This window comes from Acipenser ruthenus, chromosome 10, assembly GCF_902713425.1.
Source record: "Acipenser ruthenus chromosome 10, fAciRut3.2 maternal haplotype, whole genome shotgun sequence".
In the NCBI taxonomy this organism is placed as follows: Eukaryota; Metazoa; Chordata; class Actinopteri; order Acipenseriformes; family Acipenseridae; genus Acipenser; species Acipenser ruthenus.
In genome coordinates, this window is record NC_081198.1 from 16,530,461 (window position 1) to 16,674,639 (window position 144,179).

The 144,179-nt window shown below is 35.5% G+C and overlaps 1 protein-coding gene across 20 annotated transcripts; it reads left to right on the plus strand.

Annotated features, from left to right (window-relative positions):
• The first annotated feature begins 15,942 nt into the window (after window positions 1-15,942).
• On the plus strand, window positions 15,943-120,374 carry adgrl2a (adhesion G protein-coupled receptor L2a). Of its 20 annotated transcripts, none has more exons than XM_059031878.1 (26): window positions 15,943-16,764; window positions 38,559-38,736; window positions 61,211-61,424; window positions 79,466-79,575; window positions 87,261-88,061; window positions 92,753-93,049; window positions 94,003-94,106; window positions 94,684-94,869; window positions 95,598-95,636; window positions 97,778-97,961; window positions 99,055-99,180; window positions 99,873-100,072; window positions 100,537-100,710; window positions 101,240-101,449; window positions 102,326-102,546; window positions 103,121-103,187; window positions 106,393-106,484; window positions 108,468-108,512; window positions 108,851-108,877; window positions 109,352-109,520; window positions 112,908-113,036; window positions 113,190-113,286; window positions 114,789-114,917; window positions 115,839-115,856; window positions 117,611-117,649; window positions 118,372-118,509. In XM_059031878.1, the coding sequence occupies exons 2-25, from the start codon at window positions 38,661-38,663 to the stop codon at window positions 117,646-117,648; spliced, it is 3,753 nt and encodes a 1,250-aa protein (XP_058887861.1). In that variant the 5' UTR covers window positions 15,943-16,764; window positions 38,559-38,660; the 3' UTR covers window position 117,649; window positions 118,372-118,509. The 20 variants fall into 20 exon arrangements, with proteins under 20 accessions (XP_058887861.1, XP_058887860.1, XP_058887859.1 ...); XM_059031877.1 differs by having other exon boundaries at window positions 117,611-117,663; window positions 118,372-118,501; XM_059031876.1 differs by lacking the exon at window positions 117,611-117,649 and having other exon boundaries at window positions 115,839-115,890; window positions 118,372-118,580.
• The last annotated feature ends 23,805 nt before the right edge of the window (window positions 120,375-144,179 follow it).

Below are 144,179 nucleotides of genomic sequence, written 5' to 3' on the forward strand. Positions count from 1 at the left end.
ATTGATGCTGAGAAAACGAAATGTTGCCATAGCAATTGAGATGAAATGTTCAAGACCTGTTAATTAAATATAACCCCTTTAGTAGTTTTGACAGTAAATAAGCTGCCAATATAAGCTGTCCACAGTATTAAAAGATAAAAAAAAGCTTTCCACATGGAAAAATCTTGGTTGCTACTGCTGTCTCTTTCCCTCTTCTAAATATATTGCTTAAGGTGGTTAATTTGAATGCTCCAATTTTATAATCAGATACAGCAATGACCTTGGTCTGGTTGGTAGTCTGCCTGCCAAAACTTTTTCTAAAGTGTTTTACCTTGGGAACTGATGTCAACACAAATGATACAGGGTCTTTCATTTTGAAAGTGAACTGTAAGAGGTAGCACTGTAATGCACCAGATTTGAAGGAAATAATTTCTAGAAAGTGCTGCCCTCTTCAGGAACTGTAATGGGATGTGTTATGATGGTATATGACAAGTAATGAATTGTGTGGTAGATTTGTTAATACAGTCAACCCTCTTTATACCGCCAGGTAAGGGCCATGCGCAAAAACGGTAATAAGCGAGGGTGGTGTTATAGCGAGGGTCAAAAACAGAAAAAAAACACACACACAATCTAATCAAACGTCAATCAAACATTTTATTTTTTTAGTTATACAATTACAGTATCTCCAGGCCATTTTAATGAAACATATCTTTTTTAAAACCACAGTATTAATTCTTAACACAACAGTAGGTCTACCAGTGATGTTTTATCATCTTTTCCTATCTGTATGAAACATACATAGTAACTGTTGAGTTTAAACTAAAAATAAATCATAATACAAAATAAACACTCATTTAGTGTCAAATCACCCAAACAACAGTTCCATAAAAACAAAATGTATGATTTTTTTTTTTTTTTTTTTACTGTACTGTCATTTGAACTTCAGTGTTTGTGGCACGACTGTAAGCCTGCTGAATACTATCCCCCATTGAACGATGCCATCTATTTATTTTACAAAGCAATTTAAGCTATTCTTTTATAAGCAGTTAAAAAAAACAAACATTATGTACAGGCAAACACTTTTTTTAAACGAAAAGTAATATATATATATATATATATATATATATATATATATATATATATATATATATATATTATATATATATTTATATATATATTATGCTGTTTACAAAACTGATGCTGTAGTTTAGTCAGCCTTCATTTGTGCAAAACGTAGACAAACAAACCTCTTACCGTACTTTTTTTTTTGGGTGTGGTTTATATTAAAAGTTGCTTAAGTTAGACTGCGTCAGGCCTTTTTCAGGTCAAACAAATCGACCCGTTCCATCAAGGTAAGCCATTTGTTTTTATCCATTACAATGTCTCCAAATGTCCTTCGATTAACAGTATATGCCTCACTTAGGCAAGAAAACATTTGCGATGTCTTGCTGACTTGCTTTCTTATTTTCAGATGCATACATGCAGATTTGTTTCTTTTGCTCTGGTGTTAAATGTTTTGCTTTAGGAGTGGGAGTGTTGATGCCATTGGTATTAACGTTCAGTTAACAATGAATTAGTAAAGCGAGTCAAAGGTTAACTGCATAACATTGTTGTTTTAATTGGCCATGATTATTTCACTGATGCTACACTGAGGTAAATTGCAATGCTTATATTTTTACGTTTGCTTGGCTGGAGAAGTTGGCGGATGGCAGACAGTGGGGTGGCGATATTACGGAGAAAAAATAGCCCTTTTTTATATTGGTGACATTTGTTCAGAGAGAATAGCTGGCGGTATGCAAGGGGGGCGGTATAACACGGGACAACTGTATTAGTTTGTACAAAAACAACGGAAGTTGGTTGTAGCTTAGAGCCGTTCTATAATTTTATAAACAATAAACTATAGGAATTGGGGTTTTTTAACCTTTCGTCTAAGGGAGAAGCTACATTAGAGCATTTAACAGCACTGGGGAATCGCCTTTGTTCATATTATCCCCCTAGTTTCTTATTTTTTTACAATAGTTGAACTACTCCTAACTACAGCTGAGATGTTGTATTTATAATACTGATATTGTAGTCAGTATTCAGAATCAGTAAAAATAAGTGCATATATATATATATATATATATATATATATATATATATATATATATATATATATATATATTGTTGTTACTATTTGTTAATAATGATGTCCTGCCTCATATTAAAAGCAATCAATCAAAACCTTTTGTTGACTATTGGTAAGATATCTACTTGAGAAGTCAGCCTAAGTGCTATGGAGCACCAGGGCTTCAACAAATCCCAATGCATGATAATGACATGCAGTAAATAACTTTGGTATCTCTCAAAAGGACTTACTCCTGCCCTTATTATTTGCTGATCTCTTGTGACGGGGTGCCCGCCCCTTTTATATATTTATGTATTTATTATTATTATTGTTGTTATTGTTGTTGTTATAGTTTTGTGTATTTATTTTCATTAGGCATTATTATTTTGAATTGTGTGTTGTGGCAAGGATGGGGTTAATTCTCCATCCATGAAAAAACCTTTTGAAGAATGTGGCTGGAGCCTTAAAGAGGTAATTGCTTGATTGATGGGTAGTTAAGGCTCCAGCCACAGTATAAAATAACCCACTCTGGGCTCATTAAGGGGTTGGTTGGAGAAGGAGAGTGCCAAAGAGATGGTTGTTACTAATTTTGTGAAAGGTACTCATTTGACTTTTTCTGTTTAGTTTTGTGAATCTTTTGTTTTGGCCTGTGTGCCCTTTTGTTTTGTGTTTTGTTTAAAGTGTTTGTTTTATTTAATAAATATATGGCTGCGGCTGTTTCAGCTCCTTATCTCTGAGTGTTTGTGCTGCTTCCTGGATGCTGATGTCGCCACTCAAGCCATCTTTACCACATCTCTCGACAGTTGTCAGACCACCTACGTGACAATTAAAATATAGAACTTCTTAGCCAGCATAAAACGTGCCACCTCGATTAAGCAAATGAAAACATGCATGACTTCTTTGGTTAGATCATGGCACTAGGTGTTTTCAGTTATTCCCTTTACCTCAAGTATTTCAGTATTACAAATATGATTCAAGCTCATGTAGTAACTGTTGGACAATCATGTATCTCTGTCTCTGGAGGAATTACATTAACTTTAATGAAATATTCTGCGAAGTGCCTTACTTTTTTGTCACCATAAGTGGCTAATGAAGAATCAAAATAGCAATTAAACTGAAAAGAACATCAGTGCGATTTGCACTAGTTGGGAGTTAGTTTGAAAGTATTGATTGCCAGCACACTTGCATTTTGATATGTGACACGTGACAGAGAGCGAATGAATCCTAGTCAACAATCTCCCTCCCGACCTGTGAGGGTGCTGTGTAACAGGAACAGTGTGCCCTGGACTGGATGGTTTGACAGTTCATTGCAGGGTCAGTTGGAAGTCGGCTATCCAGGAAGGGGGCAGAGCCACAATACCAGAAGTCATCGCTCTGGATTGGAGGAGACGTGATTGCACTCGCTACCGAAGGGGGCGGGACTGAAGGTATAACGGGGGATGTGGCCAAGCGATCTGTTCCTCTGTTATAGTTACGATACGACCTGGAGGAGTAAAGCGAAACCGTGAGTGTTTAGTGTTGTCTTGTCTGTCTGGTTAACTGTTGTTATTTGTCATTGTAGATGGCTAAAATCTGGGAGCTACCGCTATTAAGCCAGCATCAAACTTGGACTTCATTGCACCATTGTATTCACTGTTTATGTATTTACAACACCACTTGCACCCGGAGCACTCACTGTTGGACTGGTGAACATGTAGGTGTTTGAAAATGTGTTTATTATTATTTTGGGACTGAACCCCATGGTTTTAATGACTTTACACATTATGTATAGTCAGTATTATTATTTAAAGCAATTAATAAAGCTTCATTTTCACCATCAAACTGTTGTTGGACTGTTTCTAATCACTGCATCACCTATATACCTGTGCACTACAAAGCACTTTGAAATTGTGCATAAATGATGGGTTGTTTACATACTCCCAATGATTCGGTATCAAATGAAGCAGGGCAAGCTTCAAACACAGCTTAGTAGACTCAGATTCAGAAGTTTAGAACTTGGGTTGGTGCTACATAGATAAAATATTACATTTCCTTGGTAATTATTATTTTCTACTGTGCAATACTGGTAAAGACTTCAGTTTCTAAATAATAAACAACAGTAATTGATTATAAATAAGAAATTATAGAAAACAAAATATGATAATTACATAATAAAACATATAATTAAATGTTTTTGATTTTTCATATAAAGTGTGACTAAAAGCTGGACATGTGCAGTTAGCTTAATTAGGATGCCTGTTTTCCTTTTTGTAAGACAGCATGTTAAAACTAAACAACACTGCAGGGCTCAAATTAAAAACTGATTCAGTTCAATTTCAGGAAACTAGACAAATAACTTTTAAATAGTAATGTAAGATCTTCCCACACTTTTCCAGCTTCCTTTCTCAACCTCATGAATGAATAGCTGGTGCTTTTCAAGTTGTGGCATGCATTGTTTTAGTTGGTGCCAGAACCAACTACTTAACGCTAGGCAGCATTTTTCCTTTTGAAATTGCATTACTGACTGTAAGAGTCATGTCTTTATTTGGGAAACGAGTCTAGCCAAACATCAGCAGATAGCAATTGAGTGTGTTAGTAGTTTGTTAAACTGACTGCATAACTAACTGAACAATTATTAGCAAAAATCAACATGGTTCATGTCTAAACAAGGCTTTAATATCATTTAAAACGTTTGGACTTTCTGTTTTTATTTATTTTATGACACACTAGAGTATTTTCATGCATGTTTCTTGTATGCTTTATTTTTAATGGCCTAATTAGACATGAGGAACTGTGTAGGTAGCACTATTATATAGTCCCTAATATATATTACATGATAGATATACTATTTATCTCTTGGTGGCCTAATAAAAATGCACTAATTGTTAGTTGGACAACAAGAAGCAAATGTTGTTATTACAGTGAAGGGATATAGAACATGTCAAGTACATATCATGTTGGTACTATAGTACTACCTATGTACTTAATCATCTGGTTTCACAGACCCTTATTGGCACTAATCCTGGACTACCTTATGGTATGTATACAATGTATTTCTTCGGGCAGTCTTTACTATACTGAAATAACTAAATTGTAGATAACATCTGATATTATATTGTTGGTGGTTTTTTAAAAATATAATTAATGAGCTGTTTACTTGTTTGTTTTTCAGGCTTTGTTTACACAAGAAGATTAAACTGAGATCTACTATTAGTAAGACGTTCAAAAGATACACTAAATCATAAATGAATGCCCCAGGTGTATTTTAATTCTGTGAAAGTTATTTTTAAAAAATATTTTGTTGTGCACGATAGGAAATGATAACCATGATACACAAAGAGTTATTTTAATGATCTAAACAGCAGCAGGGTTTGGATTTGCTGCTGTTTTGTTTGAATAAACACCAATATTTCCACAGTGCATTCTACTAGTCGGTTCTTGGGACTTGATATTGAATTGTATCTCGAACATTAGCATTTGTCAAGTAATTATGTTTCGATGTGCTAACTTGAATGGAAATTGGTGCATCCTTGGTAGATTTTTGTCAAAAAAGCTGTTCCAAGCTATCCTTACATGCCCCTTATTCCATTATCAAACCATAATCTCTATGAAGGCGGGAGTTTATCAAGGCGTCTGACCCTGGGTATTAGCCCTCGGCAAAAACAGCTGCTGAAAACACCCACCTGGGTTAAAACCCAGAAACTGTCCTGTAGGATAAAGACTATCAAATCAGAATTCCAGTATCAAATCTACAAGAATTACTGAAATTGAACTTTGCATATTGTTTTTGTAAATCTTACAACATTAAGAAAAAAAAATGTGAGGCTGTTTTTGTTATTTTTAAACTTTATTTCTCAGATACTGGTATTCAGTCATTAGTGCAATTTTGTTCTGGAAGTAAAAAGGAAACAAGCCCTTAAATACATTGTCGGAGTTGTTTATTTTTTGCTTTGGTAACTTTTTATATGGTTCCTTTTTTCCTTTCTAAATAAATCATTCAAATGATGGTTTGGAGTAAAGAACTTTGAGACTAGCATTAAAGCTTGAGCTCAAGGTTTCTGCTCAGCCTACAGGAATATACATCCTCTTACAAAAGGAATTCAGTATTCTGTCTGACACCATGATTTATAATGTCGAGTTACTCACAAATGTACACGCTAAGCGGTACTTTGTGTCATTTTGCCTTGTGTCAATAACTTTTTTGCTTATCCATGTAAAATTAGGCAATAGATAATTCGACTTGGGTGATCTTATATAACTGGTGCCTGGTATTTTCTTTCTTAAAGTAGAATGATTTGCTGAGATTCTGTTTTAAAACTTTAATTAATATTTAATCTGTGCAGTTTCCGGACATTCTGGAATACCACAAAGTGAAAGCCACTGGGGTAACAAAAAAAAGAACTCAGACAGACAGAACATGTATTTGATGGATTCTTTTACCCTATTGCCAGAATCGATGGCAGATTACAGAGAATTTGTGAAACAAGAAAAATATTATTTCTCAGAAGTAGAAATAGAAGAAAAAAAGCCTGACAATCAACAAGTTTTCATTTTTGAAACTTAATCCAGGAAGCAGAGGGCACTGACTTATCCTAGCAGCCATCAATGCTCCCCACTTTGCACATGCTGTAATAATTAGTAATGATTGCGAATATCTCCTTTGCAATTTGGACAGAAGAATGGTTTACTTCATTGTAGTCAGAAAAAACGAGTTGTGTGTGTGTGGCTGTGTTTTTTTTTTTTTTTAGCACATAGTCGTATGCATTTCTATCAGACATCTTAAGGTACAGTACATGACTAAGCAAGCATCTTAAGGTACAGTACATGACTAAGCAAGCCTGTTCATCCCTGAAAATATTCTTCTTTTTTTTTTTGTACAGCAGAAAACTTGATTAATTCTAGTATATGATATGAAATTGTGCTGGAGACAATTCTAGAGTCTGAACAAAGCTATTATCCTCTGTGGTATGTTTCATAAAGATCTGCAGAAGTGCCACAGGTCAGGCTTGAGAGCAAATGTAGTTCCTGACAAACCAGCACAGAAGTCTTCCGAGGTGCCATAATTGTGTTAAAATTCATTTTAACTTGGTGATAGTATTGATTTAATTTGCAGCTCTTTTTAATGCATTGCTGAACAGTAACTAAAATGTATTTAGAGCAATAATGTTTTATGGAAATAAGCAATATGTATTAAAAAGTTTTATAATTGGAGTCTTTAATATGACCATATGGAAGTTACTTTTAATTCAGTAAAATTAATAGGAATACACAGTTAGATGGGGGATAGTGCATCTACAATTGTGTGGCAGAAGAGGAATTATTTTTTCCCTCAATTAGAAATCCAAGCAACCATTCTTGAAGATTACTGATCTCTTGAGGGATTTCTGATGCCATACACATTTTTGGTTCACTTCATAGGGATAATATTCATCTTAATTAGCAAAAACAATTGATGGTTTTTTCTTCACTTACAAGAGGGAGTTCACTCAGAGCCCTAATTATCAGCACTAGATTATCATGATAAATGAAAACTTCTCGTGCTTTTCTCAGGTAGTTGAATATGCCCCATGTCTAGTGGTATAGCTCCAGTGTTAGACACCTCCTTGTAGAGACTACAGGTAGCTTGTACTGGATGAGTGACTTTCCTGTTTCGTATGTCACCAGAATGCTGCCGGGCACTTTGCCAGTTTGGGTGCTCAAGTTCTATTTTTGATCACCCACTCGAGGTTCAGCTATGCAAATCTCATCTATTCAGAAGAAGATGGTGCTGAATGTTTTTTTTTTTTTTTTTTTTTAAAAGAATGAATGGATTACAAGGTCAAGACTACAAATATTCTTGCAGGGTTAGAAACTCACACTAGTCCTGCACCCAGTCTTGGGTTTCAGAACTGCAATCAATGAAGTATTGTATTGAAATGATTAGGACTTTGAGTAATCCCTGTTATAGAAATGGTTCCTTCTTTATAGCTGCAAAAATAACTCCTGGTGTAAATCTACCAACTCAGGTGAGGCTTCATGCAGTGATAAGTGGAATCAGTTCAGAGCACATTTAGCGGGGGCCCGATTCATGGCACCTGGTCATTGCAATAATATACCTAATCAAAGGGACTTTTAAAATCCAGTACTGGGTACAGGATTAGTGTGCAGTATGCTACAGGCTGTAAATTGTTTGTACTTTATAACTTCTGAATTTGTACAATATGTGTATATATTTCAAAAGTATCCCCTGACATTTGTTCTTAATCATCATGTATTACTATTTCCTTTTGTCTCTGAGGACGCTTGAGCAAGGTGGTATTTCTCTAATGATGCCATAATAGAAATGACCACTAGGGGTGCACACCAGTAATTTTTTCTCCCCAAAATAGTTATTTTCTTAAATATTTACTATTGTTAATTTCTATAATGACTTAATTTGAGTTATTCCAGCTTGCTCAGGTTCAGCTCCAAAAGTAAAATGCCCTGACTTAATTAAAGAAATAACCAGTGCAAAAACAAGAATATGTGATGATTAAGCACACATGTTATGGGATAACGAAGAGATAAAACATTATGTAAAAGTAGTGGGTATAAAATGTTTCTTTAAGGTCGCACAAGTGATCTTAATTTTTGTAGTGAACATTGATTTTTTTATTTTTTCTTGCACATAGAGTATAGGTTAAATCCTTCCCGCCTTGCTTAAAAAATTATTTTCTGTCTTGAAAGCAGTTCTGAGCAATAATGATGAAATGCACCACAAGCCCACTAAATGACATTTTTTAAATCTATCTGACCCTCTAATGAGTGATTTTTGAAGGCATGTGGGCTACAACTAAAGGCAAGCGTTTCTCAACTCACCCGAAAACAACACCCTCATAACTAAAAGCAGACATGTTATTAGACCTGCATCTTTTTACCTCCTTGCTGAAAAGCATTTGAAAAAGGTCAAGTGCTCACTAAAATAAATGTTTCCTACTCGGCGTATTTTGTGGCACAATAAAATTTAAAAGGTTCTTTAAAAAGCATAACCTGAAGTAACCATCGCCGCAAAGCGTCTGTGCTTGCGTGCCTGCTGTTTTAAAAACAAAACAAAACAAAAATGTGCGGTTCCAAGGGTTTCTTTGGAATTGAGCAGGCCTTTTTGAAAATGAATTGAGCAATCTTTAATATGCATAGCAATATGTCAAATAATAACAGAATATGATGTCAGGGTTGCCATTTGTGCACTGGAATCTTCAGAGCAAGATTGTTTGATTGTTTTAACTGTTCTCTCAGTCGAAAACTAAGGTGAATACGCATTCCTGACCAGGTGTCATCTATCTCTATCCGAGAAAGTGAAATGTAAAGTCAGATATGAAAACCCATGGTGAAATTCTTCTTAAAACATTCATAAATGTTTTAAAAATAGATAAATTGCGATGCTAAGCTATTGTATTTATGAACTACCAATACCAGTAAATGAACTTGTATTGCTTTCTAATTATTTTATATACATATATATATATGGTCCTTTATAATATAAGGATACTATACAGTACAGTACAGTCTCTCTTTTGAGCAGTAGTCAAGTAATATTTGTTTAAATCAAATGTGAACATGTATGGTAGTAAAGGTACTTTGTTTATAGTAATTGGGTTTAAAACTAAACATTCATAAATTTAAGAACTTGTTCCACATGTTTTTTTCTTCTTCTTTTTGTATTAGCCTAGAGGTAAGCGTGCCTAATTCCAACTGGCTTGATTTTCATTTTGTTTAAAAGGAGTGTCGGCGTTTACACAACCCAGAACACGCTGTTGTAAAGTGAAGGAAATTAGAACTGCTGGCCTCTGCTCAAGCTTATTGTGGGCCACAATATATCAACTATTTGATGGGACACCCATGATACACATCTGTTTTCATTTGGCAAATGCTAATAGTATAAGGAAAGAGCATTTGAATGTGAGTTTTACACCTGTAATTTATAGGACATGAAATCTAAATGGAAATATATGTGCCAGCTACTATGAACAATGTGTTCTGACCAGACAGCTCTTAATAAAATTTATTTTTTTAGTATAAATCATTTATATCTCCTGAATTTACTGCATCACCTTAAAAAAATGCAGTAGGTAGATTTCAGTTATAGCTCTTTATTGCTCTTTAACATGATGCTTTATAAACTTTGAACTTACTTTTAAATTAAGTAAACAATGACTACAAAGTTGTTGAAGCCTTGTTTAAATACATCAACCGTTACATTTATTTTCCTGTTGGAAAGCAGGCTGTCAGGTAATTTCTCCCTCTATAAACGAACTATGAAAAAAAAAAAAAACATGAAACTAAGAAATACCTTTTTTTTTCTTTTTTTTTTTTTTTAGAACGTTCGATTCTACACTCCATTCCGATGTAAAATGTAGAGCTTATTAAACTGAAATTGGGTACTTCAGTGTTTACATTACAGGACGTTTGCTGAAATGATTTGTTTATATAGCTTGTTTTTTTTCAAGCAGCAATTTGACAGTTGTGCAAGCCAGAGGCCAGTGTGGACCTGTGGTAACTCTTTACAGATTTCATGTAATGTAAAGCTCAGGGCGTTTGAATTTTTTTTTTTTAAATGACTTCCTGCATGTAAAACCTGCTTAGAAAATCTGGACACGTTCACATTGTTTTTGATTTTTTTAATTTTTACAAAATGAGGATAACTATTTCACTGGACTTTAACCCAGTAATAAGACACTATGGGCCAATTAGAGGGATTTGTTAATTAAGTGAAACTATATTTGTGAAAAAAGTTAGCAAGCCTTAATCACTTTATACAAAATCCTTTTTTTATCATGTTAGTATGTATGTGTCCCTTTCAAAAGCAACTGCAATAGTGCAATGGTTTCTAGATAGAAATAGAAAGTTTGAACGTTTTTTTATCGATCTTAAATGGTTTAAAACACTCTGACGCACACTCTGTTATTGATCAGTAAGCTAATTGTTGTGTGTTGTACATCTACAGCATGTGAAGCACTCCATTTAAAAGGCTTAATATAACATCCTACCAAGAGCTTGCAATATGATTTTCCTTTCCACAGAATGACGCAGAATGACTTTTAGTTTTACATATTTGGTTTAAATACATATTTCTAAACAAAACACCTCAAATTTAAAATTTCTATAACTCTCAACCTGACAAGTTTAGGAGTGAAGTATGCTGAAGTAAAAAAAAAAAGTTATTCCTTTAATGGTGTCTGTTAACTACATTCTTCCACATTCTTATGAACACTGTTTACATTCCCAGTGGTAGTTTCTTGATAGCAGTGCTTGCCATTATGCTACTCTGTGAGACAAACATGCCCCTGCTTACTTGCAGCAGGAGCAGGTTACAAACTGATTTTGAGTTGTAGCCTGGGAAACAAAACAGATTTATACAACATGGGTACACATTACATAGTAATAACTGAGCTGTTTTGGAAACTGAAATGTAATTATAGGATCATTGTACTGAAATCCAATGATAATAAGCATTACTTGGTAACTAACTACTGTAATTATTAATGACATCCTTTTATTTTGTATTAAGTGGTGGTTATAAAAAATTATATTTTTACATTAATGATCCAGTTATAGGAATCATATAATGTAGTAATTTTCTTATTGAAAATGCTGGACATGTGCCATGCTTTAAAAAGTGAACTTTGTTCTCCCTTACTGTACTTTAATTGCACTATAGTTACCATAGTAATTATGTACTCTGCAACTGAAAGTGTAACATCTTTAAAACAACAAATACCCTTTGTTTTGCAGGCTAGAGATTCAAACTGTGACCAAAAAACGAACATCAGACAAAGAAATAGCCTTTTACAAACTCTGTATATATTTTAAATGAAAAACACATGCAAAAAAAAATAATAATAATAATCACAAGCTTATTGCAAATCTGAATGCTGGAAAGAAATCTATTCAACAACCCTAAGCAACTTACAGACACTATCTAATGATATTCCTTTAATTTCAAGGAAACAAGGAACAGATTCACAGGAATGGGTTTTTATACTCATCGCAACAGTCTTTAATGATTAATCCCGCTGTACACCAAGCACTCGTGGATCCAATGGTTTGTTTATTCCTAGAAGATTACAGCTCTCATTTGCAGACTGAAAATTGCTTTTTGGTTTGTCATTGGTAGGAGTAAGAGATTTAAAACTACACTTAGAGATTTAAGCAGACATTTTTATAACTGTGTATAATAAAACTAAGAGCACTGAATGTTGCTTTAGTGATACTGCCCTTTGCCTTACTTTGATTAACCAGGTGAAACACTAAACAGTCAATATTGGGAACACAACATTTTACAGATCGGCAGAGTGAGACAGACAGAATGCTTTTAAGTAAAATGTTGGGAGGAAAAAAAGTAGCCTCTTCCAGAAGCTGTTCTCCTAAGTGATAGAATCTTTACAACATTTGGTAATGGAAGGTTCCTAAAAAAATCTAGTCAACTGTTTACCTAACCTTTTCATCTCAAGTGAAATCAATTCTGTTTATATGGCAGGAAGTTACGGCTTCTTACAGATCCACCCTGAAGTAGGATTAACAAATATTTGTGGGGTTTGAGAGAGAATAGCTTTAGCAAAATTGCCATTAAACCAAGAGACTAAATAGAAGTATTTAATACAGAGGGTAACAAATATAATTGCTTCCCTAAATGCACAGTCTTTCGATAACTGGTCTGGAAAGGCAGCTGTTTGAGCCAGACGAGAACTTAGATACAGGTCACAACTCCAAGTTGCCCTGTTGCCCATGGCTACATAAATATTAACTAAGCTATTATGGTGGTGTTACGATTGGTAGACTGATTGGCTTTTTCCTCTGGGAATTGGTTGTCCCAAAAGGTCACACTAAAGATTTAGTCTAAGCCTTGTTAATATGTAAAATAAAAAATATATACATTTCCAAGCCTAAACTCTAATAATGGGTTCAGAAAAAAAAGTTCTTTATTAATGTCAATGAGGAATAACAACTAGTGAATATTTATAACCACACATTGTGTTGTTTTGTTTTTTGGCAAAAGCAACCTGAACCTGTTGACAATCTGTAGTCTGGATCAATGTACACCAGGGATTTCAGAAACTAAAGTGTTCAATGACAAAGCTGCCCAAAACATATTATGAGTGCACACAAGGTTAATCTAGGAACATTTCCACTCCGTGGAGTGTGTATTACTTTTCTGAATTCTAAATAATAGCTTGACAGCAAGTAAGCAAGTGGTAGTCCATCTGGCTACTAAAGGGAAAAAAGCACCCACCCCCCCACCCCCCCCTTTTAGATTAAAAACATTAATTGAAGTGGAACTGAAAAGCTTCACGGATGGAACCATTAATAGTAATATTTATTAATATAACAGTTACTTGGAATTTGAAATGGTTTCAGATAAAGATTACAATTAATGCATTCACATTCGTTCAGGATTATAATACAAAAGCATGATGTTAGGACTTTCCAGTTGAACAGGTGCATTTGGACATTTAAAGTGCTGCTATAATTTCCCCCCTTCTCATACTTTTTGTGTTTATTATTCAGATTATAATTTTTTTCTTTTTTTAACCAATAGGATCTACGGTTTACGTATAGGATAGCTACACAAACAAACACCCTGCCTTAAGAATTGGTATTTACTTCAACACATGCCTTTGTTGTCCGAGAAATAACTTTAATTTCATGAATTCCAGTGTTAGGTTTGCCAACACCGTGACTTATCAACTTAAAAAATAAAAAGTAAAAAAAATGCACAAACATAATTTTGTTGGATGAAATGAAAGTCATTTCCATGAAGTAAATCTAAATTGAAAACATAGTTTTCCAATGGTTGAAAAATAAAGTCTGGTTAAAATGTTTGAAGCCCATCAATCTCTGCTAGCCACGGAGGTAATGCATTCCTTCTGTTTATTTGAAGTGAAATTGTCACGACCGGTTAGAGAATGATTTAACATAAAACAAATGCAACTTGTGTTTCCAAGGTAGACCGTGAAATATATCATCAATTTCATTTGCAAGTACTATGAGTGACTTTCCTAATATGTTTGGCAATTTCCTATGCATAATATGTACGGCAAATCTCTTGAATACAGACAGGGAGTGTAAAGCATTATGTGAATACCATATTGTGTGGGTAGCTGACAGCCTCTTTGGGTTTACTTGTATTTTGTAATCCTATATTGTATTCTTCCTTGGCACTAAAAGAATTCCATAAGTCCGGTAATGCCATGAAAGTACAATGTAACTGCATATCAAAAGGGTTCTGTATGATCACCGTCTGCTTGGCTTATGATATTATAAAAATTACAATTATTAAAGCGAGAATGGTTACTGAGTAGGCTCCAAAGTACACATGGACACATAAAAAAAAACATATGAATTAAAGATATAGAGGTTTGAGACCTTAAAGGTTTGGTTTAAAGGAACCACACGTGTTATTACTTTCAGTAGTACTTATACATAAACATTATTTCACAAAATATGAATTTCTGCAATTGGGTGACCTTTATTACATCTGTTTTCTCTTATTGTATAGCAAAATATCTATTATTATGTAAAATTATGCTTATGAAAACATAAGTATGCCCCATTCATCCTTTCACCTTCACCTGGGTAATTTTACTTAAATTAACATTTCCCCTTAACAGTTGCAAGTAGCCTTTTATTAAAGCCAGGTGTATGCCAACTCTTTGCCCAGTGTAGCGCATTTGGACATAAAGCTCCAGTCAGAGTAGTAATCCCAGGGATTTACATTTGTGTTGTTTTCTGTTTTTTTTTTTTTTTTTTTTTTTTTTACTGTTAGTGAACATATGGATACTAAAATAGAAGTAGATCATGGTTTCATTGAGAAATAAAATGCTTGTGGGTATTCATAGATTTTTACAAAAGTGTGCTGGTTCATTAAAATATAGCTCTGTCAGTGTGAAATGATGTATGCTGTTTTCTTTTACAGAAAACAGCTTGTTACAAATTAGCTCTTTTTCAGAGAATTAAAAAGGAAAAGTGTGATTTGTGGGGCAGCATATGGAACACACAAATATAGAGATCATTTTTAAAATAAAATTTAAGATCCAGTTTGTGAATTCCAGCACAAAATAATTATGAATTATCATTTGCGATGTTTTGTAATGTTATTTGCATTTTGATGACAATGAACACATAATGCTGTGATTCAGTAGATAACTTACAGGAAGGTTTTATTTTAAGGGGGCCTTTTTATTTTATTAAATATTAGCAAATGTTCAATTTTAACCTATGTATATACTAATAAAAAGGGTGTAATGAAATTAAACCCGATCGAAACATTTTTAAAAGTCCCTGTCAAGCAAATGTATTTGAACCCTTTTTGATTAATATTGTCTGGATCTGATGTTTGCTAAACTGTTTTATTAATTATAAATAGGTTACCATATATTAACTAACAGGTAACAAAAAATGAGCAACACTATTGTAAGTTGTTGTGAACAGTTAATAAACAAAAAGTGCTGCTTAAAACAGTGTGACCAAACTTTCTTACAGTACGAGGGCTGTGAGACATACAGTACTTTTCTGACATGTTTGAGTACAGTAAAATAAATGAATATCTGTGCCTGGAATGAACGATGACAAATTGATCAGTCAGTGATTGTCTGAGCCACAGCTCCTCTGTGGCGGGTGGCTCAGTTTTCCTCTCAGCATTGGTGCAATGCCTTTTCAGTATTTATTGAGTCCAGCTGGATAAAAAAGGGATCTGCTCTTTTTTTTTCTTCTGTAGCACTCTGGTGTTACTGTAAGAATAGGTCTTCAATCATTGGTTGAGCAGGGTGGACTGCCTACTGTGAGAGAAATTGAGCCGCTCAAGCCCAAAAATCAGGGCATGTGGCAGTTGAAATGGAGTGGGAAATGGCCAATAGTGGCATATATTTATAGATAATCTGCTTCGCTTTTGTGCTCTGTTGTCTGTAATCTTCTTTTTGCGACAGCCGGGGCTAAAAAGCAGCTGAGATTTAGTCTTGCTGTATATGATAATGTTTATATGATTAGTTGCTTTTGGAGCTTGAGAAGGGAGACTCCAGTCCAGTGCTGGTGGGAGAATCTCTGTCAGGTCTTGGCTGCAACTCATTCAAAGCTCACTCATGCAGAAGGGAAGCCTGCATACAATTCACTCAGCTTTTTTTTTTGTTCTGCACTGGCACTGTTTACTGGCCGCTTGCTTCGTCTCAAGCCATTCTCAGAGCCTTGTGAAGAGGAGCTTCTCAAATGTTAGGAGCTGAAACTGTATCATGCTTAAGGCCTCACTGTCAACCAGGGAAATACAGACTGGATTCACATCAGCAGACTGAAAGGCAGGGGAAAAGGCTTTCATTTAAGAAATTCTGAGCTTACCATAGCTCCTTTTTGCTACTGTTTCTCCAGCAGTTTTTTTTTTTCATTTGGCAGTAAGAGAGCCAGAATAAGGACTTCTTCATTCTAGATTCACTAGTACCTGGAGACACTGTATTCAAACTGCGGGAATGTGTTGACTTGAAGAGAAACCTGCTGCCTGATAAAGCACTATCTGTCCCAGATAACTGGAGCATGCAACAGAGCTGCAGAGCTTCGCTTTCATACTTCATACTGTGCATTGAGCTGCATTGGAGTTCCTATTACAAGCTTGCCTGCCTTCTACTTTGCTTGATTGTCTGACTGAAACTGCCTTTCATAAAAAATCAACATTTTTTCTTTTACCAATTTTCATAAAGGTAAGAATCAAAACAAGAGCATGTTTTTTTCTTTTCTTTTTTTTGGTGGTGGTTGTCTTTTTTTTTGGTTTGCTTTTGTGTGTGTCTAAAATGTTTTAACCAAGTGAAGGGGTCTAGCCATGTTATTGGAACCTAACTTTGGGGGAGACTTAAACTAAGGAATACTGTCAAATTCCTTGCTCAGTTTAGACAGCTGCAAGCTCCTTTTTACTGACATTGGTACTCTTTAAACCATTCATCATTCTCTGAAGGTATATGTGGAAGTAGTTCTGGTACTAAACAAATCAGACAGGCGCTGGACAACTTTAAGGTTTCAAACAGATAAAAAAAGAAACAATAAGCACGTTTCAACATGAATTATGTTTTAAAAATGAACAGAACCGGCCTGTTCGAAGTAATTAAAATGATCCAAGGGGTGCCATGCTTAATTGAAAAAATGGTAAATCAAAACACAACCAGATGTGGACTGATTTGGTAGGCAGCCCTCTTTCACGGAGTCCGAATGAATGGAAACGATTAGGGGGGGGGGGGATCTAGCTTTCATATGAACCAGAACAAGTAAAGCACCATTTAATTGGAATTCATGCTTTTAAAGTTATGGCAAGCAAAGTGTGGAATAACTGTTGGTTTTCTAAATATTATAGTGTGTCAGGGGAAGATGCAGGAGTCACTGTGTTTGTCTGTGAGTGTATGTTTAAAAGAAAAAAATAGCTCAAAAGGCTAGCTATTTCAGATCAGACTATCTATCCAAGGCCTATACCTAAGTATTCTATACTCTAAGGGAAACCCAGCATATTATATATCACCAGCTATATAGTGTGTGCTTTTTTTAAAAACCTTTTTTTGTATGTCTGCTAAGCTTGGTGTTTAAAAAGAGCAGTTCTCCCATCCAGCTTTTAAATATGCTGTCTAAATAGTAAACATAGGTCAGCGCATGTTTGAAAGAGCTATAATATACAATAACGCAGAGCAGCAGTACAAATTAGATCTTGACACTGGACATGTATTTACAAATATGCAAATGCTTCACGGCAGCCATGTGTAAACCGGTAGAGAGGAGTATTATTTGTGAAAATGCTATCTTGAAGTTTACATGATTGTAAATTGAATAGCGAAACTGCTGATGTTGACGTAAAAGTGCAGCTCAAATCCATATATTCCTTTACGCCTTGTGGCATAAATGCACGCAATGACACCGAGGCCTGTGTAATATGTACTGGTTGATGTGAAAAGCAGTCATGTATACTTTTCAGCATTTATTCTGGATGAAAGCAGCTGCATATACATGGTTAGGTTTATTAGACTTAAATTGTTATTTCAAAGGGTATCTGATTTTCTGTAAATTTACAAAATAATGCAATATTTCTTTTGAATGTTTTGTTTCACAAATTTAATGATTATCAGTAAAACAATCCATACATATTTACGTTTTTAGTTAAGATACATTTGAAGAAACTCCACAACAAAGTAAAGATTTGGATTTGCAACTGATAGAAACTACACAAAGCCCATTGTTATTTAAATATGAAGAGTATAGAAAATATATATAATTAAATTGTGTTAACTAGAACTGGAATAACAGTTCTTATAACCTAAAAATGTAAAATAAAATAAAAATGACAGCACTGAGATTTTAAAACCATTTAAAATTCTAAAATTACTTTAAAAACAACACATTTGCTAAATATAATGGGTTTAATATACATTAGCTTACTCTAAAACAAAACTCTTATGTGTAACAAAATGCTTTATCAGTATCTGCATTATTTAAAGTAATAGCAGAATTTGAAAAAAATAACATTTTAAAATGTGACTTGTCGTGAAATGTTTTTATTTGTTATTTTATCAAATGTTACAGTTGCTTTCATAATTGTACTCCACAGATGACTTGATAAAATAAAACATTTTGAGGTTTTGTGGCTCCCAGGTAAAATGATGGCACATTTATTTTAAATTTGTGCCGCACAACAGACGTTTAAAAGAAAAAAAAAACAGTGCAGCATTTGAGTGAAGGGAGGAATTCAGCAGAACAAATGTTCTGTTGTTTGATTTCTTTGGCCACACTGTGATTCACTCCCTTTGTTCTGTTTCCCTAAAAAAGAGGTGCCATTTCACATCATTCTGCGCAAATTGTTTGAATTAATGCAAGTGCGAATTCTTACTGTTTGACGGAATCGATTAGCATATCAAAGTAGTCACAGATCCAGCTCAATTGAGAAGACTTCAGCCTGTCTCCCATTTGCAATAAAGCTCAGGCCGAAAGGGCAAGGGAGATTGTAAAAGGATAAAATAGGGAGGTGGACTGGCTGTTTCTACACTTTCACTATTTTGTAATAATGTGTGTGGGGACAATTAATTTGTGCTGAGGGTCACTTATTTAATTTATGCTGAGGATCCCATATAAGCAGTTTTTTGAAAATGTGTGACCTTTTTTTTAATTAGTGAGGGTTGTCATTTTTTTTTTTACCTAGATGACTTTGTGGGAAAGCAAATAATTACCAGAATTACAGTCATTTGTGAACTTTGTCGTTGAAATGTTGAAAAGAAAAACATATTAAGTCCATTTGAAGTGGTTTAGCTAAAGAAGTCTCATGTGTCTTCTTTTATTTTCAAGATCTTCAACTGCGTTACAGTCTTCTTAAAATTGCTCATAATTTTCTGAAAACCTATCTTCTCTTTTGCTACTAGTACAACAAAGATCCAGGGTGTGTGTTTTTTTTTTCAGAGAAGGATTAGAGGTCTTAATTGCTTAACTTTAAAAACAACTTTTTCTTTTTTGTAGTCAGATACAGGCAAACCATTGCAAATTTTCACCAGAGAATGACCTTTATTTTAGTCATCATCGGTTTCAAATAAAATAGTGGGATCCAAAATGACATTCCATGCAGTTTTTGTAGCCCTGCTGTGATTCTTGCATTCCTGACCTAAACTCAATCCGGTTTTAATAAAACCGTGCTTTAGAACCTGTTTCTACGATTTAACGATGTTTATTCCTGTAGACACACATATATGATTTTTAGTTATTTGGTTGAGCCAAATATATTACCTTTCATGAAAAAGCCATAAGCTTTTGAATGCGGAGATTTGTAAAGCATTTATTTGCCTCGAACTGCAGCTGCTGTTTATCTTTGAGTAAGAGGGATATCTCGGCTTCTATTTTTATTCCTCTTAAAAATCAATACTCCAATCTGGCTTGGGTAGGATTTACCAATTAATGAAGATATTCTTTAATAATGTGGGTGTTAATAAGCAGATGGTGCAGCCTACAGCAAGTTCAGTGTCTGTGGAAGTTTAATAATATATTCTAGTAGACATTATCTGTATTTATCTAGATTTTGACTCACACATAAAGTGCTGAACCCTAGCAATTATTTGAGTATTTACTATATAAGTATCCTGCAACTAATGACACATGTAAGGGACTTTAGAACTTGAATTATGGTGATAGATTCAGTTTCAGGTTTTTTTTTTTTTAGCCGGTTGGCTGTCCAATTCAGAATACTGTAGCTTTAAGTTATTTCCCAGGAATTTATTTTACCAGTGTCATCAGTAGTCTAAATAAGAAGCTTTTTGTGGTGTCAAAGGACCACATATCGACGTAATTGCCATTATCACACTTAGGTCGTTGTTAACTAGGCTGTTCTGAATTCAGAGTGCTGTAAAAAAGCACATTAGCCACTGTGCTATTTGGAATAATCTGTAGATGCCTTGGATGTGTAGCACTTATATTCACACCACGCAGGACATGAATTTGGCACAAAAAAAGGAAGGTATATAATGAGGTGAATTAACTATTTTCTACATGTAGATGCAACAATGTTGGCCCACTTAAAGAAAAATTAAAGTGTTGCAGTTAGTACTTCACCTAATATTTTCAATCACGGCAGGTTAATTTGTCAGCTGTGTTTTTCTTGACAACAGGAAACAAACTGGGAAGTGCAGATAGGTCTGGCTGGAGAGAAGGATTTTGTGGTTAGGCGGGGTAAATGTAAATCAATGATTTCTGCTTTCCTCTTTTACAGCAACTTTGGGAGCCACGCTGTGTAGATAACTGCCCACCATCACAGAGAGTAAACAAGCCCTTTAAAATAGCTACGGCAAATTTGAGGCAACACATCCGCCGTGTTGAGCTTGCTCCAGAATGTCTTTTTTATGACTTTCACAATTAGCAATCAGTAAACACAGGGGGGAGTGGATGTTTCCTCACTCTTGAATTGGACCACAAGAGCCTTTTCATCAAACATGTGTTTCTATTCCATTGCCAAATTATTCCTCAGCAGTAGGCAGATCCCCACCCCTCTCAAACTACCTAAATCTTCCTGCGTGCTTTATTACTATCCGATTGCGACATTAATGCCCTGAGACAGGGATAAAAGAGGTTAGTCTTTGGGTTGTGTGGCAAACAATTGCAACCCAGGGGGTTATTTGGTGTGTGGCAGGCAGACAAAATCATTTCATGTAGCTGAAGGGCCCATTGTATGTACTGTATAGTCAGTATTTTTCATTGCAGCACAATTTAATTTAAAACTAGCCTTTATTTTTATTATTTAGAAAAAAATGAAATGATAACTTATGGAAGAAACATATTTCCAAGAGCATGCTTTTTTTATGTATATAATTTAGAGGTGTCTGTGTAATATTACAGCCAGCGGAAATGTGAGCACCTTGTTTTAAATACAGTATGACATTCAAGACACAAGTATTAGTGCAAACCTAAATTTTACCTCAATTTAACTGGACACATTTTGTTGGAAGTTAACCAAAACAACAAATAGTACCCGGTACAAGCGTTGGTTGTGCAGATTCATATATGTTTCATTATCAGAGAAGGAGACTTCATTTGTAATAGGATACTTATGGTAAATGATGGTAAATATCGCTTGCAGAGCCAGGTGAAGCATTGGGAAGGACATTAATCCCATCTGGTGGATAGTTTACATATTTTAGGAGATTAACATTCAATTATGAAATTTTCAGAATCCCCTCAAACCATGCTTAACAGCAGATGACTGTCATTATCCTCTGTTGTATCTAGCCATGTTTCTTTCAGAAGGAAGTTAGCTATTCATTGTAGGAGTTTAATGTTCAGCATTAACATCAAAGGCCGATGGAAGGCACTCTTTTTCAAGGAAATCATACCGATAAACAAAGACGCTACAAACAAAGGATACTGTAGTCTCCTGTAAATGTACCCCAAGCTGTAATCCTGTAAACCACTGACTGCTGTGTGTAATATTAAATCGCCAGTACTATTTAGACTACACTGATCCAGAGGCTGCTTTTTGACATATTTTTCAACTACTTGGATGAATTTCTTTGATTATGTATAAACATAACAGTGCAAAAAATAACCAGTTATTGGCTGTAAATGTCAACTATGAATATCACAAATAGAAACAGTATAGTAAGTTTTCTGGTTGACTTGTGGAAGAATTTGATACACCAAGTAAGTTAATTTACATCTCCTCAAACCCGGAAAAATAACACTGATCTGTATTTATTTTGTATTTATATATTCATTTATTCATTCATGTTAAGGAAAATGATTGACATTTTCAAGTATTTCCTTCTGTTATGATGCACTGCGCCAATATCAACACTATGTAACACAATGAGGAGTTAAAATGAAGTTTGCCAAGATACATGAAAAGCATCTAAATAGCCAGAATAAATCTGCTGTACAATCATATATGCCTTTATGGGAAATGTTCTTCCCTCCAAAAGAAATCAGCTAGAAGTATGTGAAATATATCTGACAATACCTGAGCATTAAAGGCACTAAGCTGCCTTCATCTGGCGGTGGGAATGGATAATGTTTATTCATTAGATAATAGTCATGTCTGCTGTGCCACAATACATTCAGATTTTTTGATAAACAAGATATGGATTCTCACTGTTGAGCTGCATCTGTGTTGTGAAACATTTTCCATTGAAGTGTCACATAAGTAAGCCTGCAAGGCAGAGCTTAAAATAAACACTTGTTACTGGGCACCAGTCATGACTGCCGAAAGTGTAGCCTGGCTCTCAGATACGAAGCCTGTAGCAGCCTGCCAAGGAAATATAGCATCGTTGCAAAGCTAAATGTGAGCTCCTTCTGTTTGTCGCTCAGACAACTTGCACCTCTTCTCTATTTTAAAACATGCAGGAGAATCATTTACAGACGGTGCAGTGAGCTTTTAGTTTTTGACTGCTCTTGGTTGTAAAGTCAGACTAGAGGGAAAAATCTCAGTGTTTTTTTTTTTGTTGTTTTTTTTTTCTCCAACCCACATCGTCGGCAGTTTATCAAAAGTGGGAAGCAAGTAGAAATGCTGTGACGTGTTTCTCTTGGAAAGGATTGAAAACCAAGAGGAAGATGACACTTGAAATATGAATTAATGAAAATACATGGACTGGTAAAACTATTCTGTTTTTTTAATGTGTTATTTATTATTAGTATTTATTATTTTTATATAATTAGTATTAACACATTACATGCCTGATACTCAGTAGGTTACACCAATTTCTTAATTTGTTGTTTTAGTAGCTTTAATTAATAGGAAACCTTGACTCTTCATAACTATAGTTCTTCCCTCAGGGTGCCATAGTTTCCCACTATGAGCCTCTTCTCCAGTCCATATATATATATATATATATATATATATATATATATATATATGTTTATCATCAAGACCGGGAAATCTTTTATAATTTTGTTTATACAGTATTTCTCTAAAGTGCTATGACTAAATTAATATTAAAGAATGCATTATTTCTCCTACAGTCCTGACTCACACATGTGACTTATTCAGTAGTAATAAATACATGATAATCTATGAAGTGGTAAACTTTTAAAGAGCTGTTATGCAGTTCACTGGTCATGTGATTAGGTTATTATTACCTAGACACTGAAGAATGTTGTTTTCTACTAACTAGCAAAAACAGTTAATTTCCTGAAAACGCATTTACATTTGAATGTAGCTTCTTTTCTTTCCCTGCTTGACTGTGATCCTAATAACCTGCTCAGGTTCCCTGAAGTCAAACTGTGAGGCCTGCGTCTGTCTCTTAAATATATCCTGTGCTTTTGCAGAACTTCATTACCACTGTGTGAATAATGCACTACGATAGGTATCCCCAGAAATACATCTGTGTATGCTCGAGAAAAAAAAGAAGCAATTTCGAAGCGGTGACATGCTGCTTAACAAATAATGATGGCCAGTCGGTCCTTAAAGAGCTGTATGTCCTGTACAGCATCTCATAATCCTAATTAGAGCCGCAAGAGTATTCCAGAGGATGCGAAATGGTGCACATATAGCTGTTTTGTTTTTTCATCAAGGTTTATTGCTTTGAGCCTGGAAGCAGTCTATCCACACTAGTCTGTTATTTACTAAATAATTATTTCCAATGCATAATAATAAAGAACGCTACACACTATTAGAAGTGCACACAATGACTACCACATGCAGGTAAAATGCAGCCTGCAGCCAAACTCCATTGATTTCTTTGGAGGCTCGTAGCAAACTTAAATACAATTTGCTTATAATTACAAAGAAATGCGGTTTGATAAACTAATGCATCCTGTGTTCGTAGATAGGTTAATGTGAAGTGTAGTGATTGTCAGTCTCTGTAGATTTGTTCAATTACTTGGGTTGCTTAAGGAAAAACAACAACATAGAATTTTAATATATAAAAAAAAAAATCAGTAAGACTTGTTGTTAAGAACATCTGAGATCCTTGGAATGTGCATATATTGTCTATGTAAAAATAAGGAGGTTTAGGCCAACTGTCATAAAATATTTTCTTAATTACTTGTTAGGTTACTGTTTAAGCATGTAGTTGATATAAGAAACAAGCTGACTTCTTTATCTGACTGACTTTTCTGTTCGTTGTGGAATAATTTTACCAGTGGTTTGTAATCTGCCAAGGGCTGTTAACACAAAAGAAACATTGTTGTAGTCAGTATATAAACCATTAACTTGAATTACCACATCTGTGATTTTAATCTCGACCACTGAGAAGGCCGGTATCAACAACGCAACTGGCGGCTCTGCACCTGCTGCTGTCTCTGCAAGTGTGCTTCCCCAGAACATTCAGCAGCATCATACTCAATACAGTCAGCCCCACTGACTCAGCCAAGAGGATCGGAAATATGACAAGCCAAAAGCAATGGGCCGTTCGTGGGTCACGGAGTCAATTTACAGGAATTTCTGGGGAAACTGCTTGAAAACAAAGGACAAATGTCACTCCAAATAGAGATGTTTAAATCAGAATCCTGCCCTTGGGGTGAAATTTAGTTCTGTTGGAGCTTGGATGTAATGTCTCCCTCTACAGAGCACAGCATTAATCACGGCCTGACAAGAGAACACGTGCTGAACAAAACAGACCCCTGTTGGTCTTGTCATTGATTTTCACAATCTGTTAGGAGTACATTACTAACAGTAAAATTCACACTCGGGGACTCAGTCTTGCCCTCTTTAATTCAAAGCTGAGAGTAGGTATCTCAGAATGTCTTCTTCATCTGAAAGGTCTACAGGGGTATCTGTCCTCACTGGTTGCTTGACTATACCATGTGAAAGGCTGCTTCCCTTCCAAATTGCTGTTCATTTACCTCAGGTAATTGTGTAAATAACAATCTAAAGTCTTAGACCTGTTTTTCTAAATTGCTCAGCTTTACACGCCTCACTCTAGGGAATTGCTTGGGAGAAAATATTTTTAAAATAACATGGATGACCAGTGTAGTGCTGGCATGTATGTCTAATCTTTATTTTTGTATTTTTATTTTTTTGTCCTCAAGGTCACAGACTGAAGAGTTTCATAATAGTTTCCTAAACCCTTTTTCAACTATATCTAAAATGTTCCACATGCTTTATTCAGGGTAGAATCAATATTATTTAGGAGTCTGTTTTTATGGAATATGCAACCCAGACAAGAAGTACGTGTGTGCCATTGATATAATATAAATGTATTTCAAAGATTTATTTTGACTATTTGCATTTGCACTATTTAAAGTTATAATATTGTTTAAATTAAAACGTAAATGATTTCTCTCAAATCAGTACCAAAAAATATTTGTTTTTTCTTTATGCAAAACCAATATATTATAAATGTGATGTGTAACTCTATATCCCAATCTGTTAAAATTTTTAAATAAAAATTTAGAAACATTTTAAAACTCTTAATGTATATTCTAAGAGACACCAGAAGTTGTCTTTAGAATTTGAAAAAAAACAAAACATATATGCTGGATAAGTTATTGAGATGTGCATTGTTGTTCTTGCACGACTGCTTTGGGCATTTATGGTATTAGTTTGTCTGGTTGCAGCTAACAGGACACTACCCAGCACCCATTACCCTCTTTAAACTTTGTTTTAAGCTTCTAATAGTTATTTGTTGTGTCTGATAATATCTCTCAGGCTCTTTTTTTTTTTTTTTTACTTGCACTCAAAATTTACTTGCTCTCAAAATGTCTTCCTGTTATTTGCCCCATAGCTCTAGTTCAATTAGTATAGACCGAGGCAGACGTGCAAACATCAGATAACGTTCCCTGTTAGAGAAGCTCTGCTTCTGGAATATACATCTCGTTGTGCAATGCATGTACTCTGGGTTTACTTCATTTACTCCACTTGCTTACAGTTGCACTGTTTTGCTAGAACAGCTAAAATATGTGCATTTATTGTTGTTTTTAATTGATTGTGGAACTGAAAAGGTTGTAGCCCAAGGGGAAAAAACACGCTTTTTAATTTCTACAGTAAATCCAGCTTCAGTGCTGGGATAATTTGTTTACTTTTGAGCTGGATAGATGAATCAGATTAGCAATATGTGTTATGTTGCTTTGGGTGGTCTTTCCTTTCCTTCAGTTGGTATAGCATGTGGTAAGGTGTCTTTTTCTGTACTGCTGGAATGTAAAACATTCCCTTGGCTAAGTGTGACAAATGTCTGTATTGGGTGACATAGGGAATGTATATAAAACATAAGAATGACATTCTATTTTTTGTCCTGCAACATGAATATAGTGGAGGCGCCTGTATGTGTGTGTCAGTTTTGCATTTACCTCAACAACGACTCATCCAGTTGTGACGATACTTGGCTAAGACATCATTTAGCACACGTTATTGAGAGTATTAGAAGGATATATATATAAGGTGGTGGCTGTCCTTTCTGAATGTCAAGGATTCACACAAGCCTATTGATTTTCTTAACCTTTCCACCAGTCTAGGCCTGTAGGGGGAGCCTTTGAAATGAATGTAAGGCCATATTTTGCCCAGGTTTACAGACTTGAAGATACTATATTTTATTATATTATGTTTTGTATATGTACAGTTTTGACTTATCAAATTATAATTTAATTGAAAAATAAAATCTTCTTTTTTTTTATCTTCTCTGTAAACCGATAATTAAATAGGAGCTCTCATTTTAGGGATTTTGCATTTTAAAAAATTAATAAATCAGCCTCAGATATGCCTATTTCATTGGTATGTAAACTCTGGTTAAAAAAGTCAGAAGATTAAGAAAAAAGGAAAGTGTGTGGTAGTTTTAATTTGTTTATAGGATTTTAAATGCATATTATTCAATATACTTTTTTCCTGGCAACTTTATTTTTTAATTTGGAATTTAAACCATGAAGGCGTATAATAATAATAATAATAATAATAATAATAATAATAATAATAAAAGTTGCCTTAAATTAAAAAGAAAAATCTGATTCGTACAATAACACAAAGTACATTGACAGTACATACATTCAGCATAACAGTGGTTCATACATAACTATAATATGCAATGTAAAATATGTAGTTAAACTAAAATAGCATTGTGAAATGGTTTTGAATTAGAAGTGCTTCTCTATGTGTTAAACATTTTTCAAAGAATTTGTCTGTTTGTTGAAGTATTATTTCTACTTATCAGTCGTGGCTCTTCAGAAACCTTGATTAGGTCGAACCCATTTAACAAATTACCTTTGCTAAAGACACACACGTCTTTAAACAGGATAATCCCAGCTAGTCTGGAAGTTCAGTATGCCTTTGTGACACTAAATAGCTTCTCAAGTCAAGAAACAGTTAAGTAGATATCTCTGGAAGAGACTGATGTCTAACAAGGAGATTTACTTTACTGGCAAGGTCTATTGTCTAAGAATGATCTTCTCAGAGCATGTTCATGTATTATCTTAACTACTTAGTTGCATATGGATATGAAGCATGTTCATAACAGGGTAAGAATGTTAGCCTCAGCAATTACACTTCATAGGATTACTGGGTGCAGATTTACAAGAAAATCTTGCTCAGAGTTTTAATTGCTATTTTGCAGCACCAGGTAGAAACTATACCCCCAAACTGTATATTTTCAGAGTGCCCAGACAGCCACCTTTCAGGATTAGCCCCAGGGTTGTATTTCCTAAATGAAACAAATATATAATAAATGCAAAAATGACCTATAATGTGTTCTTGGATAAAACATCCAATTCTGAGTAATCACAGACAACAGAACTGTAGTTGGCAGATCTGCCCGTGTCTATAATACAAATTGTAGTGATATTAATTAGAATTGTTTTTGGAATTATCAGATGGAAGCATACTGTCTTAAACATACACAGGGCTCATGGTAGTGATTGTTAGATCTGCTGCCCTGCTATGGGTGGTAGGAGATGACAACTCTGCAAGCAATTAATTTACATTAGCCCTTTTTATCACCTCAAGATTACAATTCTTGAAAAGACCCATGGTTGAGGGAAGAACGCTAAACATTAAAGCACAGAAATTTCGCATGACTACTGTGCCAGAATTAATTTTTTTAAACTAAAATGTCCCCTTTCTCTAACCTTATAAAATATTAAGCCAGGAAATTGAAACTGGTTTGGAAACAACATTACGCATTGCAAGAGAAACTAAAAAAAAAAATCACAGACAGACAAATAGTTTTGTATTTGATTTGCACAGAATTTACAACACCTTATACTTAAAGTGCTAGCCTTTCAAATGCTTTCTAACTTCCAGATGGATTTTTTGTAGTCATATCTCATAACACTCTTCATTTAATTAGGCAAATGTTTTGCTTTTATCTAAAAAATATGTATTCAGTACAGGCTGTTTTTTCAGTCGGTTACTGAAGCATAACAATCTGTCCTAACATCTATCTGTACTTTTAACAAAAGACAAGATAGTATGTCTTATTATAGTGCATATTTGAATCATATAATGACTGCTTTTCATCACTGTCAACAAATGAAGCTGGTTGCAGCAGTAATTCATCCCAGTGCCCCTTTTCTTAAGCTTAACAGGCTTGCTAAATGAAGCAATTCAAAGACATTCACATCACAATAATTCTGATAATGTTGGTCTTTAGCATGTGTTAATGGACATGTAACGATACTGACTGAGCCCTAAGCATCTGAGAGACTGCAGCATCAAATGCATGAAACAGTATCTCATTTAACTTGGTTTGGGGGACAATGTTTTTCCTCATTGCTATACCTTACTTTTGACCTAAAATAGCATTGCTGTTTATGTATGTGTGCCAATAAAGTTTTATGCTGACAAAGGGATGGTACTGTTTGTTAAACCAAAGCAGTGTAACTGAATAATAATAAGTGTTTGTTTCATTCTGTGGCCAGGAGTAGGGGGTGACTGTTTAATGACACATTGGATGGACTTCTGAGAAATGACAATTACTCATTCCATATACTGTAGTTTCAGAAGTGGTAGACATAAGAAAAAAAAAAAACAATAAAAAAACACAGACAGGGATCAGGAATATAATCCAGTGCTTTTATGTTTTTATTCTGACATGGTGTATTTTTTTTTTTTATTTCGTTAAGTGACTTATTTGGAAGATGGAAATATTTGTAACTGTATTTTTTAAATGTCGTAAATACAATTCTGACTGTTAAAAGAAGGTGCTGGTTTCTTACAGGCCTCTAACCCACCAGCACCTATTTCAAAATCTCCATTTGTATCTATGTCATGGTCCAACCGTGATATGAAGGTCATTTATTTATTTATTTATTTATTTATATATATATATATATATATATATATATATATATATATATATATATATATATATATACACACACATATATACACACATACAACTATGGCTTTTCATCACTCTATAGAATTAATAAATATTGCTTCATATAGTTGAGTGAAACCAGCTCAATAATGTTACGTTAATATATTGAATTACATATCGCTTTGTAGTTTTCCATATGCAGTACTTAACGAAAAACTGACAAATTGAAAAATGTGACATTTCAAAATCTAACATGAAATACTCCGACTATTATGGCTTCCGGTAGACTTTTGAGATATCATTTTGTAGTGTTTGATTGCTAAACAAAATATCTAATTATGTTCATATTATTTTTTATTTATTTATTTATTTTAATTGTCTCAATTGTAAAATTCTAGGTGATGCAAAATGTATATGTATATGTGTGTATATATATGTATATGTATCTGTGTGTGTGTATATATATATATATATATATATATATATATATATATATATATATATATATATATATATATATATATAAACACATATCTGTCCACATAATAATTGTCTGTACTTTATATATTTACTTTCGGTAGCAGTCTCAAGGAAATGGCAACAAAATCGTTTTTTCACCAAAGTAAATATTTTACTATATATACAATATACCGCATTTCAATTGTCTGACAGACTACTGCAATTCATATCTCTGTGTTATTATTGTTTCTGAACAGGGGCCTAGATATGTAAATAGCACCGCCGTTTATTTATTTTCTGCCGTGGCTCTGTCACAATCTGTTACGCTTCTTGTTCTGTCGTGCTCTGCTTCTTGGTATGTGCTGCCACACGTCATCTCAAAAATGAATCATCCTGTTGAATAATGCTTCCCAATCATACTGAATTATTGATGTCCTGGTTCTTGGTAGAGGGACAGTGCAAGCTCTTCATTCTTACAGCTGCTAGTTTTATTCTGTTTTAATGAGACATACACATTTACACAGCAACCCGCTGAAACTATTTACTCAACAGCATTCCTAATTGTGGCTCATTTTAAGAGTTTTTAAATACATCATGTAATACACAGATTTTACTCGCGCGATTGAAAAGACAAGTCTTTGGAAACTGGTCTCCGGTTAAAGCATATGCTAGTGTAGTCGCAGTTGCGTTGTGTGCATCGGCTGAAACAAAGCAACACTGATGCATTCTGCAGAAATCAAGATGAGCTTTAGGGAACTTGTCAGACCGACAAGGTTTACGGTTTCTGATGCGTTTCTGACTAATTGAGTACTTCTGCAGAATATTTCTTAACATGTCTTTTTTATGTTACAAAGATAGTTGGATTAAAGTCTTGGTTTTGTCAGTGGCTGCTACAGTATTCAAAATCAATAACAACAATAACACATTCCCATCCGGTCATTTGAATGATTTTACGGTAGTGATTTCTTCAACGATCCCTCACATATGACATAAGAGAGATACAATGCCTGTTTCAATCTCTTGGCGTGTGTGTTTAATGTGTGGTATAGCCTTTTTCTGTGAATAGCTGTTTACAAGATTATTCATCTTATTTTATGTGGATGTCAGGATAGTTCTGCATTAAATTTGGATAAATGTTTTGCACAGAACAACCTCATTCAATTAAGTATGACAGATATATTAAATGGTTTACATGGCTTAATTAGAACGGCCTGTTGCACTTGATCTTAAACGTCTCATTGTTTGTGTATAAAGGAAAAAGTAGCTGCTTTTGTTGTCAAGCTTGTACTTATTGTATCTAATAAGTTTAATTAGATTGACATTTCTAAATGCTACACCTAAGTGTAACATAGTGATTGTGAAAAAATTTCATAATTAAGCCTGAAGTACAGTTTTATTTATAGTAGTGTGAATATATATATATATATATATATATATATATATATATATATATATATATATATATATATAATGTTAAATATTAGGAATAGTTACACAGTAAACTGTAAGTATAGCTATTAATGTAAGCACATTTACTGTATTATGTTTTAGCTTCCTCCTTGCTTCCTTGAATGGTATGTGATGAGTGTGCATAGCAATGCAGAATGAATAGGGGTATATTTGCATGTCATTAAAAGCTTCATATGGTAGATGTTTAGCATAACAGTTTGCATAATTTGAAGCAAACACTCCAGCATATCTTTATTCTTTTTGAAGCTTAACAACAGCTGAATTGGTCTCATCTGTTAAATGGCTCAGCAACATAAATGTGTCCCAATAGCTTGTCTCTAACAATAGATAGCTGCTATTGTACAGAATTCTTCACCAAAAATAGGTTTAAAACCCTAATTGTTTTTCGTATTCATTTTGTATAATAATTCTGCTTTCCTTTTTAGGCAAACAGTGATTGCAAAAACAAAATAAAATCCTTTTAATTTGTTTGATTCAGTACAACAAAATGAAGCAGTGTTTTCCATAATCAAACACATTCTGTTTTAATTATGTGTCATAGATTCTTACATATATAAATGAAACATACTTGCATGCTAAAAATATATATTTTGCATTGTATCAGTTGAATGTGATGTGCAAATTTACTCATTCTCAAGGACTAATGTAAAAGTTAGCTGTAATTGATTGACAGGTATTATCTCTCTTTTCGAGTTGCCTATGCAATGTATTCCTTTTTTAACTTCTTATTTATCTGCTAGTATTAATGTCAGACCATTATTAATTCCTGGGATGGACTGGGTGAAGACACCATTTAAATCTGTGGTAAAATTACCCTTATCTTTCAGGACCTAAAAGGAATCATTTTGTGTTATCTGTAAATGGAAATTACATTTTAAAATGTCATTTACGATAATCCACTTCACTTCTACTGAAACATCAGGATTATTGCAAAAATTGCATAACACCTGTATTAAAACTTTGTAACCTTTACAAATCATTCCTGTTATAGGAAATGTTTATAGACAGGTCTAGTCCTCGAACAGTTTATCAGGATTTATACTGCACGGTCTAACCTATTCCCAGGAATTTAACAAAGTATTTCTGCCCATCTTCAAAATGACATTTTTACCACAAAACCTGCTTTTTCTCATCTCATTAAGAATTTATATACATAGCCATTGCTTGTATTAAAAGATATACAAAATGTCAGGTACTGTGGGGGTGAGGGTGGGACACCTCTGATTTACTCACCATACATTTTTAATGCTGGCTTTCTTTGACTTTGAAACCTTTGGCTGGCCTAAACTGATTTATGGAATAATAAGTTCAGGATTGAGCTAGGGCTTGCATTCATGAAAAGCTAAATATTTGCAAGTGGGACTTCATCTAAGAATATTAGTTCACAGCTTAATTTTATGTCAGATTTATGTTGCGAATGATAGTGTCTGTTTTTCAATTATTCTGTGAATCCTTCACTTCAGTTTATTTTCACTCAGTCACAGTAAAGAATCATTTTCATAAATGAAAACCACGATATACTGTAGGTTTGTGTGTAAAACAAATTACTAAATGCTCTTATGGTCTGTGTCTCTTTGTTACCTTGTAACAATTAGCCTTGTACTCTATTCAAGGATAGAATCTTCTCATAAAAGATAAGCAAGTACGTGATTTTAGTTTTATCAACCAAAATACTGTCCCGGTTTTATGCACGGTTTATGTAATTTTTTCACCACTTGTATATTATTATTATTATTATTATTATTATTATTATTATTATTATTATTATTATTATTAACCATTGGTTTTGTGACCATTTAAGTATTTAATTATTCTTAGGAAATGGAGAGATGTGATAAATGGCAAACAACCTTTTAAAACAAAAACTTCTTTTACATTAAAAAAGTAAAAGTTTTAGAACCTATTGCTCTGGTCTTTTGGAGTGGGTAGATCCTGTACAGTCCAACTTATCCATAATGAACCTGTTTCAGGAATATCCCTTGTTCATGCTTTCATTTTGGAAGGCTACTGGAAATGTCAGTTAAGCGTTTGTATTTAGTGCTTGTTCAGCTTGCAGTATATTTATTTAGCTTCAATTCTCCCCGTTTTCTTTGAAAGCTTAATTAACATAGTCTTCCAAAAACCTCTCTTTAACCTTACCCACCCCTTATTGATGGCTGAGTGTATGACAGATTGAGAGTCATTATTGTTTCATTTAGTAGCCATATGTTTGGTCCAAGAGGGAATGTGCGTATCGATTAATTGAATGGCTAGTAGCAATGATTTATGAGGAGTGCATTTTGAGCAGTGAGCGAAATATATTTTGTTGTTTTAAATGCAGTCACTTTCTATGTTGTAAATTGGATATAAGTAAAAAAATAATCTAAGATATTTAGCAAATATAATGCTAATTTGGTGTTTATATCAAACTGCAAGTTTCTATATATTTAATCTATTGATTATAAGCAGCAAGATTTTTACCAGTATTCTTTTTGAAGGTGTCAAGGAGAATATTGGTTGCGTAAACTTTAACGTGGCCACCCAGTTTGGATTCTTTCTCTGTTAAAAATGGAATGGCTAGAACAGAGTGTGCCACTTCTCCGAGTTCTCCAGATTGGTGATGACCTGTGTTGTACTCAAGACTGGATCAGTTTGTCAGCAGCAAGTGAGCCTTTGCCTCCTCTACTATACCATGCTGTTCTCTGTAGTTCTCTATGCCTATGCCAAGTGAAGAAAGGTCATATAACATGTCAGTGGTAAATGCATAGCAAGTCAACTGCCCGCAGTTCAGTGCTGTATCTGTCCCCACAGAACAGGCACATCTGATCACTGCAGCTGCCATCGGAAGTAAAAAAAATTATTCTCTGCGAGCTGCTCACATTTTTTAAACTTTTGAAAAGCTGTGGAAATGACATACCATCCTACAGGAAAATAGATATTTTTAAAGCCTTGTCAGGGCTGTCATTATATAATATGCCTCAGCTGCAAGGCAGGGTCCTTGGTGGGTTGATATTAGAGTGACAGGGTGTGCAAGAAAAGTCACGTTGAGATTAGTAGAAATGGGGGCACGTTCCCTTCTCTATAATCTGCATATTCACCTCAGATGCCTTTAAAAAACAGGATTTAGGATATGACTGTCAGGAATGTATGTTTATTTGAAGTTAATTCAGGTGGAAATAGAATAAAATCATTTTTAGGCTGATATAGAAGATAAGCATTTTGGAGCACTCTCTATTAACCTCCTACACACATTTAGGGATGGTAAATGTTTTAGTGGAACAGTACAAAATGTAATAGTGCTACACAATACAGGCATTGATGCAAAACTACAATACATATGTCATAATATTGCAAAACAGCCTGAAATTGTGCGCCTTAACTTTTAACCTGATCAAATCCTATAAAAAAAAAAAAAAAAAATGTAAAACCCTTGAAAGAAAAGCATTTTAGATGATCATCAGGTGCTATGCTGGCTTAAAAAATAACTATCCAGCTGAGAAGGGAGACCTAACAATGTTTAATGAGGAGAATGGCAGTCAGGCAGACTGCCTAAGACTTTGCCTTTGGTGTCTAAAACGATCAGCATGTTAAACATGCTCAGCATGATACAAAGATATTATAGCTTATAACTGTTATCATTGATTTACAGAACACCCATCTTCATGAAAAGGGATTTTTGTTTGGGGGGGGGGGGGGGGGGTACCAACTGTTTCTTTTCCACAGTTGTACATAGTGGTGCTGTAGGTGTTTTGCTGGACTGTTTAGCACTTGCATGAGAGAGAATTAGTGCAGCAGTGCCGAGTGAAATGAAACCAAGGACTAATGTAGCCAGGAGGAAGTGACCCTGGTAGTTTCTGAAGATTTAACAGAATCAGAAAGAAGAGAAGGTAAAAACTGGTGAAAGGAATAAGCCTGGAGCCATCAACCTCCGAGTTCTGAGGTCTTTCTTTTCCCAAGTAGGAAATGCTCAGAATAGAAGAACAAGTCCTTATCAAATGTACTGTCATAGAACAAATCCATATCACATGTACTGTATATTATTATTATTATTATTATTATTATTATTATTATTATTATTATTATTATTATTATTATTATTATTAGGCTTCCAAGCCAGAATGGCTGGGAAGCCTATTGTTATTGTTAGGATTTTACTACTTCTTATTCTTATTCCATCAACTTCAAACTGCTCCTGTTCGCACGAGGTGTAACAAATCAACATGAAACTTGGTAGGTATCATCCTGTGTAGATTATAGTTCAGATGCAAACTAAATTGCACTCCTCCGCCAACCAAGATGGCGGTCTGATGCATTTTTTGGAAATACATTTCGAAATCATCTTCTTGGGAACCAACCAAACCGGCTTCAAGTTTGTGAAGCAGAAGTTGCTGCGATAATTTTAATCAAAATGGCTGCCACACACCCCTAGCAGCAAACTGTTTATTTGATCTGACACTTGGCATATATCATCAACATCCAAACCTGCTTCAAGTTTTGGAAAGCAGAAGTTGCTGCGATAAAATTTAATAAAAAAAATACTGCCACCAAATTTGACAAAACGCACACCAAACAACAAACTGCTTCTGCTCAAAAACCATTTAACCAACTTACTCCCAACTTGGTAGGCATCATCCCGACGACAATAGAATTCACAAAATGGTGTTGTTTTGTTAAACAAGATGGCCACCAGCCCTACATTTTCTTCTTGAATTTAAAACTGCTTCAGTTTAAAAACTTGGTTAACTCCAAATCTAAAAAACATCATGCATGTGTCAGTACAATTGACTTTTTCAAAAATGGTGTTTGTGCATGAACCAAGATGCCTGAGGCATTTTTTTGAAAAAAACTTTCAAAATCTTTTTCTGGGGAACTGGTGAAGTTACTGATTTCAAACTTGGCAAATATCAAGAACTAAACCAGCTGCTTCCAGTAATTGCTTAAGTGATTGGTACTGGTACTGGGGCTTGGATGCCGTAAAACTGCCTGGCAGTTCTAGTTGATTATTATTATTATTATTATTATTATTATTATTATTATTATTATTATTATTATTATTATTATTATTATTATTATTATTATTAATAATATTGTTCATTTATTTATTCTACTAAAGGTGGCATTGAGTCTATAGTTTGTAACCTATTAAAATGTCAGAAAAAAATGTACTCCCTTCAGATTTTATGGATCTCTTAAAATGATGAGGGTTTTTTAAGGCTTATTCTTACCTGCTTATTCTTACCTGCTGTTACATATAATACAAAAAGAGTGTTCTTGCAGTGTTTTTGTTCTTTTCATTATAAGCCGACTACATGTGTCTAGTGACTAAACCGCACAGCTGAGACAAACAGAGGATTTGATCTATAGGGAATGTGTAGGGTTGTGATCTCCGATTTTCTGTTTAGATTCATAATGCATGTACAGTATACAGGCCTATGTGCCCTATGTTGTTTCAAATCTTGCTCCAGTTTGATGTATCACTTCACAAAGCACAATCAGCTGATGTTCTTGTACTTTCCATGTATGAAGTAGTGAGTATATCGCTGGTTAGAAATTGATTTTAAACTGGTTCTTTAATTTTAGATAATATGTTTAATGCAGTTTTTTTAAGAATATGTGTATTGTAAATGTTGAATTCAATTTTAGTAGTGTGCAAATCTTTCCTAGACATGCCATACCTAAAGGTTTGCTTTAAGGGTATGGTTCATAAATTCAACTGTTCATTCTAAAATAATTATAGTGGGATGTAGACTTGTAGACTTGGGATGTAGAAATCTATAAATCAGCAGCTGAAATACAAATTTAAAACATGGTGCACCAACTTGTGTTACTTGAAGGGATTGATCGTTTTATTTTATACAGCTGCTTTGAAAACTAAAAAAGGTGTGCTTTTCATTGTTAGAAACCAATAAGGTATACCAGGAAAATAAGGAAACAGAAAGTAGTGTGGCTTGTTTGTCTGAAGCAATGACTAGTGGCATTTTTGGCATGCTGTCTTTTTCAACATTTGACAAGCATTTAAAACCTTTATGAACGGATCTAAACTAAAAGATTTCTCCAGTGCTATGTTCGAGTCAAAGCTTTACTCATAATTTTTTTCCTAAAAAAAATACATCTGTCTGTAATGGCACTTACAAGCTGTTGTCAGCATTCCCCTTGTCTCTCCCCGGTAAGGTAAGTGTTTAGTTGGGTAAGGAGTTTGGTGAAGTCAGTTTAAACAGTTGGGAAAACAATGCAGTTAAAGGAGTGACACATATCTGCCTATATACACAGGTAGGGATCATGTTTCAACCAAAGCTTCTTCAGCAGCTGCCTTATCTAAATCAGTACACTGCCTGCAATTTTTTGGCAGCTCTAAAAGGAATTAAAAGCCTGCCAATAGATGCTTGTTTGAAAGGAGGTGGGCCTACCAGTTACCTCTTCAGTTTACTTAGGGAGAACTTTATACTGTTTGGCTATTTGTTTGTTTGTTTGTGATGCAAGTGTTGACTTTGTAGCCATTCCAGTGTTGGTTGCATGGTTTGGAGGCGGGCCTTTGAGCAGTGGTAGGTGTGCTTTTAGCAGTTACTCGCTTAGGACAAATAGTTATTTTCCGTGAGGGATCTCCCTTTTCCAGGATTACCTTCCTTCTGACTCAAGGATTGTCATAATTTAAACAGCTGCTGTCTAACAACAAGAGGGGACTGTGGTTATCTCCGAATTTGAATACATAGATACAAATAAATAAAGCAAAGACTTTCATTTTACAAAGAAAAAAGAAAAGGATTCCACTAAAAAAACATTTTTGGTACATTCTGAAAAAAAATGTGAAAGTACATTTTGGAAAAAGAAGGAGGAGAAGAAATTGTTTACTTTGGTCTATCATTGCTACATTATGAATGACCAATCCTTTTGATTGTTTTTAGGCAAGAAGATCAACAATGAAGATCGTTAACCTCAGCAAAGCTGGACTTGTATAACTACAAATCTCATTATTACTTTTGTGGAAAATCTCTGTGAGAAGCACAATGGCATCTTCTGTTTGGAAGCCTCCGACTCTGTGGTGTCTGATTTTCATAGTGGCTCACTTGCAGTGTACAGAAGGTAAGTCCGCTCTCTATTCAAAATGAAATGGCTTTTGCTCAATAGTTGCAAATCTACATTTTAACATAATAGTAATACACACTATGTAAATATGGGGTACTGTTTAGGCTTCCCTGTTTTTTACTGTAATTTATTAAAATGTGTAAATGTAAATTATTTTAACCCTAATGAATACTAAGATTTATTTTTGATTTTAATGGTACTGTTTTTTTTTTTATATATATATTAATGCTTTTGAATCGTGTGTGTGTGTGTGTGTCATTATATATGTATATGTGTATATATATATATATATATATATATATATATATGTATATGTGTGTGTGTGTATATATATATATATATATATATATATATATAAACAACCAAAAAATAAAAAACTCTGCTTATACCCAAGAATGAAACCAGAGGTACACACAAATTTCCATAAGGGTTTGTTCCGCCATGGGGTTTTAGTTTTGCCAAAACACGTTTAAGCCTTCATACATTTCTTTGGAGCAGAGGGTGTAGTTTTGAAGAGGGGTGTCTCCAAGGACAGAAAACTAATCTTATGTGGTTTCATTAGACAGTAAATTGTGATTCGTTAGAGATTGTATGCTTGTGTGTATACCTTCCCCTGGAGGCCATATAGATTCTTATCCTTGCATTATAGTCAAGTCACAAAACATGAAAGGTGAAGCTGGGTTCTGGAACCTCTAAAACTGAAACGTGTTAATTAGAATGTGGTTATCTTTGACTTGCATACTTAATTGTGTCTTGAATTAAAAGCACATAAATGTATTAAGTTATTTTATATATATATATATATATATATATATATATATATATATATATATATAATATACAGTATTTTTTTTTTTTTACAAAGCGGTATAAAGTGAGTAGTTTAATGCAAAATCATTTTATTTACTGCTGCACATGATTCCAAACAATATATGGTTGTTTTTTTTTCAATTGGCTCATGTCTGATTGTGTTTTTGATCACTTGAATCTTCAACATTGTTTCATGTGTGATGTACATACTAAGAAATCGTAAGATCGTATGTTATTTTAGCTCTAAAATAGTTTTCTGATCTTGCACAAAGTGACGATTAGGCCTACATAATGTAAATTGTTTTCTAAAAACAACATGTCAGAGAATTTTACTCAATGTTAGCATCTTACTGTTTCCACAAGAAAGTCATAAATTATTTCAGATTTTGCGGTTGAGATTAGTGGTTGAATTAGTGAGCATAATTTGCTTAATTTCTTCTTAATTGAATTTCCTGTATAATTGAAATCCTCTCAAGTGTTGTTCAGAAACAAATTATTCTCATCATGTGGAGAGGACATGGGTTTTAAAAAAAATAGCTCTCATTATCTAGTATACCATATTTATGATTTTATTCAGGAAGTAAAAGCTACTGATTGAACGAGAGACACATTGCAGTGGTATTAAAGATGATTAACAGAAGACATTGCAGACAGGGCATGTCCTGCAGTCTCTGTCTATTTTACAGTAAAATGATGGGTTAGATTCTAAATTACTTTTGTGCTCCTCTAACTTTAGGCACTGTCTCAGGTTTATCATTTTAATAGCTTTTTGTCAGCCGGCATTTTAATTATTTTTTTTATTTTTTTTCATTATTCTCTAAAGAAAAGGCCACTTTTCTTTGCTGGTTTGCAAGGAATCCTTATCTGCTTACATGTCTAGGTAATATTCACCTTATTAATGACCTTCAATATATTTAAGAAAAATTACAATATTAGAAGTGCTATTTAAAAAAAAAATTGAAAAACAGCAAAAAAGAAACTGAACAATACATCTGAGAAGTAGAAACGTGTACAAAACAAAGCCAAACAAAACATTTGTAAACTGTCATATCTAACTACATTTACTTTAACATAATATAAAACATGCCATTGTCTTCTAACTTCTTAAACTCATGTCTGCTAATTCAGACTCCTAAACACCAAATAAACGGGAAAAGCAAACTGCCTTGCAAAATGTTGACATCATACAGTGTCACTGAGGCTATGCTTTACTGTTCCTCTTTGGTTACTACGACAGCTACAATTTAGAAGGTGTAGCAGAAGGTAATTAATAACCTGTCTGTATAAAACATGTACTCCTCACAGGCAGTTCCAAATACTTCCCGCAGCTATAGACAGAGGTAAATGATACAGTGAAAGCAGTCTATTAAGAGTTTAAAAAAGCAGACTGACAGTTGTCAGTGAGTCTGTAAAATCATTGCTAAGATATTGCTATGGGATTCTTTGTGAATTGGTATTGCTTTTTTTCCTATCACTGTAGTGCTATATATATAATGTATATATAAAACACATAGAATTGACAGGTTACCCAAGTGTGTCCGTAATGCGTGCAAATTTTAAAATGACTGTTTGCGAGTGGTGGTCCATAGTGGACCTCTATCTTGCTGCAAAATATCCACCCAATTGATCATAATTTTTGTTGAAAGGCTGAAGGACAAAAATAGCGTGTATCTTTACTCTGGTCAAAGGCCAGACACATGTGTGAACAAGCCTGCGACTAAATTACCACACAGTGACCTTCAGTGCTGCTCACAGTGGGCCATACAAAATATAAAAATGTGTATATATCAAGAAAATAGACTGAAGTATGCAAAATGTCACATTAATTTGCTTCAGTGATTTAATCAGTATATGTTCCATTTTTTTACTAAGCCTCATGACAAATAAATATTGAACTACTTACAGTTGGTGAAATCCACTCCAAACTATAAGGATCTTTTAACTTACACATTCATGATAATTGAGTTGATAGTGACTGTGATATACAAACACTGGTTTTCTGTTCTTCTCAATGTCCACTTGCACCTTAAGAGACTTTTGAAGTCTTGAAAACTGTTTTTTTTTTTATATCACAGTGAATTTAATAAGTATGAAATCTACTAACTGGATTATGTTTGGTTTTTGGGGTTTTTTTTTTTTGCAGTTTGCCACATTCTTCTCTTTTGAATTGTTTATTTTATAAGGAGTTAATGAACACTGCATTATTGAATCATTTCTATTTCTATAATTGATGGCAACACTATAAAGTTATTTATTCTGGAATGCCCAATTCCTATTGTCGTAGTTCTGGGTTTTATTTTGCATCTCATTACACTGTCCAGACATCTTTTGTTTTTGGTTGTCAAAGCCTTGTATGTTTTTTTTTTGTTTTATTTTTGGAAAGTACTTGCTTCTAATGTGCCTACTAATGACAGGAAACTTCTTAATCCCTTTGTTTTAGAGGCTATAGTAAACAGTTTTTAGTAGTATCAGCTTTCAGACTCCTGCAACTTCTGATGTCCAGATGGAATTCAAAGCACACTTAGGGGCACAGTCTGACAGCCCACGGAGCCAGGCTTCAGAGGCCATCATTCCAGTCCATCATCAGCTGTCAATCTGCTGATCCGGAGATAAAGTGACAATAGGCTAAGAACTGGTCTCCACCCCATGGTAGTACTTTAATCCCCACTGAGTATGCTAGAGAAGGAAGAATTAAAGTAGTTTTCAACCATTCACAGCTGTCTTTACACATATGTTTGCCATTGTCTTGTAGGGTGGTTTGTGATGGGCAGTCATTCAAATGCCAATGAATGTATGCAAAGACATAAGTGCTTCACCCATCTGTCACTTAACACCATGCCTATATGTGTTAAACAAAATAAAAAATAGCATTTTCAATAGAATCCAGATAATCTTTTAGAGGTTCACATCTGTTACCTTAAATGTATCTTAAGGAAGACCAAATTGGTATGTGAATACAAGCCTGCAGTGGTTGCTCGATGATTTAGAAGTACAGTGTTGGTGCTTTGAAATCATGTGTTCTGGATGAAAGGCTCTATACAAATGCAAGTTCCATTCCCAAATGTATAGCTACATTAAAATGCAACCTTACACTGAGAACATGTTCCAAAGACATTTATTTTCTTCACTCAGATACAAGATCTACCAGCATGATAGTGCTTTATACACAAGTTTCCTGAACCTATTCGAGTAAATTAATACAATTTATTTGTATTGACAGTGTATGCAGAATTGAGCTCTTTGTCTTGAGTTTTGTTACTGAATCCTCCAAGAAAAATGTTTTTGTTTTGTACCTTTCTTTCCAGCCCTGACAATAATATCACAAGTTATCAGACACTACACAGTCAGATAATATATAACAGTACTGATTGGACATGAGTCAAAAATGTTGTGATACAGTAAACTGGCAACCATGCAGGTGACTCTACAGCGAGAATGGCCTTGTTGTATGGCTGGGATTGTTCATGGCCTTGATACCCTTCACCACACATTGTGTTCTGTAAAGAAAACAAGATAATATACCGGAGAGGTGTAATCTGTCTGAAGAATGCGCCAGATTAAAGCAGCATACATGCGGGAATGCATGAGTCATATGCAGAATGCCTTGGCAGATATGTACACATACAATTCCCATTCTATTGTATATTTAAATGATAAAAATCACAATTAAATTAATTTTAAATTGGGACATGCACCTCAAGCAAGGACAGCTTTAAAACAAGGCATGGTAATAAAGGTCAGGGGTGACCATGGGTTTGTCTTTTCTTGACCGCCTTAATATTGTCGAGTCTTAAGGTTATTAGGCTTCAGAGGATTAGGATGCTAAAAGCAGTAGCATTAATCTCACATGACTGGCATGAGCTTGCATTCCTTGTGGAAAAAGAAAAAAAAACAGGCATGACCCAAAAACACCCTGCTACAGAGTAAATAAGTGAATCGCAATTGGTCTGGAGAAGAAGGCGGCCCGCATCCTACATAAAATGTTCATGTCAGTGTTTCCACCAAGCAGGCCTTTTGTGGTTTTTTGGTTCTCACTGAAGAGGAGAGTTTTACATCTTGACGTGCCAAGTGGTGTGCTGAATGTGTAAATTAGATTGATCATATCCAGCAACTCTCGTTTCCAGGTGGCAGGTTGGTGTGAGCTTGGGTAGAAAAGCTGCACCACTCTTTCGGTCCACACCAGGAATAGTTTCATTAGCTAATTACCCCTTACCTCAGCCAGTTTGCAGTTTGTGAGCAAACAGCTTTACCGGGTGTTTTTTTGCGAGAACGTGTAGTCAGACAACAGGATATTGTCGGTGTCCGCTGGCTGACTTGTTCTAGGGCTCTCTCGTAACACAACACTAGAAGCTTTTGCGTCCATCTGTGACTTTTATTTTATGTTTTGAATTATTTTAAATTAGAAGCAAACAAATGTATCCGGAATTATTCTCAACAGGTTTTACCTGATTATCATGCACAGCAAATGAGTCCTAGAAACACATTAAAATCCTTTGAGTCTTAACTCTCAAATTGAACCCTCAGACCCCCTCCCAGAACAATTTAAACTTTCCCTGACTTGTAATTGAGAGCCAAGTTTAAGTACCAGATTTTAGTGCCAGTTAGGTACCCTAAATAATTCTCTGGTCATTCTGTAATTAGCGTTAAAGAATACCAAATGTTTGTTTGTCAGGGTATGCGTTATAAAAAAAAAAAGAATAAGCAGCACACAAATTTGGTGTAAAAACTTTAATATTAACGCACATGAGAAAATACAGGATACTAACCTTAAGTCTCAATTGTGGAGAGTAACTTGTTTTGACATTGATAATGCAGATAACTGCAATGCTGCCAAATGGTTACATACTGTAAATATTTCAATGCACACAGCTCTCTTTGTAATTCAGACTGCTATTCATCAATAGAAAGTAATTCATACAATTGATGTGTGCATTTACCTTATATTATGGTATGTCAAGTCAAAGTGGCAATGCATAAAAAAATAAGATTAATAAAGCTGCTTTTATGTGCATTGAAATAATTTAACAACAATTATTTTTTTTTGGAAAGGGTCCTGTTTTAGATGTCACTCATCTTGGTGTTATGCTATGAATTTGAATGTAATGAAATTGGACCAATTAGTTATTGTCCGCTCACACTTTGCGAAGTGCCATCTGATGCATTCACAAGTGAGGAAGATTGCGGTTTTATTTTCTACTGTCAATTGTGGAAGCACAAACTAGCTGTATTATTAGAATAAACTTGCGACTGATTTGAAACCGTACATTGCAGATTATTGTAAGGAAAATATTCTGCATATAACAGAAGATGTAGTGAGGTGTTGTGGTGTGATTAGGATCAAACGCTCTTTCTGTAGAAACAGAGACAAGTCCTTGTCATTTTGTTTTTTAAATGGCTTTAAGATGTGGTGTCTTCTCCATGCATTTAGAAAAGGTAATATCATCTTTTGAGGATGGCCAAATAAACTGGAGCCAGTAAGAAAATAGTATAATAGAGCTGATATAGTTTGTGCTGAGCTGAAAAAAAGCTACCCCAGTTCTGTTTTGTCATTGTGATTTATTTCCTAATTAGAGCTTTGCAGGGATATTATAAGTTATCGCTAAACACTGAACATTTTAAGTAATTACCATTGTAAATGTTCAAATTTTGTATTTCAAAATTAAAAAGTCTGTCTCCAAGATATACTGTGTGTGTGTGTGTCATATATATATATATATATATATATATATATATCTAATCTTTTTTTAATATACAAAGAACAAAGTTTGTCTGTTTGTTCCTTCATGCATTCGGACCCCGCAGGAGCCAGTGCAACCAAACTTTGCATGGCCTCCTCTTTCATCCAGGGCAAGGTCGAGGGCTATGTTTGGATCCAAAATTTTGACCCCCGGGGTACTTTATTTAGTAACACCATTGCTGGATCACTACAGTAGCCATCTATCTCAAATTAAAATAAATAAAATAAATAAAAATAACAATTTAAAAAAAATTAAAAATGGCAGAAAACAAAAAAAAAATAAAGTTAAAAAAAGGGAAAGGGGTCCAAGCGCATTGTGCGACACCCAAGATTATTATTATTATTATTATTATTTATTTCTTAGCAGACGCCCTTATCCAGGGCGACTTACAATTGTTACAAGATATCACATTATACATTATTTCACATTATACAGATATCACATTATTTTACATACAATTACCCATTTATACAGTTGGGTTTTTACTGGAGCAATCTAGGTAAAGTACCTTGCTCAAGGGTACAACAGCAGTGTCCCCTACTGGGGATTGAACCCACAACCCTCCGGTCAAGAGTCCAGAGCCCTAACCACTACTCCACACTGCTGCCCTAAGATGAGAAACTTATAGGAAAAAATAAGCACACATTCCCCAATTTGTCATGCATGAAATATTGAATTTCCCTGGGCAATGTCGGGTACTTCAGCTAGTGTGTGTCTGTATATCTATATATATATAGATATATAGATATATAAACACATCAGGAAACACTTGCAACCCACATGCACCTCCAAGTTTCAGACTTCAATAGTAATTGAAACCTTTGCTGCCATGTTGCAATGTCTCCCTGTCCTTTATATTCTTGTCTGCTCAGATGGAAGATGGAACATGTCAGAAGGTCAGCAGTCAGATAAATTGTCTACCTTGTTTTTCAAAAACTCCTGCTAGTCACTTTATTACCAATGTATGTACTTGAAACTTGAAAATAAAAGATTGTGTAAAAAAAAAAAAAACAAACCTTAAAATGAGTTAAGATTTCCTTTTCCAACTAAAATCAATACAGGCATTGTATGGCATCTTCAGATTTATCTTTTTTTTTGTCAAGAAGTAATAATCATACGGGTTCTGTAAAACAGGATATAATGTACATCTGTTTCAGTCTTGGTATGTCTAGGTCATAGAAGCTGCAGTAGTTGAAATCGAAAACGATACCATCAGCCAATATACAGTACAGCAGTGAAAACCAAACATGTTTTGTTTTTGTACAGTGATAAACAATAGACTGGGACTTTCACAGTATGCTTCTATATAGGTTGAGGTCAAGAGTATTGTGACACAAACTATCGGCAACCCCTAACCAGGACATTGTCTAAGGCAGTTTATAGCTTCATTCTGTGTACAGTTACATAAATAAAGGATTCAGTATGTGCATCAGTGCCATCAAGCATGAATACCCTGGTGGACTGGGAATTAAATGCCAAGTGTGGGTCAGATGCAACAAAGGCTGAATAACACTCCGCAAATGTATACATATTAGGTAAGGAACACTGCTCCTGATGCAGAAGAAATTGAATAAGTGCCTTGCGAAGTCTAGATGGGGCATAAAGACAACTTGTGTTTGCCTGAACTGCCATCATTGACCCATGTAGAATATTCCATTATGGAGTGAATCGTACAATGGGTTATTGAGGGCAAAAAGGATGCTTTGTGTTTCCAAGGTCTCCAGATCTGTTTTTATCACTGGGCCTGTTTCTTTCAGAAGAAGAGGGTCACAGAACAGCAAGGTCGGCAACGGAGTCAATCAAAAGACAGAAAAGAGCTTTTGTAGATAAAAGTCATTTTGAAAATGTCATGTATCATATTTTATAAAAACATTTTTCATTTTCTAAAAGAAAAAAGAAAATCCTCTTCTGAGGAAGTTCTTTGCAGGCAGTTCAGTTATGATTGCCATGGTTACCGCCAGGGCCCTTTTTAATGTATATTTATCGTCTTAACGGCTTCTTGACTGTATTTTGGAGAGGTCTCTCAGAATTAAGTGGTCAAACCAGTACGTTTTTAGTTTGAATTGGTTATTATAAAAGATAATGGCATCCTTTACATTTTCACATGTTTGCCTGTAGTGCAAAACTGTCATGTTTTCAGAAAGGAACTCCTTTTGTAACCCACAGTGTTTAATTAGAAAATAAATGGATGTCAGTTTAGCCCAGGTCAGCATCAATTAATGGTCCTCTTTAAAACCCCTAATGGGTTATTTTTTTATGGTTCATAAAACATGTGCTTTTTATGCTCATAGAGCACCGTTCTTAAAACATCTTCTAATTTCTACTTCATTATCCAGAAAAGATGTCGTCTTTCTGTGCAAGCACATCTCTGTGATTAATTGGTCTGTTAAATTGAAGGTATATACTGCATTGAAGAGAGTAATTCAGCTGTGATGAGCAGGGAGCTTAGTGATGTCATACTGGGGCTGAGTGGGGTACTCCAAGGACCAAACCTGAAGCAGGGCTGCAAGTCCTGCCTTGCTCCTAATGAGTAATACAAGTGGGATGTTTTGGAACGTAATCAAACTGAACAAATTGCATTTATAAAGATCAATTATTGGAGAAAATAAAAGTTTTTAAAAGTCCCAAATTATACCCATATCGCGAACCAATCTTGCTGCAGAACACTGGGTTGTTCTGTGAGCTCTGTGGATACAATTATTGAAAGGGAACAATTTTGGGCAGGTTTATTTTTTTATTTTTTATTTCTTCAAATGCCTTCCAAAAAGGTTGTCCTTCTGCTACTGAAAGTAAAAAAAAAAGATTGATTTCTCACTTATGTAATTTAATCTCTACTTCAACGTGTTGTACATTTTGAATTACGTTGTTTGATAAGTAATATTAGTTAATTGCACAAATATTTGAACAGTCTGGTTCGGCAGGCTAATGCTTTATAAGAGCTGTTTTGCATATACTGTACTTGGTTTATTTGTCAGTAACAGCTCATTTATAACAATACTTACGGAAAACATACACCTCTTTTATTATCAACACTTATAATCATATTTATTTTTAATAACTTTAATGTAGAAAAAATCCACCTGTGCTTTACAGTTATGGTAAATTTGGACTGCTAACCAGCTGCTTTAAAATATCAGTTGAAAAATGTTTGCACCATCTGACTATATTTATGTCTTCCAGCCTGTATGTAACTTGTCTTACCAGACGACTGAGTTTTCTAAAGACTGGAATGTTTTACAAAACAACCTTTTGTTTGCTTAGAAGATAAATAAGAGTCACCATATTTTATCAGATTTCAGAATTCATATCGGGTATTCAGTATAGAGGACTAATCTGTCTCAACATGAACTGTTTGGAATATTCTCAACCTACATATTCTGTATTCTAAATATGGAGTGTACATGATTGTATTATTCAGAAGGTTAAACATTATGAATATGTGGTCACAGGTATGTAGACTGATTGCCTATCATGTCAAGATGTCCTTGATTCTCAGTCTCTGTGTCCCTGGGTTATCAGATACTGGACACTGACATTGTTCATCTGCAACTCAGTCGTTCGACATTTAGAGTATGGTAGACTCTTAGTCAATAATGAATAGTACAATGATTTACTGACGTGCTCAGATTTGTTGGTAACCTTACAGCTCATTGAAATAATGCTTCATTCCTCCGGAAAAGTGATGAAATTAAAAGCTATTTTATCATGTATACTTGCATGCCTTTGGTATGTCATAGAATAAAGCAAAGAAGCTGTGAAAATAGATGAATTATTGCTTATTCTACAAAGATATTCTAAAATGGCCTGGACACATTTGTTGGTACCCCTTAGAAAAGATAATAAATAATTGGATTATAGTGATATTTCAAACTAATTAGTTTCTTTAATTAGTATCACACATGTCTCCAATCTTGTCATCAGTCATTCAGCCTATTTAAATGGAGAAAAGTAGTCACTGTGCTGTTTGGTATTATTGTGTGCACCACACTGAACATGGACCAGAGAAAGCAAAGGAGAGAGTTGTCTGAGGAGATCAGAAAGAAAATAATAGACAAGCATGGTAAAGGTAAAGGCTACAAGACCATCTCCAAGCAGCTTGATGTTCCTGTGACAACAGTTGCAAATATTAAGAAGTTTAAGGTCCATGGAACTGTAGCCAACCTCCCTGGGCGCGGCTGCAAGAGGAAAATCGACCCCAGATTGAACAGAAGGATAGTGTGAATGGTAGAAAAAGAACCAAGGATAACTGCCAAAGAGATACAAGCTGAACTCCAAGGTGAAGGTACATCAGTTTCTGATCGCACCATCCGTCACTTTTTGAGCGAAAGTGGGCTCCATGGAAGAAGACCCAGGAGGACTCCACTTTTGACAGAAAAACATAAAAAAGCCAGACTGGAATTTGCTAAAATGCATATTGACAAGCCACAATCCTTCTGGGAGAATGTCCTTTGGACAGATGAGTCAAAACTGGAGCTTTTTGGCAAGTCACATCAGCTCTGTGTCCACAGATGAAAAAATGAAGCTTCCAAAGAAAAGAACACCATACCTACAGTGAAACATGGAGGAGGCTCGGTTATGTTGTGGGGCTGCTTTGCTGCGCCTGGCACAGGGTGCCCTGAATCTGTGCACGGCACAATTTAATCTCAAGACTATCAAAGCATTCTGGAGTGAAACGTACTGCCCAGTGTCAGAAAGCTCTGTCTCAGTCGTAGGTCATGGGTCCTCCAACAGGATAATGACCCAAAACACACAGCTAAAAGCACCCAAGAATGGATAAGAACAAAACATTGGACTATTCTGAAGTGGCCTTCTATGAGTCCTGATCTGAATCCTATCGAACATCTATGGAAAGAGCTGAAACTTGCAGTCTGGAGAAGGCACCCATCAAACCTGAGACAGCTGGAGCAGTTTGCTCAGGAAGAGTGGGCCAAACTACCTGTTAACAGGTGCAGAAGTCTCATTGAGAGCTACAGAAAATGTTTGATTGCAGTGATTGCCTCTAAAGGTTGTGCAACAAAATATTAGGTTAGCGGTCCCATCATTTTTGTCCATGCCATTTTCATTTGTTTTATTATTTACAATATTATGTTGAATAAAAAATCAAAAACAAAGTCTGATTTCTATTAAATATGGAATAAACAATGGTGGATGCCAATTAGTTTTGCCAGTTTCAAGTTATTTCAGAGAAAATTGTGCATTCTTCGTTTTTTGTGGAGGGGTACCAACAAATTTGAGCACATCTGTATGTCCTTGATGAGGCACATTGGTTTTAATTACATTTAAAAGTGGATTTGCATACACGATGATGTGTGAATGCATAGGATTGTATTTCTCCAACATGTAATCTTTTCGCTTCCAATTTATCTATTAGAAGCTTTTGTTCTATAAGATAATTATGTTTGCGGTTAACAGACGATAAGCTATATGCTTCCTTGTATCGCATTTAAATCATAGGTGTGTCTTTCCTGTTTTAACAGTTCACCACTAAAACGTAAAGTAGGCATGTCCTACTTGGCTTATGTTTACCGGTAGCATCCTCTATGAGATACTATGCTGACCCCAGCACCGAATCTATTGTGTCTGTGGGGTTTATTTATTTATTTATTTATTTATTTTTTTGGCGTTTTTTTTTTTTCCAGTCTATGGGTTTCTTTAGCTGATAGAATGTAAACATTTGCTTAGGCAATAAAAACTTTTCTTCAAAGAAAACCCTCCTGAAAGCCAAACGCAAAACCGTGGGGGCTTTTTTGATTCCTATCTACATTAAATGCTAAGTTCTGTTTTTTAGAGGCATATACCTATGTCAAAGATGGTACTGATAGCCTGCCCGTTGTTGCTATGGAAGAAAATGATGCAAATAAGGTGGAGCAAGCTGTCTGGATCTGAATACAAATGAGGTTTAGAACCTACCACCCTATACTTTCACTAAGAGCTGCAGAGATTAATGCTGTGTGGAGGGAAAAGTCTGAAGGCTGTCAATCAGGATTATGCTTTTTTTCTCTATAATCGAAACCAGGATTTTGGCTAAAGACAGCCTAACAATGTGTGTGTGTGTTTTCTTCTGAGTAAATTCCACTGCTTAATTCTTTTTGTAGATATATTTAGCAAACACATGACTAAATATGTACTATTACTCCTTAATCTTTTACAGATGTGTTAAATACAGTACAAGGAAAGTGTATGCATTATATAATTCAAGTAACCTGTTTTGACCAACCTATTTCAGTATTGTGACTGAAGCAAATGAACTCACACAAGTCATTATGCAGTGTGCGCCAAATGAGGAATACACAGGGTGCTGTGTTTAGAAAATGTAGTAACACATGTGAAGTTAATGCCTTGACGTAACAGATGTACTTGATGGCTTCTTAACAGAAAATCCAACCCTGTGTTATAACCAGTGGGACAGCATATGTTATGACTTGTTGTATGTATCCAGTAATTATCAGCTGAGGTGACCCATTGTAAAACAATTGCAGAATATCAAAGCTTGCCTTTATTAAGCATGTTACACCACTGCCATTTATTTGGGGCTTATAACATTTCTATTATGTTACTTCTAAACTTGGACACATACAAATCTAGTGGTGGTAAAATGCAATATCTTGTTGGTATTCCCAGGGTCCTGTATTCAAATATGTATACACGTTTTCAATGAAACCCTGACTTCTTAAGACAAAATGTTTATTTAAAGGATATTGGAGGATTATGGAATCAACACTGTGGGCAGGAATCTTGACTTGAAAGTTCCTATAACACCAGTTCCTCTACTGGTGTTATTGAAACAAAATGAGAGAACTCCAAGCTGAGTTTCCTGTGGTTCAAATCTAATTCTATAGGCTGCACTCTCTTTTCTCCCCCAAATCCCCATAGCAAGTGACCTTGTCAACCGAAAGTGTGGAATAATGGGAGGCAGCCCAGGGACTGCAGCTCATTTACAAGCAGCTTTGCTACTGTCAGAACAAAGGCAAATCAAAGCTGTATTAACGGAGGATGACAAGCATCATGAGGTCTGTGCCCCCTCTACTCCCTTTCTTGTAGCCTGCTCTTTCAGAATCACCTGTTTTCCAATTGATATAATCTAGAAACATGTAAATTATGAAAAAAAGTCTGTATAAACATCATGATGTCAGATTAATCCTGAAACAGGTAGATTTGGCTTGCATTAAAACCTGTTTCATTTACACTTGACTAGATGCCTGTTGGTGAAGATACAATGTTGTTGTTATTATTATTATTATTATTATTATTATTATTATTATTATTGTAAGTCTTTCCAGTCAATACATAAACAGTAGACTAACTAAGCTTGGAAGTCTGAATTGACTTTAGAGCTGTCTCTTTACTAGTTATTTAAAAGGTTAATCATAAACATAAAAAAGACGAGAATGCATTTTTAGTATGGAAGAGATTATGATCAATTATTTAGCTAAACAGGGTCCAATCCCAGCTGGTCTGGATTAGCCAGAGTCTACATGAATTTTGTTTCTAAGATCAAATAAAACGGCGACCCTTATCCTTGTTCCCTCCAGTCTTATTTATCAGCATGATTTTAAACACATGATAATGTTGAAGGCAATGCTTAGAATATAATTCTGAATTCAGTTTTGAATTGCAGAATTTTAGATTTGTATTCAATTTAAAATTACCTTTTTAAGAAAGCTCACAAGTTACTCAGGGAAGCAAGTCTCATCTGACATGAAGAGCACTTATAGAAAAATTAGGAACGAGTTGCTGATATTTATTTTTCAACTGATTGGAAAGCATTTACTCTCCTCCAGACACAGTATTTGATGTAAGGGGGAGAGAATGTTGGAGGTGCATGGTATTATTGGCTGCCTTTATGTAACTACTGTATACTGTTCCCAGAGTGAAACGTTGTACCACAGTGTTTTCTAGGGGCATTGAATATCATCTCTTCTGCTTTAGGATTTAGTCTTAACTGTATGCAGGGCTTAAAAACACTTGTTTGAAAGAATTCAGAGTACAATTGATCTTTTATTATCAGCCGTCTTGAATTCAAAATGTTAAGTATTAATTAATTTGAAAAAAATTCATCAATCTGTTACCAACTGCGCTTGTATCTCAATGGTGCCCATGTTAATGATCCTCAGGTTGCAAAACTGAGGAGGACATTTTGTTCATTACCCTGCTTGAATGGTAGTCACTTACAAGCAGATGGTCACTTTCCAATTGGTTTGCCTTGAAGAAGAAATTAAAATATTATAGCACCAGGGAGAGATGCTGTAATATGTCCTTTTCAAATTAGCGGATCGTTTTTTCAACTACTTTATGCTCGTAAAACAGCTCAATGTCACGTAAAAGGTTAAAAGCTAGTGTAAATAGCATCGTGGGGATTTGCAAATAAATAGTGTATCATATGGTTTATGGCTGTGTATAGCATGCAGGGACTGGTTTTCAGCACCAATGGAGCCATTTTTTTAGATTGGCTTTTTCACTGTTTGGTTGTCATTTTGCAGCACAGCAGACTTACTTTTATATACCACAAACCCACGTTAAAAAACAAAACAAACACAACCCCCCCCCCCCCAGCTTGGGGGGCATTGCTGTATTTCCTGACAAATGTTTTAATTAGGGGGTTCCACATCAAATATTCAGGATTGGGGATGTTTCTTAACCCTCAAAGGGCCGGGCAACAATGACTGATGAATGCATCAGTATCAGCCTGAGAGAGCTGGTGTCAAAATAGAATCCCAGGCCTATTATATACTTTCAATAAAGAAAGAAAAAAGATTTAAAGCTTTAGGAAAAAACAGTTGCTGGGAAGTCACAAGCTTCAATGATTGCCTAGACAGTAGCACTAATCAGGAGAACCTAGAGGCACTGGGTTTTAACACTAAAGTAGTGAGACCTAGCTAGTAAACACAGTTGCTTAGGCCTGTCCAATGCAGCTATAAGTAGTTCAGTTCCATTTCTAATCTTTTGCCCTGATAGAAATATACTCTGTATTATTTACCAGGGCTTACCAGTTAATTACAGTCGGCAGACAGAAAAAGGAGGTCCCTGAATACAGCATATTGTGTTGTAACACAGCTCTGTTCACTTGAGCTCAATGCCGGCTACATGACTGTCTGAGAGGAATAGAAAAACTACTTTCTCAGTCGCTGACCAGAATGCACGATAAGGCTTGTGTCAACAGGGGCAGGATTGGGATCACAGAAATTATGGCACTGGCGTACTGGTTTCCATGGCGATAGGATTGAGGATTCCTTGTAATTTATTATTTACTGCTTCAGATCCTCCATCATTTAATTAGAAGGATGAAAATCTTTGGAGCCCGTCACTTTCATGTTTAAATAAAAGCACTGTTGCACAACGTATATATTTATTGATTTCATTTTTTAAAAAGAGGGTGCCTGTCACATTAAGACTGTCTTGGACTGTGTGTGAAATTGTGAAAGGCAACAAAGGGTAGAATATATGATGGAACAAAAGCTGCTGCTATTTTGTGCACTAACTCAACATTCCCAATGTGTTTGTAGAAGATTTACCGTGTGTTGCTGTCGCTTTGTACTTCAACCCTAAAACTCTTGCCCCCTATTCTCCCTGTTTTACAATGGGGCCCAACAAAGGTTGTCTTTAAAAAGATCTTTTGCACTAAATATAGCAGCAAGTGCTGCCAGGACTGCTAAGAAAGCTGTCATAGGGTTGCTGAGTGTCATAAATAACGCAACACAGGTAAAGGTCACTTTTATTTCATGTACTTCAAGTAGAGACACACGGCCACACAAGGTGTTTAGTCATTTGTCTGTTTAAGAAATCATATTATAATGTGATTTATTAAACAAAGTAATGTCATTAATACTGTTTGAAAAAAAAAAATGAATTCAGGCATTCCAATAAAGCCTGTTAAAAGCTAAATATTGGCCTTAAATAGTCAAAATTCCAACCACGAATAGACAACCAAGGGCTGTTCCTTCCTTTACTTGAGTAGAGCATGGGTTATCAAAATCTAGCATACAGAAGAACTTATGTAATACATTACTGATATTTTGTTCTTTTAAATGCAATTCAGTGAAATGTATTTAAACGTAAAAGTGTATTAAAACATTTCTTTTCTTGCTCCATTACAGAATTCTGCCGGTATTACATCACTGTTTAAAAGACAAAGTACCAGCACGTTCACATTTTTAAGAAATGAAATCGTCGTGATGGGCTAGTTAAATCATTTTAAATAAGCCTTCAAATAACACAGTACATTCTACTCTTGTCATTGAGGCCCTAATGCAATGCTGATTTCTCTTTTATTTGCTTTTCAAGCCAGCTCAGTAGAAAGGCTGCATATGAAAATGCTGAAGTCATCATGAAAAGGAATTGTTATATTTGAAACAAAGCAGGGTTATTGTCTTTAAAGTTAGTGTTTTATATTGCTTTAGTAAGGGAATTGCTTTATCTGGACACTTTTTTTTTTAAATGTGTGTTTTTGTGTGCTGTACAGTATGATACAATTATTTCAAGGCAACAATCAAGTGTATAAATAGCATTTATCTTTCATAGAAATACTGAGACGTGCTTGTAAATGAATACTGGTAAATGCAAACATAGTGGTCGACAGTCCTACCATATTAAATATATATGTTTGTGTCTGTTTTTGTTTTATTCATCCCTTGGGTGCAAAATGTAAACTGTTATTTAAATAGAAAAATAAAAACACGTTTATATTGTATGACCTTTATTTTGTGTGTATTTGAGCATGGGTGACATTCGAAATGGCCTTTGTAAGGCACTGTCCAGACTTGAATATGACTAAAATTGAGTTTTGCTGGTCTTAATCCACATTGCATTTCTGTCTATGGCTGTGCATGAACAATTGCTGTTGAGCTCAAAATGGCTTCTCCCATGCCCTACTGCAGTCATTGAAGGTAGTTAAAATGTGCTGTAAAGTGCTTTCAGGTGCTTTATTGTATAATAAAAATAAAAAAGTAAATTTTGGTTGAACCCTTCATAAATCTTTATCAGGCCTTTGCAAAGTATAAATTCAGCGTGTCTGTTAGTAATTTGTCTCTGTTTTCTAAATATTTTTGAGATGAACCCTACTGAGATAAAAGGTGGTATGAGTGACAGGAGTTGTGACTGAAGCCATTTGTTCACAGATAGTTGTGGGATAGCCTAGCACAGTTACTACCTTCCTGAAATTGATTTGCCAGTGTCACTCAGCACTAGCCCAGGGACATCATTCTACATTGGGGTGAGAAAGTAGTTCAGCCCCAGGCTTAATCAATCCAGAGACCCCTGACATTTGTTTGGGAGTGTGCAGTGGTTCATATATGAACTATGCATTAGATCGTTTCACTTTTTCTGGAGTGTTGACAGTAAAGCAGAATCTTACAAGCAAAATATATTCTGGTATCATATGAAAACACTAGTGCTATCTGTTTTATTTTATGTTTATTGCAAATCTCCTGTTCTTCCTATAAAAATTGATTGACTTTCAAATTAATGCTGTTTGACTATAAAATGTGTTTTATGGAACGGCAGTATGTTTTGGCTTTTGCATCCTACTCAAATCAACCTAAATCTGTGAGGCAAGTAAAAATAACTGCATTCTAAACTTTTGATTTATTGCTGAAAAGGATAACCAGTTCCTTTTGAAATGATTGAATCTTCAGAAGTCTGGTTTGACTTTTGTATAATAAAGTATCAAAACAGCCTTGTACAGTGTTGTAGCATTCAGAGTTTAAACTGTGTTTATGCCTGAAGTTAAGTAGGACAATGCTAACCAATACAACCAGTCATATTTATGAGACCAGAGCACAATTGATTTGTGCTTGGTACATGTGACCTTGTCTACTTGACACTGGAATAACAATGTAGGCCACAGGGAAAAAAAAAAACTAATCTGTTAATGTTTTTCTCCTCAGATAAACTGGGAGTCAACAATCTGACAGATCTGCATTAAAAAAATGAAATGAAAAAAGTGCTTGTCTTGATTAAAGTGTAATAAAAACTGAGCATCAAACAATATATTTAATTAATCGATTGATTGATGTCTTACATTGTTAGAAGTTCTTTCCAAATCCATCAATGACAGTTGACTGAACAGTGGAGAATTTGTTTTCATCTACTGACATTAAAATGAGATCAGCTGTCAAAAGTGTTCATGTAACCATGCATTTTCTTTTTTTTCTTTCTTTTTTCTTTTTTTTTGCAGTCTGCTCTAGCAACCTACACTTCAAGGATTTACAGAAAAATAATATATACTGATGAACAGTAAAATTAAATAAAAACAGTTTTAAACAGTATTTTACTGCCTGTGAAACAGATTCTCATTGACATGTAATATTAGTGTGGAAATCTATTTAAATATGCAGATATCAGAGAGACAAAGTTAACCTAATAATTAATATCTGTCATATCCTTCAAGTTGTAATAAATTTAAAGAGCCAATAAAGGAAAAAACTAATCATTTGCATCAGCAATCTTGAATCCAGTAGCTTTCAGTTGAATTACTTGGCCCATTAAACATAATGAACTGGTGAAGTCATGACATCTGCCCTATTTGAAAAACGGGGCAGGTTAGGGGTCAGTGTCATGGTCCTTCTGTCCAGTGGCATTTATATGTACCCAGTGAGTACTACCAGCTCAAAAATGCCAGTAACCACAGATGTAAATCTTGACTTCATAGCATTTTGAATTTGCATTATCGCTTTAGAGAAACAGTTTTTTTTTTTCTTAGTTACTTACAAAAATTCCATTAAGACACAAATGTGGTAAATGGGGCAGAACATGACATTCTGCGGTTGCAAAAAAAAAAAAAAAAAAAGTATTTAAAAAAAAAAAATATGCACGTTATAATGTGCTTCTAAATTGAGTTCGGTTTTAAAAAAAATGTCTGTCAAGAAAATTTATGGTGCACAAACTATTAGTTGGTATGTCTTAATTTATTCTTGTAAGCTACAGTATGTCATACATAAAAAACAAGGTGTACAGCCTGCATATGCCATAGACACATATTGTATACTGTACTGTAGCTAGGAAGAACAGAACATCTTAAAAGTTGCAAAGTTGATTATCTGGAAGTCTATTTGTCCATTTATCCTTTAATACAGGTTAGACATTCATTTGGGTTTTTAGGGCTACAATACAAAGGTTTATAACTGGCAGCTCTGCTTTTAAAGATTAAAAAACTTGACGCGTTCCATGTTTTTCGCCCTTGCAATGCATCATTGTTACTTCCAGGTGTGGTTTAATAGTACAGAAAATCAGTTAACCAGACTGCTTATATCCTCCATTTGTTCACTTACTTGACATTGTACTGTATCGCTACAAGGTATTTACACAATTATCTAAAAAGGGCTGTTTCATGGGGATACAGGTATTAATCATCGTACCAAGGGTCTAGTTTACTAGGTTCATTCTCAAAAGTTGATTGGTTTGTACCAGAAGTATGATAGCTGATTTCTTGTTGCCTAGTATTCAATAGTAAAAACAAATAAACAAATGGTAAACATGGTGGATACATTCTTGCCAGGTACAAAAGTGGTGGACGATGGATGCAGTTACTGTGTAGATGGCACCCAGCATCATGGCCCTGTGAAGGTCTCTGGTAATCAGTTAGAGCAGTGTACACTTAAACTTTAAGAAGTGCAAACAATATCATCCATGACAGCCAGGGTCTTAAAGTAATTAGCAGGAATAGCACAAGAGAAGAAGGTAGTGTTTTCAAGTGCCAATCTTACAAAACAAATTAAGAGTATGAAAGGAGTAATGACACTTTTTTTGCAAGGCACCAGACTGTGAACAGAGATTCATTAGGGAAGCACAGTACTGTAAACATAAACGGCTACAGCCAAGACAGAAAGTTGCCACTACAACAGCAATTATTGACACTGTATGTAATGCAACAGCCCTCTTAAACAAAGCAGAAATCTGCAGTCATCTCAATCTATAACATTCTTCTCTCCAAAGTGTTGTATATCCAAAGTCCACTTAAAAACAAATAGTAAACTAGAACTGCCAGGCAGTTTTATGGCTTCCAAGCCCCAGTACCAGTACCAAACACTTAAGCAATTACTGGAAGCAGCTGGTTTAGTTCTTGATATTTGCCAAGTTTGAAATCAGTAACTTCACCAGTTCCCCAGAAAAAGATTTTGAAAGTTTTTTTTCCAAAAAATGTGTCATGCGGCCATCTTGGTTCACGCACAAACACTATTTTTGAAAAAGTCAATTGTACTGACACATGCATGATGGTTTTCAGGTTTGGAGTTAATCAAGTAAACCGTTTTTAAACTGAAGCAGTTTTTAATTTAAGAAGAAAATGTAGGGCCGGTGTAGAACACCATTTTGTGAATTCTATTGTCACCAGGATGATGCCTACCAAGTTGGGAGTAAGTTGGTTAAACTGTTTTCGAGCAGAAGCAGTTTGTTGTTTGGTGCGTGTTTCGTCATTATCAGTATTTTGATATTAAATTTTATCACAGCAACTTCTGCTTCCCAAAACTTGAAGCGTGTTTGGTTGCTAATGATATATGCAAAGTTTCAGATCAATCGGTTCACCGGTTCCCAAGAAGATTTTGAAAGGTTATTCCAAAAAATGCATCAGGCCGCCATCTTTTTTCCATCTGAACTGTAATCTACACGGGATGATACCTACCAAGTTTCATGTTGATTGGTTACACTGCGTGCGAACAGGAACAGTTTGAAGTTGATGGATGAAGAAGAAGAAAAATCCCAACAATAACAATAGGCTTCCCAGCCATTCTGGCATGGAAGCCTAATTAACAAGTTGGTTCTTTTTTTTTTTTTTTTCAAATAACTTGCCTCTAGCACAGACTTATTGCTTGGCATTTTATAGCTGGGAAAAAAGCTGTCTTTTCAAAATCATTTGTTCAGAAAAGGGAAAAATGGAGATAAATAGTTCATTTTACCCTAAGCACTACTATTTGGCAGTGCTCACATTTGCAGAGCACAAAGCCAGGCTATTGATTTTTCCCTCGCTCAGCCTCCCGCCAGTTCTTTCTTCGATTGTCAGGGCTGTAAAATGGATTCAATTACACTTCATGTTGTTGAGATGCTTGTTTTTTTCTTTACTGATAGAAAAAGATTGCAAATAACCCAAAAGATACCAATTATATGTTAGTAAGCATTGTACCACACTAACTGCTCTGGTCTCATGTTATGTTTACATATAGCTGACTTCAGATACAAATATATTTATATTAAACATTTTGTTCCTAGCATGTATGCTAAATCTTTTGTCTGAGGTGACCTAGAAAGTTATCACTTTTTGTCAGCTACATTTACAGGTATTTTAGTTAATTGGCTGGTTTCACAGACCCCAATTAGACAGTCATTAATGCAAGCTTACCTAAGATAACATTAAGAAGTCCACGCGTTAATCGGAACAGACTTTTTTTCTTTCTTTTTTTATTTATTATATGCTTATCGTTGAATCCAATTTGTTTGACACATGTCCCATACAGTGGTTCACTGTACTGACGTGTAAAATAAAGCTCTTTTTGGTTCAACTCAGTAAGATTGCGCTTTGTTCATAATATGCCCAGTTCATTGTACTCTCTTTGTGACAGAGGGAAGGTCATTCAATGCGGTTTGTTGTTAACAGTGCCACATTAATTATCTAGACACTGCTTGAAATAGGTTCTTCGCTGATTTCGGCTTCACCTATACAGAACAGTGAAGTTTGTTGAATCCAAGCAAAATTCCAGCTACTACAGTACAATGGGAACAGACTAAAATGATTGACTGAAAACAGTTTTGATTTTAATGAATGGGTACGGATGAATTTGAACAGCATGTTTGAATAGTATTGTGATGTGGGTTAAGAAAAATAAATAAGTATTCAAAAACTCATTCTTTTTTTCCCCCCTGACAGAAATGTTTACTTTTTAACTTTGATTTATTATCTGCCTGTGCTGATGAAAGGGTTTGTTCTTTTGTCTCAGGGTTCAGCCGAGCAGCATTGCCATTTGGTCTAGTAAGGAGAGAGCTGTCTTGTGAGGGATATCCGATCGATCTGCGCTGTCCCGGAAGTGATGTCATCATGATTGAAAGCGCTAACTATGGCCGGACAGATGACAAGATCTGTGATGCCGATCCCTTTCAGATGGAAAATATCAACTGCTACCTCCCGGATGCCTACAAAATCATGTCACACAGGTAAATCATGTCAAACACTTTCAGAACAGGCAATAACTAAAACAGTATTGTAGCATGTGTTCAGAATATGATTTTTTGGAGAAGTGTTTCAGCTTGTCAAAACTCAGCCATTATACATTCTAGAAGATGCAGCCACCTCAAAAAAAAAAAAAAAATGTAAGAAATATATATGGCGATAAAGCTATATTGGGGTACAATAAATGTGGCCACTACTGTAAGCAAACAAACAAAATAAATGCATTTCATTTTTGGCATATAAACATAATGTATTGTATATTTCATGACTTAAATAATTTTGCATGAAGAGAAAATCATATTTATATATAAAAGTTATAGAATTCAATATAACCACAAACAGCAAATCAACAATAACAAAAAGTCTGTAGAAAAACTAACTATATGGTGATCATAAAGCTGTGATCGTAAAGATAATGGGGTGATGCAATAAATGTGGCCACCACTTAAGCAAGCAAAGAAACAAACAAACAAATAAATACATAAATAAATAACAGTGATGTAGTGTGGTGTACATACTGTCAAGTATAAGTCTCCCCTTGATCTTCCACTTCATATACTCGCTGGAAGACACGTTTCCTGTGTATGAGTTTTTCAAGTGTATCATCAAAATTGTCATGTAGGGATACCATTTTTTTGGTTCCTAGTGCCCAGCCCTATTCAATGTCAAGGCTCAGAAAGATTGATTTGATTGCCCCATGGCATGTTATTGCCGTGAGACATCCGAGAAAATAGATTGCGTCATGCTTAAGCTCCGAAATTAGAGCGGCCTGGCACGAAGGGGTTAAACTTTGCTGAATTAGTGCCATTTATTTGATGTGGAAGAGCCATAAGAGTAGGCTGGTTTTGGGCCAGACTGGATTTTATCCAGGCAATGACCAGGGCGTCAACATGCAATGCTATGCAGCATTGGTCCCTAATAAGTACAGTACACCCTCGCTATAATGAACCTGTCGGGGTCCAAGCCTTTTGTTCGTTATATCGAGGGGTTCGTTATAATGAAAGGACAATAAAAATGAACAATAAACTGTTGGAGTAAGTTAATGAGATGAGATTGTGAATAAGAGTAGAATTACATGTACTTGTTCATTTCATGTATATAGTATTCTGCCTTTGCTTTATCATCTTCATTAAAGAATTAAAATGCAGTACAAAAAGCAAAAATCCCAAATTGAAGCTTTTATATTCAAAATCAATCTAACACAAATCGTTTCAAATTGCACCAAATCTTAATCCAACATGCAAGAATCCCAAACTTAGTTTTTATTCCAAATCAACCACACATGAAAAGTTAATCAGATCCTCAAGTTTGTTGTTGTTGTTGTTGTTTTTTCTTTAATCAATTTTGCTTTGCCGCATGGTTGCTCAACAAGCCCAAAAACAGAGTGCTTTTTGACAACCTATATTCACAGAGATGACTGTGTTACTACTTTTTTAAAACGATCAATATAGTTTCCAGCTTTGTTGCAACATAAAATTATTTTCGTTTCGGATGCATAGTTACACAGCGTGCGCTTTTTATTAAATGAAAGAGCTGACTTCACTGAGGTGGCATCCCATGCGTACAGACCGGGATGTTGACAGTTTGTGCTTATATTATCGTGTTTAGATTTTTTTTATTTCCAAGGGCCAGGTTTGTTATAGCTGAAGATTCATTATAATGAAGGGCGTTATAGAGAGGGCGTTCTGTATGTATATATTCCAATGCATTATCAGTTTAGAAAAGACCTTGGCATGGATAGGTTATGAAAAAGAATTGCTGTAATGTTATTATCAGGTCATTATCAGGTTTAATGCAGCCATGTTTAAGCAAAGTGTTTTTTTTTTCTTCTGTTTTCTGACAAAACTGGGAAATAGGAGGATATGAGCCTGTCAGCAAATCTATCTGTCTGGGGAAATAAGAAATAATGAAATAAAAACTGCACAACAGCAACATTACATGTATTCAAGGGGTTTAGTCAACTCTTGTTTGATGAAGTCAGACAGCTGACTTCGTATTGCTGTCTTGAAGATTCAGTATCCTATTCTGCCCCGTAAATGACCTTGTAAGGTAGGTTTACTATAAATATGTCGATTTTGTATCAATTATACTTATAGCATTATGGAGAGAAGGTTATATATTAATGAAATCGAATTAAATATATATTACATAGGGACTAAAATAAGGTATTTAAATTAAATGATATTGACATTGAATTGCATTTTTAATTGTCAAATAATTCAAAGGCAATGATGGATTTCAATTTTACAAACAGCCATCAGTTTGGCTGGGAGACTTTTATGGAACGCTATTCCATCTTTGAGAACACAAATCCAAGTAATACATTGTCAATTAGAAGGGCTTTATATACTGTAATTGTGCTATAGTACAGTAAGGCTCTGTCAACCCCAAAACTGATCAAGAGCATTCTTGCTGAAAAGCTATGGAGTTGTTGTATTACATTTCAAGTCTGTTAATCAAAGTCAAATAAACTAAAGCCTCAGGATGGAGTTAAATTTGATTATATACACACACATTTTTGCCTACACCTGCAGACAATGGGAAATTGACCTTCATGTGTTAGGTAGGTTGAAAACAAAGACGACTATCTTAACTAGAAAGTTTAACTGGAATTGAGCTACTGCTACATTGCTGATTTTAACAGTGGTTTGTTCCATATATTGAAACATCCCCAACTGAAAACTTTTGAGACTGTGCTCCATTTTCAAACATGTGAATAGGTCTATTCTGAGCACTACAAAGATTAACTAAAACAATATTGATTCAGTTCAAACTATGAAATGAAAGGTACAATAATGATTTTACGCACCTTTGCTGAATTGCTCACTGTCCCTCTGCAATATATCAATGTCCGCAAAGCAATACTAAGACCAGTCTATGTTCCAGGAGTCTTTATGGTGCTGGCTTTTGTCTCTCCAGCTGATGCTGATGTAACCTGGAGCTTGCAGTGCTTTCAAATTTAATAATACACCACTATAGAATTTCACCCATCTTTGAAGTATTTGTAACTCATTATCAGCAGTTGATAAAACACTGCTGTGTTTTAACTATGTACTGTAGCAACGTTCCAATATGTAATTATCTGGGTTTTTTCTTTCTGCACCCCTATAAATATATTCATGTAGAAATATAAAACCTTGACCAAACCACTCTGAATGAAACCTGTATCCAATAATGGAAATTAAAATGAGATGAAGTTTTTTATTCAAATATAATTTAAATATTCATCAAAGAAAAGTTATCCTCAAAACTGACGGAGACTATTAACATCAAAAAATATAATTAACTGCAGTGGGTATCGGAATGCACAGTTGGCCAAATAGCCAAGAGGTCTAATTGCTCCAGAGTTCATGAAGAGATAGTTTAGTTTTATACTTCAACTTTAGATCTAATAGACAGTGATATTGTTTCCTATGTGAGGCAATTAAACATTGCTTACAAAAATAGCAGTTGGACTGTGAACTAGTCATTGGCTTGCACTTGTTGAAAGCTACTTAATTATAATATGTCATCAAGATTGCCAATACAATAAATACATTGTTTTCCACGGACGAGTGTTTCAAATATTACCATTTTCACACAGGAATGCAGCTACTGTGCCATCTCAAATGTTTTAATGGGTGTGTAAAATACCCTTTCACACAGCATGAAATTGCGCAATCTATGCCAGTGTAATACCGTCATAACCCTTTCACACAGCCAAAGAGATTGCGCGAGTGCAACTTTCAAACCTGTCAATCAACAGATTGTTCTCATGGCAACAACAGACTGTTCTCGTGCAATCTGAAACACTGACAAGACCTAACACATTAATTTGTAAAGAAAGAGGTGCTGGGGTGCAAGCAATGACAATAATACCGACCCTAAGAATTGCATATTCAAAATCATAACATGTTTATTTGAAAAAGTATTGTACGTACTTGTGTTAGGTGTTTACAATCACATATTCTACATCATATACAAAGTAGTAGTGCGTGCAGAGGAATTAATTAAAGGCAACCGCAGGACAAATAATTAAAAATAAAAAAAGCCTCTATACATGTTTTGTTATGGTTTTGCATTTAAATGGTTTAAACAAACAAATTAAAAGGCATTCAGAGGCACTCCAGAAGGACGACATTGATTGAAAAAACACACCCCAACATGAACACTGGTTTGACCCACGGTTTGCACTATTATCAGCGATGTTTATGGAACAGAAGCCGCTGATAGATTACAAAAACGATTAATTAAACTTAATAGGTAGTTGTTAACTTAGTATGTTTTTATTCTCTATTAATTAAATTATATTCATTGAAAAAGGCAAGAGAACCAGATTGTTATTAATTTTATTGTTTTGTTTTAATATACTATAGCAGGATAATGTTCCTATTGAAGTAGGCTACAATATATTTTTTTCATTAAAGTTGCTGTTGTTCTTTGTTGAAATTAATGTTGAGCTTCCATATTTTGTTGTACACTACTCATTTAATCAAACCAAGTAGTGTAAGAAGTTGCTTGTATCGTTCATGACTTTTTTCAAATCAAGTAAGCCTACATGTGTATAAAAAATGACAATAGAGTTGCAGCCAGTGTCTTCTTACTTAAAGGCACTCAAGCTGAAATCGTAAAGCAATTTAAAGTAGGCTCGCGAGGTGGTTCAGAGATGGCATAAAATATGATGGTTCTGTGGCGGTATAGGCAATTCACGCAGACCTATAAGCCGCTTCAGTGGTGGTTCTGAACCGTCACAACTCCTCTGTGTGAAAGCACCTTAAGATTGTGATAGCAGTTCACTTAGAAATGTGACATGCAAGTAGCTCTGCATTAATGAAACATTTAAAAAATAACCCGTTATGGAATTCATCAAACGTGGCTTCATGCAACAACACTAAATGTACTGCAAAGTTCATGTTCCTAAGGGCAGACACGTATACAGTTTCTTTCATTTATATTCTTTGATGTAATAAACATGATGGTTATACAAGGTTTCTTTCCAGCTTAAAATATACCCCAAGTTCTAATAAAAATAGCCCCAAGGACCACAGCGACTCAATTAGAGTTTTCAGCTGTAAGCAGTTAGTCTTGTAGATTGGGTGATAATCTATACAGGAAATTTATCAGAATGAACCTGTGAAACTGCAGGTCAGCAAAAACAAAAAAAAAACTTATTTAAAAAAAAAAAAAAACCTGTATCTAGGGAAGAAAGAGTGTATTTAACATAGCACAGTCCAGTCCACCGTGTGTTTATTAAAGCAGAATGCCTAATACATTTGATGATATTTTTATATTAATGAGCAATTGAACAATTTAAGGGTGAACAAAATCAGCATCATTGACATGTATTTTCCACCAATATTGTTTGACTAATGAGTTTACATCTAGTTACTCAATACAACTGGAATTGATTGGTGGAAATGTAATGTAGTCTATGCCTTTACTGCTTTGTCTACCATGTGCTGAAAGGCACATGGTCCAGTTAAAAACAGGATCAATTATACCAACAGGAAAGGATCTTTACAGAGGTAAACACTTAACTGGTTTGATATTATCTACATTATGGCATATTTTATATTAGCAGTGAGCAAGGCACTGATATAGTTAAAGCTATTTATTTATTTATTTTTTATTTGTAGCAGTATAATTCCTTGCATTTTAATGATATTTCCACTCAGGTCACCTCCCCTTTTTTATTATTAAAAAGGTGGTTCAGAAAATTGCATAAAGGTAACATTTTTTTATGTCTTTGCTACTGAATAATATACACTTACACTATTTATATCATTGACAGAAGTGCGTGCAACATTCTCTGAAGATTTCCATTGTTGCAGCTTCACAGCACAATAGCCTTGTACTTCCAGGCTTACATATGGTGTTAGTGGATGTTTAAAGCACCCCATATTAACATTTTATAGGCCATGATTAACTCAAAACAAGGCAGTGACTTGAATTTAATAATTGTTCATGAATAAAGTGTACCAAGATTGTTTACTTTAGTCACTACACACCATTTTGAACCTATTTAATAATTTAGTGCTGCTATCGGTTGAAGTTTCTCTTTTTCTGTACTTCTAGGATTAACATGAATATCCCATGTTGCTGTTAAACATGTATTGGGAAATCAATATCCAGCATAGTCTGTGACTGGTTAATATTACAAGTTCACCAGTCAAAGAGTGGTAGACTGGCTTTCGGGTAGTTTAAAACATTTAATGTGTGATATTCGATGTTCTACTCTCGTTTTCGTCATATAAATGAACAACAAATGACAATAAATTCATTGTTGTAACTATACTATTCTGTGCTGTGCAATCATTTGGAATAATATTTTAGCCCCCCGATGCAAACATTGTTTTGTCCACATCCAGGGCCGGATTAACCCATCACGGGGCCCTATCTTCTTATATGAATAACAACAAATATATGATTATTATATATATATATATATATATATATATATATATATATATTTGCTTAACTCATGCTCCACCAATTTGCAAAATGGATCCTAGTTAGATTTTAGTTTTTAAGCTATTATACATAGTTTTGATCAGAAATGGTCAATTATGGTTATTAATTATGACGAAAATTTCACTCACTGATCTGAACTGAACGACTGACCGAATCTGCCAGAAACAGTTCAATTGAAGGCGGTGTGCTAAATATATTTCAAAATAAATTCGGAAAAACCTGAAGCCTACGTCATATACCATAGCGGAGCTTGATAATCACCTTTCACGATTTACTGAATAGAAATACAACAGTTTGAATATGGACAAGAGTACCATGTTGATTGTTATCCATTTAAAAAAAAAACATGATACTTCTATATGGGAGGGTGTTCACATTTGTGTCCACTAACTGTAGGTCCCCCATAGTCCACAAAAACATATATTAAATAAACAAACACACCTGCACATTGTCGTGTAGTCAAATCAGGGTTGCCCAACCTTGTCATTTTATTTTACTGACTACAGATTTACAGTGGCCTTTTTTTACTGACACTGTATTTTTTTTACTGACATAATTTAAAGAACAAATAGAAACAATACATAAAAATACATCATAAAATAGTCTAGTTTTGTGTTCTTGCATTTCTTTAGTTCTTATGGTCATACATGGACACATTTGCAGACTGGATCATTGCTCTGAAGCTGGCCCTGTTTCTAACAGCAGTCTTGATAGTTAGAACTCCATTCCGAATGTCTGTAGACAATTGATTTCTTACGTCTTTTTTTTACAAGGTTCATCTGAGAAAAAAACAAAAAAACCTTGTTCTAATTCTGCAGTACTGTGAGGCAAAGTCAACCTGTCAACCTTGGCAAGTGTAGGAAACATGGCTCTCCGCTAGGTATATGCAAGAGCGCAGTTTTGTGCCAGTTTTCACGTCTAAGATCTGTCAAGTCAGTCAGTCACTTGATATTGCATAAATTCCATCTAGGCTATCCAGCATATTTCCAATAAAAAAGCATTGCAAGTTGGACGATGTCTCCCGAGCTCGCTATGCTTTGTCTACTTACTTGGTTGAGAATGCGTATACTAATTTCAGCACAGTATTGTTAATTGGTATTCTTCTTTTGATATTTTTTTCTGCCACCACATAAGGTGCAGGTATATGTCATTCGAGCTGATTGGGAAAGCCACAAGCAATGCAAAATATAGCATATTTATTTTGATTCAAAATAACAGGCATTTTTTTTTATTATTTGTTTTAGTGTTAAAATGTGGCTTTTTTTACTGACTGGCCTTAATGGACAGTTGGCAACCTTAAGCCAAATGCAGTGTAATGTGGCTTACTTCTTTCTCAGTCGTCAATACAGCAAAGGCAGTGAGCTTTCCTTGCTTTACTGTTGATCGGAGGTGTTTTTTGCCACGCTTCGTTAAAGAAAATGCGCTGTTCTCCAGTGTCTGGGATAATGTTTTCGGTATTTCAGGGCTTTCAGCACAGATTTGTAAAAATATTTCTAATGCCCCCCTTTGCCGCTTGCATTCTTCTTCTTCCCGTTTCTTGTGTTTATGCTTTGCTGCCCATGAAAGAGACATTGTTTGCTGTATTCAAGCAAAATCAAACTTACTGACCTGGAATTTACTTGTGTCGGCGCGAGAAAGTGAGCAAGACAGTAAGTTCCAGGTCAGAGTTTGATTTTGTGTGAACACAAGTGATATAACACTGCCTCGGTTGAAATGTCAGTGAGTGAAGTTCTACCAGTTTGCACGCAATTCCGTATCTAGGCAGGTGCCTAGTTTGCCAATGCATTAATCCTGCCCTGTCCACATCAGGTTCCAAGACAACTGAGTAAATGATGTTGGAATTGCCCTAAGCTGTGAAAAGAGCAGCACTGCATGACCTCTGTATTTAAAGCAGTTGCGGATCTGTCTCAACCGTATCACTCTGTTGATTGCACCATATGACAGTAATTATTAACAGGGGGATGTTTGCCTAAGGTAGTTTCAAGGCCCGAAAAGTAAAAAGCAGCTTTTGCAAACAATCACTTAGTTTTCAAGAGGTTGTTTCCTGAAATTCTCCTCTACTACAGCTACAAATTGATCTAAACTTAAAGCCATGGGTGTTTAAGTTTATTTGGATTTGTAATTGTGTCTTAATGAGTATTATTGTTCAATTGCTACTGCTGTCAGCAAGTCACTCAAATGTGATGCTTCCCCAAATTGGGCTCACCAGCATGTAAAAAAATAAATTGATGACAACTAATTGAAATACGGTATGACCATGCAGAAGACTACTACAGCTTTTGTCTGCCTTGTTTGTTGAACTTGATGTGCTCAGGATGACATGGTTTCCAAATAACCTCCTTAAACTGATAGCATCAGGACTGGGAAAAGTCTTATGTTTAGTGACTGGTGTCATTTTTTATTCACTACTGTACTGTGACATCACACTTGTCACGCACAATGGTGATGGAGCTAGTGCCTGGCATTCTAACCTGTTAAAACTTTATAAGCAGAGACATCAAAATAAAAAAAAATGATGCAGAAAGACAACCCATGGAAGCTAAAAAGAATTGATTTATTTTATATAAGTATTCCAGCTAATACAACACTAGACTTACACTTGCCTACATGGTAAACTAATTGGTTGTGTTCGAAACAATATTGTACTGGTTTAAAAATTCAGATTTTTGATTTTTTGTTTTATTGTAACTATATCACAAAAGGCAGAGCAATTGATTGTTGATGACATAAAATGGCTTATGGACCTTGCACAGCATTAAGTAACATTAAACTGATATGTCATCGCTGTCACCCATTACTAATTCTCAGCAGCGTGTTAATTACAGTGTAAATTGCTTTGTTCATGCACCAGATAACTAAATATGCACAATGAAAAAGGTGCCCTACAAATGACAGTGCAGCAGGAGGCCTACTGACAGCTATAATAAGAAATGGCTGATTCTGATATACAAGTATTATTCTGTTGTTTTTGAAATGACAAAGAACAAGCTTAGCGCAACTGATGGTCAAAAACAAATAAGCTTGCCCAGCCATATACGTTGAGTGAAGTGTTCTCTGCAGAATTCATATGATGCACATGTTCATGCTATCATGAATGCCATCTGAAATGCCTTGTTGCTTTCTTATCAGACACTTCCAGCTGTCAGCCTGGTGCTTATTTCAATAGAAAAAGATTTACATCAAATCTACTGCAGTATTATATTGTGCTAACACTGTGATTTTAATTGTGCAGGCATATGAGACTCCCGAAAGGTTAGGCTGTTTGATAGGATTAGATTATGAATATTTCGGTGAGATTAAAAGATTACTGCAGTTTAGGGCAGCCAAAGTTATGAAGGTTTTTGCATCTGCCATTTAGGTAAAGCCACTTGGATATTTAAACCAACATCCAATTTAAAATACTAACAGGGTATTAAAAACATGTATTTAGTCAAATAAACTAAATTCTTCATAGGTATGTTATGTTTGATTGAACTACATTTTATCAGAAGACAATCCTCAACGTATTGATGCATATAATATGCATTTGAGAGATTTATGAAGAAAGTAATCATGAAGGCATCCACATTAATTTTGTGTGTTGCTATCCATTTGGTCTCTGGAGATTGTATGAGCAACACAAATGAGTCAACAACACGACCCACTGGAGTTAAATGGTATCTAACTACAGAGCTTCACTGCATTGTATGAAAATCATAAGAACATAGGGGAAGTCCCAGGAGTACAAAATATTTAGGATATATAGGATATATAGGATTTACAAAATATATATATATAGTGTATATATACTGTGGTTTGCAGAAGTATTCACACCCTCCCAATAATGTCACATTTTGTTGAATTACAAATAACCTGTGCACAGTTTTTCAAACAAACATTTTTTATTCAAAGCTGTGGTGGTTAAAATGAACATTGTTATATGAGGAGGAGGTTAAATGTCAGCAAAACTTGCAAAGAAAATGTACAAAATGAAATTTACTGGTTGCATAAGTATTCAGCCCCTTAAATCAGTACTTGGTAGAAGCACTTTTTGCAGCAATTACTGCTAGTCTTTTTGGATAGGTCTCTACTAGCTTTGCACAGTAGGATGGTGAAATTTATGCCCATTCTTCACGGGAAAATTGCTCCAGTTCTGATAAGTTTGTTGGGGATCGTCGATGGACTGCAGTTTTCAAGTCTTGCAATACATTTTTGATTGGATTCAAGTCAGGACTTTGACTGGGCCACTCAAGAACATTAATCCTCTTCTCGTTCAACCACTCCAGTGTGGCTTCGGGTCATTGTCCTGCTGAAATGTGAATTTCCTCCCCAGTTTCAGAGTCTTGGCTGACTCAAACAGGTTTTCCTCAAGGATTCGCCTGCACTTTGCACCATCCATTCTCTCCTCTATCCTGACAAGCTTCCCTGTCCCTGGTGAAGAGAAACATCCCCATAACATGATGCTGCCACCACCATGCTTAACAGTTGGGATGGTGTTGACTGGGTGATGTGCAGTGTTGAGCTTGAGCCAGGAATTTAGACCTAAAAGTTCAATTTTTGTCTCGTCTGACCACAAAACCTTTTTCCACATGTCTGCAGTATCATCTACATGCTTTTTTCACAAACTCCATATGTGCTTTAAGATGAGGCTTTTTGAGTAATGGCTTCTTTCTTGCCACCCGCCCATGCAGGCCACTTTTGTGTAGAGACTGGCTTATTGTTGATGTGTGAACACTGACTCCCACCTCAGACACAGAACTTTGCAGATCCCTCAAGGTCATTGTTGGCTTCAAAGTGACATCCCAAACCAGTTTCCCGCTTGCCCAGCTGCTCAGTTTGGGAGGGCGACCTGATCTGGGTAGTGTCTGGGTGGTATGATACATCTTCCACTTCTTAATGATGGACTTCACTGTGCTGAGAGGGCTAATCAGCGCCTTTTAAATTTTCTTGTACCCTTCTCCTGCTCTGTGCCTCTCTACCACTTTATCGCTGACTTGTTTCGAAAGCTGCTTGGTCTTCATGGTTGCTTTGTTGGATCACTGTGTGAGTTGCAGCTTGAAAGTCTTTATATACCTGAGGGAAATTATCTACAAGTTAAACCACTTTGAGTACACACAGGCTGAAACCATTTCACAACTTTGTGACCTTTCAAATAAATCATTTGCACCTGAGCTGATTTAGGGCTGCAGTAGCAAAGGGGTTGAATACTTATCTGTTTTTCTCTGTAAATCTTACTTATTTATATTATATATGCAGGTTTTAACTTCATCAGTGTGGAGTAGTTTGTGTAGATTCTACATGTAAAGTCTAATTTGAAAGTGTCGTGGAGTACCCTCAGGTGCCAACAAAATGTGAAAACTTTGCAGGGGGGTGAATACTTCTGCAAACCACTGTGTATATATATTATTTTTCTTTCCTCCTTACAAAAGCCATCTTGGATGCAAATTCTTTTGCATTATGACCAACTCTAATCCTCTGAGCGGACAATTAATTGTGCTGGAAAGCCATTTTTGCACAGCATAAGCCACAGGCCCAAAACATATTTCACCTCTGAATGGTCTTTAAGGAATAACACCGTGTAACAATTTTTTTTTTTTTTTTGGTTCCTGGGTAGTAAGTGTTATTTCCTAATTGCTTATGCCTCAAAAGTATAGAAAATGGCTATTATTCTCCACAAACTTTGCTTTTGTGACCAGGACAGTGATATTTTGAAATTTACCTATTTCCAATGAGAAAACGGGTGAATTTGTGTCTTTTCTTGCATAAAAAACTTTCTAGTTTCTTAATAAATATAAAAGCTTACAATGCCAAATAATAATTTCCTTTGCTGTACAGATAATTGGAAATTAGAAAAATTGGAAAATAAGTATATTGATTAAGTTCCTTCGCTATTTCTGATTGGTGTCTTAATGATTTTAACAACAAAAAAATAATGTTTTATTCAGTTATGAAGAAGTGTTTCAAATCTCTAATTTCTCTCATGTTATAAAGAATGTCCCATTGGCACCAATTTGCTGTGGTATGTATCAAATCCGCTATGCAAAGCAGGCAATTACAAGTTGTGGTTTATTTATAAATGCATTTTAAATTAGATTTTAAAAGCAATACATATAACCGCAAGCAATAAACGCTTCATTTGCATGGTCTATTACTTGAAAGGTTTGCTGAATGATAAAGGCCAGTGAAATATCAAAGATCATGTTAAAAGTTACCTCTGGCATTTGAAAAATGTTTATGTGTGTAAAACATAAAATGTCTACAGGTTTGGCTAATTACCTTAAATGCTGAGTCTTGGTCGTACAGAGATATCACAAATATTTATGTATAAACTGTTCATCACGCTAAAGCAGACTCTACTGGCGCCAGTGCCTCCAGATGCCAAATGAGCTGAAGCTGACAGCTTCGGGGGCCAGTGGCTTGTCGAGCACCTGGGTGTAAAGAGGCAATTGGCATGGTGTTTGGATCAGAGGTCTCTCAGTTCTCCTGAGCGGTTGTGGGGAGCCCCTGCAGTGGGGGAACATAATTGTGCATTCTAATTTGGGGAGAAAAACAGGTTAAAGTAATTCGGCACTCTGAAGTTTAAAAATATTATTTTGTTACTATATTCAAACTCTCTGGAATACAGTAGACCTGACAATGTTTACAGGATTTAATGTGGCTGCCAGTAGAGTATGATTACAGTAAATGACATCAAATATGCATTAAAAAATATGCAAAAAGACATGTAATAATACCAAGTCAATAATAAAAAAAACAATTGCAGGAAAATTGCTTTGTTATATCCATAGCCTTGACTCTTTCTTGTCTGGAATAGCCACATTTTTTGTTCACACCTGTCTTCAAAAAAGATGGTTGTTAATCAAGTAAACTCTGTCACTGCTGTCCTTCTTTCCTCCGTGAAAGCCCTTGGAGGCTGCAGCATGATGAGGAGTGAAGCAGTTTTTAGAATGAAACAGTAGTTATGTTTCATATCACTTTTAAAATTAGTTTTTTTTTCCTTGAAATTTTTGTTGGGGTTTTTTTTTTGTGTGAATTCAAATTGGAAAGTCCACTTTCCAGACACGCTCACTGTTTTTGCATTCGCAGTGTCAATGTAGATTCCTTCACCAGTCTACAAAAGTGTGAAGGAAACTGTCACATCTAAGCGAAGAATTAAAATTAAAATTCAGTTTGTAAAGTGCATGTCTGCCAAAATTATAGAGCTGTTAATTAAAGATTCTGAGGAAACTGCATATGTTTTGCTCCAGTACTTGAAGATTTTCAAGGGGAAAAAAAAAGATTGCCTTAAGCTCTGGTCGAAAATATTCTCCAGGCCATTGCTGTTTTCCATTCCTGCCATGATATACTGAGCTTTTCATTTTAATGTAGGGGTATTTGTTCAAGTCGGCAGAGTTTGCATTTTAATCTTCCTTAGAACAGTAGTGAATAATGGCCCTTGGCAGGAGATAATGAAATTTTCTTAATTTATATTTTCAAACTGAAGCCTCAATTGGAAATGGCATCCTGTGGCCTGCAGACATAGCTCTGGTGCAAGTTTCAGGGGAGTGCTAGTAATAATGTGGCACTGGCAATGACAGGGAATGATAGGACAGTGAAGAAGTAATTTAAGGTAGAAAAAAGAATGTACTGGACCTTTATTGTTGCATATCTAATGATCTGTTGAAGATCCCCAATGGTTTTTGGAGCATGACAAGAGAAACAAATGTTATCTTGCCAAAACAGAAGTCACTGCTAAATCAGCAGAACAAGGCTATTGATTTAGGACACCTCACACTATAGATTACACATAAAGTCTTATCTCTACACGATGCACTTTGTAAATTATAATTATGACTATCGGAAAGGGTGGGGGGGGGCAGGTGGATGGAATATACCATTTGCAGGAATGGGTATTGGTCACAGTTAAGGTGTTGTATAGAAAAGCACAGCTGTATATTGAGAAAATGGGTTTGTTATGTTCGAAAGCTGGAAATGCTGCAGGAACCTAATTGAGTTTTCTGTGGTGCAGCATTTTAATATTTTTTGGAGTGTTTGTTATTTTCTAAACACTTTGTATCCAGCTAGTTTCAAATGTGTCAGGAGAGTTTGATTGGATATCCCTTAGGCAACTGTAATCTCAAACGTGAAAAATAAAACAAAAACAGAGCATCAGCTACAGTGGAGCGCATAGTCACAGCAGCTCAAATCTTGTAAATGATCTGTGTGAGACTAGAAAACATCTCAAGGCACATTCTTTTTTACTGCAGCAGTTCTGCAGCAAAACACATCTCTTTACCCTCACTGCATTTTAGAACAACATCAGGTGATTCATTTAACACCTCTTGTGTGTCGGGTCTCATGTGGGAATATTCCCCCCCTAACGGTAGAAACACAAAACCAAAAAAACAAAAACAAACTGCAAAACAGTGCTGTCTAATCGTGCAGTCAGCCTGTGCTCAAGTACAATTTCTAATTAAATCAGACACGACTGTTACAATGAAATAATTAATTTACATGTGTAATAATTCCCTCACAAATTACTGTCTTTGCCTGTAAATGACACATTTATTACTGTGTTAAGGTTTTGTAGGTATTATGGATTGCATGGCATTGTATTTAACCTTCTTAAATATTAATCATTGGTGTGGAAGTTGCTGATATATTCATTTTGATGGATAGCTGTACCGAGCTGCGATGGTCTCATCAATTCTTTAGCTTTAAGCAAGACTGAAGTGTTCCAAATCTGATAGTTTACCAGAAATTATATATATATATATATATATATATATATATATATATATATATATATATATATATATATATATATATATATACATACACAGTGCCTTGCAAAAGTATTCAGACCCCTGACCAATTCTCTCATATTACTGAATTACAAATGGTACATTGAAATTTCGTGAAAATTGGTTTTATGTTGGGAAATATTTTTAAGAAAAATAAAAAACTGAAATATCTATCTATCTATCTATCTATCTATCTATCTCTATCTATCTATCTATCTATCTATCTATCTATCTATCTATCTATCTATCTATCTATCTATCTATCTATATATATATATATATATATATATATATATATATACAGTACTGTGCAAAAGTTTTAGGCAGGTGTGAAAAAATGCTGTAAAGTAAGAATGCTTTCAAAAATAGACATGTTAATAGTTTATATTTACCAATTAACAAAATGCAAAATGAGTGAACAGAAGAAAAATCTACATCAAATCAATATTTGGTGTGACCACCCTTTGCCTTCAAAACAGCATCAATTCTTCTAGGTACATTTGTACACAGTTTTTGAAGGAACTCGGCAGGTAGGTTAGCCCAAACATCTTGGAGAACTAACCACAGTTCTTCTGTGGATTTAGGCAGCCTCAGTTGCTTCTCTCTCTTCATGTAATCCCAGACAGACTCGATGATGTTGAGATCAGGGCTCTGTGGGGGCCATACCATCACTTCCAGGACTCCTTGTTCTTCTTTACGCTGAAGATAGTTCTTAAAGACTTTCACTGTATGTTTGGGGTCGTTGTCATGCTGCAGAATAAATTTGGGGCCAATCAGATGCACTGAGGAGACCATTAATTCTGACCAAATCCCCAACTCCATTTGCAGAAATGCGGCCCCAAACTTGCAAGGAACCTCCACCATGCTTCACTGTTGCCTGCAGACACTCATTCGTGTACCGTTCTCCAGCCCTTCGGCGAACAAACTGCCTTCTGCTACAGCCAAATATTTCAAATTTTGACTCATCAGTCCAGAGCACCTGCTGCCATTTTTCTGCACCCCAATTCCTGTGTTTTCGTGCATAGTTGAGTCGCTTGGCCTTGTTTCCACTTCGGAGGTATGGCTTTTTGGCCGCAAGTCTTCCATGAAGGCCACTTCTGACCAGACTTCTCCGGACAGTAGATGGGTGTACCAGGGTCCCACTGTTCTGAGCTGATGGCACTGCTGAACATCCTCCGATTGCGAAGGGAAGTAAGCATGATGTGTCTTTCATCTGCTGCAGTAAGTTTCCTTGGCCGACCACTGCGTCTACGGTCCTTAACGTTGCCCGTTTCTTTGTGCTTCTTCAAAAGAGCTTGGACAGCACATCTGGAAACCCCTGTCTGCCTTGAAATTTCTGCCTGGGAGAGACCTTGCTGATGCAGTATAAATACCTTGTGTCTTGTTGCTGTGCTCAGTCTTGCCATGGTGTATGACTTTTGACAGTAAACTGTCTTCAGCAACCTCACCTTGTTAGCTGAGTTTTGCTGTTCCTCACCCAGTTTTATTCCTCCTACACATTTGTTTCAGTTAATGATTGTGTTTCAACCTACATATTGAATTGATGATCATTAGCACCTGTTTGGTATAATTGTTTAATCATACACCTGACTATATGCCTACAAAATCCCTGACTTTGTGCAAGTGTACCTAAAACTTTTGCACAGTACTGTATATATATATATATATATATATATATATATATATATATATATATATATATATAGATATATTCTAACACTTTGTTACTGGTATCCAAGGTCATTTTGAAGCATAAAGTAAAGGACAATTCCCTTAACAACTGCTGCAGAGGGTTTTTGTTATGCAACTTGTCAAAACTGAAATGACCTGAATGGAGTATAAGATCATTAATACAAACCTCTCTCACTGTTACTATGAACAAAGCTGAGGTTATGTTCCTGATCATAAATTACTAAATTACTAGCAAATCAAGTCTCTAATGTCAGCATGAAAGTGGCCTAAAATGTTATTGATTCTGGTCTGTGCATTCACATGGGTTGCATCAATAGCTTTTCTAAAAATAAGATACACTCAAATATAACATAGTGCGGGGCTCCGAAGTGGCGCATCCAGTAAAAGCACTCGCTAGAGTGCAGGATGCGCTCTATAGCCTGGACGTCGCCGGTTCGAGTCCAGACTATTCCACAGCTGACCGTGGACGGGAGCTCCTAGGGGGCGGCGCTCAATTGGCCGCGAGTCGTCTGGGGGGAGGGAGGGTTAGGTTGGCCAGGGTGTCCTCGGCTCACCACGCACCAGCAACCCCTGTAGTCTGGCCAGGCGCCTGCGGGCTTGCCTGTAGGTTGCCCAGAGCTGCGTTGTCCTCCGACGCTGTAGTTCTGAGGCGGCTGCACAGTGAGTCTGCAGAGTGTAAAGAAGCGGGCGGCTGACGGCACACGGTTCGGAGGACAGCGTGTGTTCATCTTCGCCCCTCCCAAGTCAGCGCAGGGGTGGTAGCGGTGAGCTGAGCCTAAAAATAATTGGGCATTTCAAATTGGGGAGAAAATAATAAAAACTAATTGGCAACGACTAAATTTAACAACAACAAAAAAAAATATATAACATAGTGCTTCCTTTTTTTATAAAGTGTCTTGCTATGCCTTGTAGTTCTTCTCATGAAGCCTCAGTTTTGGTTGGCACTGCTTTGTTTACTGATATTGACTAATGTAATATTAATGAGCTGTGTCACTTTATTGATTGTTACCATGTAAGTGTGAAAAGGAGTCAGCAGTGTTTTATACCAAGCACATGTTAACTTCCAAATGAAAGTCCAGGTTTTAATTATTTATCTTGCTGTTCTGTCCTTCTTATTACAGGTGCAACAATCGAACACAATGTGTTGTGATTACTGGGTCTGATGTGTTTCCTGACCCTTGTCCTGGGACTTACAAATACCTAGAAGTCCAGTATGAATGTGTTCCCTACAGTAAGTATAGACCTTCATTCAGTGACGCATACTCCCTAAAAAAGATGAATTTCCCTGCTGAAATTATGCAAGCAGAACATTTAGCTACTCTTGAGCCCCCATGATCCATTGTTAGAGATGCAGAAAGTATCACACTTTCCCAGTATAAATTGAAAGGAAATGGGGATGATGGCTTCCCTTATCGAGTAAAACACTTCTGTTTACAGGCCCTGTTATTCATAAAGAAAGCTCCAAAACTGTTACTTGGATCACTTTGACTCTTGGGCATCCATTTGCTGTCAATGTTTTAGTTATTATTATTTATTTATTTAGTTTTTTTTTTTTTTTTTTTTTTTTTTAAATTGTGGACAGGAGCCAAAGTTTGATGCTGGTTGGGCGCTTGCTTGCATTATCAATTTTTATTTCCCTTATTTTTAAGCCTGGTATTTTTATTCCTCTACAGAAGTTCTGCATTTGTTATTCAGGGTGATGGATGGAAACTTGTACTGATTCCTGGTACCAGCTGCTTACAAATTGTTTTGGCCTACGTTTAGTTTAAAGGACAAATCAAACTTAATTGTGATCATGTGCAAGTTGAAAAGCTACCTGCTGCTAGGGTTATGCTTGTGTGACACAGCTGCCAGAGCTAAAAAGAAAAGCACCTTCCTATTTCCCTAGCTAATCTTTTTCTTTGGCAGGGTACAGAGGTATGTAATTGAAAGGATAATGAACTGTGCCATCTTCACACAAGCACATCATATATACAGAGTTTTTCCTTAGATTTAATTTGGCTCCTAGTCTGCAGTATCCAGTCCAGTGTAGTCCATCCTGTCTCGTACACTATATACACTAGTCTACTATTGGTAAATCTACATATGCAATATGCAACCTACCCATATGAAACAATACTATATCTCAAGACCTGCCAAAAATCCTGAAGTACACATGCCTATTTAGTAATAGGATTTTTGCTATTTTCAGGTGGAATGCTAACTGAGTGAAATAATGTTTTTCAGAGGGTAGCAGCGCTGTTTGGTTTACATTTTATACATACCGTATTTGCAACTTGGCTGCACTGATTTGTCTTTGCTTATAGGCAGACACATGGCAAATTACATTTAATCGAAAAAAAGTGTATGGTACTGCTCATATGGGAGTGTGGCAAAGTGGTAAGTGGTAACAGGTGTATAGCAGGTGCAGTGCGGATACAGTAATTCCAAGAACGCACAGACAACAAAGTACGGGTGAAAATGATTGTTTTAATGGTTTATAATCCAATGGTCTGATGACCCGCCAGTAAATAATAAAGAGCTGGCAATACACAACAATGTGTATTGCACAGTAATAAAACAAAGGGTTGCAGTCCCGCAAATAATAGACACGGCATAAAACACACACAATTAGACACACACGATCACTGTTCCAAAGTGAGTGCTCTCAGTGCTTGTGGTGAAGTACAATATACTACGTGCTATTAGTGAAACAAGTGCTGATAACAAAGTTTATTCGTGACAATAGTGCAGTGATGATCCGGTTTCGTGCTGGCCCTTGGCGACAGCTCCGGATCTGTGTTTAGCCGTCTAGTGATTACAAACACAGACAATTACTAAACAGACAAAGAAACAAACAAAACACTCACAAACTCATTTCGTTATTTATTTTGAGCAATCTCCCGGTCCTTCCAGTTTCCACGTAACAAAAACCCACGCGAAGGAAAAGATTTACAATTCTCCAGCCCCTTTTATGCAATTATGCATGACCCCTTGGTAAACGATTACAGCTGACTCTATTGCCTGCAGCTGCTACCTCGTTTACCTTCCAGGTCAATACATTCTCGCACTGGAGTCTCGTCTTTTTCCAGGCTGATTGACTTCCCGACCCAGGGAATGAACTGTCAGGACAACCTGTCCAAAGCCTTTCCCTTTCGCTACTTTGTATCCTCACAGGTTGAGAGGGAGATTTACAACCAGAACTCATTATATTTCTGTCACAAGGAGATACTGAAATTGAAGTACTATGAAAAAGACCTAGGAGTATATGTTGAGTCAGAAATGTCTTCATCTAGACAATGTGGGGAAGCTATAAAAAAGGCCAACAAGATGCTTGGATATATAGTGAAAAGTGTTGAATTTAAATCAAGGGAAGTAATGTTAAAACTTTACAATGCATTAGTAAGACTTCATCTAGAATATTGTGTTCAGTTCTGGTCACCTTGCTACCAAAAAAGGATAGTGCTGCTCTAGAAAGAATGCAAAGAAGAGCGACCAGTATTAATCAGGGTTTAAAAGGCATGTCAAATGCAGACAGGCTAAAATAATTTAATCTATTCAGTCTTGAACAAAGAAGACTATGCTGCGATCTGATTCAAGCATTCAGAATTCTAAAAGGTATTGACACTGTCGACCCAAGGGATGTTTTCGACATGAAAAAAGAAACAAGGACCAGGGGTCACAAATGGAGATTAGATAAAGGGGCATTCAGAACAGAAAATAGGAGGCACTTTTTTACACAGAGAATTGTGAGTCTGGAACCAACTCCCCAGTAATGTTGTTGAAGCTGACACCCTGGGATCCTTCAAGAAGCTGTTTGATGAGATTCTGTGATCAATAAGCTACTAACTACCAAACGAGCAAGATGGGCCGAATGGCTTCCTCTCGTTTGGAAACTTTCTTATGTTCTTATGCCACTGACTGACTCACTGTGTGACCCTGAGCAAGTCAATTAACCCCCTTGTGCTCCATCCTGTGGATGAGATGTTAAATCAATGTCCTATTGTAAGTGACTCTGCATATAATCCACAGTTCACAGCCTACCTCTGTAAAGTGCTTTGTGATGGTGGTCCACTATGAAAGGCGCTATATAAAAATAAAGATATTAGTATTATCATTATTATGTTCTTATGTTAGTGGACTTTTGCCAGCCCTTCATCTCAAGCATGCACACATACAGAGCAACATACATACCCAAAATAGTAGTTTGATAATACCATAGACAGATAGGTACTACTGTTACCTTCACCAATATCTAACATCTATCCTGGCCCTTGATTTCCCAATACATCATTTTTGCATGGAAAGCCTTTAAACTTCATTAGAAATAAATTATTATTTTTAGCTTAAGGGCGATATATTTCTGCTGCTTTATTATACATACATATATATATATATATATATATATATATATATATATATATATGGGTGGATGTAAAATAAAATGTATATTTTTTTTTATTTTTAAGAAATACTTTTTTGAATGGTGTTTTATGGATGTTGTTCTATAAATCTTTTTCACTCTTCTCTTTCCTTGTACTATCTGCAGGACCCTTCTACAACCCCTGACTATCTATTTACTGTACCTCTTGTGTCTAGAACTGGGACTGATTTGAGTCTTCTTAACTTTAAGTCTCAGGTCAAACGTGTTGTCTGTTTTCCTTTCAGATCTTCACCCTCTGTTCACTGCTTCTGTGACGTCTACGCTTTCTTAATTTGTTTTTCTGTGTTTGATTTCTTAGGCAGACAGAATGCCGTTCACTGTGTACCAATCCACTCACTAAGCATGCTTAACAGCACTTTATATTACTGAATATCTATCAGAAACATACTGGAGTTCTTGCTACTCTTTCACCAAACACAGTGTCAATTAACTACACCTTGATAGGACATAGTCGTAGTAATAATAGTGTTGGAACTCATTTTGCTCTTGTGTTTTTCAAGGCATTGATTAAGGTTTTTACATTACATGTTGACTCTTTAGCAAGTATCATAATGCTTACTTTGCAGGGAAATGTAAAACTGTTTTGATTGTCAGATAAAATATTACTTTTATTGTTACACTAAACTTGAATAGAAGAACAGTGCCTTTTTCATCTGCTTTAATAAAATTAGGCCTAATTTACATATAGTTGGTGACACTTTAGTCCATTGATAAAAATCCTCAAGTATAGAAATGCAAAAACTGAGTTTACATCTAACATCTTTGTAATTGATGGAGATTTACTAAGTGATGATGAAGTTGCTGTTGTTCCTGAACCTGTCCAGAAAATATGTGAAAACAAAATTAGATATTTATGTGGCAGTGAATTTGTAATTAAGATATTTTTTTTAATTAATGTATAATTGTATTACTTTTGTTTAACTACATTAAATTACAAGCCTGTTCCTACTTTTATGTTTTTAACAGCATGTTATTGTTAAGTGGTATTAGGCATTTATAAAATGGGACAATAGTTAACAAATATTTGCACCATTTTAAAATCTTCATGTTGTAATAAAGTAATTCAAAGGTTTTATTATTGCATTGCACCAACTATTATTATTATTATTATTATTATTATTATTATTATTATTATTATTATTATTTTGACAACTTTTTATTATTTTTAGAATATTAATTACAACTTATTTAGAGATGTATTACTAATTATCGAGTAACTCCTTATTTTAATTGGATACTATGTAACAATCTAACACTATTAAGGCTTTCACAATATAACTATGTGTTCTGAATACTACATTGTCTGCAGTTCAAATACAGCATTGCCAGTTATTAAAACCTAAAGTGTTACCATGCAGTTTTAGCCATGTTTAGAACATTTATGTGATGTCACCATTTGATGTTTCGATTGATTAATTCAACAAATCTGCTAACTAAAAGTGGTTGTGTAGCTTGGAAGAAAAGGGGAGTGTGTGCATATACTCATTGATTAACGAATCCACAGTTTGTGCTACGAATCCACAGTGAATACCATTTTATTATGCAACAATCATTTAAACAATTAGTTAATTATAGTATTACACATTTCAAACGTAACACTTAGAAAAGAGCTTATGATTTATATTTAGCATTTAATGTTGTTAAAGAAAAGTAATACAATTATACATTAACATAATTTTAAAAAAAGTTATCACAATTATAAACATCCCCCCCTCAAATTTGTATTTCACATTTCTTTCGGACATGTTTGGGAACAACAGCAATGTCATCATAGCTTAGTAAACTCTGTTTTTGCATGTCTTTTGTTTAACCATTGTTCAAACAAGCTTACAGCCCACTTACATTTTGCCAGAGTACATCCTGAAAACCGATCACCTGTTTTAGCGTAGCTGTTCAATAATTAGACTGCATTGCTGGTTCACATTCCTTTTTATTTTTGCATTTTTATTTTTGCTATTTCCATGTTTTGCATCTAAAACACAGTCCTCGTTAACTATCTTTACTTGCAACTGACACTTTTGTCTATGTAAGGGCAGCAGTTTGGAGTAGTGGTTAGGGCTCTGGACTCTTGACCGGAGGGTCGTGGGTTCAATCCCCGGTGGGGACACTCCTGCTGTACCCTTGAGCAAGGTACTTTACCTAGATTGCTCCAGTAAAAACCCAACTGTATAAATGGGTAATTGTATGTAAAAATAATGTGATATCTTGTAACAATTGTAAGTCGCCCTGGATAAGGGCGTCAGCTAAGAAATAAATAATAATAATAATAATAATAAGTGGAATTTCAAACTCAAACTCAGAGGAACTCACGACAACATTCCCACAATATGACAAACAATTTAACTGTTTGAACTAAACGTAACAAAAGAGCAAATTAACAAATTAACAATCAATTGATTCTCGTTATCGAACTAGTATCAATTAGGAAGAAATGTTAAGTGGCATAAACAACTCAAAGTTTTGAATTGATAAAAAAAAAAGAACCCACAGTTTCTCATGCCTAACCCGATTTCAACACTTATCGTTGTTTATCCTTTACGTAAATATGCTAGACTTTAGCATATGTGTTCACATTTAAAGCACCACTCAAATGGTAAAAATATAAAGATACCATGTATTTAAGGAAGACATGCCACCACTGGTTTCTATTGTCCTGTACTGTTATCAGGAATTCAAAGCAGGTACAGTACTTCTCTTAGCTAAAGAATAAGATCCTGCAGAAAATTTCAAAGAAGGAATCTTCTGAAAATCATTAATGTTGAGTTGGTCAAATCTATTAATACTGTTCGATTGTACACTGTGACTTAGTAATTTATTGTTCACACATGTAAGAGAATATAGATATCATATTTAATTATATAAACCAATGCAGGGCTGTAATCATTTTCATAATTAATACAATTACAGCTACAGTTTTCCCTGTTTGTTGTAGTACCAATTATTCTTGAGATCAATGTATTATAAAAAAAAAAATTAAAAAAAATCAGTTCTGTAAAGTATTAAGGAGTTGCAATGTGAATTATTGTAATACATGTGAAGAAAAACTACTATAGTTATGCAAAGTACTTCTACTAATAATACAAACATTGATAAATAAATACATTGATCAGGACGGTTTAAAGGGACAATGCATACTTAATGAATAAGTAATGTAGTCTGAATCGTTTGTTAAAGAGATATATAATTCTGTATAAACCCACTAAAGGCCAGGTGTGTCACAGCCTTTCTGTTTACTCTAAATATGACCCTAAATCTGTGTTAATGGCACTTTGTATTGTCCCTTTAAGCTTTCATCTAACCTGAGTCTTTTTTTCATGTCAGGTACGCCTGCTGTTTCTGATATTCACTTTATTTCTCTTTTCCCTCCCAAATAGGAATACTTCCCTTAATCCTTGTCTCATAACGTGTGTTGCTACTTAAATAACATTCTAGCTGACAGTTAATTCATGTTAATCTCTTTTCTTGTTTCCTTGCACCCTTTTTTCATTCTCTTCCAATGCTTAAAATAGAAGTGGAGCAAAAAGGTAAATAACCTACACAATCCAAACCCTAGCTCCTTGTTTTGTGCCATATGGTTGTAAACCTTCCTACCCCACTCTGGTGTTCTGCAGGCAATAGAACAAAGAACGCATAGTGACTGTAAAGGTCAATAGACTAATAGACGTAAAGGGAACTTGCAGCTTTAACAAGACAGTGGGGTGTAGTCGCTGGTGTCCTTTGGGGTTCCTTTTCCATACCCCTGGGTGCTTTCCTGTGTTAGTAGATGTCATCTTGCCTGGCTTCCAGAATCCTCTCCATAGCATGCAATGGGAGCAGGGTTTATCGGCCTTCTAAACTTACTGCTTCTATTGTCTTTTTTTCCCCTCCTACTTCCTTCTCCACCTTTTTATTCTTTTTATGTGTTTCCAAAAAAATATATAACCCAAAACTAGTTTCACTTCCTCAAGTACCAAGCATTTACAAACCAACATGCATTTATTTTCATTTTCCCCCTTTTTCAAGATGTATTTCTTTTTTCTTTTTTTGTACTTACAAGTAAAGTAAATGACATTAGCAGCACAATAGTAAATCATTAAGAGTATCTCAGATACCAGATAAACTTGCAGAACCAACTATATCATTGTGTTGCTCAGTAGTTTTGCGTTGATTGTGTCAATTGGCAAAATAATGTTGGCTGTACAGATATAGGTCCAAAAAGGAAGGAGTCAGTGGTTGCAGATATTCAAATGCTCAATACAAATCATTCCTGTGTAGTCTATGCAATTTTTTTCTTCTTTTTATGTACTGACTGTATAAATACTATCCCAGTGCAATCTGCTTGTAATTGCTGATTATCTGGTATCTGTGGTTTGATTGCCACTAATATGGTTTATCCCCACTCTTCCTGGGCAACCCTTAATACTGAGATAATGGCATATTTAGACATCCATTGGTATAGTGTCATCAATGTTGTTGACTTAATCTGCTTTTTGTTTTGCTCTCCCCATTATTAGTTTTTGTTTGCCCCGGGACTCTGAAAGCAGTTGGGGATTCTTCCTTTGTCTTTGAGGCGGAACAGCAAGCAGGTGCCTGGTGTAAAGACCCCCTTCAGGCAGGGGACAAAATCTACTTCATGCCCTGGACCCCATACCGTACTGACACTCTGATAGAGTACGCTTCGCTGGACGACTTCCAAAACGCACGTCAAACGACAACGTACAAACTCCCTCACCGGGTCGACGGCACAGGATTTGTGGTGTACGATGGTGCTGTGTTTTTCAACAAAGAGAGGACCAGAAACATTGTAAAGTTTGACCTGAGGACTAGAATCAAAAGCGGGGAAGCAATCATCAATAATGCCAACTACCACGACACCTCACCCTACAAATGGGGAGGCAAAACTGACATTGACCTGGCAGTAGATGAGAATGGTTTGTGGGTCATTTATGCCACTGAGCAGAACAATGGAATGATTGTCATTAGCCAGTTGAACCCTTACACTCTCCGCTTTGAAGCAACCTGGGAAACCAGTTACGACAAGCGGTCGGCGTCCAATGCCTTCATGATCTGTGGAGTTCTTTATGTGGTTCGATCCACTTATGAAGACAATGAGAGCGAAGTGAGCAAAAACCTAGTTGATTATATTTACAATACCAAACAAAACAGGGGGGAGTATGTGGATATTCCCTTCCCCAACCAATACCAGTACATTGCTGCAGTGGATTATAACCCAAGAGACAACCAGCTATACGTGTGGAATAATTATTACATACTGAGGTATACCATGGAGTTTGGCCCACCTGACCCAGCCCAAGGTAAAAGTCATTTCTTTATCTTGTGCTTCATATTTTGTTCTACAGCATATGAAAGTCACTCTGGATTTTTTTTCAATGGGGATGTAGAGAGCAGTTAATGCATTTATAAGCAAAGTGCAATCTTATACTGTCTGTTTGCACCCATATCCTCTGCATTATCCTTCATAGCTAAGAACTTCTACTTCTTGTAAAAATGAGAGTTGATCTCTAACCCTATAAGGGTTTATCATACCTGCCTGGACAAGCACGAAAAAAAACCTGCCCCAGGGTACTTATGCAAGATCAGACTCAGACTCACCATCCCAATGCATCTACATTATAGTTTGTTCTAAATACAGTACAATGCAAAATGTGTTGTACAATGACCGTAATAAAAGGGCAGAGCAGAGGTCCAAAAAAAATGAGTAGGCTGTGTCAAACAAATAGAGGCTTTAGGTCTAGTTTTGAAGAGATTTATTGAGTCAGACTTACAGATATCTTTGGCCAGAGAGTTTCCCAATCTGGTTGCGTAATTAATTGCTAAACTGTCTGCCACCCAGAATCTTGAGCTGGGCTGTAGAGACAGAAGGCTGACATATTTTTCGACAACCTCTGAGAGTAACCAGGGGTTTATGGTGACACCATGTTGCTATTTTAAAGGCTCTGTTAGAACTAGAAAGTATACCCCAATGCCATTCAGGCTTTAGCCTAAGAAAGCACAGTAATTTTCCTACTACCGTATATCAGAGGTTCAATCTGACCGTCGGCTGAACAATATGTCCCCTATAAATGTTGACTGAGCTTTTCTTTAAAGGAGAAAATATACATTTACTACTAGAAAATGTCTAATGGCTTTTATAACAGTGAACCGTCTTCATCATGGGACGCTGGACAGCATAATTCTTACATGCTATAACTCAATGTGGCTGTCAGCTCTTACTACCTGTCAGTGTTTAAAGTGGAATTCCGATGCATTTATTAGATATTCTCAGAACTGCAGATTTACAACATTTGTATTCCATGAATGTGGAAATCATAAAACAGATATACTAGGCAGTGTTGAGTTTTCTCTTTCAAGTGAAATTGCCATTGTGAGACAAAACATTCCTCAGTCAGTATCACAATATCTATGGCACAGTTGCCACAGTATTATAACCCCCCCCCCCCCCCCCCCCAAAAAAAAAAAAAACATAGATAAATATTAATCACAAGAAGTGTGAGTGGATTACCCATGGAACACACATTTAAGGAATTTCATAGTTAAGATGTGGAACATGTACATAGAATGAACTAAACATGCAAATGTCTACCAAAAACAATGCTTGGTGACTAGCCTGTTTATTTGCCTGGAGTTTGCCCTTGAGAAAAACCACAACCCACTCGTTCTTTTGAGTTCTCAAGAGTTATCAGACTTCACTTGGCGTACTTGATCTGTGCATAACCCAAACAAATTATTTTGACCCTATATATACTATTGCATAACTTAATGTGAGACTTAAAAAAAAAAAAAAAAAATTCTTAGCTGTATATGATTTTATTTATTTTGTCATTCCCATCCTGTGGCATAAATATTGTTTTCAAACATTGAGTGCAGTGAGACCAAATGGGACCATTTATTTCATGTTTACTAAATGCACCTGGACACTGCTGATCATAGGTTGAAACCAAACACGTGTAAGTAATCACCTCTGAGTGGCAGAGCACACATAAGGTTCAGTTTGTTACAGTTGAAACTGATTTATTTAACAGCCTGGGTAAGATAGTTGTGAGACTGCTATACATTTGCTGACTGACATCCATATACCCAGGCTTCACAAAACATGGGACATAGATTTAAGGACTTCAGACCACCAGCACAGTATTTAAACAACCCTCTTAATGTTTGTCAAAACAATACTTGGAGGCTAGGTCATCCCAGCTTAAGTGGATCAACGGGGGTTATTTGACCTCTTAATTATTTTGTGTTAGAAAGCCCTTGAAACATGTTTTACAATTCTTACATTAGTTGTCTAGGTCATCCCCCACGTATTCACCATGAAGAGATTTTCACATATCTACTCTTTTGCACACGACACCTTCTCTGGAACCATTGTCACAATCAACACAGGGTTTATGTGTCATCAACTACAAATAGAGGAGACAGCTCCCAGGAATTTGATTACTATGAGCTTGAATGACCTGTAGTCTGTTTAGTTTCATGCATTTAAGTATTATGCATTAAAAGTAAACTCACCATCATCAAAATCTGTGTTTGATCCATAAACATAAAAAGCAAACTGTTTAAGATCACTAAGATCTCTGTTTCTAACACATTTTAATATTTTGGTTTACACACTGCAACTGCATATCCAGGGGCCTCTATGGAAAATCAGTTATCTTTGTAAACACTTTGCAATATGTAATCTAATTTCAGCTATGATTTTACAGCAGTGTACAGTCTCACCCACAGACACAAACAACCATTCCTGCCAGACGACTTTAAACCAGCATTTAGGCTCTCTCTAAAACATTTGAATCCAATAAACGGTTAACTTTGCAGTGACCGTGACTTTTTAAGCAGATGGCTTATTCATTTATTTTTCCACTCGTTTTTCTTTGCTGCTTCACAAAAAAAAAACTCTTTTTCAGTCCGTTTTGATCTTGGATCAGGGTTTAATTGTTTGAACTGCTGTTGACTCATTCTGAGAGCTAGTACTCTTCCATTAATAGGTGAGTACCACCTGGGACATACATTTCACAACTGGTAAAAAATCATGTGTAAAGGATTCCTTTAGCATAGTACAAATAAAGTAATCTTGTATAGTGCTCTTCTATGGTTCCATTTACTTAACCAAGGCATTCAAGATAATACCAGCACAAATAAACTCAAATTTCATTTTTCTTTTAGCAGGTAAATGATCTGAAACAGCAATCTTGTCAGTGCACTGCATTCCATGAAAAAAAAGAAAAACACGAAAGAAAACAAGTTTTCTTTTTCAAAGCGCACAGGCATATACAGAATATTTTAAACATCCATTACTTCTATAACTGTAGTCATTAGGAATAATATGAAAGACATACTTGCCTGTTAGCACCTGTTTCTACAAGAATGGGAGCGATGTTGAGAAAGCTATTGAGGTCCCATCTAAGTTGTTAACATGTTGAGAAAACAAGACAGCTGTGTTTTGTGCAATCACTTCTCTCCTGTCAGGGATTATTATGTCTCAGTTAAACTTTCTATTTTTTTAAAATTTTTTGCCAAGTGCTAATTACAGTGCTATTAATACATATGCTGAGATATCAAGTGGGTGCTGATTAGCCAAGAGCGACATAAATGCATCTCTTACTACAGACTCCATGTTTGCTATCTCTGAACTTGTTTCTTTTTTTTATTTCACAATAAAAGAAAATATGGATAATGTGGCTTGAGACACAAACTGTTAAAATATCTGGCAAATTTTCATGGAATTGACAACAAGCAGGTTAGAATAGTTTTTTATGGCATGTCAGTGAGACACAAAGTGCCAGCTGGATGAGAGGTACTGTACAACTCTCTAGCAATCAATGAAAACAGTCTTCAAAAACAAGACAGTGTGCAGGACTTTGTTTTCCTGAGATGGCCAATAGCACAAAATGCAAACCAGTTAGACAGGAACAGTTGAACAGATGCATGGTTGTTTTACTACCTTTAGCTTTTAATTTCTGATGGTTTTCAGTGGTTTACGGATGAGAGGGCCGTCTCGCCCTAATGGTCTCAGGTTAGATGCCAGGATTAAAAGCAACAACACTGAGGTCACTTTAACCAAGCAAGTAAGCCACTGTTTAAATAAAACAAAACCAAAAAAAAATGCAGCATTCCTCCTTTCAGTAACCATAACAGCACCGCAGGCAACCACATTAGAGTGACTTTATCAGCATTGGCTTGGAAAGGACAAAAGAAAAAGTCAACGTAACCTTTAAATGACATCGGAACCACTTTGATTTTGGTCTGGGAATAAATGCTGCAGTTTAATGAGCTAGGTATTATACTTTACAGTTTAATGTAATATTAGAAGACATATATATATATATATATATATATATATATATATATATATATATATATATATATGTAAATCCATAAATCCCAAATATAGTATTCTGTTGCATGGAATATAATTATGTTTTTGTCTGGTTATATTCTCCAAGTCCTAGTATTTGAATTTATTAAGTCTGTGTCTTTATGACTCACAAATATGTTGTGTTCTTGCCTCTAGCATTACATTAGTTGCTGCTTCATACCTGCTCTTTAAAAAGGAAATAAAAAAATAAAAAATAATAATAATAATAATAATAATAATAATAATAATAATAATAATAATAATAATAATAATAATACAAAGTCTAAAATACTTAAACAGCACATGCATTATCTGTCCTTCTCTGTTGAAATCTCTCAAGCAAGAATGACTGCCGGGCGGTGTTTCTTGTAAGGTGTAGACAGAGTGACTGGAATAAGTTTAGAAAGAAGAAAGATGGTTCATTTGCACAGAGCATTAGGTTTTTTTTTTTTTTGCTACATGCCAATACTTGTAAATAGTATACTTTGTTTAATGTACTGCTGAAGCAGCCAAATTCATTGTACTGTAATTTACTTATTGGAGATGGGGCCATTGATGTGTAACGGAATGCTCTATGATAGGATTATATGATATGAAATCTATGCTAATTTTACCTATTTCAACCTGTTCCAGTGCCAACTACTGCAGTTTCAACCAGTTCTCCGGCAGAACTGTCCAAAACCACAGTTTCCACCACAACTGTCACATCACAAAAAGGCCTCATTACCACAACGCCCACCGGAGGCACGAAGGAAGGAAGCAGAGGACCTAAACCGCAACCAGGGGTTCCTGTTACAAAAGCACCCCCAACCCCGGACTCCTTGCCCTTACCAGAAAGGTTCTGTGACAGTACAGAGAAAAGGGGTATCGCCTGGCCTCAGACACAAAGAGGCATGCTAGTTGAAAGGCCATGTCCCAAGGGAACAAGAGGTAGCTATACACTTTTCCATTGTCTCACTTTTTTATTTTTATTATTTTTATTAATTTTCCAATGTTCTCCCAATTTTGGAATGTCCAATTATTATTCAACCTGGCTCACCGATGCAACCCCTGAACTAACTCGGGAGAGATAAAGACGAGCACTCGCGTCCCTAGCTGTATGCTTTTTTTCACTCTGCAAGCCCGCCGTGCAGCCATATACTTACAGCGTCGGAGGACCACGCAGTTCTGAATGTGCAAGCCCTGGTGTGCGGTGAGCCAAGGATTCCCCAGCCGACCTAACCCACGCGGGCAGTGCTTGGCCAATTGTGTGCCGCCCCCTGGGAACCCATCCACGGTTGGCAGTGGCATAGCTTGGATTTGAACTGGCAATCTCCAAGCTATAGGGTGCATCCTGCACTCCGGGCGGAGTGCCTTACCGGATGCACCATTTGGGAGTCCCACTGACCTACAACTTTGATTACTGTGGCTCTATCCTTTGTTGTTAACACTAAGCCTTCATTAAAACGTATTTCATATGTTTTTGTAGATAAATCAAATACTGCAGTTTTTTGTTATATTGTTGTATTTTTGTTTGTTTTGTTTTTATAAGCTTTTTACAAATGTCTTACCTATAACTGTGTTTAAATTTTACAGATTTGAAATGGTATTTAACGTCATTCTAAAGTTTTTGCTTAATTAAATCCTTAATTCACAATAATCCTTTTATTTTCAAATTAAATTTGGTTTGAATGAATATATGTTAATGTGTAACTTAGGTAGCAGCATATACCTTTCTGTATTTACATGTTTACAGTGTCTGTACCTAACAGTATTTGCACTTTTCAGCCTCTCTTTTGAGCTACATGATAGCCTGTATCTCCCAAAAAGCAACACTGTGTTCATCTGTAGCTAGTGTCAGATAAACACATTTGGTTTCCCTAATTCTTCCCTGTCTGTTGCAGGCACTGCCTCATATCTTTGTATGCTTTCTACTGGAACGTGGAACCCCAAGGGTCCTGATCTTAGCAACTGCACCTCGCACTGGGTGAATCAAGTTGCACAGAAGGTTGGTTGTAAGCTTTTTATATCCTAGCCACAGGTCATTAGATTATTTAAATTTTAAATAATGGATAAGACACACTTCTGCCAGAAACCAAGCAATCGATTTATTAGTCTCATTAGCATTGCTTGCAATTAACACAATGTAGGCATCTCCCTGTTTTCCTTTCATCCAAAATATGATATATTGGGCAATTTAGTATTTGAATGTGCATAATATAAGAACACCAAACAGTTGAGTAGAATATCCTGCTGTGTGATCCGGTATTACTTCTTCAGATTTTTGCTTCACATGTAGGAGCCTTTAGTGCTTGCTTGTTAGGGTAAAACGTGCAATTATTTCCATACATTGGAAGATTCTTATACATTCCTCACCTTTGACACTGATGTGTTAACTTATTTTCATCAAAGAAGCTTAGCTAATAAATCCTATCAGCTTCAATCAGTTACACATTTCCCACGCTTGATAGTGTAAAAGAATATTTCATCACCAAAATCATATATATATATATATATATATATATATATATATATATATATATATATTTTTTTTTTTTTAACAATGATAATTTATGTCACTCCAGATCAGAAGCGGAGAAAATGCTGCTAACCTTGCAAATGAGCTGGCCAAGCATACCAAAGGCCCCATCTTTGCTGGAGACGTGAGTTCATCAGTGAGACTGATGGAACAACTGGTTGACATCTTAGACGCTCAGCTTCAAGAGCTGAGACCTAGTGAAAAGGACTCAGCTGGCCGGAGTTTTAACAAGGTAATTGTTCAAACACTGTATTACATTTTGTCTGTGGTCCCCTGTTACTAATACTATTTGATTAAGCTTTGTTTTGTGCAGTTTTTCCCTGTCAAATCTTTCACCCTTCAGAAACTGTACATCCCTTTAATATTATTTCCAACTCACAATAGATTATTTTTTTTAGGCCCTTCTCTCTTAAGTAATATATTGTCTTTAATCCACAGTAGGACACAAGTGGAATGTATACTCAATAGTACTGGGATAGATTTTCCCACCTTTTGTTTAGGCACAAAGGTTACGCAAGTAAAATCTAAGACCAAAAAAAAAACCCAGCAACTCACAATTGTATTTTAAAATTCTTATGATGTGCAAATGTAAAAAATAACATCCGTCTATAAATGTAGACTTACTGAAGAAGAGACTCGAGGTTTTGAAAGCGAGTGTTTGTAGAACACATAAACAGTATCATATTCAATCAATTGTATTTTAATGAATCCTACTTGTAGCTACTGATTAATATTACTTTCTAGTTGTATAATGTGTACATTTCTCTTAAAATAAATACAAATGCAAAAGGTAAAATACAATAAGTTTAATTGGCAGAAATATGTATAATATTTATACACATATATTATATATACAGAACTGTGTGCTTTTAAGAGTTGCTTTACAGTTTGAATAAGCTCTGGATTCTAATGTTTTCTGTGCTTGTTCTTCATGTTTTTTTTGTTTTAATAATAAAAAAGCTTCAGAAACGAGAAAGGACATGCAGAGCATACATGAAGGTATCACAGCTTTGCTCCCACCCTGCTTCTCCCTGCTCCACTCTGCTCAGCAGCATGACCCTTTTGTACAGTGTATTGCTATGCAGCCTCTTTCCTTTTAATGTGCATTGTACATTGCATTGGTAATTGCATTCACACAACCATATTTGCTCCTCAAATCAGACATCAGGAGCGAGATCAAAGGGAATCCTTTGTATTTCTAACTCTGATAATTTTGATTAAGCCTTTTAATTGATGTATAGATTTTGTATGTATTGAAATGTGCAAAGTATAGGCCCTGTGTTTTATCTGTTCTTGTCTCTGTAAAGATTTTGAGCAGACTTGTGCTTTGCGCTCGGGTGCTGGGTATTTCCATTTGTATCCTGTTTTTAAGGTACATAAGAGGAATAAGAAGCTAGGAGTGGTCATAAGGGATCTATTTTTCACATTTCAGAAGTTGACAATCAGTATCATCTTGAATTGAAATATTTACTGTACCAGAAAACCATAACACCACATTGTAATATCCAGACCAGTGGCACTTTAAATGTGATTTATTCTTCCTGTGACTTTTAAAATCTCTTAACATGTCATAACCAGATGCTAAGATACACTATTCAAATTAAGATGGCTCACTCTTCGAGACATGGAGTATAATTTGTACCGTAGATTGCAGTCACAAATCTATAGTTCTTGGTGAATAAGGCTGGTCTGGGCAGACCAATTTATGTCCCTCTTTAGTTCATGGCCATTGCAGTATACGTGTGAGCATTTTAATATTCTGTCTCCCATTAGGGAGAGAAAAAGCCTTTAATGCCGCACAGAGGAATCTTCCACCTGCCAGGGAGGTTGTGGTGACTCAAAAAGCAGATAGAAAGAGGATATTAAGATGGATTAGCCTAATTAATCTTACTCTGACAGCAGCCTTAGCTGTTTTTTTATTCTAATCATTCATGCTTGCACAATGTTGTGTTTTCAATAAACATGGTATTATTTGCATAATGTACTATGCTCTCTGACCCAACTGTTTTAAGGCATATATATATATATATATATATATATATATATATATATATATATATATATATATATATATGAATGACTGGGTAGATGGGATTCAAGCAAAACCATTGAGTCAGCTGTATTTGACATATTTAATGGAAGGCTACATTATCTCTTTGATAGCGTGAGCCTGGCTGCAATTGATTAACTGATTAGTCTGACTGATTTGATTATTTTCTAAAGAGATTTTAATGATGTCTCATTGAATTTCTGCATTTACTTATTTTGTATACTGCTAGAATGAAACTCTGTGCAGCAGTGTAATGAACCTGGTTCAATCAACATATAATTAAATACAAAATTCTATTAAGTAATATTACATTTGGTGCCGTGTTTATTTTCTCAACATAATATTATCATTTTTGAAAGTATGCGTAAGTTTCATAGCATTATTTATTTATTTATTTATTTATTTATTTGGCTGCTCCAGGGATATAATAATTTAAATAACGACTGAGATGTATGTCAAATATATAGAATACCTCACTAAGTATGGTGAGTTACAAAGATGCATGACCATGCATTGATTCGGGTATTCACATTTCACATTAAAATAGTAGGTTCATCTCCCTGCTTTATTACTGTAGGCCACAAAATACCTTTAGATAAAGTGTACTAATGATATATTAATTAGTAGAATCAATTAAGCAGGAAGAAAATAGTGACATTCCATGAGCACATACATAGCAAGCTATCAACCTATTGGACAATAAACCTTTTTTTCCTTTCCTTTTTTTTAAAAATTGTTTTTGCATATTAAATTTTCTCCTTGAACGCACGGATACACTTAAGCAAACTTAATGTCATGCGTTAATAGGAGTGGCATTCTTGGCGGTCCCAATTGCTTTGAATGCAGCAGCAAAGCTCAGTGTCTTTTAAGCTTATCGCATTGCACATCAAACGTTGTTCATTTTGCACCAAACCTATGCAAATATTTTATTTTTAATTTTTTTTAGCGAATGATTCATATAATTTATTCTGGCTGTTTGGACTGCTCCATCTTCAAACTGCTAATTCAAATGTTTTCCTTTACCTGTTTCCATGGCTTGGTACACAGTAATCCTAAGAACTTTCTTTACATTTTTTGGGGGTGGGTATAGGCTATTGTGGACACAGTTGACAACTTACTGAGACCTGAGGCTCTGAAATCCTGGGAGGATATGAACTCGACAGAGCAAACCCACGCAGCAACGATGTTACTTGATACCCTGGAAGAGGGAGCTTTTGTCCTGGCAGACAATCTAATTGAACCGGCTGTAGTGAAAGTACCCGCTGAGAACATAAGTAAGTGATTCCAGTGCCGATAAACAAATTAAAAGCATTTCCAGTAAACTAGGATTGAAGCATTATTTGCAGTTTCTCATTGTCTGCTAGGGTCATTATTTTGAGAAACAAATGTAGACACTTACTGTTTCACTTGTTTAAAGTGGTAACACTGTCTAATAGGTTAAGTTTTCCTGTTGGATATACTGTAAAAAAAAAAAAAAGTGGCTTAAATGCCAGTGTGTGAGGGTTGAAAAAGGTGAAGCTATTGGCTATATGTCACTGTCAAAAGTGAAATATATCAGAAGGGAATAGATGCCAACTTTTCACTGAGATGGAAGAAAATGTGTTGATAAATGGGTAGTTCTGGCCTAAGTAATTTCACAGATCAAAGAGAATTCAACCTTGTATTGTAATCCCAAGAAGCTCTTCAAGTATTTAGATTGTCTGCTCTTCTACATGGGCTGGTTGGCTGTATGATCTGAACTCCAGAGAACTAGGACACAATTCTGCATTGCTGCTATTTGACGTATTGTTTCTGTTGAACATTGCTATTATATAGCAGCAACACAAACACATATGTTATTTTATGAGCAGCAGACCAGTTTTAAATTGACACCTTAAAACAAGTGCACATGAGTATTCAACATATTGTACCTTGCGAGACAGGGTGATTTTGTTTTGTTTAGTTTTTTAATAATAAACAGAGAAAGGTATATAACTTCATTAAAACCTTAATTACATTTTTACAAGGAGTTGACGTGTTAAAGGATACTTCAAACACTGTAATAAAAAAAAAAAAACACATGTGAGGCACATTTTGGAGGGTCCCTGAAAACAATGTGACAGAACTATCAGTGTTCCATTGAGTGACGATATTGTTCATCCAGAAACATAAGCGTAATGACTTTCTAACCCCACAGCAGTCAAGCGTTGTATGTTTAGTATCACAATCTAAATGGCACTTTTTTTTAATAATGTCTTTATCGGTAACCAGCACATGCATTCAAACACAGGAAGGATTTTTCAGCAAATTGTCACTTTGTAACCTGAGCACATACTAACGATGGAATGTTTTCCCTTGTCTCTCTTGAACTCGTCTCTGGCCAATCAGTTCTGGACGTTTATGTACTCAGTACAGATGGCGTACAAGTGGAGGACTTCAGATTTCCCCAGCAAAGCAAAGGAGGGATCTCCATTCAGCTGTCTGCCAACACTGTCAAACTAAATAGTCGCAATGGTAAGCTGCAGACACACAAACAATTGGACATTGTAGTGAAGGCAGGGCTGCAGATGTTTTCTCAAGTTGTATGTTTTAGTTTTGCCTTTTGTTTCCTTGTATCATCAAGTGGGCAAGTAAACTATGTCATCATTGGCAAGCTGAGCTATATGTGATTTTGTCTTTTTTGGGTGCAATTAATTTTTTTTAGGTTGTATTTTAAATATGTTGTACAGGGTGTGGCCCCTTTATCAGCACTTAGTGGGACCCACATCTTCTCCTTAGTGATGTATTTACTTGACAAGGTGCCATTACATGTCTTTTGGAATGACACGCTATTTCTTAGTCAGTGCAGGGCTGTTGGTCGAAAGTGGTTGTCAAACGTGGACAATGACTTTAAGGTGATGTTTCAGTTTAACAATGAGACTCAGATCTTGCTCCTTGAACAAGTACCACATACAGCGGCATGAGGAATGGTCTCATTGTCGTTTGGAAATAATCCTTTTCCATGTGGTAGTTTTTTAAGTGTTAATTTCATTGGGTGAAGTTGATCTGCTACATATATGCAAAGGCATTGACAAGACCCTCCCTGGGAATGAGTGATGCAAAGCCACCATTAGCATTGTTTGGGAGTTTTTGTCTAGCATAACGGTTAGCGACAGGAATGTTGTTATTGTTTGTTTTTAATCTTGGCATTCTTGTTTGCTTTGCAGGTGTGGCCAAATTGGTATTCATTCTCTACAAACAATTGGGCAGGTTCCTCAGCACTGAAAATGCAACTATTAAGTTTGGAAATGAAGCAAATGGCCATTCTGTTGCTGTCAATTCTGACATCATCTCAGCCTCTATCAACAAGGAGTCAAACCGCGTGTTCCTGTCAGAACCTGTGCTTTTTACCCTGGAGCATATCAATGTAAGTCCTCGTGAAAAATGAATGAGAGGGGGTCATGAAATCAGCAGGAGAGAACAGTAAAGCGTGCAAAAATCCCTCCATTTGCATTGTAAATGACACAGTAGGTCGTGGAAGAGTTTATTTAAGTCAATGAACATAAAATTAAATAAGCTTGGTTCAGTGACTGTTAGAACTTAAGTGAATTCTTAATGAAAACTAATTCTGTAATCAACATTAGAATGGAAATGATGCTATTCTCATTTACAGAGGAAAATTAACTCCTAGATTAGCCATATGATACCAGCTTCAATTGCTTGTGGACCAATTATAACTTCTTTAATGTAGTCACTATGAATCCCAAGGGGACTAGTATACCAAAAAATGATTGAAAAAAACAAAGCAACCCAACAGCTTAGACTGTGTTTAATACTGTAGGGGCTCAAGCTAATATACTGTTATTTCTTTTTGCTATTCATAATTGTCAGACTGAAAAGTACATCAACTCAAACTGCTCGTTCTGGAACTATTCTGAAAGGAGCATGATGGGACACTGGTCCACTCAGGGATGCAGACTGGTAGAAGCCAATAAAACGCACACAACCTGCGCATGTAGTCACCTGACCAATTTTGCAATTCTTATGACTCACAAGGAAGTAGTGGTGAGTTTATTGTTTTTTTCTTTGTGTATTTGCATGAAGGGCTGATTGAGAACATCTGTCACATCTTTGTTTTATGAACCTGGACAACAGTGTACAAATTTATTACAAATACAAAATGCACACATGTAGTAAAAAAAAAAAAAAAAAAAAAAAAAGACACCACAATCAGGCTCCACTATTAAACCTCGGAGTACAATTGTCAAGAGCAATCCTGCAATTTCCTTTTAAAAAGGTTTGACAGGGAGAGAAAAAAAGAAGATTAATATTTCTCAAACCTAAAGCACAGTCTAGCTTAAAATTCAGGCTGGGTATGTACAGGCATAGCCCTGCTTATAGACATTAATCATGCTCTACCAATGGGCTTAGCTAGTGATTGATGCCCATTGAGCATTTATTTCCATGTGTCACCTATAAAATAAAACAGTAATTTTCCAGCCACTACCTGCTGGAGTGATGTATGGGAGCATCCTTGTTCCTCGATTTGTATTGATAAACAGGCTTATTAATTTGTCCCGTTCTTCTTTTTCAGCACACAGACGGAGTGCATGAGTTACTTCTCGATGTCATCACCAAGGTGGGGATTGTTGTCTCGCTCATTTGCTTGGCCATCTGCATCTTTACATTCTGCTTCTTCCGTGGCCTGCAGAGCGATAGGAACACCATCCACAAAAACCTCTGCATCAATCTCTTCATTGCCGAGTTAATTTTCCTAATTGGCATCGATATGACAGAACCTAAGGTAAGCCCAAGATCTTAGGTATTGATTTTGTGATCTGTTTCCCTGCTCTTCGAAAATGACTTAATCTGAAATGGATGTGAGTTTAAACATGACACTGCCATCAACCTCTCTGTGTATTAAATTGACACACCAAGGTTAAGGCCAGAGCATTAATAAAGATTAAAAGACAGGCAGACATGTCGTCAACACATTTTGGAGTCACCTTTATCCAAAATAGAATTTGCTATTTTATTTTTTACCAAGGATGTCAGATTTATTTTCATGTGAGTACTGTTCTGTACATGAGAAACATACTTCACTTATATCCCTAGAAAGATGCCATCGTTTTATCATGCTTTACTTAGAGGTTATACTTGACTTTTGAGTAAAAACTCAAGCTTATGATTGTCAGTATGTAAATCAAAACAGAAGCAAACAGACTAACCCTGGGACTCTTTGTACTTCCATTCCCTTACAATGACAAGGCTTTATACATCAGTTTGAGATCTGCCTGTGGTAAAGTTCAATGTCAGATTTAAGGTGATTGTTTTCATATTGAAACAGTGTTCTATGAAGTGTCATATTGACAAAAAAACACACATAGAATCTAACATCTTGTTATTCTGAAGCAGTTTCAACAATTTTTATTAGAAAAAAAATAACAAGTAAGACCTAATTTTAAATGAAAGGCAACATTTCTTAGAGGACTGGTAGAAAACTAGTAAGAAACTACTCGGAGGAATCATTTAACTGCTCCCTCTGGAAACAAAGTTATTTCTTGCTAGTCTTCGGGTTTTATCCATCTCAGAAAATGTCCCTTGCTTCAAAGCAGAGTTGGTTGTATTAAAACTCAGAATTGTTGTTTTATTTTTCAATTTACATTTTCTCTCCTTTCAGATTGGCTGTTCAATAATTGCAGGCCTTTTACACTTTTTCTTCCTCACCGCTATTGCTTGGATGTGCCTAGAAGGGGTTCAGCTCTATCTAATGCTGATCGAGGTTTTCGAAAGCGAATACTCTCGGAAAAAGTACTATTACGTTTCTGGCTACCTCATTCCAGCCATAGTGGTGGGTGTAGCTGCAGCTGTCGACTATAACGGCTATGGAACGGAAAAATAGTAAGTAATTCTGAGCATTCTTGCATTTCTTTACATAAGGATTTCGTTAAAGCTTTATTAGCACTGAGTGGAACTATTGGTAATGGAAACAAATTGAAAAGTGAATAACATCGAGACCTTTTCCACCAAATTCACATTACATTTGTTCTCAAAATACCGACACACTTTGTGGTTTGAGCTAATGCTTCATTAATGTCTTTGTTGAAAGACCCTTTGGCAACCTAATATTTCTAAATGCGTTTCCAAAGAAAGCAGCGCATGATTCTATAAAAGCTTTTACACAGATTATTAATACTGCTTGGGTTAAGCCTTTGTCCATTAAAACAGTTTTTTTGTCCTTTTCATCAAATGTACACGCTAGTGGTTACACATCAACCAGCTTGATTACTTATAGCAATTGCTTGAACTTTTAACATGAGTTCAGCTTGTTGGATTTGTTTTAATGCACCTCAAAATAGCACCAATGTCATCATTAATGCAAGACCCTAGTTTGAGTATGGATATTTCCTCCAGATATGTTTTTGTTAATCCTATGATTAACTGATTGTGTATTATTTCTTTTTTTAATTCACAGTTGCTGGCTAAGGTTGAATACTCACTTTGTTTGGAGTTTTATAGGACCTGTCACTTGTATGATTATGGTGAGATTTATTTCCTATTTTTTGTATATTTTTTGTATATTTTTGTACATGAACAATCACAAGGCAATAATGTTCTCAGGTTTTGCAGATGACGGCATGTACCAGCAGATTTAAAGGAAAGGAGGGTTCAGGAAAACACAGACAGATGTAATGCATTTAGGAATTCACTGTACGAAGTGTTAAGTGATGTTTCCTTGTTTTTTGTCTGATTATTCAAATATTCCACAATGGTGGAAAGCTATAATGAATCTTAGGAAATATTGTCAATGCCTTTATGTGAGTAAATATGCCCTAAATAGCATGTGCAAAAAACTCTACACAATGGTCTTGTGGAATTAAAGAAACAAAGAAAAATAAAGGTCAAGTCAACCCATTATCAAAGAATACACAGCTGTTTTCCAATGGATAAAATGAATATGATTCAAAAGTGTTTTTGTTGGTTACATGATTTCCCCAAAGCTTTTAATGACGTTATTTCTTTTTAAATTACACCATAAGACTACCATAAATACGACATTTGCATGTAACCACTGCTTGCTAAATCTATGTAACAAAGACTGGAACATATAATTTATATTTCACAGAAATTGTCTTAATGTGCGAAACAGTTGTCAGTAGAACTACTTTTAATTACCTGTGTGGTGGTTTCACGCATGGTTTTCAAAGCATTGTGTCAATTGTACACCTGGTCATGGATGATATAGGCGAAGGCCATTCTTTATATCATATTGACTACGTTCTGACAGAGTGCACAATTATGTACTGGTTGTGACATTATTATTCTCAACTAAATCGGTTAGACTTAGAACTCAAGGGCCTTGGGGAGTTGCACTCCCTACTTCAAAAAATGAAATGGCAGGTCGCAATCATTGGACAGGTCCTGGAGTGTAATTCTGCTACCATTGTATTGCTTTGCCCTCTAGTCTTCCCAACAGACAGAAACATAGCTGTTAAAACAATATCTTGTACGAAATAGAAGGCGGCAAGAGTAACATTTGCTCAGCCGTTTATTCATTACATTTTTTATGGTTGTTACCAAAAATACAGTAACCTCTTTGAACCTTTTTTAATGGTGTGAACATTAATTAATCTCCCCTAGCTGGGTGCCATCGGGTTATTTAAACTTGCTTGGACAGCAGAACTTCTTGACATAACTCAACATCAGTTCAGCAAATGGAAGGGGTCAGTAGTTTCTGTATGTGCTTAGTTACTGTGCCCACATAATGCTAGCCAGCTGTCTTCATTTATTAGTGTTGTAATAGTTGACTTCCAGTTTGCCAGGTTGTACAGTTTGTAAATAAATTAAGAAACCAGGTAGAATCTATACATGTTCTGTATTTATAGAGAGGCTACTTCTAAAGGGAAGCAAATAATAAATGTAAACCCATAATAGGACAATTTAGTAGTTCAAAGAGATTGAATAAGAGCATTAGAAGCAAGGTTGAGTATCTCATGGAAGAACCTGTGTTGTGACCTAAAGTCTTCAGCACATGATCTTGTCCATGTTACCCAAAGGTATCTTTTTCGTCCTATCATCCTAAAACAAATGTACATTCCATGTTGATCTTGGGCTACTGCAAAAGGTGGCCTGTGTGGCAGATACAAAAAAAATGATACCTTGTTTAAAAACACAATAGAAAAGCCAAATATTTCCAGTTTTAGCACAGCCGGAGTGCCGTGCCTCTGGGCACCAGGGTTATTATCTCCATGAAAAGGAACATGTAAGTAATGAATGGTGGGAAACCATTAGTATGCCTGAAATACTTTAATGAAAGCTTGGATCATGACACGTCAGGAGCGGTTCTTATCATTTGGACAGCTCCATCTGCACCTTAAATATTTAATTCAGTTCGTTTAAAGTTCAACTCACACACTCGCTCGAAAGCCTTCTTTGGAGAGCATTGCTGTGCCTGGCAGTCCCAGTGAGAAATGGGCTTCTGCATGGCTAACAGCAAAGATTCGGAGAAACAAGTGCAGCTTTAGAGCTGCTTTCGCAAGGTAGCTAAAGCTCCAGGGAGGACAAAGAGGGGGTGGAAAATGTGCAGTTCATCTAGGTTACTTTAGAGTAGCGTTTCACTTTTTCTGTCTCATCATATCCATGTCAGCACTGTGGGCTGTGTGAAATGCATTTCAAGCCATAAACTCAAACAGACATGATAAAGATGAGTCGACTGATGGCTCGAAAACAAACTCTGGACCACAGTAATATATGATCTAAAAACCTCTGGTCCCTTTTTTCAATGATCTTTCTCTACAGTAACACTCAGTCATTACGCTAAAGGGGTGGTATGGATTAGCCCGCAGTTTATAATGCGTTATCGGCAATGAAGAATCGTATTACTGTCTATGTTAATTTACAGTACAGAATGATACATGGTGCAGGTATGATACAAGACCAATCAGTGTAATCAATGATCCTCTTTTAAACAGCATAGCTTCCTGTATATGCATAGTCACCAGGAGTCCTCCGTGTCATTATATCATACTACAGCAAAATGGTCCCAGAATGCCTTGCATTCTGTTGTCACAGCTACTTTAAAACAACATCATATAAAGCTTTTATCAGGACTACAGTCTGCTCGAGTAGACCCTTTTATAGTATGCTCTCACTGATTCACAGTCTTCACAGTAACCGGTTGCATTTCAGAATAAGCAGTTGCTAAGTAAATTATGTAGAGAAGTGCCCAGTAGTCACCGTTCATCTAGCTAGCTTTTATATCTCTAAATCATTGTATTGATTTTAAGGGCCAAATAAATGCTCTCAATTGCAGCAAGCTGTAACCTTGTCTGAACTTGATATCAACTTGATAGCCAAATTGATGCAAAGCCCCTCTGGTTCCCAGAGGAAAAGTGCCTGTCGGGCCCTGTAAAAGAAATGTTTAGAATTCCTGGATGCTTTATCTAGTTTTGTCAATGCTATTGTTATTCCGAAACCCAGCCTTGTCTTTATTGTTGCACAATTCCAGGATCTCCAATTTCAAGTGTTTCATTGCTTGACTTCAGAAGTCATACGTCACATGTCTTTTGTTGGTTTTAAATGCATCCTCATGCTGTTATTGATATTGAATGTCACCGAACTTGGCGTCAGTCTGCTTCAGCTTTCACAGAAGGAGAACTATTTTCTTCCCTCTGTGTTGAGCCCAATTGTGTCATCTTTTTGTGTCTATTTTTTCTATATTAATGTTGCCCTTTTCTGTTTTGACAGCTAAATCTTATCTTCCTGGTTATTACAATGTACAAAATGGTGAAGCACTCTACATCCTTAAAACCAGACTCCAGCAGGTTGGAAAATATTAAGTAAGTGAGGACTTTGAGATGTTGTCCTGATTGCGCGACTGAAGACTCTTGTCCATGGGGAGTTAATGACATGGGTGCCTAGCAACTGATAATGCCAATTAAAAAAACAAAACAAAATCATTGCTGTAAGGTCACAGATTGTAAAAAAAAAAAAAAACAGATTATTTTAATACATTCTTAAGGTTTGAACCTTGCCTCTAAAATGCCTCTACAAAAAAACAAAAAAACTGCTGTGATTTCATTTGCATTTAAAATGCAGATTAATATGATTTCTTGTTTGCATTGCTGGTGTGAATATTTTTAGCTTGTTTAGTTAAATTATTTTTTGATTTAGAGACGGCTCTTTTTTGTATCCCTGTTCTCCTTGGAGCGGTAGCTCTGTTACCACTGTTAACCCTTACATTATGCATTGTTTTGTTTGTTTTTTCCAGCTAATTGAGCAAATGTTTGCTTTATCCTAAGCACTTTAGTTCCACATCCCTTTTCAACACAGCCCCTCCTGTTGAGTTAACTAAGGGCTCAAGTCTTGTACATATACAGATTCTTCAAGTGCCTTTTTCAAATACTTTCTACTCTGCTGCATATTCATTAATAACATGTATAATAGAATTAACAACCAGCCTTTTGAAGTTTCTTTTTTATTTTAGCTTTTCAATATTAAAAGAAGAATCCATTGATTCCATTTGGAACCAAGCTGAGTGCATGCAGGACTTCTTTTGATCTGCTATAACTGTTTAGTGTATATTAGGCCCTGTCCACACTGTGCCTTTTATACCTTATTAGTTGCCTTTAGACCATCTAATTTACTTTAAAAAGTGCTAAATACAGTTAGCCTGTACACTATGCAGCATTTAATACCGTATTTGAGACCACCTCAAGTGGTAATCTCGAGTCCAGTTCTAATTAGATCACATCAGGTAGAGCGGTTTGTCAGATGCGTGGACGCTGTAATACCGAACTACATTGTTTGTGTATCCTCCAATATCGCAAAATGCATTCTGATATGTTTTGGCGCGTGGACATTGCAAATACAGTACTCTGAACAGGCGCCTGAAGGAGTTGAGAACGACTATCAATACTGCTGTACCGTATACAATTTCTGAGGCTTGTAAAATGGTGGATCATGGAGCGACATGAGCAATGCAATCGGTCAAGGAAAACTTTAGAGTTCAAAACGAAGCACACAAATCATGATAAGATGTGCCTTGTGTTTTTAAGAAACAAAGCCATAATGTTTGTGCTAAGAAGCGCTATGTCTTCTGTTGGCATGGGCTTCATATTTGCCAGGTTGTAAACATAAAATACAGTGCATGGTGGGATAATGTCATATTAAGTCCCACAGTCCATTGTGCTGCTAGGAACTCTGACCGGACTATTTTAATAGTGTTTGTACACATTAAGCCGATAAAACGTTTTTGAGTACGGTTCTCGAGATCAGTTATGAAGTGTGGACAGTGCCTTAGTTACAGATTACTGCAAGCACACCATGATAAAAATGTGTACTGTTGTATTATTATTAATTTGATTTGATTTTAACTTTAATTTATACCTTTATTTTTAGTCCTATGCATTAATGTAAGTACACTAAATAAATCTATGTAAAGTTTGAGCCCTAAGTCAACGGTCTTTGTCCATTGTGGGAGGAAGTGCACTTTTATGGGGACTGGCACTTTAAAGACAAAAAACAACAATCAATACATCCAAAAATGTTGTTGATTTATTTGTTTATTTTTAAAATAGTTGTTCACCAAATAAAGACACCTCTCAATTTAAATTTATAAGAATAACAGACTATCAAAAAAAAAATCCTGTTTGTTTTCAAGATGGCAAATTATTAAGAAACAAACTTTTCTGAACTATATTTAAAAATGTGTTGCCTAGTCTAACACCAGCTTCATCGCATGTTGCATGATGAGAGAGAGATAATCTATCGCATCTCTCTCTTCTCTTCTCTCCCTTTTCCTATCTTCTCATCTACACCAGTAATTACCGTGTTTGTGACGGCTACTATAATACAGACTTACCAGGGTAAGCTTGAACTGTCCATTAACAACTAATTCAACACACAGATTCTATTCTTTCTTGCAATGTTTAATCAACAATTAAGACTACAATTTCACAAGCCATTAAAGCATTATTTTTTTACAAATGTTGTCAATACATTTTAAATAGAAAAAAATAATATATATATATATATATATATATATATATATATATATATATATATATATATATATATATATATATATATATCTTAATTTCAAAAGCTGTCTTAATTTACACTTACTAAAATGCTAACTCGTTTTCTCTTATTAATCCTAATGGTCTAATTTCTGTTTCTCTTTCCTGCTTGTCATGCTTTCTAGCTATGAAGATAATAAACCATTTATCAAGTAAGATCAATCGCAAGATCTGGAATGTTTTGAGCAGAGTTACTCCTACCCCACCCCCCTTCCATTCTTCTTTTCCTTTTGCTTTTAACTATCAGTTCGGCAGTTCATCATTATTTGACATGCGTTAGCATCTCAGCTGTTTGTAGCCACCCTAATGTACTGTTCTGCAAAGTAATCCTAAAGGGTAGCCGGAGGCCTGCGTTGCCTTCAGACATCTTTTGCGTTCTTCTCTCGCCTGTAACTTTTCCATATCTCTTTACTTTCTCTCACCTTTATTGAGAATCCCTCAACCAAACAATGGGTATAATTGGCTGTGATTAAAATTGTCTTACTTGCAGCACAACTTCATATTGCAAAACTGTTTTGACATAAAAGTATGACGTGCTGCAGTATTCTTCTCCTATGTGTTGTATGTTCTGAATGTTTGCATTTTTGTAATACAAATGTATTTTGTTTCCTGTTTGTCTCTTTCAGATCCTGGGTCCTTGGTGCTTTTGGTCTTATTTGCCTTCTTGGATTGACCTGGTCATTTGGATTGCTGTATATCAATGAGTCCACTGTTGTGATGGCTTACCTCTTTACAATATTCAATGCATTTCAGGGGATGTTCCTCTTAATATTCCTCTGTATCCTCCAGAAGAAAGTAAGTACTGCAAAAGAATGTGCTTTATATCTGATATACAATTTAATGACCTTACTTGGTAACTTGTGTTCAGTGAATCTCTGATAATAAAGCTCTGGAATGAAATTAAACACATAAATATTTTACTCCAGCAAAAAAAACTTATGTATTAATAGTAGGGGACTGTTCAGAAATTGCTCTCCAGGGCACCTCTTTTGACTTGAAACCAGCTGTGAAATATTGACAGAAAACTTGGAACACCCCAATGCAGTGCAAATTCAAGTTCTTTATTCATGGAACTAGTAACATAACCCATACATTTACAGTCACAGTGGAGGGTCATTATTCAGGTCTCTTCATACATTTTTATAACAAGAATCACTCTATAAATTAAATACTAAATGAAATTATATTCACCCTCTCGATTGGGGCTTAAAAAAAGGTCTTGCTGGAATTCATACAATATAAAATAATTAGGGCTTGATTTTTTCGGTTTTTATTTTTTGTTGGTGTGGCAATGTGCCCCGTCCCTGTGTGCATTTGTATGTTGCGTGCGTGCGTGTGTAAATGTCGGTGTATAGATTGGTACACGGGATATAAACGGGTCTGTGTTTCACGTGTATTTAAAAAGTGCAAACAACAGACAGTTCCAGTAGTGAAAAGGTGAGTGGTGAAGTCCGGGTTTGTCGCTGGCCTGCGGCTGCAGCTCCGGATCGTGCTCAGTAATCTTTAGTGAAACAACACACAAGACACACAGTGTTAGGACACAGACACAAAACACTCACGGTCGATTTCACAAACGGGCTCCTTCTTGGTCATATAATTTAACCATATGCAAAGGAACAGATCACTCAAGCCATGCCCCCTATTTATACCCTCGCCCATGACCCCGAGGTTAACGAGCGCATCCGCTCCTCCAGTCCTCGGATGCCACGCCACTTACCGTCTGGGTCACTGAGCTCGGGTGCCATGGCTCCGCCCCCTTCCGAACTGACCGACTTCCATCTCCCCTACGGAATAAATTGTCGTGCCATTTCATTAAGGGTACTCTGTTCCTCGTATACCGTGCTCTCACAGGTCGAGAGGGAGATCTAACACTAAGACTCATTCGATCTCTGTCACAGTTGGGTTTTGGTGTTGTTTCAGTTTCTTATTATCAGTTGACGTATTAGCCTTTTAACAGCAAGTATTTATTATTTAATATAATTATTATTTTATTAATTGTAATTAAGGTGTCCACCCATCCCTTATTGGGCGAGACAGTCCCGAAATGTAAAGATCAAGTCCTGGTCCCAGGCTTAATGCCTCTGGGATGGCTTTTGTCCCGAATTCCTAGACACAGTGCAATCTTACAGTTTAGCGCCACAGTCAAACCATGTTTTGGAGAAAAAGTAAAAAATGTGTTTTTAAAAATATGTAAATATACCCCAGCATAAGATGTCATTAATGCAATTAGAATGTAATTTATGAAGCCCTGGTAATTCCTATTGTATTTCTTGTTCTTTGTTCACATGTTCATTTCCACTTTGTCCGTTGTTTGTATTGCAATTTCTGCATTTATAAAAAATATATTAATTACAAAAAAAAAAAAACGTCACTCGAATGAGTGTATTCTGTTACGTAGGTCCACAAAAATTGCCAATGTGTCAGTAGCAATGTCTATACACACTGCCCGCCTTCTAAAAGATGTTTTCTTTATGAAGTGAATGATTGACATTATTAAAAATATATTGTCGAAACCCAGGTTGAACGGTTTAAAAAAATAACTTTTCTAAATAGGTCTTTGGAGATGTTTTTAGTGTTATTATCGGTTCAAATGAAAAACTTCAAGCCCTAAAAATAATACACATTTCAACATATGGTTCAGCTGGGTACAAAATCAGTCATCTTTTTGATATTCCCACTTTGGAGAGTGGACTGTGTCAATTAGCTTATCTGCAAGATAAAGTAAACCACAGTGAAAACACCTTTTTATTTGTACTCAGTTTTTTATATTAAGTTGAGTCAGCGAAAGAGATAATAATGTACCAGCCTGGTGTGAAAGACCCTAACTCCCTGTCAGAATGTGTACACCCGCAATAATACAGATAACGTTTCTTTCTACCATAGGAACAAAAGACAAACTAACTCTGAAATGTTTTATTTAGATAAAATAATATTCTGATTTAATGTCATTTTGGATGACATGCTTAAGTAATCCTGATTTATTACAATAGTTTTCTTGACTAGATTTCTGCGATCACAGCCTATTTTGTAAATTATTTTTCTTGTTTCGTCGTACTATAGTACTTAAAACTGCATTACTTTAATTTGCCCAAGATGTGAAGGTGTACCTCCAACCTTACTTAGCGCCCTTCCTGGTCGGGAGGTAGATTTGCAACTCAGATTCCTTCTCTCCCGTTCACACAGGCCCATTGTTGACTAGGCCTAGAGCTCAAAACAGAGACCTCAAATGCATGTTGAGTAAGAATACTGAAGAACTGTCTAGCGATTCACAATAATAATAATAATAATAATAATGATAATAATACATTAAAAAACCTGAATCCAGTCGCAGGTCTCCCCCTGCCTGCCCCACACTGCCACATATTAATGGAACAAATTGTGGGAGGCTTGGTCCTTAGCACTGTAAATGTCTGCCAGTAGTACTGTTGACTAGATACCCTAAAGCATGAATTTCATGAGCTAATTTAAGCTAAATACTAAAATGAATTAAGCTGATCAGCCACCATATCGGAGCCTGCATTGAGTTAGCTGTCGTCGTGCATAAATATCTATGGAAGGTTTACATCCAGTATTCACACCGTGGTTTGGTATATAAGAGCAGCAGCAGGTGTGGTTAAACTAAACATACACTGTGTCTCATCATGTACAAACAATATCAGTACCACAACAATAAAGCAAACAGGACATAACAACCTGCTGTACAGCCCTGTACATCTGCGTTCTACTGAACAAAAAAAAAAACTTTGCAGATTCCCCAATATATTCATAAAAATGCTGCTGTGAAAGCATATGCTTCCACTACAAACATATCATTGTAATACAAAGTATTCCCAGTTTGCTGACTCCAACACCTACAGATATATACACCCGATTGCAATAACTCCTTATCTATAGGCGTAGTCCCATACAAAATTAGAATAATTCAGAGCAACATTCTGTTTTGTTTGTTTCTTGTTATTACTAGGTATTCCCGTGGGTTCAGAAAGATCTATAAGATAGAGAGCTTCATCTACTTTTCATACACTGATCATCAGCTCTTTAGCACAGACAGTATATTGCTGAAATCGGCAAAATGGAGAATGCTTTAAACTCATTTTCCATACAGTGCATGGTGTTTTTTCGTGGGAGGGCTAATACGTTGTTAAGCTCAGATACTAATTTCCACCCATTATTTACCTGCAGGTCCGTAAAGAGTACAGCAAATGTTTCCGACACACATACTGTTGTGGCGGACTACCAACTGAGAACTCACACAGCACAGTGAAGGCCTCGACAACAAGGACTAGCGCTCGTTATTCCTCCGGCACTCAGGTAAAGATAACGGACAGGCTTCTTTTAATTCTATTTCTTTACAGGAAGGCATATTGAGACCAGTGTAAATGATCTGCAGACACACACTGTTTGTACAAAATCACCAAGAAAGTGAATGGATGTCCCGTTAAATATTCTTTGTTTGTTGAACAGAGCCGCATTAGGAGGATGTGGAATGACACTGTTAGAAAGCAATCTGAGTCTTCTTTTATCTCAGGTGACATCAACAGCACTTCAACCCTTAACCAAGGTCAGTTTATAACTTTTTACATTTCTGTTTCAAGTATCTGTAAGTCTAACCATGAACCTTTAAGGTCAACTTCAATTTCAAAGCCTGTGAAGGGTACATCAGTCAGCTTGTGTGGGATGCAAAGAAACTTCTTCTATTTATAGGAATTGTTTTTTAAAATGATTTCATATATTCTTTAACTTGAGCATAAATATGATGATGGAGTAGATTATGTTAAACTTTCATTCACCTTACCTGCTGGAATATGTTATTCAGCTTACACAGCAATGGAGTACTTTTAAAATGGTTTGCAAAGTGTGCAAAATAACAAACGTTAAGGCATGCATGTATTAAGTCTGTCTACATTTATACATACTGGTTTGATGCAGAAAACTAATTGATACATATTTTAAAAGGTTATCACAAATGGTGCACTCTGTTTCATTAGGTGTCTCATCTGAATTTAATTTCAGCGATTCTTACACCAGCCTGCGAAAGATTGATATCAAGTTACTGGATAACTGAAATTGGAAATTAACAGAATACAAAATTGGAGCAAAAAAAATGCAGTGTTTTTTGATTACATACACTTTCATTATGTTCTATAGGGAGTTAAAAGAGCCATATCTGAGTCAAGACCCAGGGACTGACTTTTAGCAGAGGGAGGTCTGAAGTGGCACATATTTTAGCATGCTGGCAACAATATTGAAGGCTGAATTTAAACAGATTTGTTTGAAATGGCTGGGTACTAGAAACAAAATAAAAACAGGATATTTAGCTAGTAAACTGTGGATGCATATATTTTTTAATTGTCTGATGTTTTTGAGCACATGGACTTGTACCATATAGCCCCCTGTCTTTCATTTATTGGCATTAATGCAAGACCCTTGCAGGCTGTTTCGGAATGCACATTGTTTTGGCTGACCTATATCATTGTATCCTGACTTTAAATACCATTACTATTCAACTCAGTGTCACAAAAGTCTCAAAATACCATAAGTAGTGTCTTTAGAAGTAGAGATGTGTGAAATACCTTTTCATATTTAGTTCAGATTAACTTTTACATAACCCTATATAAATTCAAAATACTATATTTGTTTCATCCTTTTGTATCTGGTTTCAACCTAAATATGACAGTGTTTAAACTTCTTAACACACTACAGCTGTAAGATATATTTGAAAACCTCAAGGACCTTGATCTTTTCTGTCCTGTTTTATCTTGCAAATGTAACATTTTTGGGTTTATAATTGCTAATTTAGTTTAACAGCAATTTTATATGAATAGCAAATGTCATACTCCGCAGGTGTTTACATAAAGGGATCCATTCTACACCTCTGAATCAATGAAACTCTAATGATCTTCTTTGTCTTCTGTTAGATGTACAAATATAATCTTAGTTACCTTGGCAAATTTAAATAGGCTTTTTTAACCTGCTCCTCAAGACTGCATGTACGGTGTATGATTAAGACTTTAGGTGTAGATGTAGAAAACTGATATCTCTTTTTCTGTCTCATTGCTTTAGGGATGACGGGCAATTGTCTACTAACAAACCCTCTTCTTCGACCCCACGGCACTAACAACCCTTATAACACCTTACTTGCTGAAACGATTGTTTGTAATGCCCCTTCAGCTCCCGTGTTTAACTCACCAGGTGTGCTTACTTACCACTTCAAAAGAAAAAAAGAAAACAAAATATTCACATGTGCAAGGGCCTCATCATACTATCAAGATATGAAAGTCATGGTATCACTTACCATAGCTATATAATTTCATTTCAGTGGCTGTTGTAATGGTTTAGAATTGACCCTTCTGTCATTACGCCGACTTAGAGACACATGGTTTACAAGAATCCTTGTAATATAATGAGTTTATTGGTCTAAAATGATGACGTAAAGTCTGAGCTGGTGTATTTACTGTCTATATATATATATATATATATATATATATATATATATATATATATATATATATATATATATATATTTTTTTTTTTTTTTTTTCTGTGACAGAAACAAAGGATGTTTGATATTACATTTGGAAAAGAGATACTACACTTTATTTCTTGATAATATTGTTGAAAGCTGTAAGCAGTTTTAGTCCTGAAAATAGTGCTGCCATTATTTGTTCTGCTGTGATTTAAAAAAACATTTTAAATAGTATCATAGGTTATCTGATATACATCTTTCCTGTACAGATCCTGAGGGGCATGTTTTCTTGCATTAAGTACTATAAGACTACAGCACAAAGAAACTGAATGCACTTTCAACAGCTACTTGAAGTACAAAACTAACAGATCCAGTCCTCTTGTGTAGCTTTAATATTATGTAGACGTACACTGATACCATTAAAAGCAGGTGTTATAAAATACGTAATTCTAGGACATTAAAAGTATTTGCCTCCCAAATGATCAGCTTCCATCTTATATTTGTTGTATAAAATAAGTTAAAATGAATTCATTTGTGATTGTAGAACAGTTCTTGGCAAAAACAAACACACTTTTTTTTTTTTTAACTGTTTCAATATTGTATTGTCTTTATCTTATTTCTTGCTTTTTCCTTACGCTTTCCTCTAGTGACCTACAGAGAGACAAGTATGGGAGTAAAACTTAACTTTGCCTATCAAATGTAATTTTTTTTCAGCATGATTACTAAAACAAGGCACAATCAAACGTCATGCAGTAGACTCAGTGGGCAAGTGGTTCACAATTTTAAATTTGATATTCTATCTACACATTCTTTTTCCCAATCCAAATCATTCAATTGGTTTTCAAAATGTATTGTAGCCCAAATTTAAATTGAGATAATCTAGCATGCAGTGGTTTTTTTTCTGCTGTAACAAAACAAAAAAAACACATTTTTGAAAGGGGGTGACAAAAATGGTGCTTCCATTGACTCAATCTCTATCAGTTTTTCTAAAGGCTGAAGAAAGTCCCTGATTCCAGTTTCAAGAGGCACATCAACATAGGGGTGGCTCATCAAGACAGATAACTAAAGAATTGTACAATTGTATAAAGCTGCAGTGTAATATAGACGCTGTATATATATATATATATATATATATATATATATATATATATATATATATATATATATATATATATTCGATATAGATAGATAGGCAGACAGATAATATAATATACACCAAAACTAAATTTATTAGATTGTATTTGCTATTATGTTGACTCCTTTCTTCGGTATTCTTTCAAGGAAGAATATAAAGCATACCTTCAGAATGAAAAAAACACCATTCCTTAATAATTCATAACAGAAAATGCAGCATATGTTTTCCCAAAACCTGCACTCTTAGTTCAATACTCGACCAATACATCTGCATTTTATACTTGCTTACTCTGAGAACCTATTTCTGGTTGGGAATTTGTTTCTGCTTTTTCTTTTGTTTCTTTTTCTATAATAAACTGCAGCTTTAGTTGTCTCACAGACAAGTCAAAACTGGAACTGATGCAGTGTTTTTTCAGTAACTTCCAAGTGTAATCCCTCCAAGCCTTGCGTATATTGCAGCAGCCTCACAGTGGTCAGTTTCCATTCCAGTCCCATCAATCCATCCTTTCTCCAGACATACCTGATTGTCTAGATGAAAATGGTTATTTTTTATTTATTTTTTATTTTTTAGTAATGCATAAACAAATACAGCGCTCTCCACATCACCAACTGTTCATAATCTTTTTTCTTTCTTTCTTTGCCTAATACGCACTGTGATGTCTATTTTACATGTTTGTGTGTCTACAAAAGAGGACTTTCTTATCTCAATAACAGCATGTCACCATAAAATGCCCATTTTTCTTAATCTCCCTTTCATATCTCCAGCAGGTTCTGCGCAATCTGTCATTCTTTCAGTGGTAAATAGATGTCAGCGCCAGCTGATACCTTCCTCCCATTCCACGACTAATACGTATTCTTTGACTTAATTTCTGTGACCTGTGCTTCCAGAAACTCCTAACATTTCTACATCTGACCTAGGCCTTGGTTTCCATGGTTTCCATGGCCAAGCTGTTTATAGCCTGTAAGGTTCATTCAGTACTGTCACTGTGGCTGATGTAGGCTGCAGGGCTGCAGACAAATGCTGACCTTTTTAGGCCCGGAACAGTGGCTGCCAGACAAAGTACCATATATAACCACACACATAAACAAAGATTTATTAAATGGGGAAACAGAACAAAAAAAGCTGTTATTGCTTGTTAATTTGTTGTTTGCTGAACCCTTGCTCTGACTAAGTTGCTAAGATTATTATTTTTTTTTTGTGATTATTCATCATGCTACAATAAATCATTTTACATTAAATATATATATATATATATATTTTTTTTTTTTTTTTTTTGTATATCAGCAACTCTTAGGCCAGATAGACTGAGCAGACAGACATGATGTGAGTTGTCCAAAGTGAGTCATTCCACCTGCTGTCTATCGTGATGTCGGATGGTGCTTGTGGGCCCCCTGTAATGCGAGAGATGGCTGTCATTGTTTAACATAATTATTTTGTATTTGTTTATGTTTTCCCATTCATTTTTCCTCATCTCCAGATAAGGAGTTTTTATGTAGTAGCTTGCCCGTTTGTGGCTACACATTTGTACATTTACCTATACTTTTGTGAATGTGATCTATCTCTTTCTCTATCTCTATCTCTCTCTCTCTCTCTCATATATATATATATATATATATATATATATATATATATATATATATATATATATATATATATATGTATATGTATTTTAGTGTTGTTTAGGACAAAAGTCTTTTATTTTGTTTAAGCGTTTTTATTATGCAATGGCATGGATTTCAACATTCCTTATGGATTTATTTTGTTTTTTCATTTCGGCATTCGTGATTTTTTATTTGGCAATCTGGAATGCTGTTCTCAGTATTCATGAAAATAACAGTGTACAAATATCATGGTTCCATAAGGATTTAATAATAATAACTGTTATAATTGACATACAATTTGCTTTAAAAATAAAAATAATAAAAGAAACAACGGTTTTGTCCTGAACCGCATTAAATGTATATTATTTATTTATTTACTTTCATTTTGGGAATGGAAGTGACGTTTCCCTAAAGTTGAATCTCGTTCGTGTTTTCTCATTCCAGGACACTCACTGAACAACGCCAGGGATGCAAGTGCAATGGATACTCTACCGCTAAATGGTAACTTTAATAATAGCTACTCACTTCGCAATGGGGACTACAGTGACAGCGTGCAGGTTATGGATTGTGGACTCAGCCTTGACGACGCAGCCTTTGAAAAGATGATCATTTCTGAACTGGTGCACAACAACCTTCGGGCCTGCAACAAGAACCACAACATTGAGAGAACTCCTTCAGCCAAAGTAACCGTGGGCGGGAGCAGCAGCGAAGATGATGCCATCGTGGCTGACGCTTCATCTTTGGTGCTTGGCGACAACCCTGGACTGGAGCTACACCACACAGAGCTGGAGGCCCCACTAATCCCCCAACGGACTCACTCGCTTCTGTATCCCCCTCAGAAGAAAGTGAAGACCGAGAGAACAGACAGCTATGTTTCACAGCTAACAGCAGAGGCTGAGGACAACCTGCAGTCCCCAAACAGAGACTCCCTTTATACTAGTATGCCTAACCTAAGAGACTCTCTGTACCCAGAGAGCAGCCCCGATGTGGAGGAAGATCTCTCTCCTTCAAAGAGGAGTGACGACGAGGACATTTACTACAAAAGCATGCCCAATCTCGGAGCTGGGAACCAGCTTCAGGCATACTATCAAATCAGCAGGGGTAACAGTGATGGATATATTATTCCTATTAACAAAGAAGGCTGTATCCCGGAAGGAGATGTGAGAGAAGGACAAATGCAGCTGGTGACAAGTCTTTAAATGTATCTTAAAAACTCTTGATGCAGGTATTAGGAAATTTGAATGGACCTGCTTCCCTTTTATCTCTATGGACAGACGGACACTGCGGTCTGATTTGAATATCTGCATTTTTTTTTTGTTTGTTTTTGGTGAAATTTTATGACAAACTCTGTATATAATATGCAGAATATAGTAATACAAAGAATTGTCAAAGACAAACCAACCATGTATTTAGATGTGCTGCTGCTGAACAATTTGAGAATAACTGGCAATTCCAATTCAGCAGTTTTCGAACTAAGGTTGTACATACATTTACATTATTTCTTGTAATAGCCCATGTTGTATTATATACACATGCAGGCACTAGGACCCGGTGTGGAGTGATTTGAACTGTCGTGAGATATTCCTGACAAGACTTTTTGAAATCAGGAATATAAAGGTCCTGGATCATTTGGTAGTTACAAGTCATGTCCATCAAGGTTGAAGATTGGGAATGTATGACCACTAGCAATCAAGCCACAGGCCTTATATTTTCTCAATTATACATTGAACTGTTCTCAAGAATAATGGCTAAAGAAAATATATTTTGTTGTATTGCTAGTGTAAAATAAAATGAATTCATGACAACCATAAATATAAAAAAAAACATTTAAAAACATGTAAGAGATTATTGTGTAAAAGTTTCACATATGTTATAAAATGTGTTTATTCTTCTTACACTTCGTTCATCGTAGTATGTTTGAAAAAAAAAAATCAGCCATGTTCACTTTTTCCACTTGTAAACAGTGTTTTGCTTACATATAAATTATAAATCTTGTCCTTTAAAAATCAATTTTGTATTGCCAAATGAACTTATTCTAAGGGGAGAAGTACCCCATATTTAAGCCAATAATGCCATGCCTTGCACAATTTGGTGTAAATTAGGTAATACTGTAATTTGTTTTACTGTAAAATATTTGACAAAGGAAAATGGGCAACAGGCACTTGAAACAAACTCTTCAATATCTGTTCGTTTTCATCCTTTTTTAAAGTCATGGTTATTATGATACCATATTTCAGATTCCTACATTTGGAAACTAATTTATTTCTGTCTTAAAAAAAAAAAAAAAAAAAAAAAAAAGGTCTAACAAGGTGTGTAAATTCTTTCAGCACTGGTATGCTTCATTCATTCTTTTGTGTAAACCTGTTAATAAGGAGCCCATCACTAATAGCTGATGTAAAGTTTAACACTTGTTTGACAGTAAATAAATGTGAGATTTTTTTCAAATACTCCAGTTGTTTTATTGAATGTTTATTTCATAATTGCAATGAAAAAAAAACCAGTAATTTATGTCACAAATGTATTTCCTCCAGTTAAATATATTTTATATTGTAAGATTAAATCACACAGTTCTTTATTTGTGAGAAAAAATCTGTTAATATAAAATTAGTTACCTGCTAGTTATGTCGGTAAAATAGCTTCATTTTATAAGTATGGTCAAATGTATTTATTTTTCTTCCTAAAGAAACATTGGGTTACGAGTTGTTATATGTGCTCAGGTCATGTGACATGAGGGTCATTTCCCAACTCGTAATGGTTGACATTTCAAAATTGAAAGGGAACATATAATCAGCATAAGTATGTAATATTTTTATTTTAAAATATTTAACATACCAGCAAGATTCTGTTGATTTCCAGTTTCTTATGCTATAGATTTTGTTCATTCATTGCCTTGCATATATTTCTGAAGATAAAGGTAAATGTACTGAACATCACAATCCAGTTTCTTATGCTATAGATTTTGTTCATTCATTGCCTTGCATATATTTCTGAAGATAAAGGTAAATGTACTGAACATCACAATCATTTTTACAATGCATTCATACAAAGTGCTACTATCTGATTTTAAAAGGTTTCCAAACTCACACTCATTGCAAAGTGACAGAAGACATTATCCAGTCAGACACATTTTTGTATATTTCGCAGATTCTAAAAATGATAATGCAATATGTATTTACTTATATTTTTATAGCGCCTTTAGCCAAGGCGCTTTACAAGTTTAAACAAAATGGTACAATCAAGAAAATTGGGTGAAAAAAGAATGTAAGTTTATTGGGCTAGGGTGGGGAGATACAGATTAGTTGTTTAAATGAAAGTAGAGGGCCAGAAGCTAGGTCAGGGTCAGGGAAGCAGGGTCACAACAGGAGGTCAGGGGATAGAAGCATCAGTAGGATGGGCTTGGGAAAAGAGATGCGTTTTGAGGGAGGAGCGGAAACTATGCAGTGTGGGTGACTCTTTTATGATAACTGGGAGTCAATTCCAATGAAGGGGAGCAAGAAAGGAAAGGGAACGGAAACTGGATTGGGCGCAGGGCGAGGGTGGGACAGAGAGGGACAATAGGGATTGGGAACGTAAGGGATGTGGAACATAGTAGATCAGTGCAGCCAGATAAGGTGGGGCAAGACCATGGAGAGATTTATACACAAGGGTAAGGAATTTGAACAGGCAGCGATGATAGACAGGGAGCCAGTGTAGCTGGAGGAGGAGATGGGAGGTGTGGAAGGAGCGGGGGAGGTTCTACAATGGCATATTGTTTGAAATGAACTGATTTTAAGGCTAACCTGCGTCTGTGTTAACCCTATTCTAGACACACATAATGGTAAATGTCTGTAATTTTAACATTATAAAAACATTATTGTATAAAGTTGTAAATTCAAGTAAAATAATTCAAATACCTTGCAATGGTACAGTAGCTATAAAATCACATGCTATAAAAAGCCACATGACTTACCTGTGTCTTTTTCTTATGGAATCAAAAACAGAAATGAAGAAAACAAAAACATACAATTGAGGGTTTTCACCCACGTGACCCCAGCACCATACTGGCGGTCAAAACAGTGATGGCAGTTAATGCAAATTCGGTATCTTCCACACTACAGTGTGAGTTATTTGCCACAGAACACACGTCTCACCTCCAGTGTAAGGAATTGCAAAGATATAGAGATAAGTGCCAGATTCTAGGAGTTTGTGATCCCTATTGTGCACCACCAGTGTTTTTTACAGCACTTAAAGAGAGCCATGAACTCCCCAACCTCGACTTCGGAGATATCTGGATCTATTTAGTTGAGAACCCCTCTCCCTACACAGCTTCCCAGATGAAGACATATAAAAGTACTGATAGTTATAAGCACTTCATCTCAGGATGGGTAAACAACCCGATTGCATTAAAATAAAATAGAGAGAGAGAAAGAGCTGCTGGTTTAGCAAAACCTGCAAGACTGCAATGGAACCCTTTTATCATAGGCAGTGTTTCTCTAAAAAATGTTACAGAAATATGCTATACATTATACAACTTTATATTGCCATAAAAAGGTATGAGGGGAGGAATAGCCTATATTTAAGACAACAATTCCATGCCTTACACAAAATGTGTGTAAATTACTACTGTTATTTGTATTTCATAATACTAATGATAGAATGTATACAAACCAATGAGATTTTAAATTGGGCATACTTTGTGTTTCTATAAAACATATTTATATAATACCTTCCTTCTATGCTTTGCATTTAGAGTATTTTAGAGGCCATTTTGTTCACTACTGTAAGGATTAACTGATTTTCACATCTAAAATATGTGTGTTAATCCTATTTTTCAAAAACAATACAGACAACGTTTTAAGAAAGGCTAAAAATATATCTCTTTTTATCTGGAAGCCTCTCTATTTTATATAATGATGAAACAATGCATTGCTTGTTTGATGGTTACACTATGTTGTTGTCAATGGCTACAGCATTTTAATGGAATGGGAATCATCTCGTTTTACTTCTGTCACATACTGTGTCTTTACCAAATGTTTTCTAACCAACCATGTTAAAGATTAGCGGCCGCTTCTGGAATTCTACTTAAGCTCCAGGTACCAAACATGAATAAAATGTGCATTATACTCATGATAGAAAGGGTAGATAGCAAGCTGCTTGCAATCTATGCTGGGCAGACCAACAGCAGTATCTTGCAAGGACAGTTTATGAAATGCCATACCTTCATATAAATAACATCAACTATATGTTGCTTTAAAATATGCTTTACATCTTTATTCGTGATCTTTTAAATCTGTTCTTCATATTAGGAGCCTGATTGCTTCCTGTCATACAGTGATATGGTAAAGGCTTAATATGTGTATGTTTTCAAATGGATTGTGTGTGAGCAGATTTGTTATGGCCGAATGTATGGCCACTACACATTTAAAAGTCCTAACTATAATTTGCTTAATGGAATAGTGTGAGTGATGTACAACTTTGGACTATTTAACTGAAAAAAAAAATGTTCCCTTCATAATTTATTTTCTAAAGTTGATTTTAATTTTTTTAAATCTCAAGGATGTTCGAGCACTTTATTTGAACTATATTCTAAATTAAAACATCATTATTAGAAATTAGTCATTTCCATACTTTTCACAGTATGATAAGAATAGTGGTAATAAATACCTACAGATCTCTCTATGGAAATAATCAGTGGATCCTTGTTGTCGTATATCATTTTTACTATTATGTTCTTTCAGAGGCAAAAAAGGGAGGATATTTACTACTTTTGCAGTGTTAAATCATCTGCATCATTTGGCAAAGAGCTTGCACTGAATTAAATGAGGCTGACATCTATATTAAAATGAGCTTTCTATTCCCTGCACTTCAGAGGGCCATATACTGTATAATACTCTGGCTTGTGCCATCACTCTGAGCATGTTATTCTCCTTGTATGGTGTAATTTAAATGCATAACATATATGAATACAGCATGCATAAGGAAGATCTTTCAGATCTCTCATACTAAGCCTGTAGCTGTCGGGAACAGATAGGCCATTGTGACATTTTAAATGTCTTGTGCCCCATAAGGTTTAAAACAAGATTTTGCATAGCCTATTTAATAGTTTCCTGTAATATGTTATCAGTACAATAAAAACACAATAAAAAAGTGCATCCTGGGTTAATTTCTGTTTTGCTTGTGAGCTCTATCAGTGCTTGAAGATGTATTTTATAAGCAATAAAGCAAGGCAAATATTTCAGATATGCTACAGATAATAAATGGTGGCATACAGTGAACCTCTGCTGTAGGTCTGATCGAAGTCTTGGAAATATCTGCATACTCCAGATTGAAGAATACAATATACAAGTCAAGAAACAAAAGATCTTCAAAAGGGGGAACAGCTAGAGATAATATTGCTTGTGCTAGAAAACTGATTTTAAACCTACACAGTACCTTTTAAATCAAAGACATTTTTTTTTTTAAATGCAGTTTACCATGACTAACAAACTGTAAAGAACTATAATGTTTTTTTTTTTTCCATTCATTAAGCCTGGGGCCAGTTGTAAATTAAGGGCTATATGGTAAATTAGATTACAGCTTTAATCCTAAAACAAGATGTGCTATTAAACACAGTTAACATGTTGTAGGTCAGTAATAATACAGTTTTAGAGCTGGGAAACTGGTTAAGTGTGAGGCACTCCCAGGAGAAGTTGACTTGTGATGGTAGGTCCTGTGCTGTAACCATAAGCCATCACTTATTTACTTTAGTAAACTGAAAAATAGAATAATGACACGTTCTGTAATTACACATTCACGTTTTCCCTTTACTCTTAAATAAAAAAAGCATACTCATCTCTTATACAGGGATTTTTATCTTAAAGGGCAATTTCAACACAGTTTAATGGGGGAAAGTGAAAACTCAAGGTTGACACATCACGTATCCTAATTAACTGAATAGGACAATCCTTGCTGATGAGGATTACGCTTATTATTCCTCAATTTGATAAATTGAAATAATGATTCAATTTATGATGGCACACTAGTCTAACAGCAAACATGTTTTTGTTAGAGATGCTATTACACACTATACTAATGTAGGCCTAGATGCAGGCTCACTTGTTTCATTTAGATTTCAGCAATACAATCTGAAACTGCAGGGAGCGGTAGCAGGACCATGCCTATGCGGCTCTTAGAGAGATGTACTGGCAAGGGGTTTCACTGCAACTGAAACTGTCTTGGGGAGAAACACATCTTCTGACTACCAAAAACACTTGAAAAGACACGTAGTGTAAATTGAATTAAAGACAATGATTTTGGGCCTGATTTTGACCCAGAGCAAAAAATGGGAAATACAGCCATCCCATACAAGGTGTGACAACTGAAGTGTACTGATTTTAAGACACTTTAAGTGAACCATTGCAGATTTGTTTTGTTGTTATTTGTACAATTTCAAACTGTCATCTTTCAAATTAGTAATTTAAACTGTATGACTCCAAATTCAGGACCATATTCTCAAGATTATACAATGCAGTAGATGATAGTAAAAAGTGCAACAAAGGTGTAAATATAATTGTGAAGGGGAGCTAACTTGAGTTTATTTTTTAATCTTAAAATCAATTTCTCTAATTCAAGCATGATTTTTTGTCATCTTAATACTACACCACAAGACTGTCTTTTAGAAATATGTTTGTTCTAATTAGCTTGAGCTATTGACTTGTGTACAATAACATGATGACCATACACATTGTCTTTTTCTATTTGTGCTAACTAAATTCTTGTGTAGCTTCATGTGACGTGGTTTTGACCAATTTGTGTGCACAGTTATACCATTATTGTTAAACTAAGACCTCAATGTTTTTTTTGTTTTGTTTTTTTGTTTTTGTTTTTTTACAAATACTCTTCAGGCTAGACACTGAAAGTAGATAAGCTGTGTTTATAGTTTGGTATAAAAAGCAGAAGGAACCTTTAAAGCAAGGTTATAACCCAAGAACCCCTCCCCCCAGGTAGCTTTCCCATTGTGCACCTCAGGGGGTGTAAACTATCATATACCCTACCAGTATACAAAAACATGAGATTTATAGATGCCTAAATCAACTAATCCCTGAGCACTTCGATTTAGCTAAGTAGTAATCCAATTTGCTTTCTGAACCAAGCCAAATGTTTCAGAGCCGAGTGGCTGAGATACTACCTCTATTAAAATGTTTACCTTTATGGCTCAAAGGAAAAGCCATTAAGTCAAATAAGCTGTAGTGAAGTCTACCAATCTCCACTTACTTGAACAATAGCACGCTCCCCAGCATCTGTTTACAAAGGAAGGAGGCCCTTTAGATCTGTTGTGCTGTAAAATACTGGAATGAATGTGCTGTCCCACAATTTAGTAACATACCTTCATGTGTTAAAGCACAGTTTATTATTATTAAAACCGCCTGTGTGCCCACATTCATCAATAAAACAAGTCAAGGTGGATCTGCTGATCAAACTTTCTTGGTATCCAGAAGCATGAATGATTTAATACCACTGTTTTATATTGAGTTCACGTAATAAGGTATTCATACTTGATGTAATATCATGCTATGCAGGTTGTGTATGTTTGTTGCTCCAGTTCAGACCTTTCTGAAATGAGACCATTGCTCTCCTGAAAGCTATTCCTTGTAAAAGATGTTAAATTAACTCCTCTTCACCTTGTTTACTGCAACCTTGGCCACCAAGCCAATGGATGCCTGGTCAAAATGAGAGTTTATTCCCCTTGTCAGACACCAATGTGGTTCTCAATAAGACAATTACTATCAAACACCAAGATGGCTCAGTGTCTAGCCTTGTGTATGGCCTTCTTGGCAGGCAAATTCCATGATAGCCCCTTAAGCTGCAGGGGAGGCTGATTCTTTGTCAAACATTGATTTAGAAGTAGGGCATAAGTCTAGGGGCTTAGGGAGATGCTGCTCCCAGTGAACCAAATATGTTTCTCAAAGAGCAAAAAGAAATGTGTCAGCAAAATGCAGCGACAATTCAATGATTGCTCATTTATTAGAGAAGGTGGTGGAATTTATTTATGTGTAATATTCCAACATATAGAGCTATCGTTACACAACTAACACATGAGAAACATAAATGACAGCATGGTGTATCTCAAGGAATCTTGTAAAGAATTGTAATGATATGGGCCTTAACAAGGAGATAAAATACACATTGGCCACAATTACAGTAAGCTTTGAGGACACAAAATGTGTGGTTACTCTTAAAAAAAAGTTTCCCACAGTATTTTTGCATGATATTTTCCCATGCTTTTCCCATGATTATACTATGCATTTACCGTAGTTTAAACATAGTTTTTCATGTTTATTAATACTCTTTACCATACCTCACTATTTTCTTCATGCTTTACCATTTTTCTTTTTTGCTGTGCGTTATCATGCCTTTCTTTGCTTTTACTATGGTGAACTTTAATAAAGGATAACTGGTAACAAAAAGTAAGAGGAAGAAGATGAAATTCATCAAACAGAGTCCTTCATAGGGTTGACTGATCTGGGAGATTTGTCTGCTGCCAGACTTATTTGCTGTCTGTCAAGGGCCCAATCACAGATAAGTCTGAAAGCACAGCAGTGGTTTTTCATTTCTGGATACACTTGCTATTGATTTAGCACATTTGAACAAAATCTTATACTTAGCACCAGATTACATAAGAGAGATTCTGTCCCCATATAAACCTCTGCGCACATTAAGGTCGGCTAACGCTGGACTTTTGTGCCTCCCAAAGGTAAAATTGAAAAGGAGAGGAGAAAGTGTGTTTAGCTTTAATGCACCCAGACTGTGGAACTCTTTGCCTCCCTCTACCAGAGGCGCTGCTTCGGTCGGTATTTTTAAATCAAGATTAAAGACTCACTTTTATAGATTAGAACCTAACTTAGATATAAAGTTGCTGGTACCTATTTTTATCTGCTAAATGTTATATTTTATCTATCATTCTTATTTATTTCCTTGTATTTTTTATTTTCCTTTTGTACTTATTTCCTGTGTTTTTATAATATAATTGTCTTATCTAGATATTTACTATGTTATTTATTGCTATTTGTATGTTGTTCATTTTGGGGTTTTACTGTTTGTTTTTTTGATGATGATGGTGATGAGGCAGACTTTCTGTAAAGCGCTTTGAGATACCATGGTATGAAAGGTGCTATACAAAAACAATAAATACATATACTAATTTGATCTCAACATGACTGAAATGTGTTTTTAATTACAATTTGAATCTTAAAAATAACATACTCACTTCATCAGGGGATTTCATGTCTTAATACATCTGTTTTTTTCATGGGGTGGGGACTAGTCAAACAGTAAAGTGACAGTTGACCTCAGAAACTGGTTGTGAAATGATTGTGAAGTAATTGCGAAGCGTGCAGTTTCAATTCGCTGACATATAATGACATTTGAAAATAAAGTGTTATAAAACAGTACTTTCAGAAAGAGAGCACCATACATTATCCATTATATGATTTATTATATTAAAGTGACGACTAGTCAACCTATTCGACTATGTCTAATCTGTCAAATTAGTAGTCCTTCTTCTAATCCATAGAGTAGACTACTTGATAATGTACCACACTCTGAAGATGCAGGTTAAAGCTGAAAGATACTCTGTTGACCTGAATTAACAGAACTCTCTTCATCTCATTTTTGGAGGTGAGGATACCAGGTTCAGTCCCTGCAGCGGGCTTGCATTCACCTCTGATAAGTGTTTTGTAAACAGTAGTTTAATTAAATGACTTGTGACAGCCCCCTGCCAGTTCAATGTAAATGTGCAAGGTGGTAAGTCTGAGCAGTGTACAGCGTTTTCTGTTATGTATATATAGTTGAATGCTTGTGACAGCCTATATAGGCTATGGATTTCAGTGTCAGTGGGAGTTTTGTACTGATTGCGAAACTTAACCCAGTACAGCAATTTAAGTAAAAGCAGCATCATTTAACTTAAGGGTAGATTAAATGTAAACATTATTTGTTTTGAATATGTTATTTCTTCTTGATGAAGATTGGATATAAAACATGACAGAACAAAAAAAAAAAAAACCTAGATGCAGCTGAACCTGATACGTACATGTAATGATCATTATTTCAAAAACAGAACACTGACCTGTGCTTGTAAATTCTTGATAAGGCAGACAAAACGAAAACCTTTTAGTGTTCTGTTATTTGTCACCCAAGAGAAACACACACACGCACAAAACACCCAAGCAGAGCGCTTCTGTACCTCATAATGCTCACACTAATAGTCCAGAGCACTGCATGTTTTCCAAGCCTAATTTCCAAGAGATATTTTATATGTGGTGGTTCAGAAATATTTTTATCGGATCTCAATTTGGAATCTATCTTGCATTCATTCAAATCAAACGACAGAATGATTCGGGCAAATCTCACTCTTCCAAATGAAGCCACTGTGCTAACAGTAACTGACCATTACCGATTTTTTACAGATGAGACTGGTTCTATTACACTGTTGTTAAGACCCTCACTGGCCAGTTTGTGCCCAGCCTCCGCCCTGTTACATTGATGCCATGACCTGGATCTCATAGATTGACAGCAGTCGATATCTGAGGTTAAATGGGGGTGTATTGGGCAGTGTTGTATGATACACTGCTGTCACGGATTGTGTCCCCTGTCAGTAAGATGAGGTTTATAAGATGAGCCCGGCTCTTTTGCATAGTGGTTAAGATGCTTGCTTTCAGTGTTGTCAGTTCGTGCTCAGTTTCCACCTTGTTACATTGGTGCCATGACCCCAACAATCCCTTTTGCACAGGCAACACATTATCTGCTTTTTGTTTCAGATTCGGATCTAAGGAAAGTAATTCTCTGTTAAACATATGTTTAGACTTTTTTTTGGTAATATAAACAGAATACCATTAATGTTCATATTTCCCTCAATAGGATAGCGGTAAACAACCCACTCAAAACCTGCAGGGTCTCATGGGTTATTCAGCTCTCCTCATTCATTGAATAACCAAAGTACAGAGTATATTATAATTATTTATCAATTTTTTAATTCTATTATGTGTGTCCTCTGTCATTCTCTACAATTGTTTCTTCTTAGCTAAATATTGACCATGCTTGCCAACTGAATACTGCTCCAAGCTGAAACAATGAACACATAATAAGATATTGAACATATGAATGTAAGAAGTATAAAGTATCCCTTAATTGAATTCCTAAAACGGCATTCAATGATACATTTTTTTACATTACCTGGTATTTTTAATGTTGCTTTCTGCTGCGGTTTTGACTGGCCTATGTTTTAAGTTTTAGAAGCATAGCACGCAAGTCCAGTTGGAACCTAGAGCTGCAACAATCTAGATTGAATCTCGGTGCGAGGGCTACTTTCCTCAGAGACTAGTTCTGCAGCTTCCCTCCAGGAGAGAAAGAAAAAATGAATTCATTGCCGAATACTTCAGGAACAAACCTGACATCCCAGTGATCATCAGATCGGTACTGGCTACAAGGGAGCCTGAGGCGACTCCAGCCTTCTCTCATCCAACACTGAGGTCCCTGTGGAGAAAAGTGAAAATCGCTTCAATTGTAATGGGGCAACTTGTACTGTATGGGGCAGAAAAAAAACTAACTAACCTTGCCTGATATAAAACATGTACTGTGTATGTACTTTTTAAAACACATATGATGCTTTCGCAGTGTGGCTTTTATTATTTAACGTGTAAGGCACTTGCAATTCTAGTCACTTCCTAAATAGTAACATTCTTGTTTGTCTGCAGTCTTAAGTAACACAAGGATAAGTTCACGTTTTATGAAGTGGGCCCAGTCTTCCATGTTGCTTTTTAAGAGTTGCTGCAATGAAGTTAAATACCTGAGACAGCTTTTAATTGAGCATCACTGCATATTGTCATACATTTGGGAACACTTGCTATTAAGAAAATACTAATACGGGGGGCAACATTTTCAAAACCTGTACTCCAGTCTTTAATTAACACCTATATTTTGAATGAAGAAAATGCCATGTTGATGATAGAAAAAAGGATCAAGAAACTTAATAACAAATATGACTTAATTAAAGATTGTAGTAAACACTTTGGACCAGGGTATTTGCAAAAGACGTCAGCATATTAAACATAGTTCCATTGTAACTGCAAAATCATTTATCTAAATACTGTGTAACTGGAAACACCTAATGTAAATAAAGTATAGATTTTAAAAAGTACAGATACTGAAGTCAACTGTTGAAATGTTTTATAACTGTCTCTTAAGTAATGTAATTTATATTAGGATTCAAAGTAGTAGTGCTGAAATCTATTTTGCTATTGCTAATATATTTTCTCCCATTGCCTGTCCTATACCGTTTATTCATGATTTATTTGTTAGCCAACAGAAATGTATTTCCTATACATTCATGGTAGTAATATGACATTGCAGTAATATTGTAGGCTACTGCTAGGAAATAATAATAATAATAATAATAATAATAATAATAATAATAATAATAATAATAATTACAAATACTGTATTTGCTAGTTAACTGCAGTGTAACAAGTAGTTATGTATAATTGGCATATAAGGGGCCATGTAAAATGTAAACTTGTAGAAGAATTGCAATAAGCTACAAAAAAGTCACAGGCATTTGGGAAGGATTTTTCATTTGCATTCTAATTCATTAAGCCAACATTAACAAGCATGCATTTTGGTGTAAGCAACCTTGTAAATTGAATTTCATTTTAATTGATGTCAGTGCTGTAATCTATTACATTTGTCTTCTGGTTCACAGGCATGATGAGGCAGAGTTGAAATAATGAATGATAAATGCATCTTAGATTAACATTTGCCAAAAAACCCTGCCTTTTTAGTCTTATGTTTAGTTGTTTTTTTTTAAATAAGGGTCAGTTTAAATAAGGGTGAATGAAGTATGCTGAGATAAAATAAATTTCCGAGATTCCAAACGGAATCTCATCAAAGAATAATATTAATACTGCTAGTTTTATATCAACATATACTTCATTCTGTGTTGTTGTAATGTCATGCAGTATTGAAAATACATGTAATTGAAATACATATTTTCATGACATTTGTATTTTTGTAAATTGTAGTGTAAATGCTAATGTATAAGTATTGTGTATTGATAATACACTGCCTGAGTATTTTATAATTTCAAAATACTCAAAGTACATTGCTGCTATGCCATCTGGAGTGAAGTTCATTGCAGGATTTCAGATGTAAACAACCTTTTCACTGTGAGAACGCAACAAAATAGAGGTTTGTAAACAACGTTTTGTATACAAAAATATGTACTTTTTCTGTTCCTGTATGGTTTGTATCTGAAAAAGTAGACTATTATCTGATTAAAAGTGACATTTTCCTCTAAATTCTTTCTTGTGTACTGTCACAAAGACGGCCGGAGTGGGTGGCGTCAGACCAGATGCAGGAAATAAATAAACAGAGAGATGTGGTTTGGTATAAGCTGGGCGCGTGATCGCGCTCAGCATTTAATAAACAGAAAATAAAAGGTTTTAAACACAAAAACACGGGACACGGCACTACACGCCAAAATAAAAAGACAAACAAAACGGACTACACAGACAAAACACGGTGAGCAGATTTACCTATAATTATTATTATTATTATTATTATTATTATTATTATTATTTTCTTTACCTCCGTCTCCAATCCCGTTCTCCACTCACCGAACACCTAACCCTGAGTGACTAAAAATGTGCCTATTTATACTGTTGTGCTGGGATTCAATTACTAACTAATTATTCACTTGAATCCCAGCACGTGAATTAATTCTGTGCAACCCCGTGCTCACATATTACATTTAATCAGCACGTGAAGTGATTTGTGCTCTCCTCGTGCCTAAATACAAATCTACCTTTTTAAAATCACACGTGAAACACAGACCCGTTTATATCCCGTGTATCAATCTATACACCAACATTAACACACGCAACATACAACACATAACACACAAATGCACACAGGGGCGGGCACTTTGCCACATGTACATATAACTTGTCCAGTCAGGAATTCCTGTCAGTAGCCCAAAGAAAACTGTTAACTTGTCAGCACATCAGGTAAGAAAAATGTATTTTTATATACAGTAGTTTATTATTATTATTAGTAGTAGTAGTCGTAGTCGTAGTAGTAGTCGTAGTAGTTGTCGTACTAGTCTTATTAGTATTAGTATTAGAAAGTAAAGTTTTAACTAAAGATGTGCCGTATGCCAAATGTGTACTTTTCATTTCATTCTAATAATAACAAAGGCCAATGTGAGTTAAAATCAAACATGTTTTTTATTAAAAATAATACATTTAATTGCATTCCCATCGAAATAGGTGGGTAGGAATATAAAAACATAAATACATAAATAATAGTAGAAAAGTTAAAAGAAATTATACCATACTTTGTTCATATAAATATTTTCATTTAAGGAGAGAAAACACTGCACAGCTCAAGTGAAATGCATCTGGTTGTCCAAAATCTTCAAAAATAATTCTGGCCATTGTCAATTGCTAAAGCCCATTGCTACTGAACAAGATCTCCTTCAGTCACAAAACCTGTTACTATGGTGATCTCATCCCCTCATTTTGCTGTAGAGTCAAAATTATTGCAGGGCACGAACCTCCGTCACTGCTCCCATCTACTACAGGCTATCATAACTGGATTCCAGAAACGATTCAGCAGTTTTCTTGGGCTGAAGACTGAAGTTAATGAATCAATTCTGGCCATAATCAACCATCCATTTTTTAAGATGTGCTGGCTGCCACACTGTTTTGCTGGAGAAACAAAGCAATTCCATCAGCGTATACGCCATGCTGCTGAAGAGCTGGGTCTTGTACCTGAATCTGCTTGTGGGAGACCCAATGAAGAGGAAGAGGATAACTTCTTTGTTTTTAGTGATAGCAAAGATGTTTCCAAGATAATGACTCCCTCAGCAACAAGCAACAACAAAGGTGAGTTGGAAATCCTTCATTTTTTTGAAGACCCTACAAAGGATGTGGCATCTTTAGAGCAAGACCTTTTCATAAAGGAACTTTTTGTACACTTTAATACCATTCTTTCTTCTGTTCTCTTTTGCTGGAATGATTTTCATCCCCCAAAGACACTGACTGTCGGATAACTTCTTCCAGGAGAACTGATGGAGAACAGCCACTGCAGTCTCCTTTTCTATTTATTTATTTAGGTATTTATTTATTTTTATTTAGTGTGCCCAATCGTTTTTTCTGTTTTCCTCGCAATGTTTAGTGGTGCCTAATTCTATGTACATCAGTCCCTCAGTCGAGCTTCCTCCTGTCAACCTGAGGAGCTCTGGACCTGCCACGGCCCTCCAAGCCACGTGATCCTAGATGCTCTTTTACCACCGGAAGACTCCAGGTGTTAGACAGTTGTTCATTGACAATAATGTTGAAAATTTGCAGTGGCAGAGTGACAGAACTCCATCAAACCGCCTTAGGCATCAGACCACCAAGCCTTGCTTAAATGTCAAACACTCTGAAGGAGAATTGGCATAATATTCCACCAGATATCTATCAAAATGTAGTGGCCAGTGTTAGTAACAGGGCCCAAGTGGCCAAAACACTATTAGATATTGGGTCCCCTGGTGGAAACAAGGACCCACTGCATGTTTGCTTAATGTAGCTTGACATGTGCCTTTATATGGGAAAAATTATTAGGCAATGTTATTCATGAAAATCAATGGATTTCTTTTTCTAACATATTTTTGCTGTATGCAAATGTTGGTATTATTTGGCAAAAACATTAGATTTACAGGCTGGTGTTGACAAATTTGCCTAGATGAAATCGAGACACCTTTTATTTTATTTATTTATTTATTTTAATTTAGGGTGACCAATTATTAGAGTAGTCTAATGTCCCTTGCTGCTAATGATTTTTTCTTTTAAAATGACGTTGTACCGCTATTTGTTTATTGTAGCAGTATTTACAGTATGTAACTGTGAAATGTTTACTTAACTGGGATATCGAAAGCTGGCAACAGAGCAATCGGTTAACGTTAAACCCTTTACCCACTTTTAAAACACAAAAGTTTCAGTGAAAACAACGACCATAACGTTACACACTTTATTACTATAAAATGAGACTCAGTGGAACGACATTTTCGAGTTTGTTATAAACCAGTGCCGTGCTTTAAAAATATTTGCATTGCACATTTTGTATAATTTATTTTAAGAAGAAGAACGATGTTGACAAAGCACAGCACGCTATCTCGTTGTAAATTGGTACAATTACTGAAGCTGTTTGGGACAGAGAATGTTCAACGTTGACACAACTTTGCCCCCCCGTCCTGCAGAATTCTCCTGAAATGACACCCCTGATGCACGCACACACACACACACACACACACACACACACACACACACATTTTTATTGGTAAATATCAGTACATTATATATGTGACCAGGGGCGTGCACAAGGGGGGGCAAGCAGGGGTACTGGCCGATCCAATAATCATCTCCAAAATATAGATTTCTGCTTATCAAAGTATTGCGTTTGCCCTTTCTGTCACTAACATTCACAAACTGTTATTATACTAAAGTGAAAGCACTTGTGAAGCTGAATCAAGAATTTCAATGCAGAGTTCCTGAAATGCAGTACGATTTATCACATTGAGCCTATTTAACACTCAGGAATCAGACAATGCAATGTCTTTGCCAGAATTCATGAGGGTCTGTAAAGAACACGACCTGGGGCTTCTGTATTGTGATGTATTCGACCTACTGGTGTTTTTGGCCACGCTACCTGTTACAGTTGCAACTGCAGAAAGATGTTTCAGTGTTAAAAAGCTCCACAGCGTATGGACTTTCATTGAAATGGCAAGTGTAATTCTATTTATTTATATAACCATATCAACACACGCACACACACACTATATATATATATATATATATATATATATATATATATATATATATATATATATATATATAAATAGTTTCATGTACTCAATAGCGGTCAAATTTGTATTCCTGTGCATGCCCCTGTATGTATCAATTTACATTTACTACAAACAATCTGTTAATATTGTACTGTTGCATTGTCCTGCATTTCTACAGATTTTCTTAACAGTGTAGCCTACATAACAAAATAATAAAATATATATATGTTTGCATTTGCGTTTTGACTCGTTTTTTTCACCGCTGTTTTGGGACATGTTTCAGATGTGCTTATATAACATTGCTAACATATTTGACCTTTGGCAGATTACACCGTTTAAATGCTCATCACTTATTCATAAAGCTAAGAACCACAGAAAATGATGCATGAAATGTGATTGCCGGTGGGTAAAACGGAGGTCCATTTTTTAACAGATTAAAAGGTGGAAGAATTCAGCGGATTTTGCTGTTTCCACCGAAAATGTTTTAAAAGACCTTTCAGATTATTCTACAATCACGAGGACCCTCTGAATGCGCATGCACTGGTTTAATTATACAATATATCTAAGAATCACCAAAAAGTTCCACTAGAATGTGGCAATATTTTTTTTGTTAAGTTCCTCATAAATGTCACTATATAGAAAGTTACCTCATTTTGGCCACCCTGATTTACATTCACTTAACAAAGCTAGCCAGAGTGGAACTATAATTCTATTTGATAACCTGTTTAGGGTAATGAAGTCGGAGTTCAGTAGGATGTGTAAACAAATCTTCCCTTCCTATAATCCGCTTTTCTGTGGGCTGTGGTTCTAATACACCTCGCAAGCAAATCTGTTCATAGCCACAGATGCACATTCTCAGCAAGCCTTTGTGTAATGGACCTTTCTGAAGTCACTGCTTCCTGAATTGAGGTTAAGCTTTGACCCTATATCTCATTTGAACCAGTTAAAATGCTAGTGTTCCAAACTGTCCACAAGTCTGGATTTCCACTTTCCCTTATTAAGTTATATTCCAGCAAAGATTGCTTCAGAAAAGACAGCTAATCCATAGCAGTATTGCACAGCCTTTAGTGCACAGTGATTCACTTATGGGACAGTGCACAGCACATGTTGACATGAGTCTTTTCAGAAGCATTGTTTGGAAAATAGTGATCTAAGCAGTAACAACAATAGAGAATACAGCAAAACGTGCATAATATGACATTACACAGACTTGAGCTTTGCATTTAGCTTATCCTGTGTGGGTTCTTTTGAAAAGAAAGGGCCAATGATAACTTAACAAAGGGCAATGTTTAATTTAATTCACTGAAATAAACAGTATTCAGATTCAAAAGAGCTAATTTCTTCAATAACAAAACAACAATAGCATATTAGTTATCATGCAGTAATGACTAAAGTCACTCTCCTACTCAATCAGCAGACTGGTCACAAACCAGGTAAGTGCAATACTGACTAAAATAAACCCACATTCTACATGCTATAAAAGAGTATTGAACCTAAGAATCTGCATTACTAATGGCACAGACAAATACTATGTTTTATACACATATTTCATTTATTCTTAAGTAATTATATGCAAATTAGAAATTAAAGCAAATAAATCTGTATTAGGAAAAGTATCACAGTTTAAGGGACATACACTATGAAAACATGTAATGAAATAAAATGTAAAGGCATTATTACAGAAAGTAAATAAGCCACACCTTCTCATGGCAGTTCAGTGATAAATAGGACCTACACTCACACACGAGGCATGTGTTAGTTCAATTTTATATTGACAATACTTTGTATTATAATTTAACAACCCTCTTTGTGTTGTTTTTTCCCAAATTACACATTGGCAAAATGATTTCACATTTATTGTTCATGCATATACTGTCTGAATCTAAATCAGTTTGAGCTGAATCCTAATTATATTATCTCACGTTGTGTTGAGTCTGTAATGCATGTTTCTTATTACTTGTTCCTGTAATACAGCACAATTGAATTTTGATTTGTATTTCAATAATGTTCCACTTGGAAATACATTAGGTTGTTTTTTTCAGACTGATTGATTGGCTGCAATGTACATGCAACAGATAACAGCATTACTTATTGTGGTAATCTTCTACACAGCACATATACTGTACCTTGAATAGTCATCTTTGTATTTCGCCATAAATGCCTTGCATAAACTGAGTGGTACTTGTGTGCGCGGGCAAGACTGTATATGGTGCCGCCATGGCAAGAACAAACAAGAGGAGCTGATAAGACATGCTAATTCCTGACTACCGTACACTACAAAGAGTATCATCTATGTCTCTGTTTTAGTTTTATTTTTAATTGATAGATATAGCAGCACCTACATACTCTTTTGTAAACTGGCTAATTGGACCCCACAATATTTATATAAATTTGTAGAATGTATACAACTCCACACGTTTCTCAGCTGTAAGAGGGCAAATGGTTGTCTTTAGTATAAGGTGCAGTCAAAATGCAACAATATTACCACAAAATTACAGGAGCACTGTCATAGTTTATTCTGACGAAGGCTTATTTTTAGTTTTAGTTTAAGTAAAATAAACATGGTTATGGTTACAGTCTAAATGGTTTCCTTTTTTCAATATGTGTTTGTTATTTCCTGACACTTAAGAGACCATTTGTGGTCAGCTTAGCCAAAAATTGGTAAATAAAAATAAATAAAATCAACGGATGGGAAGTCCAAAGCCACTAATATATATATATATATATATATATATATATATATATATATATATATAGATAGATAGATAGATAGATAGATAGATAGATAGATAGGTATATAGATAGATATATACATATATATATATATATATATATATATATATAGATAGATAGATAGATAGATAGATAGATAGGTATATAGATAGATATATACATATATATATATATATATATATATATATATATATATATATATATATATATATATCTGTATCTATATACAGATGTGCTCAAATTTGTTGGTACCCTTACAGCTCATTGAAATAATGTTTCATTCCTCCTGAAAAGTGATGAAATTAAAAGCTATTTTATCATGTATACTTGCATGCCTTTGGTATGTCATAGAATAAAGCAAAGAAGCTGTGAAAATAGATGAATTATTGCTTATTCTACAAAGATATTCTAAAATGGCCTGGACACATTTGTTGGTACCCCTTAGAAAAGATAATAAATAATTGGATTATAGTGATATTTCAAACTAATTAGTTTCTTTAATTAGTATCATACATGTCTCCAATCTTGTAATCAGTCATTCAGCCTATTTAAATGGAGAAAAGTAGTCACTGTGCTGTTTGGTATCATTGTGTGCACCACACTGAACATGGACCAGAGAAAGCAAAGGAGAGAGTTGTCTGACGAGATCAGAAAGAAAATAATAGACAAGCATGGTAAAGGTAAAGGCTACAAGACCATCTCCAAGCAGCTTGATGTTCCTGTGACAACAGTTGCAAATATTATTAAGAAGTTTAAGGTCCATGGAACTGTAGCCAACCTCCCTGGGCGCGGCCGCAAGAGGAAAATCGACCCCAGATTGAACAGAAGGATAGTGCGAATGGTAGAAAAAGAACCAAGGATAACTGCCAAAGAGATACAAGCTGAACTCCAAGGTGAAGATACGTCAGTTTCTGATCACACCATCCGTCACTTTTTGAGCGAAAGTGGGCTCCATGGAAGAAGACCCAGGAGGACTCCAGTTTTGAAAGAAAAACATAAAAAAGCCAAACTGGAATTCTTGAATTTGCTAAAATGCATATTGACAAGCCACAATCCTTCTGGGAGAATGTCCTTTGGACAGATGAGTCAAAACTGGAGCTTTTTGGCAAGTCACATCAGCTCTATGTTCACAGACGAAAAAATGAAGCTTTCAAAGAAAAGAACACCATACCTACAGTGAAACATGGAGGAGGCTCGGTTATGTTTTGGGGCTGCTTTGCTGCGCCTGGCACAGGGTGCCTTGAATCTGTGCAGGGCACAATGAAATCTCAAGACTATCAAGGCATTCTGGAGCGAAACGTACTGCCCAGTGTCAGAAAGCTCTGTCTCAGTCGCAGGTCATGGGTCCTCCAACAGGATAATGACCCAAAACACACAGCTAAAAGCACCCAAGAAGGGATAAGAACAAAACATTGGACTATTCTGAAGTGGCCTTCTATGAGTCCTGATCTGAATCCTATCGAACATCTATGGAAAGAGCTGAAACTTGCAGTCTGGAGAAGGCACCCATCAAACCTGAGACAGCTGGAGCAGTTTGCTCAGGAAGAGTGGGCCAAACTACCTGTTAACAGGTGCAGAAGTCTCATTGAGAGCTACAGAAAACGTTTGATTGCAGTGATCGCCTCTAAAGGTTGTGCAACAAAATATTAGGTTAGTGGTCCCAGTATTTTTGTCCATGCCATTTTCATATGTTTTATTATTTACAATATTATGTTGAATAAAAAATCAAAAGCAAAGTCTGATTTCTATTAAATATGGAATAAACAATGGTGGATGCCAATTACTTTTGTCAGTTTCAAGTTATTTCAGAGAAAATTCTTCGTTTTTTGTGGAGGGGTACCAACAAATTTGAGCACGTCTGTATATATATATATATATATATATATATATATATATATATATATATATATATATATATATATATATATATTAGTGGCTTTGGACTTCCCATGCATTTACAATTTACTCAAAGCATCCATTAGTGTTTTCTGCTATTATAATAACCTTGACTTGCAGAAAGAAAGAAAAACATTGAGTGTAATAGCTCGCATCTCTCGATTGTATCCAAAGCATAATCAACATGTACAAAGAAACATCATCTGTAATTGACAAACCCAGGACTGGAAGACACAAAAAGCTGTCTAACAAGGATGAGCAATACTTGAAGATAATATCATATATTAGAAAGAACAGAAAGAAGCCAAGCGTTGAATTGACAACAGAACTGGCAGAAGGCACAGGTGTCGTTGTCCTGTGCTCTTTGCAGCTCATAAATTAGAAATAGAAATTACAACCTCCAATTGCGAGCTGGAAAATAACGTAGGCCTCAAATCAGGAAACTACAACCATTAAATACCTAATGACCAAGTATACAGTTTCAAAGAAAATACCACAAAGTAAAGTTATTAAGGAAACAATTTTCTTGTTAGGTGAGTAGAACAGTTGTACTTAACAAACCTTTACCAAATAAAAAAAAAGTAGAATGTCATGTTTCGGACCTAATTACTACATCTTAGGGCTTACGCCCTGACGATCAAAGAGGCTTTATAATACTTCAGTGAGCAAAAAAACGCTGAATACAGCCCAAAGCAATCTCTGACAAAAATTCAGCTCCAGTTGCTGTGACTGTTTAACTGATTAACTGTGACTTGACAGTACCATCTAAAAAACGCTGGGAAATTAGCACTGCTGAATCCTTTTGTATTCTTGCAACACATAAGGCTGATAGTAGTATCTGGAGAATATTGGGGAGTTACAATTCCTTGTTAAGCAGTTCAAACTTTAAAGTTAATAATCCACCTTTGGAATCAATTGTTGCAGAGACTGGGGCACAAACAGGTAACTATGCACACAAGCAAGCCTCTTAACACCTATGCAAAATAACCAGGTTTGTCTGGATTTGTAGTTCCTCATCTTACAAACAGGATAAGAATCTGTAACAGTAGTGTAACACAACAACATTGGCTGTTACAGTAGCAACCACCAATAATTACAGGATAAAGTTCACAAGGTGCCCAACTTAACTTCTAATGATATATAAGTAAACTCTCTAAATTAAATCACTAAATTATTTAGCATTCAATTCCCTTTCCATGGAGTACAGTGACAGCATTGTCCAAATTAACTTACTGCGTGTTTCAGATATTTATTACATGTGGTTCTTCCCTGTCCTTGTATTCTGGTTCAAAAACATATAGAGAGAAATGCATCCCATTACTGCTACTAGCTTCACTAGAATGAGCCTCATTATGGCCCCCAATAGCAAAGAACAAGCATCTTCTGCACACAGCAATGTACTGTAAAACAGCAGCTCTCACAAGCCATTCCAATTATCATCAGCAGTGCAGAAACAGCCATGAGAGAGCTAGTGATGCAGAAACAAGAAGACTCAACAAAGGAGGTTTGTTTATAAAGTCCAGGGCCTTGCGACACTAAGAAATGGGCAACAAAAATTGACAAGCTAATCTAGAGGCACAAGTGGTCTTCAATACTATGTTATACTATATAATCAAAATAGAACATGTTCCAAAAGCATTTTCAATTATAACCTTGTGCTTGCTGTCTAGGATTTTATCCAGGCCACCTTTAGGGTATTTTACTCATCCCTTGGTAGCAGTGATGCTTAATTTTATCTATGTGCATCAATAGCATGCACTGCCAAACAGCAGAATAGGTTCATAGTCATGCATTATTTATACAACAACCACTCAAAAAATGAAATAACATCCTCAAATGTATTAATCTAATCTGTGTTATGTATAATTTATTTAAAGGTATAGTCTCTGATGTTTTGCATTCAATATCTTATTATTTATTTGTTTCAGTACCATACCATTTTTACTACCACCTTGTTGTTCTGTGAACTTTTTCTTCACTTTGAAAAATGGAACATTTTCTGTAGGTACAATACAAAAGAACAGCACTCTCAGTTAGTACTCCTTTTAACAAATCTCCACAATACTATATATATGCTTCTGGTCACTTAGTAAAGTAATACAGTGCCACCAGTTTCCTTTCTGTGAGCGGGAAAAGGGGCCCGGGACATCGACCCCTACCCTTTCCATGGGGCCACAGACTGAAAACTGCTGGGGGTGCGTGGCAATGTAGACAATGGACACTGTCAGTGTGATATTATATTGTCTTATATTACCAAAGTCTTGCAAGTAAGCGTATTAAATGATAAGCAAAGAATGTAAGTTGCATGTTTCAAGGTATGAAACTCCTCCAAGCAGTATTTATGGTATCTTGTCACAGGAACTTCTATTATACATTCAGTCTGTTGGAAACGTCAAATGCATTACAGACTCAAAAACAGCACTTGTCAAGTACTTGCATTGCTGACTTCCATTGTAAGCTTTCCACACTCCCCTACTCAGTAATGTTGTTCATTGAATATATAATCTTCCATAGCTTTGGAGTCAGTTAATATTCAGGTTTATATCCAGGTGTGTTTTTCTGAAATTGCTCAAATGTCTAGCAAGTCTAAAATCCCCAAATGACTGTAATTGGAAGTGATAACAACAATAAACAATTATGTATTTACACAAGGGGTCAATGCTATCACTCTAAGTATTACATGACAGGTAATTACTGTGAAAACACCAACTATAAAAATGAATATGTAAACTGTATACAGAGTTGAATTTAAAAAACTTATCAACACAATTATATTGCATCTGTACTGTTAAATGAAAAACACTATTTAGAAAACATGGTAGCAGTGGTTAACTTATGTTGTTAACCCAGCTAAATACAGCGACAAAACATTGTATGACCTCTGTTAACTAATATCACAAATGCTTGCGGCATTTATACTGTGGGCTAATATGCTCTTTAGTTCTACTCAACAAGTGATTCTGAGTGGCGCTCCAGGAAACAGATTTCAGAAATGAGTCCTCATTTTATCAGTCCTTCATGGAGACAGCCATAGAAAATGCCTGCGCTGGCGATGTCTTAACCACGCAACACTCCCCATAGAATGATGCAAAGAAGGAACAGTGAAGGAATGAAAACACACATTTGGAGCGATTATTTCTCTGATACAATATGCAGCACGGTATTGTACAATAACGCAACCCACAGATAAGCTCTGAACTGTGTTTTCTTTAACATGCAGATTCACTTTTTCCCTTGTTGAGAATTGATAACCCTGGTTATAATCAATTAATACTGAGCCATCATTTCCTTGGGGGATGATGCAAGTGGGACAGGTGTTGGTTTGTTTTAATTATCTATCTAAAAATACATACATTTTGTAAAAGCTTTTACAGTTGTTTAAGATGTTTGTTCAAGAACAGGAAATGCAGTTACAAAACAGTCTAAAAAAAACATATTGTTATTGCAGAACATAATCAACTTATTGACAACAAGCACATGTATAGAGTAATGCAATTTAATTAGGTTATGTTTTAGTTGGATTAATGTTAATAAACTGAGTAACATGTAAATATTCCTTGGGGCTCTAGTAGCAAAATTAGAATGAATAACATGTTTTCAAGGTCAGTGTAACTTCAGTAAACTGATTTTCTTTCTTTTGCAGCAGGTGATGGATTAGAGTTGAGAATCTATTCCTCAGTGCTCACATGACTGCCTTATCCATGCATGTTCTATGTGGTGGTGTGCTGTTTGTAGTCATTTAAGGCATCTGAATTTCATTATATCATTGTAATTTTTCTTAAATAAA

What these genes read in the sequence shown, in the direction of transcription:
- adgrl2a (XM_059031870.1), top strand. Translation starts at nt 38,661, where the DNA reads ATGGCATCTTCTGTTTGGAAGCCTCCGACTCTGTGGTGTCTGATTTTC. An exon ending in GTATGAATGTGTTCCCTACA is followed by an intron (nt 79,576 to 87,260) that starts GTAAGTATAGAC and finishes CCCCATTATTAG; the next exon opens with TTTTTGTTTGCCCCGGGACT. An exon ending in TCGATATGACAGAACCTAAG is followed by an intron (nt 101,450 to 102,325) that starts GTAAGCCCAAGA and finishes CTCTCCTTTCAG; the next exon opens with ATTGGCTGTTCAATAATTGC.